A 130,546-nucleotide genomic window follows, 5' to 3' on the forward strand; every position below is an offset into this window, starting at 1 on the left:
ATAATGCAAGAGGACATTAACAAGTCATTTTTCCAGTTAAAGTCAGTTCATTGATGATTCAATGAAATCATCATTCAGTTCAGCTCTCTTCCAATAGTGTCTGTGCAATCAGCCAAGCGTCCCCAAATAAGCAAGCCAAAGGCGACAGCGGCAAGGACTCAAAACTCCATCGGTGACAAAAACGGAGTAGAAAACCTTGGGAGAAACCAGGCTCAGTCGAGGGGCAGTTCTCCTCTGGCCAGACGAAAACAGCATGGCATGGTTTAATTCCTGCACAGGTCAGATTGAGCAGAGGACTTGTCTGGTTCTCGTGGTCTTGTCCTGATGGCCAACGAGGTCTTCACTGGGGATCTGTCTCTGGAGCTCATCTAGCTGACATGGTCTCCACTGACATTCAGGGCTGTAGATGTCATCTCTAGGTGCTGATCCACCATCTGATCTGGATACGGACTGTATCTGGGTGACTATGGTGACCTTGGAATAAGAATGAAACAGACTAATATTAGTGTAGATGCCACTGAGAACAGTAAAGCACATTTTAATTGTAGTAAACACTCTAAACATTTACACACATTACCTGGAATGAAAACAATAAACTCCTAGTCTTGAAGGTACACACAGTATGTAGTTGCAGTGGAGCGGTCTGGTGTTTGGTGCCTTGGAAGAACTGACTGGGTTGCATCTGAAATCTCGCAGTGATGACAAAGCACCAATGAAACCTTTAGCCACACCCTGATGGAGAAAGAAAAGTACATTTTAAGTTGAAAAAATGTAATGATGCCTTTTAAGTCACTTACAATGTATCAATATCAGTTCATTAAGTCAATTTGTGATGAAACAGAAGTTGAAACCATTTTTTTTTTTTTGGCATAAATTGATCCATTGCACAACAAGGAGCATTGATGCTGACTGGATTTGTAATAGAACATGTACATTTCATATTATAGGGCTAAGTTACCTTTAATAGCATAAAATAATAGCATAATATAACGGTCCTGCCTGTTGTTGATAAATACCAATGGTGACATTTTACAAATTGATTGATCAGTTGTCCCAGTGTTTACTGAGCCAAGGTCTTTCCCTGTGCAGGAACTCGTGTGCACGATCTAGTGATTCACTAACCTAGAACTGAATGAGATGCAGCCTCGTGAAATGATTCAGTTGTTCATTTTCGCTTGGAACGACGAACTTCTCTTACGAAGCGCCATTCACGAGACCAGAATTCATTATAGTAACACAGCTTTTGACATTGTGTTTTATGGTTTAAACAAGGTGAGAGCACGTTCCCTTAACTTAAATTTCCCTCAGACATAATGTATCATACAACGCTTATTCAATGTTTTTATTTATGTTGTACGCTTGTGTATAAATATATACATTTTACATAAAACATTTACATCTTTATAATATACGTTTTTATAAATGCAGTATAACGTTAAGTACAAATATTTATTCAGTGCCACTTGACTTACTTGATGCCTGAACTTGACATACACTGTCTTATATCCACTTTTTAACAACTCATAAAACACTTTCTAAATGTCCACTATATTTTGCATGATTTAGATTTAAATTTAGTCTAAAAAATAACATTTATTTAATGCAACTCACCTGACTCGTAAACTTGACAAGATGGCAGCGCTGTTTCTCCCGCAAAGTCACTCAGGCTCGTGCACGTGCCGAATGATCTCAGTGTTGGCTGGATTTGTTTTTATTAGTTTAGTCAACATTTAGCATTCTGAATGTTGACTGAATTTGAAAATAACCATTCATTTAATATTTTTAAAATATATTTACGCAGACTTAATATGTCTTCTCAACTAAGCACAAGCAATAAAAAGAGTTCAACTTAAATATCTGGTAACACTTTATTTTGATAGTCCATTTTAGACATTCTACTAACAGTAAGTAACTTTGCAACTACATGTCAACTAGCAATCATTAGAGTATTAGTAGACTCTCTGCTTAATAACTTCTAACAGTTTATTTTGATGGGTCCGCAACATACAACATACTGAGTATGAGAAACTTTATATATATGTGACCCTGGACCACAAAACCAGTCTTAAGTCGTTGGGATATATTTGTAGCAATAGCCAAAAATACATTGTATGGGTCAAAATAATTGATTTTTCTTTTATGCCAAAAATCATTAGGACATTAAGTAAAGATTGTGTTCCATGAAGATATTTAGTAGATTTCTTACCGTAAATATATCAAAACTTAATTTGAACAACTTTAAAGGTGATAGTTGTATCTCGACCAAATATTATCCGATCCTAACAAACCATACATCAATGGAAAGCTTATTTATTCAGCTTTCAGGTGATGTATAAATCTCAATTTAAAAAATTGACACTTAAGACTCTGGTTTTGTGGTCCAGGGTCACATATGTCAACTTATAGACAGTTTCAACGGCAGCAACATAAACAAACATTACTGCGCATGCGTGCTTTTGTGGCCCTAACTTAACTTCCGGTAGACATTCAAATACAATCAGTAACAACAGCATTTGTAGGCTGCATACATCATCAAGCCTGGTTTATTTCAGTTAACTGAGCATTACATTTGCGAGTCAAATGCATATTACAACATTTTACACATAACTAAGAATAATGGTCAAATTTATAACTTAATATATACTAAAATAAGATCTTCTTTGTGACGTATGCAGCCTACAAATGTGACCTCTGGAGGATGCAGCCTTCCGTTTGAGAAACGGCATAAATCTACCCATACTGAGAGTTAGTAGACATGTAGTTGCAAATTAATGAGAATTAGTTGACACGTAGTTACAAAGTTACTTATAGTAGAATGTCTAAAGTGGACTATCAAAATAAAGTGTAACCAAATATTTTTGCCCTTTCAACATTTTGTTAATTGGATTTTTTACAGAGTACATATGCCACAGTATTATTGAAGTGGGAGGAACATCATAACTAATTTACACAACTGTTAAAAAGTCTGGGGTCAGTAGGATTTTTACATCTTTGAAAGAAGTCTCTTATACTCACAACTCAAAAAACAGTTAAAACAATAACATTGTGAAATGATATTACAATTCAAGAGAACTGTTTTTTTTTTTTTTTTTTTTTGAATATGTTAAAATTGTAATGTATTGCTGTGATCAAAGCTGAATTTAACATCATTACTCCAGTCTTCAGTGTCACATGATCTTTCAAAAATAAATCTGATTTGCTGCTCAAGAAACATTTCTGATTATTAACAATATAATAAAAGATGTGCTGATAAACATTTTAGTGTAAACCTTTTTTTTTTTTTTTTTTTTTTCAGGATTCATTGTTAAATAGACTCCAGACCTTTAAATGGTATTGTACAATACTGTTCTAAAGTTTACAGTCAGTGAGGTTTTTTAATAAATTCATTTTTATTCAGCAAGGATGCATTAAATTGATGAGAAGTGAGAGTAAATATCTTTGTTTCAAATAAACACTGTTCATTTTAAACTTTGTTCATTAAGGAAACCTGAATAATAAACACAAAACACAAAACAAAATACGAATCAGGAATATTTCCTGAGCAGCAAATCAGTGTTACAGTTTGACATAGTTTCCTTAGTTCCCCTGATTAGTTGATTAGCTCCACACCTGTTTCTATTTCCCTTTGATTACGTTTAGTATTTCATGCCCGTGTTCATCTTTGTTTCTTTGTCTGCTATTATTTGATCTATATGTTTGCTACTCCTTGCTCCTGGATTATTTCTGTTCCTTGTGTAAATTCTTATTAAAAGACTCTGTTTTGTGGATACTCCTTCATCGTGCACTTTATTTAGTAACAACACGTAACAATCAGCATATTAGAATGATTTCTGAATAATCGTCATGTAAAACTGAAGAGTAATGATGCTGAAAATTCATCTTTGATCACAGAAATAAAATACATTTTAACATCACTCACTCATGTTTGGATGTCAAAACCTTCTTAAAATAACTTTAATAAAGAATTGTAAAAGAAGCATGGTGATATGCATTTTTGTCACTACATATTTGCATATATGAAGTGATTTAATGAGCTTTCTCATGCAGCTTACCTATGTTTCCCACATCTCTGTCTGCAGCTTCCTTCAGAAATGTAGATATCTTGGAGCTTCTCTTCTGTTGTAGAAGTGTTACTCCTGAAACCACAGAACAATTTTTATCAATAATTGTTTGCCATTAAATATCAAATCACGTTTTAACTAGATTCAGTTAATACATGCTCCTTTAAGTGACGTCACCGATTAACAGTAAAGTTACAGCACATATTTTAGACTAAATAAATTAGTCTAATTCTAATAACCCATTGACAAAACCTTTACAAAGCTATTAAAATCTCCCAACTACACATAAATATGTGATGAAAAGTCAAAACTTTGATCAATCAGAGCTCAATATACAGAGCTAGCATACATTGTCTGAAAACAGTTGAGATGCTAACCGACTTTTTCGAAGACACTAAACCGTCTTTATGAAGTAAATATTCAACAGAAGCGTATCAATTACAAGAAAGAAAAGTGTCAGGAACAGTTGTATGTAATATTTGTGTGATTTTAGGGACTAAACTCACCTGAAAACGGTGAAAACAGCAGCAAGAGACGCAGTGTTGCAGCTGTCAGTTGGAGAGTTGCTGCCCCATTTCGATGGTAACTCCCTCGCTGCAGCGTTTGAATGAGACTCAGAGCACGCGTCCATCAAAACACGTCACTATCATGCACCGTTTAAATAAACATTATATAGAACATAAACAACAACAAAATGTTTTATTTAATTATGAATTTTAATCGTTTTGTAGTTATATGACCTATTCATACATAGGTGTAAACTGCAACCTGCACGTGATAGTGGGACAAAGTAGCACTTTTATTTTTATTAAATTTTTATAGATTTTTTTTTTGTTATTTTTTATTAGATTTTGTATTGTTGTTTTTACAATCATTCAAACTATTGTTTTCATTTAAAAATGTGCTTGCAGTTTTTATACTATACTTTTGTTAATTATAACTCTCACTATTTTTATTCAGTGCTTCAGATTCCTTTTAACTGTAAAAATGTAATGTAATACATAAATGTAATATATAATTTATAAAACAAAGATGTCATGTAAGAGCTCAGTAGAAACACAGTCCCCTCCGCTTGCCACTGGTTTACCGACAGAGGCCCAGCCGCGGCAAACCGCTGGTGGCTTGCCACCCAAAAAACGCTGGCTGACCGACAGTGTTTTTAGATTGGTCGGCTCGCCGATGGTGGTCCGACTGTATTAAGCCGCTGAATTTGTGCCGCCCAAAAACCGCTGGTGGACCGCCAGGTCATTGTTTGCTGGGGAGCCACACTGTGAAACAGCCAATCAGAGCAGAGCTCAACATTGAGCTGCACTGAGAAACAGTCAATCAGAGCAGAGCTCATTATTATTCATGACCCTTCCAAATAAGCCAATAACAAACCATTTCATTCTAGGGAAAAATCCTAGGGTTGTAAATGCACATGTAAAACCGTTTCTGTACATTTTTTGCCCTTATGCCAAGTTCACACTGCACGATTTTAGCCCGATTTTTCACTTGCTGACAGGTTTTGATAAATCGCCAACAAATGCCTGAAATTGGAGGCAAATCGGTACTCCTTCACGCGAGTAACAATCGTGCAGTGTGAATTATCAAAGATGCGATCTGAGGGAATCGCCGATGCGTCGCCAACACCCGTGAAATATTTGGCATGCTAAACATCTGGAGCTGTCGGCGGTTCACAATCCTGCTGTGTGAATGAGTTCTGACTGAAAAATACATCAGCGATGACCTACAACCAATGAGAGAGCAACATACAGGGCAGCGGGAAGTTCGGGGAGGACTTTTTAAAAATTTTATAAAAAAAAAATTTTTTTTTTACAAAGCCAGCCATTTACAAACAATGTGCCTACATTTTTTGCATTAGAATATACAGAACAGGTAGGCTACATGAAGATGAAGAAGGGGCTATGGTTTTTCCTGTAATATTCTTCTATAAAGGACAAGAGATTTATTTATTTCCTTGTCTGTAATAAAGGTTCTATTTTCACTGACTGAATATTTATTAAGCTGTTCATTCAGTATTCGGAGTCCGGACATAGGCTAGCTAGATGGTTGATAATTTTAATTATAGGCCTATTAATTGTGGAATATATCTAAATGTTTTAAATAATTTTCAGTGATGAGTAATCTAAATTAATATTTTATTATCCGCACCTCAGTTGTGCGGTAAATGCGCAATTATTTCGGGGCAAATTAATTGTAGTAGACCCAGGGGCATAGTTTGTGGGGGGACTATTCATTTTCCGCCGGTCTTAGTACACGATATAACTACAGAAGAGTCAAGTTTTAAATAGGAAAACTATCGAAACTCTTTGGTCATTTTTGAGCGCGATGCTACTGGTGCTATCGCCAGACCCGGAGATCAGCTGAATGGATTCAAAAACGGTAAAACTCAACTTATTAACTCTGGGGGAGTTGGAGAATGAGCCTATTTCCAAAAAAAGTGGCGTGTTCCTTTAAGAAAATATGATGTGGCTCCCTAAATTTGAAACCATTATTTTTTAAGCAAAAATGCCTTCTCTGACAAAGCATTAAAAAAAAAAAGTCATTTCCTGAGTGTTGCCCATATATTTAAACATTTCATGAAGAGACATGATCATTATCTATGAGTCCTTTCTGCATCATTCATTTGAGCAAAGATGAATAACATAGCATTATTATTTGGTTTTTGTTGAGCAGTTTCATATCCTTTGGTTTATTAATTTTTCAATCCATTACATCATTTCAACACTTTAAGGTCTTTCCATTATGATTATGCTTAAAATTTTAATTATCCTTAAATGTTTTCCACACCACTACCAAACACAACTCCCAAAAATCAAATAATGTAAACCTAATATCCTGTGAGAAAGGTTTTCCCCATTGGTCAGATGCTGCGTAGGGGTAAAGGGGTTCGATCCCACTGTGGTGACTGATCAGAGCTGTATTGGTTGGTGGTTTATGTGACTGTATTAGTCTGAGTAAATGTTTGCTGTCTGGGGTGTCCATGCCCTTTAAATGCCTCTCTGTCTCCTCTGAGAGTTGTATATGTACACACAGATGAGTGATATCTTATTAATAGATTATTATATTTATTTGCTTGGAGACTATATGGCCTTTATCATTTGGATGCACAAACATTTTAGTAGAATAATTATGAAGTTCACATGAACCATGCAATCTTTAGGCAGGACTATAGATTGTGGTTTTAGAGAGAAAACTGCGATTTTAGACAATGTTTTGTAACAAGATATGGATGAATTAGAACTGACAACTCTAACAGGTTCATCAGAGAGATTTTGTGATGTCCTACATCTGGTGCAGATACCTCTGGATTATTGTATTTCTACATTTGCTCACAAAGACAATGTGATCAAAGCTGATCTGTACTTGAGAATCTTCCCCAAGGGTATACTGTCCGTGATCAGAGGAGATACTTTGTGTCTTGTGAGTGAATCTGCCAGTTTGTTTTCTATATGAATGTAAAATTCAGACAGCATATAGTGCATTCAAGCTAATTGTATTTACAGTTAATTTAGATGATGATCTCTTATTACATTTACAATAGTACAATAACATCGGACAGCAACAATAAACATAACAGCAAAATTACAGGTCCAAGCATGGCCTATATTTACTTACAAGTAAAAGGGGCAGTGATGCCACAGAAGAACCATTTTGGGTTCCCTAAAAAATCTTTTAATGAGCAGGTTCAACATCAAAGATGTAACTTTGAAACCACCCAGTACGAAGTTCAAACCCACAATCTTTAGGTTCTCAGATTCATAGATCTTTACTGTTCCACAACCAACCCAGGCTCCTCAGAAAAACTTGCCCACGGTAATAAAATTGTGTAGAGATTTATCTGAAACAGATGAATGTGAATCTGGCAATGTTGTTGTTGTACGTGCAAGGAACTGTGCACAAATAAGTATTAAATTTAACTTTTCCCTGCTATTGACAAAATTTTTCCGGCTTTCTGTTTATAAGGTACAAGGTGCTATTACACGTCATCTGAAAGAGTACTGAATCTCTACTGAAAAATGGTGAAGAATAAGCGGAAACAAGCAGTTGCATATGTAAGCAGATGCATATGTAAAATGATGTGATCATCAAGCATTAAAATAAAATAAAAATCAAAACTGCCTAACGTTACTGAATGAAACAATTAAATGTTGACCCAGGAAGTGTTATAGAAAGTGTGCAAGTTCTGAATCTAATCCAGACATGCAAAAAAAGTCAGAATTTTAAACTGATGGTGGCACTAGACAGTTTGAGAACTGAAATTTGGTCAGAGTACTATTAAGGTCCATCCCAACCTTTTCTCTAATTGGAAATTGCCTTGGAGGGACTGGAGACCAGAGCTCACGCTGAACTGCGGCCTCAAAAAAAAAAAAAAGTACAAAATAAAAAGTTAAATAAACTGAGAAGAAATTATGTAAATAAAAAGAGCTGCATAGTTTATTTTTCATGCCAACCTTTGTTCAGTTTTATATAGGTTATTAAAGCCAAAACTATACAGCTAATATTGTTGGTAATATTCCGTAATTATCAATTCTGTATATGTCATTTAAAAACCCCTGATGAATGAAATGAGTAAATTCCATGTGCTCCCATTTGGTTTATCTCAATATTACTTAATAAAGCAGAATAAATTTAATTGTGGACTTTAATCAGCTTCAGAAAATCATGTAATGTACATAATGATTAACTACTCTCAAATGTACCAGCCTATTGTTGGCTAATTTTACAGGGCTATAGAGACACATTTAGTGCACAGCATTACTGGGAAAACCTAGCCAACTCATTGTATATCTTTCTAAAATGTTGGCAGAGTCTAATGCCCCTGGCAGGACCCCTGGAGTTACACGATTTAAAATCTGCTATCTTTGCTCATAGCGGCTCAGGTTATTTTGTGCCAGTCACCTGAGCCATGAAGCATATGACTTGCAATTATAGGTTTTCTGGGAAAAGGTAACTCACAAAACAAGAAAAGCTCTTTTATACTGAGATGTGTTATATAATATTTAGATTTTTCCCAGTCTTACATAACCACTTACTTGAGAGATGGGTCAAAGATCTGTTTATATGATGGAGTGTCCTCATTCTCTCACACAAGAAAATGTTCTGTGAAATGAGTGTGTGTTTTACAGCTTATTAACTACACACATACTCAGTCTGAATTCAGCTGTTACATGCTCATGTAATGTAATCATTCACAAATGCATCATGGGGAAAAAAGCTGGAGGCCAAGCAGTGTTTTATAACATGGCTTGCAAAAACAATCACTGAGTGACGTTTGGTGGGAGTACAATGCTTGTATGTGTTCTTAGTATGACGTATTGTTTAGAGTTATAGAAACAATTTTTAAATCATGTTTTGACAGAAATAGGATTCAGTCCCTAAGTGACGCAGCTCTGAGTGAAGGAAGGTCAGGGTCATCTCATCAAGAAATCCCCATCACGGCAGTGATAATCAGTGTTCCATCTGTGGTACCAACCTTGCCTAAGGCCACACTGGCCCAACATTCCCCTTCAGACGTTAACTTTCAATTTACATACATAAGTAAAATGTAGTTGTGTATGCTGCAGCCTCCTAAATTTGTATAATACTGGCTTTAGTATTTTTAGCAGAATAATGTGGTTGTTTTTACTGCCTGCAATTTATATATATATATATATATATATATATATATATATATATATAACAGGGGCAGGCAATATTGTAATTTGTAATTTTATAATTAATAAATTATTTAAAAAATTTTAAATAACTTTCATATTTTCATGCAGCCATTAAACCAGTCAGTTTCATATGGTCCTTCAGAAATCATAATATGCTGATTTGGTGCCAAAAAACATTTATTATTATCAATGTTGAAAACATTTGCAATGCTTAATATTTTTGTGGAAACTTTATATATATATATATATAATGAGTTAATGAACAGAAAAATCAAAAGAAAAAACATGTATATGAAATATAAATATTTTTTAACATATGTCCTTACTGTCGCTTTTGTATGAATAAAGACATAATAAATATGTTCACAAATATGTGGCAGTGTTTTATATACTCCGTATAATCCACATAGAGACCAAAATTAACAACGTGATTAAATATAAAATGGATGTCACTGACATTATCAAAATTATAACTTCTGGAAAGTAAAGGGTAATTTCATGTCTTTCTAAATATAATTTAAAATCAGCAATTTCCGTTGTCAAAAATTCAGATGGTGTGAAAAACCAACACAGACAGCTTTACTGTCAGCTTACCAAATCCTGCCATCTAAAGTTAATCGTGTTTTCTGGGTGTGATTCAGAAGACTGATTAGTATAATTACCATATTTCATGTTTATTGGAGTTTCAGACATTCTGAGACTAATTGCATACTACGTTATTGACAGACACAAATGAAGGAATTGCAAATGATGTCAAAATGCTGATGCAAAATCAAAGCTTTAATCACAACATGCAGATCAAAGAGTCTTGGTCTTTTTCCTTATTGCAAAATGTATATGAAAGTTTGTATTAAGTTAATAAAGAACAGATCAAACTGATGATGCATTAATTAGTTTTGAGCTTTAACATTTAATGGGATAGTTCTCTCAAAATGAAATGAAAATTCTTTGTATAGAAAAGAGCTGCACCAACATTTTGCTAGGCATATCATTTTGCATTTGGAATGACATTAGGCATCAGTAAATTATTATTTTGTGAACTCTAATTTTAAGATAAATCTTGTCTTTTTAAAACCGGTGTACTTTTTTTTAGTTTGTTTTTTGCTCTGCATGTTTTTTGTTGTATAGGTAAGCTCAGGGGAATAGTCCTGGATCAGTTTTGCTAACTTCAATGTCTCAGCTCAGTACAGTGGAATACTGCTCCAGGCCAGCTTTCAATCTCCTTTAGGGGGATAGAGAACTCAAATGTTGACAGGTTGTTTTATTGTAGTGTAGTGTTCTACACGCTAAAAATTGCTGGGTTACAAACTCAAACTCAGTTTGGGTCATTTTGGCAGCCCAGCTGGGTTGGGTAAATTGTTTGATCCAATATCCTGGGCTGTATTATTTAAAAATTATTATACTGCTGGGTTAAATCAAATTAGTATGAATGACTAGAATGACTACATTAACAAAAGAGGCAATAGTCGTACAGAAATGTGTATGCTAATAAGAAAAAGTGCAGAAAAGAAATGTCAAACCAGTAGTTACAGTCAAATGAAATTGCTTTTTAAAAGTTAAATAAATAATAAATATCTAAACAAATTATGTTTAAGACCAAATTTAATTTATTTTTTTCTTCTCTCCTAATTCTCTCTGCTCTGGGAGAAATATTTAAGCTATGTATACTGTGTTTGGTATATCTCTTCATGTATACTCTATTTGGGAAAGACAATATACTGTACTATGGGAGATTATTAGTGAATTGTGACATTGTATGAAATTGTTCTATGTGAAGAGAATTAATTAAAGTAATAATCCCAAAAAAATGTTAATGTAAAATGAACTGTGTGATTAAGTATAAAATGGATGTCACTGACATTATAAAAATGACAACTTATGGAAAAAAATAAAATAAAATAAAAATACAGCATATGTTTAGAACAACTTGAGGGTGGGTAAATCATTTTTATAAAATTTCAACATAATTTTCATTTTTGACAAGTTTACAAACGCAAACTTTTTATACTTTCAGTGGTGGGGGAAAAAGATAACATGATACATAACAACACAAAATAAAATCCTAGCACAGGCAATTATCGAAATGAGTAATAATTTTCCAACAAGCCCTTAGCAGCCATATCTCCTTAATAACAGGCTAACATAGGTATGACGCTTACTAAACTGCTAATTTCTCCTTAATTTGCATATCATTAGCATACAGGCTCATTGAATTCAAAAGCCTGGCAGTAACAACAAGAAGACAAAAACAACCTCTGACCTTCTCTGGCCTTTTGATTCCCAAACAGCATGTTCTGTTATTTTATCATTAATCACCTCTTCACATTCTCATTTGCACAAGAAAAGGGTTCAAAGAAAACAGATCACGTTGATTGGACATGCAGACAGAGGGGCGATTACATCGGCTGAATTACTAATGAAATCGAACCGCTCAAGCATCCAGGCCTGTAGGCCACAGAAATCTCATTACATTGAAAAGAAGTATTTTGGTGGGGCAATTTTTTCCTTTGCAGCTTCTCAAATATCATAATTGTTTATATGTGGGCAGTTGGCTTGTGCCTCTAAGAATAAACCAGGGCTCTTTTCAGAAGCAGTTTTAAATACATACATACACAGGGGCGGACTTACCCATCAGACAAAGGTAGGCGACTGTCTTGGGCCCCCAAAAGCCAAGGGCCCCTGAAAATACTAGATGTGCATTACACGCGAACGGTTGCTGTTTACGGTGTTTATTACCACGACAACCATCGGCGTGTCAGAGTTGAACGTGCTTCTTGTGTATCCTGCTTGTAGCAAATGAAAATATTATGCATCTGAAGCTGACTGCCGCACAAGCGCGAGGTCTCTCTTTCCCAGCGCGCACACACCTCTCTCTCTGCATCTGCTCTGTTCAGCGAGCGGCTAAAAGGAGCTGCGCTTTCAGTTAAAACACAGAAATGTTGCTTCTCTAATTTTACATGCAAGTATAGCCGAAATCACAGCACAGCTATTGTCTTTATCTTATGTGTAGTAGCCTATTTGATTTTATCAGACAATGGCACGATTATAAATTAGGATTTTTGTGCAGATTAACATCTTGGAAGGGAGAGCTGGTTATGTAATCTTAATGGGTCGCGTTTCAGTCACTATTTCATATTCATCCCGTTGTCTATGTAGGGTTTGATACATAAATATAATTTTAATTTAGCTCAAAGGGAATCATTTATGATTTTATAGGTAATTTGAACAGAATCACTGTTCTGCGGCTGATCACTGAGTCGGCAGCGATTCACTGAACGAGCCGTATAACATCAACTCTGCACTGGATATTAAAATCCAAAATATAGTGAAAACACTATTAATAAGCACAGATCGGCAGATTAAGACATTAACTTGTAAGCACAAAACACAAGATACTTCTCTTTTAAATATAAATACGACTTTATTTATATAAACCTAAGACATAAACTAATCTAACATGAACACACGCATTCACACATTCACACGTTGCAAAAAGAGAGAAAGGATGAGTTTAAGAGAATGAGAATGTGAAATCCCAAGTTTATAGCAATATGTGCTATTGCATAGACCTGAACAACCATCAATCACTTAATTAACCCTCGCATTGAGTTTCGCAATGAGGCTAAATTTTATATTAAATGCACCAGTTCAGCCAGAATCTGGAGTTGTTTTACTTGCGTTGCCTTTGGTTACAGGAATTCCCTTCTGTCGTTGTCATTGCAGGAAAGGGGTTTTCCCGAGTTGGTGATTGGCTGGAAGTTCAGTAGTCTTTGAAGTGATGTCTTGGGAAGCCAATGGTTGGGCGTTGGCTGAGGATGGTCTTGGAGTCAGTTGCTGGTTGAAGTTTGAAGCGGGTGCAGTCGGAGCTGGACTTTGCGGCAAACTTAACTTTTGAACACGAGACTCAATGGAAAGAAAAGAAACTAAAGTAAAAGAATAAAATGAGTAACGAGACTAGGTGGTTTTTCCTCTCATCGTGGTGTTAAGTAGCAACTGGCCTGTAGGCCAGAGCACGCTCAAAGAGCGCTAAAACAGCGTCAAAACGCGGTGGCGAGAAGAAGAAGAGGAGAAGGGAAGAAGGGGCGATTTGATGGTGTCCTGAGGTTTTAAACTCGGCTTTTTGGACACATCCCATCTGGTGTCTTGACCAATTAGATAGGCTATTATCTTAGCTAGGGTTGTTCCTTCCATCATAAATCAGCATGTTATCAGTCACATGGTCTGAATTTTACACACTCTTGCAAAGTATAATTTTGGATGTTATTTCTATAACCAGAATATGATACATTTGACAAAGAATCAGTTGGAAGAAACGTTTCAAGCTAGAAATGTCAAACTCATACATACCAAACACGACTAACCTTAAAGTCATTCAATAGTTATTAGAAAGACATACATAATATGTGCTTAAAACATGATAGTCTAATGTGTGGTTACATACATAATATAGTGTTATGCCTAGAAAAGTTCCTTTTAGGATGATTTTATATGCATATGAAAAAGAAAGTCTCTGTGTAGATCTGTGGGGACCAAAAGACATGTTCTTTGGACAGAAGGATTTCCGTCTGGTTCTTTGTCTTCTATGTGTGGGGAAAGAGTCAATCTAAAGAAGCTTGTGATTTCTCTTGTGGAACACATGTGATGGCCATCTCTTTGACCATTAATCTTGATTATTTACCCCAAATGTGACGATCTCCTTCCTGCGTTGAACACTTATCAATAAGTGTTCTTTTGTCTTAATGTTGCAAACTGTTCTGGAAGAGGCTTGTTGGTTAGGCTTGCTCCAGAGGTCGGAGATAGGCATCTTTACGACGTTGTCATGTTCTCCTGGAATTTCGGCTCCTCATGTTTCGATGTCCTGATCGAATCTTAGTTTTGTCTGACTCGTTCTGATGCTACATCTGACACCAAAAACAGTAAAATATATAAATGAAAACAGTTTCATTGAGAATTTAGCAGCATCAAAATACAGTATGTGGCATAGAGAGGCAACAAATGTAATAATAAATGTACATTGTGCATGTTCAGAAGAAGTGAGCTGCCCTGTAGTGCGAAAATGTAAACAGGTTTGTGTCAGTAAATTGCTCAGTGCAAAGAAAGAGAAGTAATAGGAACCTGGTATATTTTTAATAGTCATGAAGTTCTTTGAAAGACATCTATGACCTATGAAGCATATCTACTCTTCACGCTCTATGTATTTTAACTATGGTTTACTAATAATAAACATATATTGCATAGAACATCCATATTTGTCCATGCCCATGTTGATTAGAGTATTAAAAACTTGAAAAGTATTAATTTAAGGTACATTTAGAACAAATAAAAATAAAGTATCATTTATGATCTGGGCGCTGCTTTTTTTTACAGCCGTTACCGGGGAAACCGCTATATTTCTGAGTTCCTCCTACTGGCAGAGAATGAATGTGCATTTTCAATAATCCAGTCTGTAGTTTTTGTTCAGACCAAAGCGAAAATCCACCCACATAAATCCGTTTTGAATACAATTATAATTTATACTCTAACTCATCCCTTTTCTTAAAAAAATGGTTTAATTCAATTCAAGTTTTCAATTCAAGTTTATTTGTATTTACGATACAATCGCTGCAAAGCAGCTTTACAGGAAATTAAGTTTCTACTATATATATATATATATATATGTGTGTGTATGTGTGTGTATATATATATATATATATACATACATACATACATACATATACACATACATACAGCAGAAACCCAATATATTTAAGTTATGACAGTGTCACGTGTCTGCCTGTCCTAGTCCCCGTTTTCCTTATTTGATTTAGTTCCGTTCCTTGTTAATTAATTATCTGTCATTGTCCCCACCTGAGTTGTATTACGTTGTTTGCTCTTTTGTTCCCTTTCCTTTAAAAGTCCTCAGTTCTCCCTTTGTGTTTGTCCGTCTTGGTGATGTTTAGTAAGTTAATAAAGGGAAAAGTGCGTTGAAGCCATTTCATTCTCTCGTCATTCATTTAAGTTTGGGTTTGCTCACGCCACAACCACAACCCGTAACAGAAGAACGGACCTCTACAGAGAATGGAGTTCGTGGAAGCTGTCGCCGCCCTAGCCCTCCTGGATCTCCCGGTGAATTCTGCTCCGTCTTGGGCACCCAAACTCCCGGATCCGCCATGGTCGTCCAAGCCTCCTGCTCCGTCCTGGGAGCCCAAGCTCCCTGCTCCACCATGGCTCCTCAAGCTCCCTGCTCTGCCATGGCCTTCCGAGCCTCCTGACCCGCCATGGCCGCCGGAGTCCCCTGACCCGCCATGGCCTCTAAGAATCTCCTGTTCCGCCCTGGATGCCTCCTCTGTATCCCTGTCCTGCACCGGCATCCAGGGCGCCCACCCTCCCAGGTTGTACTGTTACGGCGCGGGACACGCCTACCGGGAGGGGGAGGTACTGTCACGTGTCTGCCTGTCCTAGTCCCCGTTTTCCTTATTTGGTTTAGTTCCGTTCCTTGTTAATTAATTATCTGTCATTGTCCCCACCTGAGTTGTATTACGTTGTTTGCTCTTTTGTTCCCTTTCCTTTAAAAGTCCTCAGTTCTCCCTTTGTGTTTGTCCGTTCTTGATGATGTTTACTAAATTAATAAAGGGAAAAGTGCGTTGAAGCCGTTTCATTCTCTCGTCATTCATTTAAGTTTGGGTTTGCTTACTCCACAACCACAACCCGTAACAGACAGACTTAACTTGGTAATTCTGTACATATTTTCTGAGGGTTGGCATCCTCCGTGGTCCTCTGAGGGGTTGCCATCATCTCTTCTCAGGTGTTTGGTCATCTCAGATCTTTTTAAGGGTTGGATCCAGACTGACGCTTCAGTAATTCCTAGTCCCGTGGCAGAATCAGAGAAACAAATAGAGACATAATTAGCGTAGCTACTGTTCTATTCAAGCAAAAATGATTTGTTCAACCCAAGCTAAAGAATCATAATGTACATTTGATCAGATATAAATGCAGTACAAGATTATAAGATGCATTATGTGAATGCTTGGCTAAAGAGATGTGTCTTTAATTGGTTCAATTGTGAGGTTTATCATTTTATAATTTTTTTGTTTTTTGTTAAAACTTGTATCTCAACGGTAAATCAATTGCTATTTCGTGGTCTACAACATGAAAGAATAAAAGTGTCTGCTAAATGAATAAATGTAAATGTAAATTAAAGAATCCCATTATAACATGTACATGAAAAATGTAGAAACATTGGACACAACTATGGGTCACCATTGTTCAACAGTAAGCATCAAGACAAAAAAGTAACCGCAAGGTTGATCTAGGTAAATATGTGCAAATGTATAGGGCCCCATTCCTATATTTGCCTGGGGCCCCCAATTCACTAAATCCGCCCCTGTACATACATACATACATACATACATGCATACCTACGTTTGGTTCAGTTTATGGTTCTTTTTTTCCATCACAGCATTTTTCCATCAATGCAGATGGAATCCAGTGCTAAACTACTTTGACAGTGATTCTTGCACTGCAACTGAATCTACAGCACCATTTTAAGAGAAATAATTCTACGTTGTGAGTCGGCAGTCTGAACTGAACAGACAGTGCATTACAACTGATTCCACGCAACAACAAAGTACAATTATTGTGTTCAATTCGCAAAGAAATGAATCAAATAAAAGAGCTGCTCTTTTTTAATGAATGGTCAAAAGAACTTACAAATGAGTCACAGATAAACTGTTTTTTCAATTTAAAACTGCCTAACTAACAACTGATTCACTCATTGAGCCACAAATCACTAATGATATTTGCAATACTAATCTAAACCAATGAAATAAAATTAGTTTTGTTGTTATAAATTTATGTACATTGGTTGGTTCAGTGATGTTAAATAATATTTTTGTACAGAATAAAACCAGTTAATTTAGATTTATTATATATAATTTACGTGTTTTTCTTTTATAGAAACATAGGCTACGGAGTCCCGCACATGACATGCGGAAGAAATTAATTGCAGCCACAAATTAAGAATTTGCACTCATGACTTATTATTCATCGCCACGTTTCATTAAATTGTTCTCTGATTTTAATTAAATCGAGGACACATTGTACTTAATTGTTCCCTCGCTTTGATTTGCTTAAATTGTGGCCATGTTGTACTAATTCTTTACCTCATTTTTATTTAGTTAATTTAATTTATGCCACAATTTAGCTAAAATAAGTGGAACGAATTAATAAGTCATGGGAACAAATTTTTATTGTCTGTCCACTATATCTATTTTTTTTCCCTAGGTCATTTTTTAATTTATACAAAAATGAATTACCAAAAATAGCATAATATAATATAGAACACACACACACACACACACACACACAAACATGTCTGGTTTGCTATCCTTGTGAGGACTCTCCATAGGCCTAATGCTTTTTCTGCTGTACAGACTGTATATTCTATTGACCTACACCAACCCTACACCTAAACCTACCCCTTACAAGAAACGTTCTGCACTTTTAGATTTTCAAAAAACTTCATTCTGTGTGATTTATTAGCCTGTTTACCCTCAATTTAGGTCCCCACCGTGACACGAGTCCCCATGAGTCTGTGTATTCAGGTTTAAGTCCCCACCTGAATAGAAAAACAGATAGATACACACACACACACACACACACACACACACACAAAAACCCTGCAGATTATCTTGGTGCCTGCACTCAGGTTTGGGACGTTCACTTTCCTTTACTTTTTATCCTGTGTGTTTACCACTGTCAGCAGAAGTTCAAATAGGGCAAAAAGGCCTTCAAGCACTTCCTCCTCTTCCCCTCTTTTTACTCTTCCTCTCTGTTTGTCCTCTTTGTGTCTTTCACACACAAGCACGTTCACCCCTCAGATCACACATCAACAGGAAACGCCTCACAGACGCCACATTTTTGAAAGCCCAGCACACACTCTGGTCCATCTTCACTGTCTCAGCGCAACTGAATATCAGTCAGTCATCTCACTGATACTGTGGTAACAGCACTATAATTCTTTAATATGGAGTATTCGCTCTTCTATATGGCTATTTGCCATAGCATGACAACTGATGTGTGCCACCGAGGTCATGATTAGAGTGAGGAACAACGAAAGTAAGACTTTACAAGACTAATTTCTTTAATATTATTCAATTAGGTGGAAGTTAGGTGGCCACATAGCCTGATGTACACCCACATACTTTATAAAGAGAGATCAGATCTATAGTTAATTATGATTTAACAGCACTTCTCTGTATAGCAGAGTGACTAAAAGCTGGGTCATGGTAATTTGCATTGAGCCACAGCTACGATGTACTGTTAAATGCACAATAATGCACAATTGACCTGTCTATTTATATATTAGTGAAAGTGACAATTTCTTATTCATTTTCTCCAAGAACTTTAAAAGCATAAGTGATTTTGCATAATGCCTTTTTCTGTTTTAAATGCATTTAGTATACCTTTTATAACCTTTGAAATAAAGGGCTGCAATCCTGACACCATCATATCCTTATGTTATTAGCATACCTTTGTGAATATGTGTGTTGTATGGTTTGTTGTATCACTATTGATTGGCGGGTTTGTGCCCAGAGGAAGAATAACTCACAGAACGCCATGAAATAGGGCAGCTCAGATCTCATGTATGAGAGCAAACACGCTCTCTTGACTGACACACTGTTCCTGATTCACCTTGATCTCAATAAATTCCTAATAAAAGCTTGCAGGTAAAGCACTGACATAGTATCAATAAGCCACATACAGTTGTATCAGTTTGCAATGCTAATTCTAAAGCTGTTAAGTTAATATATATATATATATATATATATATTTTATTGCATAAAAAAATCTCTCTGCTCTCTGACTTGTACATAGATTCATAATAAGGGATTTTCATACCAACAATTTATGGCTGATGTACCACCTTCATGTTTTTGTGAGTCTGTAGTCTTCATTTTGGTGCTTCAGCGATTTTTTTTCTCGTCTGACAGTGGTTTGTGTTCCATGTGTATGTATGAGAGAATATGAACAAAGCATTTTCTATTCATGTGTATGACTGTCAATTAGCATAAACTGTGAGTGTGAGCATGAAGTAAAAGTTGAGGATGGCACATTAGGGGCGCAGTCAAAATTTAGGGGCACAGTTTTTTGGGAAGTATATAACATTCATCAGGCATTAAAAACACATCAAATTACTACAGAATTCTGAAATAATATACGTAGGTAAGATGTACCTGATACTGTAGGAGGTACCAAGTAAGTATATTATACTCAGCAATGCTGCATTTCGTTTGTTTAAAAATTCAGTAAAAACAGTAATAATGTGAAATATTATTACTATTTAAAATATGTTTTTCCTACTTATATATATATTCAAATTTAATTTGTTTCTGTGATGGCAAAGCTGAATTTGAGCTATACTTTTTCAGGATTCTTTGATGAATAGAAACTTCAACAGAACAGTATTTATTTTCAGAAGAAATTATTTATTATTTGGGTAACACTTTATTTTAGAGTCTCTTATCTAGTTGCTTATTAGCATGCATATTACTAGAATATTAGGCATTTATTAGTAGTAATTAAGCACATATTAATGCCTTATTCTACATGACCTTATTCTACATTCCTAATCCTACCCAATACCTAAACTTAACAACTACCTTACTAACTATAAATAAGCAGCAAATTAGGAATTTATTGAGGGAAAAGTCGTAGTTAATAGTGAATAAGTGGTCCCTATTCTAAAGTGTTACCATTATTTGTAATAGATATTATACTGTCTTCATTGTCATTTTTGATCAATTTAATGCATCCTTGCTGAATAAAAGTATTATTTTCTTTTTTTTTTAACAAAAAAACAAACAAACAAAAAAAAAAACTTTTGAAACCTTTTGATTTTGAGTTATATTGTTACAAATCACCTCAACTACTGTGATAACATCTCTGTATCTCAAAACAGTAGCTCTAGTTTTACAAGACAGATTGTAGGTATCTACAGCACCTTGTTTTAAAGGGGACCTATTATGCAAAAATCACTTTTATAAGGTGTTTGAACACAGTTGTGTGGCTGCAGTGTGTGAAAACAACCAGCCTATAATGTTAAAAATCTATCAACTCTTTTTTTTATAAAACCAATAAATCATGAACAGTCTCTCCAAACAAGCTGTTTCAGATTCTCCCTCTGTTCACGTCACTGAGGGGAAAAAGTCCCACCCATTTGTGACGCTCTCTGCCCTATTAGCATAAACACAGCCCTGAGTGGGAATCTGCGGTCCGCAATTACTGGAGATATATACATCAGCGCTAGAGAGGCTTTACAAGTGTTGTGTTTTGGGATGCACTAATGAACATATGAGTCGCCATAATCTCCCCTCATCTGAGCCGAGGACACTGTGGTTAAAGTAGAAAAAATCGGTAATGTCCCCTAAATGTTTAGGTATCAATACCAACACTTTGTGCGTGAACGTCAGCTCCAGACAAAGTAAGTATCACGCATTTGTTTTCCAAATTGCCTTTCTGAAAGAGCTTCTTGGCACTCTGTAAGGCTAATTGCTAAAGCTATCGTTGTCTCGGCCTGTTTTCACTGCTGCTGCCTTCAAGTGCTATCAGAACGATCGTGAATAGGAATGTTGTAGTTAAAAGTTACATATGAAAGCAATGTGAGTCGATCGCTTGAAGTTGTCGAGCTCATAATCAGAAGTAGGACTTATAAAGTCTGTGTAATTCATAAACACAAATTTATTATGCACAGTATAATCAGCTGACTGACTTTGAAACAGAGTATGTTTTCTGTAAAGATAACAGGCTTGTACTAATAATGGAATGTTTATTTGCAAAGGCTAGCACTGCTAATGCCGGAGCTTGAGCTCTTGAAGCTCCGCCCTCTTCTCCGGGAGCAACAGCTTATGTTTAAAGCAACATACTCAAAATCAGCACGTTTGGGCTCATACCCTAAACGTGGCAATTTTAACAAGCTATAAAAATGTATCTGTGGGGTATTCTGAGCTAAAATTTCACATATACGCTCTGGGGACATCAGAGACTTATTTTTCATCTTGTAAAAAGGGGCATAATAGATTAATAGGTCCCTTTTAAACTTGAGAGGCCTAAGTCAAAATCTATTATTCACGGCTATTAAAAAAATCCCAGTGTCCCCTACTAAATAATCACACAATCCTGCTCCAGAATGGGGATCGGAGTGCCGGGGCTACAATGATTCAATGGGAGGCCGATTATTCATTATAGTTCCCTACCGAGTGTCACGCTGGTCTCATCTCCTCCTTCCGCTACAACCTTTTTCAGTTTCAGAGTTGGAAACGTTTGCTACTTTGTCACGCCAGAGGGAGTCCACCTCCTCCACACTAGTATCCTCTCCAGGCTTTCTCTGACTCTCTCCTGTTCACCCCATGGTAGTTACAGAGAAGCAATAGCCTCAACCAAAAACCTCAGGATGATGCTCATTTATATGCTGCACTCATCCGCTCAGCGGCTGTCCTGAACTTCCCCCATGGATGCGCTGTCCCCAACGCAGACTGCCTACAGCCTCCGGGCGGGTCAGAGAGAGAGATGGCCACCACTGTGTGTTGAATATTCCCAACTGAGCCATCTCCACTCATCCTGTTGGCAGGTTTTCCATTTATCTGGCAGGGATTGAAAACATACACAGTGTGACCAATGTGACAGACCTCAGAGAGGCTTTTATTTTAAATAATTATTTTATTTTAAATTAAAGTGTCCAAGGGTGAAAATGGAAACAGAAAAAGAGTGTGGTGTCCTTATCATGCTGTTTTATGTTTGGGACATACGGAGGAGTCATTGGTCATAATTTGCCCAGATAATTCCCTTCACATGTATGTCAGATTTAATTCTAAATTCAATGGATTTGATTCTGTGTTAACCCTACTGTATCATGTTTGATTTGCACATTTCTAAGGCCTCTAAATGATAAATACAGTCAAAGCTTTGCTGAAAAAACTTGTACATAATCTATGCCTTCTGTTGTTTGATTGATAGTTTATACTTTTTTAGCAAGTAAAATACCTTTTAGTGTAATTCTATACTACACTCTTTAGAAAAATGGTTCTAAACAGTACCAGAAAAGGGTTTTTCAGCTTGTAACAATAGCAGAACCCTTTTTGGTGCTAAATAGAAGCCTTTTTATAGGGTTCCATAAAGAACCATGCTTTGAAAATGCTATATAGGACCTTAATGGTCTTTTTAATTATAGTTTATTATTAGTATAATTATATCTTTAATAGTATTATTAATATTATTTGTATATATGATTTATTAATATAGTTTTTTAGCCCTCTATCTGCCTGGTCTTATATTATATTGTAGCCTTTTTTACATAATAAAACAACAACAATAGCATGTCAATTAGGTACTTTTATTTATTTATTTTTAATGTCATGCAGAATTGTAACAAAAATGACAGTGCTCTAACAACAGTTATTAGCAGAATACATTAATAAATGACAATTGACATTGAACATAAATAAATACTTAAAGTAAAACAAAATAGAAACAGAAAATAGTGTGATGAAGACCAAGGTCCAGTGAAATACTGTATTTTCATAATCCTCTATGATGCCTGAAAGTCCATCATTATGCATATTTTGGTGTGATTGAGTGGCAGTTTCTCTCTGCAGATGATGAGGTTGTAGGATGTGACAGCATCTGAAATGCACAATTGAGTTTACAGTTACAATGTGTCTCCTTCCATTTGTTTAAAACAATTGTTTATGAAGGTCAAAAATAGTATGTTAAAAGGAAAAAGTGATATAAAGTCATGGGATAGCTGTGACTGGGTATGTTTATGCATAAACCCAAGTAATAATAATAGTAATAATAATTATCATCTCACATAAATGCTATCTTTGTTACTTACTTGGTGGTGAAGAGGAGATAAGTATCTTTAACTAAACAGGGCTGGTCACACTTACATATTCTGTTAAACTAAAAAGAGACAAAAAGACATTGGTAGGAAACCAGTTACAATTTGAAAGTTAAATTATAGACATTTTAAGAAAGAAATTATTTACCTGTTGAATGTGTTGACAGTCTGTGTAGCTGAATGGCTGAGCTCCAGAAAAGCAGTATTGAGCCTTTATATATATATATATATATATATATATATATATATAAGTGTAGCCTTAGGGTTTTACATTAAAACAACAACAAGAACAATGTTGTGTGGATTGGGTACTTTTTTATTGACATGTAATATTGTAGCAAAAATGTCAGTGCTCTTAACAACAGTTATTAGCTGAATACATTACAAAATGACAATTGACAATGAACATGAATAAATAAACAAAGAAGTAAAACAAAATAAAAACAAACAAACAGACAAAAAAAAAAAAAATAGATGTGATGAAGACCAAGTTCCAGTGAAATATCTTCATATGCCTTTAAGTTCATCATTTTGGTGTGACTGAGTGACAGTTTATCTGCAGATGATGAGGTTGTGGGATGTGATGCATCCGAAATGAGTTTAGAATTACAGTGTGTCCATTTGTTTATGTAAAAACAATTATGTTCACGAAGGCCAAAAGTAGCAAAACATGGACAGTATGTGAGCCCTTCACAATCGTAAAAGAAAAAAAGTGATATAAAGTCATGGGATAGCTTTATAAAACCAAGTAAAATTAAAAAAAAAAAAAAATTCTAACAGTATGGATTATTAATTAAATATCTCTGTTACCTACTTAGTGGAGAAGAGGGGAGAAGTATCCTCAGCTTAAAAGAGCTGCTCACACTTACATGTGACCAAAAAGCTAAAAAGAGAAAAGAACATGTTTGTTTGGAAACCAGTTAATTTAATTTAATTTAATTTAATTTAATTTAATTTAATTTAATTTAATTTAATTTAATTTAATTTAATTTAATTTAATTTAATTTAATTTAATTTAATTTAATTTAATTTAATTTAATTTAATTTAATTTAAGAATGTAATCATTTACCTGTTGAGAGTGTGTTGACACTGAAAATCAGTAATGAGGTGCTTTGACAGTTACAGATCTGAAAAACAAAAGGGCGGAAATAAAGAACCCTAAACTCTAACACAAAGAACCATTTCAGCATAAAGGGGTTCTTCAGGATGCTATGGTTCTAAATATAACCGTTACTACATGTAAAGAACCTTTAAAGAACCATCTTTTTTTAGAGTGTATAACTATACTATAACTTTAACTCTTTTGTTTGGTCTATTTAATATAGTTACAGTTTAGTTTTGTGGTCCTTACTGAATGTAAGAAACGCAAGTATAATTCTTGTTTTGTTAATAATATTTCAAGATAAACACTTGGACTGAAGAAACTTAGGTTTACCTGATTATCCATGCATCACAAAATCACATTAAAATGTAACAAATATGGTTGCAAATATGACATCAGGCTTTTAATAAATAATAATAATTAATAAGTCGTTACATTTATTTAGCGCTTTTCTGGGTACTCAAAGCGCTTTACATGGAAGGGGGGAATCTCCTCATCCACCACCAGGATGGATCTCTCAATTAATGCAATACAATAAAACCTACAGAGTTTTGTTAATAAAACTGAGCATTTAAATATCATCTTACTAAGAAACAACTGATATTTATATGCATTTTATTAAAGTAGTTTGTTATAAAGATCTAATTTATTTACATAGAAACTATGTGAATTTTATCTTTTTATATATAAACATCAGCAGCTGTATCAAGTGCTGAAAAGCATACAAACATTTTGGCGCTCATGCACTAGCAAAATGTGATGAGGCCACATTCAATTAAATGAGTGACTACATTTACATTTTGGTCTTTTTTTTTTCATTTGTGTACTTATGTAAACATCCAAGGTAATGAAATATTTATTTATTTATTTATCCTGTGTGTAATAAAAGGCAGTTGTTCAGTACGGTATGTTTTTAGAGGGAGGACAGAAAATTGTGTATAACTCTTCAATCAACATGCAGACAAATGAAAGCACTCTAACAGTCTCTCATATTTACATGTTTTAGTGGCATGCATTTTCCAATTTATCCTTCAGCCTCTCATTGTCACGACTTCGAGGGGAGCGAGGACTCCTCTCTGGGCTGGATTGGTGAACAAGAGCCCTCTCTGGGCTGGACGTGGGAACAGGAGCCCACTCTGGGCTGGACGTGGGAACAGGAGCCCTCTCTGGGCTGGACACGGGAACAGGAGCCCTCTCTCGGCTGGACACGGGAACAGGAGCCCTCTCCGGGCTGGATGTAGGAGCTGGACTCCTCTCTGGGCTGGACTGGGGAACAAAAGCCCTCTCTGGGCTGGACACGGGAACAGGAGCCCACTCTGAGCTGGACGCGGGAACAGGAGCCCACTCTGGGCTGGACGTGGGAACAGGAGCCCGCTCTCGACTCTGGTCAGGAGCTAGAGCCATCTCTCGACTCTAGTCAGGGGCTGGAGCCATCTCTCGACTCTGGTCAGGGGCTAGAGCCATCTCTCGACTCTGGTCAGGGGCTGGAGTCATGGAGGATCGTCTCCTTTTCCTCCTTAGGGTTCAGAGTGCAGTGGCTAGCGGCCTTGACTTTGGAGTGGCCGGCAGTTCTGGGCTGAGGATTAGGGAGGAGCTTAGGAGAACTCTGGGGTACCTTGGGTTGGGCAGGTGGTCGGAGCCGTTGGTCAGGTATCTGGGAGTTCCTGGCGTGGGGTGAGCTGGGGAGACACAGCTTGTTCCAGAGGGGGCTGGACAAGGAAATTTAGAATTTTCCTTTACTTCTTCCACTTCGAAATCAAAATTAAATGCACAACTAAGTGAGAGGATCTTGAGACACACAATTACATTTTTTAATTTTTAAATTGAGACAGAATTGAGGTTCCCTATGTAATAAACAGCGTGGAATAGCTGTGAAAAAATGTGCATATCCATTAGCTTGTTCTGAATATTAGCATATAGAGATATTCCAATAGTTGTGTTGTACACTATATTACACATGTAAGCCTCTGGGAATAAGTCTCATTAATGTATTGAATATTATTATTTTATTGAATATTATAAATATTATTGAATATGACAATTAATTAAAATAAAAATGCATATTAAAGGCAGAAACCATAGGATGGATTTAGGAACTGTTTTGGGATTGCTGATATTTTATTTTATGTTATGCTTGTGCATTTATACAACATTAGCAGTGAACTTTCTCCTAATGTCATAATTGATATCACCTACATGCTTCTGCCTTTTTCCAAATCGCAAATTACCATCCATGTCAAAATGGACTTTTAAACCCTGGATGCAAGCAGTCTGTTGTCTATGCAATATGTCATAGTCATTTTTCTTCATTAATGAAGGAGATATGAAATGCATCAACATGACAGCAAGTTCAGAGAATCACTTGACAACTCCTCCCTTTTCTTATGCTTCAACATACTGTACACACTGTAAAAAACTGCATGTTCTAGACAGATGTGTACTGTATTTTTCCAATGTTTTTTTTCCTCCCCTCTGCATAGCAGTTTGAGATCATTACATTATGAGAACATTCCTCAAAAAAATTGAGAACAGATGTGTTCTCAAAATTTTTTACAAAATGTACAGTTAAAAAAGAGGAATGAGAAGAAATGAGAAAGTATGGGGGATAAAGGGAAATAAAAATGTCACTAAGACAGAGAACCATGAACCGTCAGTTGCTATGGTGACAAAAAAATAAATAAATAATCAAAAAGCACCTACAGTAAAGCAACCTATATGACAACTAGATAATGTTCAGCAAACACTATTTTTAATATGAGAGTCTTCATTTAAATTGAAATCAGTGACAATCAGTGGCTCTTTCTGAGGACTAAACCAATTTTCTCCTTAACGTTGACTTTAAAAAAAAAAAAAAAAAAAAAAATCTGAATTTAATGAGCTATTCAAAAGAAGAAGAAGAAGTATTCTCTCCCCTTCAGGGAAGATGTTTTAAGTTCAGGTCTATCATTTCGTTGACTTTAGCTGGGGCACCTGAATGAAAAATGACACCTTTCAGAAAGGACAGATGTAATGCATCTTCTCCGTTAGCCACTTTGCAGTGCTTTAGCCTGGTTTGTAAACTTCATAAGCGGAAGTGCTTTTGTGGATGTGTACCAAGATGGAGTGCTTTGTTTGGTGGAACAGCAACAGGTCACATTCCACTACAAGAGTTCCAGCGTCACTGCAGTATAGCTGTTACAAATTTGACCTTTTAAACATCTGTTCTAAAGTTAATAGAAAGGAAACAAGAATAAGACAGGTACTAGAAGAATTTCCAGAATATTTCATTTTATGTGTTATAGAAAATCATGCATTCTATATTTCAAGCCCAGACAGAATCTACTGACTTTTTCATTTCACATCTGCTGATTTTTAATGAAAATCCAAAAAATGGATTTATTTTAAACATTAAAATGTGTTAGCTTTGATTTTATTGGCAACCAAAAACATATTATTTTGCTTAAAATTATATACCAAGACGTTTTCTAATATTACTGTGAACAGGAGAAAAGGAAACACACAATATGGAAGAATGAATGAGTCCTGCCTTGTAAATTAAAAAGCAAATCCATTAGAAGCTCTGTTTTCTATCAAAAGAATCAGCGTCCTGACCGGCAAACGTGCATTGGCTGGAACAACTTTGCATGTATGCTTTTTTAATGCTATTTGAGGATAAGAAACAATGTTTATGGGTTGGTTCATATCAGAGTTTATTGATGATTTGAAATGCTATTTAAATGTGAATTTTTCAAGACGTTTTTGAGAGTTCAGTATTTCCCCATTCAAGTAGATAGCAGTTGGTTTTGCATGCCTAAAATAGCTGATGTTCCTTGAAAGGGACTTTTTCTAAACTTGTAAATAAAACAATATTTTGACGAAACCAGACAGAGATTTGTTCATGTCAAGCACAGTGGGTTCACAGATATGACAAAATTCTGTAATCACAACAAGAAAGAAACACAAAAAAAAATTAAATTAAATTAAAGTCAATTGGGAACAAAAGAACTCTGAACCCCACTGATTTTCAGAGCATTTACTTCCATGGACTTATGGAAATGAATTATTATCCCAAAAAAGTATGTAAAGCACCTTAAAGAATATATTTAATCGATGAACACAAAGGATGTCATATTTATTTTGAGCATTTCATGTGGGCTGCAGATGAGTCATGACAACAATCTATTTACTGTATCAAAAACATTATCGATATGTCTCTTCATTTTGAGCTGTAGAGGGAATATGACACACTCTACAGGTGTATTTATGCTTCCAGCAAAGTCAAGTTGGAAAAAGGAAAAGCAAAAAAAGCAGAGGACATTTAAGTTTACATGTAATGAATGAACAATAATCCCAGTAAGATGCTGGAGTAGCTATACTGAAACATGTGGTCACAATAGTCCACAAAGTATGGCTCACAAAAATGTAAATAACATTCACAATTTATGACTCACAAATATAAAAAAGTTCATTTTCACGGATCTGTCTGTCATTCCTCACTACGTCATCACAGAGCACCCTCACCTGATTACTAATCAGCCACACCTGTCACGTAATTATCAGCACACACTTAAGCACGCACCCAGCATTCATTGTCTGGTCTCCCTCGTGGATCACAGATGCTAACGCTATTCTGCTCTCCAAGTGTGACTTGCCCCTTCCAACGATCTTCTAGAACATTCTCCATTACTCACCTGTTCCCCAGCTCCTGGATCCCAACTCTCACCTCTCCGTGCTGTGTGTGCTCTTCAAGTCTGGTAATCCAGTTAGCATTTCATCCAGAGTCTCGTCTGTCTCCTAATGTCCATATCATCTTGTTGAACTTTATTGCCAATAAATACACCTGTTGTGGGTCATTGTCGCTTACCTTCTGTCTGAGTCTGTGTTCCCTGACACTAGTATACTTTCCACTGTTTGAACCATGCCTGTCATGACCACGTCTCTGTCTAATAAAAGCCTGCAAATGGATCCGCACGTCTCATTCCCCCGTTACACTATCATACACAAACCATATAACAAAAATTCTTAGGCCCAAACACATAAAGACTTCTTTTTTTTTTTTTTTTTTCAATCACACACTCATTTCCAAAAGCAATTCAACATACTCTTGAACACAAACACACTTTTATTCGCACATTTACACCCTCTGCCCCATTACCCACACCCATAAACAGTCACTCTCTCTAGAAATTGAATATTATGAATCAAGGGCGTAGGTTTGTTTTTGACATTGCTGAGGATATAAACCCCATGATAATTACATTTAGAATGAAACCATATTTAAAAACATGATATTAATCATATCATATGATGAAATATAATTTGTTGTTACTACTGTAAATATATATTATTGTATTTATTATTTAATATATCAATACTTTCCTTTAATACTTTCAGAATCTTTACTTATTAAAATGATTTTGTTTCTGTATTTTAAAATATATTTTTGATACTAACATTTTAATGACGGTATATTTATTGAACAAAAATTAATACTTTTATTTTTCAAAATAAGCAGAAGATAGTTCAAACTTTGCTAAAGTGATTGTTTTGAACAAGTATTAACTTAGACATTATTTTTTTTAAAAACATTATTTTAGCTGAAGCATTTGTATCAATAGCGAGTGCCTTTTGCACCGTACTTCAAACTCATCGATGCACCTTTGTTAATTCCTGAAGTTAACTTTTATATTACTGTTTTAGACTGCTGTCTTGAATTGGGTGCAATACCTGCGAGTTGTTCTAAATGTGGTGCTGTGCTTCTCGTCCGGTGTGCGACTACATTCCTCCCATGTATTAAATGCGCATCCTTGAAAGCACGCACTTTTCTAATGTATTTACTTTAACTTCTTAGGTATAATATCAATGGTATGACCTTTCAGATGCGTCCCAAATTACAAAAACATATACATATTTTGTTTGATGTTTGATCAAAATTATTGCTAGGGATAGGTTGGTAGTCGCTGGATATTGGTAGGGACACGTCCCTTGCGTCCCCCCCTAATTCTACGCCCCTGTTATGAATAGAGTCTGGCTCTTATTAGATTACAGATGCCACCTGTGTGTGTTTAGCTGATTTCTAATATATTTTCTAATATATTTCTGTGCTCTCTCTCTCTCTCTCTCTCTGCCTGCCTGCTAATCTCCATATAAGCACTCCCTGATCCACTTTCTTTCCCCTCTCTTCTCATGAGGGCATGAACGGACTGATGGGATGAAATGAAGCAGAGGGGAGAGGAGGACGGAGACAGTGAAAGCCAGACACACAGTGCGAGCATGTCAGCAGTTTAAGTCCAAACTGTCTCCTGAGAAATGACTATATCAGCTTATAGGAGTCTCAAAGAATATCAGATGAACAGCTGATGTCTCAGACACAGCGTACAGGAAAATGTACTGAAAGATTATTGCAGCAACTGATAAAAAATAGCCTAACGGGATAAAGTAAATGAAAATGAGTACTTGAAGTTTGAACAATGTGACTTCTTTTAACCTTTTTTTTTTCGCCCACAGACTCTCAAAAATTGAGTCTAAATATAGGCATATTTACCTCAACACTCAAACGTAATCGGTGGTCTCGTGTCGTACAGTGAGAGAGGTTCAAAGATGGCCGTTTTCACGGTCTTGTGACCAAAGATAGCCTACGATACAGCATGATCATTTCACAGTGTTTGCTGTTACGATCTACATTTACTGACCAACCAATAGAAATGTGACATGAAACCAACGCGACATGGCACTAAAACATAAAACTGCTCACCTCAAGCTCTTATCCCTACCTCTTTCGCTGCTTCCACTTTTTTTTTTCAGCACACATAAAACTACAGCTGCTAAAGTGTGATTTATCATGCTCTTTTTGTTTGCCACTTGCACATGCTGATTCTACTATAGTTTTGTGCGTCGTAGCGTACGAGTCAATAGGTGTCATCATTGTACAGTCTACATACATGTCGTAGCCAAGTTTATTAGATCCATGTTGCACAGTGTGACATGCAGTGATCTTATAGGATTGGTAAAATCGTGCAGTGTGTTTTGGGCTTTAGAGTGTGTATGTGGTCACTAATGTTGTAATATTAAAAAACAGTTTCATCCCTCCCCCATTTGCTCCACAGAAAACATAACAGCTACTTCTTTAAGCCTCAGAGCTGTGTAATTTTTGCACCTGATCTGAGTTTCACACCCGGCTGCTTTGGAGCTGCATTTGCAGCCTCCTGCGGGACCCTAACAACTCACCAGCCTTCAAAGAACTGCATTTAGACTAACTGATGGGATGAGACACGACAGCGAGCAATCAACTTCTGTGTCCTTCACTCCATCTCTCTCTTGCACGCTCCTCTCACACATGCTCTCTCTTTTTGTTGAATCAAGGTGCAATCACATTAGAATGTGTTTTCTATTTCTGTGGCTCTTAAACAAGTTTTCTCTTTCTTTTGAATTATGTTTATTGGGGTGAAAACGCAGATGCCACTCACAGTTCTGACAGGAGGCACTTTACTCTGAGAGCTCTTGAATAACTTAATCCTCTGTAAGTGGTTTTCATCCATGCTTACAGTCGATCAGCTCTGCAGCTATAACCTCTCAAAGACAGAAAGCGAAACTGGAGATTGTCAGAAGGAAAGCATTCAGCATCGTAAGCATTTAATCTGTTTAGATCTCACGAGTTACTCAAAAGCTTGATGAAAACATGTTTGCTGTTAGCCTGAAGTGTGAGGAGACGCTGCAGTATTATCTAGGACAGAAGGAAATTTCCTCACAGCTCTCTCAGCAACACCAGGCACAAGTTATTGTAGGAGAAAATTATTAAATATATAAAGTAATTGTATCCTGTTCATGGAAAATGGCAGCAATATTCAAAATACCAGGTAACAAATAGTCATATAAGAAAACTGACAAGTCAAAAAAGTAATAAATGTAGGCAAGTGATAAAAAAATAATATTGCTGCAACTGTGAGTGCACTTACAAACCATTAAATAAATGGCCTGAATATTATGCTGATTTATCAGTCTGTTAATGTATCAGTTAAACTGTTTAGTGATTACAATTGCTGTGATTTAGAGAATCGGTGACTTGGTTCGTAGCGCAGATAGTCCTTCAATCCTGAAATTCTTGGATAAAAGCCCAGAGTAATTGGCCACTTACTGGGAGCTGCTGACTGGAAACATCTGTAGAGGAGGTGAACTGTCCACTGATTGACAATCACATAGGAGTGAAGCAAAGGAAGTGTCAGGGAATAAAACAAGCTACAGTCAGCTCTTTTAGCTATTTGTTTCTAATTGTTCTATTTCTTCTTCTCACCCTCATTTCTTTCTCTAAATGAGCTGTGCTCTCTCAGGTGAGTTGTTTCTTGACTGCCTTTGCTTCAATCAAACAGTACCCCCCAATAATTTTATTGAATTATTTAATAAAAATTTAATAAATCAATTAGACATTTATTCATATCAATTTAACAAGTAAATGTTAAAATAAATTAAATATATTTTTAAAAATATATTTAAAAAATAATTGATATTCAACTTGGTTTTCATCATTTTCACATATTTCATATCATGCATGTTCTTCAGTGACACACCATCACAGAATATGGTGCAATTTGACAAGCTTCGTGACAACCTTCAATTTGATTTGAGGTTTTAAATTTCCCTGCAAGAAATGGGTGCCTTTATGGAATTGTGCTTTCTTTTTTTCATCCTGTGACACACATGGACAAACACAATGCCTGTTTCCCTTTTTTCATCAAAAAACCTTTTTCCCTGCTGAGTTCCCTATTATCATCCATGTGTTCCTGTGATTACATTTTAAGTAATTGTTTCCGCCAAAAATGTTCACAATAATACATATTGCCAATTTAGTTGTTCTGCGTTTATCCCATTGAATCTGGCCTGATACATATGGGGGTCAAATAACACTCCTGAGTCATCAGGACACGTGTGCTTGGGACACATTTGTGAATGTGATGTACAGCCTTCAACAACAATCAATACATGTGACCTCAAACCCTCATGATGACGTGGTATCATTTTGGTATTAAGCAAACACACACGCCACTCTCTTAAGGCGTGCTTCCAGATCTCTGAACTACAAATACACATGTGCATGTACGTGCACATTAATCCAGTCATTTACACCTTAATGCTTTCTTTATGCATGTTGACACACGTGATGTGAATAGTAATTTAGCATACGTGTACTGTAGTCTACATTAGTCGCTTCACATGCACAGCATGATGCCATCTAACACGCTTGATGACAGCTAATAATCTCTGGAACATGCACATACTTTACCTATTTACCATACTTTGCATATTTTACCTTTTTTCACTGTAGTTTTTGGTATATTAGGTGTGGAGAATAATTACTGTAGCAGACTTCGTATGCCTACCTGTTCGACCCTATCAACAATCTTTCTTTCTACACACACACATGTTGTGTTTCCATGTTTTATGGGGACTCTCCATAGGCGTAATGGTTTTTATACTGTACAAACTGTATTTTTTATCGCCCTACACCAACCCTACACCTAAACCTACCCCTTACAGGAAACTTTCTGCATTTTTAGATTTTCAAAAAACTTAAAAACTATTCTGTATGATTTATAAGCTTGTTTCCTCATGGGGACCTAAAAAATGTCCCCATAAGGTCAACATTTACTGGTATTACTATCCTTGTGGGGACATTTGGTCCCCATTATGTGATGAATACCAGGTACACACACACACACACACACACATTTTTAAACTTCTCCTGCTGGTCTGTAGACTTGGGGCTGGAACAGGTTTTGCTCAGGTCATGATCGATCTTTTGGATGCCTAGCAAGCAGCTTAATAAATCAGCTTGCTTTTTGCTGCCTCTTTTGTTTAATTCATCTTCTCTGTTGCTCTGAGAGGAAAGCATGCCTGTGGAAATGCCCAGAATTCTCACTAACCTGAATTTTCAAACAAACCTGGGTGTTTTTGCAACTACGGGAACATTTGGCCTTGTGTGTTTTTAGAAAATAAACACGTTTCAAATATACACATACATACATTCATGCACACAAAAACTTTTTACTTGAAATTACAGCTTGGAAAATGTACAATAAAAAAATATTTTTACAAATAATTAACATTCATTCATTCATTTTTACACATCACATTTCCCTCAAACCTATCTTTTCACAGAACTGAAATTCATAATGATCATGAGCAACATATATTTTGGGTATCCAGAAATAAAGTTTTCCAGCTGTAATCGTGAAAAAAGTATCTGGACAGTTAAGTCAGTGTTTACAGAAGTGCAAGCCAAAATTCAAAGACTTGCCAAAATACACAGAAACAGACAACAAAGTAAAACAACGGTAAACAATGACCTCAATGTGCACCGATCTTACGCTCATGCAAGTGAACAAAACAATGTTTTTACAGAATGGAAGAGTTTGATGGAATGTTTGGGTTTCAATTGAGATTTCAATCCAGACGTGAGGTAACCTCAACAGGTAAGCTAAACTCTTTTTTTTTTTTTTTGCCAAACATGTTAATAATCACAGTAAAAAATGTTGTTTGAAAATATGCTTTATTTTCATAATTCCGCTACACTCTCAGAAATAAAGGTACAAAAGCTGTCACTGGGGCGGTACCTTTTCAAAAGGTACAATTTTGTGCCTATTAGGTTCAAATATGTACACTTTAAGTACTAATATGTACCTTTAAAGTACCAAAATGGACCCTTTAGGTACAAACATGTACCTTTTGAAAAGGTACCGCCACAGTGACAGCTTTTGTACCTTTATTTCTGAGAGTGTAGGTGCCACTAGTAGCACTTTTTAATGGATTCAAGTTCTCCTCAGTATTGTTATATAGTATTAAATGTAAGGAATAATTGACGATGGGCCGTTGAATTCTTAGAAAATAATATTTTTTTCCCTCCGCTTCGCATCGTGGCCGCATCACCACCTCGGGTGTGCATTATTTTCTAAGAATTCAAGGGACCAAAGTCAATTATTCCGCTTATACTACGGTTACCACACCTCAAGACATCGATCAGATGATATATTTCAAGGCATTTGTCCAGTTTTTCTACTTAAAACGCTATTGAGAGTATGATTATTTCTTCCGCATCTCACCCAATGCCTCCGTTGCTAATTCCAAAACGTCATTTTAAACCTAACGTTAGTAACATAGGTTTGAGCCGTTGATAGCAGACTAATACAGTTATTAACTAAGTTATTAGAGAGAGAGAGAGATTACCTCTGTGAGTCTCAAAAGTGTTTGGCAGAAATGTCTCTAGTAGTAATAGTGAAACTTTTATGTTAATTTTCTCCACGAACAGCGCCATTGTTGTTACCTCGCTTGTGAGAAGTCATGTAGTTTTTAAGTTGATCTTACTGATCAAATCGTCAGAGTAGCTCTAACAACATTAGTGCGTATGTTTAAAAAGTGTGTGCAAACTGTATGTGCGTCTTTGAGGGAGAGAGAGCAGGAGAGATAGAGCATGTGCTTTCCGTACATAATAAAACGTAATTTTGTGGCAAAAACATGGAAAAGATCTATTGTTTTTATCCTATTGTATACTATATTTATTTGTCGTTTTCGGTTTTGGTTCTTTTGCTGTTTTAGGCTTTAAGGACTGTACTGTCCTCCAACTGGTGTTCTTAACCAAGATTAGACAGCCAGCCAAACTCTCTTCATGAATAACATGAGAGTCGGGATATAGCTTTTTAGCTCCGTTTAATAGAGACTGCATGTAGACATGAACAAAGGAGTGAAACTGAAAATAAACACAAAAAAAAATACACTAAGATGAAATTGTAGCTTGTATAATAATAACAGAACTTAATTACAACTAAATAGATTATCTGGGTAAACGACCAGTCATGAATTAAACACAAATATTTTATGATTTTAAATCAACATGAATTTGCCACAAATCTATTATTAGAAATACTGTAACATAGAAAATATAAATCACTTACAGGCAGTTCTTTCTAATGTGAATTCAGAACGCAACAAAGGATTATTGCAGCTGGAACGATCTTCACCATGCGCTTAGATTCTTAAAATAACTTCCTGGTTCAGGCCGCAATACTATAATTGACGCTAAAGGTCCTAATTACTCTAACAAGATAATACCCAAAGGGCAGAACAAGGACCTTTGAAATAACTCAAATCATTTGGCGAAGTGATATGGACATGTAATGCGGTCAAGGCCTGCCTGGAACTACGTTCGCCGTGCATTTCCCTGAAAATAATTGCACACCTTAGAACGTTCGTCAGCCAATCAGATTCAAGCATTCAACGGCCCCATAGTATAAGCTGTATTTATGCTGTACTTTCTATAAGGTAATAGTTTGATATTTGGATATATAATGATAATCTACAAATGATTCAGAATGCGGCAGCACGACTGGTCTTCAACGAACCCAAAAGAGCCCATGTTACACCTCTCTTTATCTCATTGCATTGGCTACCAGTCGCAGCTCGCATCAAGTTCAAGACACTGATGCTTGCTTATAGAACAACCACAGGCTCAGCACCTGCCTACTTGCACTCACTATTAAGAATCTACATCCCCTCCAGAAGTCTGAGATCTGCTAGTGAGCGACGCCTCGTGGTACCATCACAAAGAGGCTCAAAATCACTCTCCAGAACATTCTCGGTCACCATTCCTGGCTGGTGGAATGATCTTTCTACCCCTATCCGGAGTGCTGGATCCCTGTCAATCTTCAAGCAACAGCTGAAAACTCATCTCTTTCGACACTACTTGACTTCATCCTACACTTAAAAAAAAAAAAAAAATCTCTTTCTCTTTATTTATTCCATCCCTTACTAGCTTGTACTTATTTAAACAATGCCTGAGACTTGGTGTTACAAGCACTTCGTTTGTCTGATTGCCTCTTCAAGATGAATCGCTTTATGTATTCCCCAATTGTAAGTCGCTTTGGATAAAAGCGTCTGCAAAATTACTAAATGTAAATGTAAATGTAAATAATGCAAAGACATCTGTATATGCTCAGCATATGTGTTCAAAAACCTTTTGGTGCCACTGCATATGATGACTTTAGAATCAGAATCAGAATCAGAATGAGCTTTATTGCCAGGTATGTTTACACATACGAGAAATTTGTTTTTGTGACAGAAGCTTCGACAGTGCAACAGAATGACAGTGACAAAACAAAAACACAGATAATAAAAGAATTAAAAATTGAACAAGTAAATAAGGAGTAACAATATACAAATTGACAATTGTATGTACAGGTATATTACAATAGACAGTTTTGTGTGTACAGATATATTATGTGCAAAATTGAAATGTAGACTAAGTATGTGTGTATAAGTGTATAAATAGTGTTGTGTGTTCCACAATTATTGTCAAGTGTTCATGAGATGGATTGCATGAGGGAAGAAACTGTTCCTGTGCCTGGCCGTTCAGGTGCTCAGAGCTCTGTAGCGTTGACCAGATGGCAACAGTTCAAAGAGGGAGTGTGCTGGATGTGAGGGGTCCAGAGTGATTTTGCCAGCCCTTTTGCTCACTCTGGATAAGTACAGTTCTTGGAGAGCAGGGAGGGTTGTACCAATGATTCGCTCAACAGCGTATTGAGCATGTTGATCTCCAGGTTGTTCAGACAGCCAGCTCCTTAACCTCCTGTCTGTAAGCAGACTCATCACCATCCTGAATGAGGCCAATAAGTGTGGTGTCGTCTGCAAACTTCAGGAGCTTGACAGAGGGGTCTTTAGATGTGCAGTCGTTGGTGTAGAGGGAGAAGAGCAGTGGGGAGAGAACACAGCCCTGAGGATCTCCAGTGCTGATCGTACGGTTGCTGGATGAGCACGGAGAGCTGAGTTAGTTTGGGCAGGAGGAGGTTTGGAATGATAGTGTTAAAAGCCAAGCTGAAGTCCACAAACAGGATCCTCACATTAGTCCATGGTCTGTCTAGATGTTGCAGAACATAATGCAGTCCCATGTTGACTGCATCGTCCACAGACTTTTTTGCTGTGTAGGCAAACTGAAAAGGATCCAGCAAGGGGTCCAGTAATGTCCTTCAGGTGGGCCAACACCAGTTTTTCAAATGACTTCATAACCACAGACGTTAGAGCCACAGGCCTGTAGTCATTTAGTCCTGTAATGTTGGATTTCTTTTGGATGATGGTGGAGCGTTTGAAGCATGAAGGGACTTCGCACAGCTCCAGTGATCTGTTGGAGATCTGTGTGAAGATGGGGGCCAGCTGGTCGCTGGAAGTGAACTGAATCCTTAGTCCTGTAAGCATCGTCTTTGGCCTGACGGAGCTGTCTGAGTTTTGCAGTGAACCACGATTTGTCGTTGTTGTAAGTTAAATGAGTCCTGGTAGGAATGCACATATTTTCACAGAAACTGATATAAGATGTTACAGTCTTTGTGAGCTTGTCCAGATCATTGGCAGCAGCTTCAAAAACACTCCAATCAGTAAGGTCGAAACAGGCTTTTAAATCCCGCTCTGCTTCATTAGTCCATCTTTTAACAGTTCTTTATACAAGTTTAGCTGATTTCAGTTTCTGCCTGTAGGTCGGTATAAGATGAACCAAACAGTGATCAGAGTCATAAAGCTGCCTGTGGGACAGAGTGATATGCATATTTTATTGCTGTGTAACAGTGATCAATATATTACTGTCTCTGGAGGGACATGTAACATGCTGTCTGTATTTTGGCAGTTCACGGGAGAGATTTGCTTTATTAAAGTCCCCAAGAATGATAAAAAAAAAGTCTGGGTATTGTTGTTCTCTCTCTGTGATCTGATCAGCTAGTTTCTGTAAAGCCAGGCTCACGTGCGCTTGTGGTGGAATGTAAATACTCACGAGAATGAACGAGCAAAACTCCCGCAGTGAGTAGAAAGGCTTACAGTTAATGAAAAATGTTTCTAGATCGCGACAGCACATCTTCTTTAACACTGATAAATCTGTACATCACCTTTCATTGATGTAAAAGCATGTCCCGCCGCCACGCGATTTCCCCGTTGAAAGCCCGGCAGACTTAATGCACTCTCCGGAGTCATTCAGCCAGGTTTCCGTGAAACACAGAGCAGCAGTTTACAAAATCCTTTATTTGTCCGGGAGAGCAGAAGGAGTTTGTCAGTTTTGTTGGGTAGACAGTGGAGATTCGCCAGGTGGATGCTAGGCAGTGCTGTCCGAAATCCGCGCTGTCTGAGCTTCACGAGCGTGCCGGCTCGTTTCCCCTGTCTGCGCGTCCTGAAGCATTTGATCAGCGCCGCTGCTCCGCCAACTATAATGTCCAGCAAAACATCAGAATAGTCGAAAACCGGTGATATATCGGGTGATGTGTATTGCCGAATGTCCAGCAATTCGTCTCTGGTGAAACTGATTGCAGGGATATAACTAAAGACAGGACAAACTAACAAAAACATAAAAACAACTGCGGAGCATGCCACGGAGGCAGCCATTAGTGGCACCATCTTGCAAAAAAGCCCTTTATTGTAGAGCCCTGCATTTCGCCTGTTTTAGGTTTCTCTTTATTTTTATATTTTAGATATCCATCAATTAGTGATGAAAAAAAAAAATTGCTGCACTGGTGGAAACAACACGAGACCGTGCTGCTGCGTCTGTCGAGAGTGGCTTGGCGGTGTTAAGTGTTCCGCAGCAGCAGCGAACGCAAGTGACTTCAGCCCAGCTGAAGAGTTCTGCGTCAAATGCACGCAATAGGCTAAAGCTTGCCGCAAAGCCCCAGCATACATAATTACCATGAATGTGTCCGAGAGAAATAGTAAGGGGATATTTCAATTATTTAGCCTACTAATAAACTAGTGTTTTCCGAGTCCGTTTCGCAAGGATGAAGTTGCCGATCCTGACTTGCCGTCTCCTCATTAGACGCACCTTTAGAGAGAAATGCATCTTTATGGATTATGATTATAATAAAAGTTTTTGTTTTCGATTTTTTTATTTATTTTTTTGTTAAGTGGTAATTTAATGCTTTCTATATTTATCATGTCTGTGAGGCATGTATTCGCTCAGCTTCGGTTCATTATTGTGAAGCGCTCCTGTTCAAGACGAGATGGCAGAAAGTGCATCATGTTTGTTTTCTTTGTTTTATAAAAGCACAACGTTTTGTTGATATTGTGAGTGCACACAAATAAAAGTAGACCCTTTACAGTTCCGAATGATGTATTACTCTTACCTTTATCAGAAAAAAAATACAGCGTAGGCTATTTTAAGTTGTTTCCACTGAAAAAAATGCAAGTGATTGCCCTGGTACCTGCATGTCCTGCAGAGCGCGCTTTAGCTTCCACAAACTTGTAAACTTGCACAAATAACATTATTATTATAGCACAGGTTTAACGTTTAAACATTGTTATATGCTTGAACTGTTTTAGTATATATATAGATTTTATTTTAGGCAAGTCGTGATGATTTGAGAAGGCTAAATTGATCAAACATAGGCTATGATCAGTTCACTGTCTGCCACTGGCCGTTACTTTAAAAAACAAAAACCTATATTTAACGAACAAAAATGCTCCAAACGTTTTTCTAAATTAACTTAATAAAAAAACAAAACAAAATATAACCATTTTGCCATTAGGCTACATACATGAACTATTTTAATAGCCAAAAGAGTAGTATAAGCTGTTTCGGGAGAAGTGGGGAAAAAGACGGGCTTGGGTCGGAATCGGACCGGTAATTCTGATAAGGTGTCGGACACGGGCCGGGCTAGGGCCTGAGTGTCTCAGGCCAGGGCCGGGCTAGAGCCTAAATTTGAGGCCCGTGCAGGGCTCTACTTTATTGGCCCTTAAAAGAAATCACATGCCATGATGAAGAAAGCATTTTGGTCGGTATTGAGTGGCACTTTCTATGCCAGTAGACATGTCCTGTGAATGTGTGTGCTTCATTAGGCTAACGCAGCTTTTCTGAGTAAAACGACAGTGCAGGCATGCAAAATGGATTAAGGGCATCAGCTTCTCAGTCTCTCTTCCTCCCTTTCACTTGTTGACTTGCATGAAGCTGTCGTGCAATTGCACCATGAGAAAGGAATACATATTTTCATCTGTCATCTTACAAAGTAAAAAAGACATGCACACAGCTACATCTCTTTTTCCTCTGTCTTTCCATCTATATATTTTTCCATTCAAGAGACAGTGTGCTTTATAATAACACTCATTAATTCACACAGTTTGAGCCCTTTTTACCTTAAACACTCCCTCTGCCCACACAATCTCTGATGAACGATTCCTCACCAGGTGGAGATGTTATCAAGGTCTCTGCAAGGTTTCGGCTGCACCTGCTACAGAAACCCACAGCGATCAGTCACAAGGTCTGTGATGAGAGAGACAGACAGAGACAAGATAAATGAAAAGAATGTATTTGAGACATTTTTAAAATTTCTTTAAGACAGCTTTGAAAATGTATCTTAAGAAGCTTCAGAAGACTGGAAGTATAGCCATTCCTGTGAATTGTAGAACAGGACTTAGCTTTATTGTCATAAATGTATATTCATGGAGAGCTTACAATTGGCCAGGATGATCTAAAGCAGCATTTCAGCACTTTTCATCAACAACAAAAATGTTTGCCAGTTTCTTTGCCAATCCATTCCTTTGGAGAGCAGTCATGGCCTTGTAACCCAAAGGGCACGGGTTTGAGTCTCAGGTCCGGCAGGAGCTGTAGGTGGGGGGAGTGAATAACCAGTGGTCTCTCAACCTTCAATACCACGACTAAGGTGAATGGTTAAATGCAGAGCACAAATTCCGAGTATGGGACAGCATACTTGGCCACACATCACTTCACATTTCCTGGGGATCCAATTCAGTTCATCTCCAAAATCTTGCGTTTTTAAATTTTGGTTTCACACTTGTTATTTTTTTTATCCGTGACTGCAATACATTTAGCAGGAATTTGATTAACCCATTGTTCTATCAGTGTTCAGATTGCAATCTGTTATCAATATGGCTGATATCAATAAACCAATAACTATTTTCATGTTATGACCAATTTAAATACTTAAAACTTTAAAGGATCACCGACTGTAACCGCAGCAAGCAATCACTTGCAGATCACCTGTATATGGACATGTCCACAGCTGCCAACTTTCTGGTCAGGTGTATTTGATATACTTAATAAAGCTCTCAGCACTAATATAGACCCTGAACTCTTGTTAGCCCTCTTTGGGGTATCCCTGAGACCTGGTCTGACAACCCAAGATATTAAAGTTGTTGCTTATACTACAATCTTGATCAGACGAGCTATCCTTCTTAAGTGGAAACACACTTCGCCCCAGACACATGACAGATAATAAAATAATACTTATTTTAGTTTTTATTAATATTTTTAATTGTATTTTTTTCCTTTTTTGTATTTTTTTTACTTTTAAGCAATTTTTTCTATGTACTTTTTTCTTTTCAATTTTTTTTTAAACATTTCAAAATATTATATCAAAATATTATTACGTTTCTAGTTTTAATTTCAGTTTTAGTTAGTACTTTTATTACCTCTACTTAAACATCTTTCTATCATATGGCTTGTTTAGTTTAAGTTTTTTTTTTAATATAATATTTATATATTATTTCAGCTTAATTTTAATGAACAAATTTTTTTTTAATTGTTTCAGTTTTAGTTTATGATAATAACACTGATATTGCCTTATAACTACTACAATAGCATGCGTTTAATTCAACATTCAAAATAAGGATTATTTTCGAAACAAACATAGACTTTTGAGTCAATATAGTTTTCAAAATGATAGTAAAATACCTCTAGGACTGAAATCGGAATGCCAAAAAAAAAAAAAAAAGGAAACTACACAGAATTTGCTGTCCTTGAGTGCATTTGTTTTATAAAGTGTATCATAATAAAATGCCCAATAAAACAAACCAGACAACCTGTATCAATCTTGTTAATCAAATGCATACGTTTTTTTTAATATATAATGTAATTGAGCACATTGGCAATATTCACAAGGGCTAAGGTGATAATATAACCATTAACTCTGGTGGCTAAATATAAATTGCTTTGTGTCTGTCAGACAAGGACACCTGTAGAAATTAATATGAGTGTTTGATTTATAGAGTGAGCTGCTGGCCAGTGCTAACTGTAATTAAAAGTTATTAAAAGTTTGCACATAAACGGCATACTTACACCACAGAAGAAAATTCAAGGCACTACTGCTAAGTAATTTTAGAGTGAGCGGATTGAGAACGGCTGGTGAGAAAGGATGTATTTTTATAGTAATTTAATTAGAAAGAAAAAAGAACAAAGAGAACAGCCCTCATCTGCATCCAAGACAACCCTCACTCTCATAAGAATACGAGTTCAAACACAAACATCTTTCCAACTTTTAGCATTTTCAGCAAAGATGGTTCCCTGCAAGGAATGAGTTATTTTATTTATCGCATGACCAATGTCAGTAAATAAGGTTTGTGAAGTATTAAGCTGTAACACAGAAAACTGCATAATGGTCTCCATGCCATTTATTTTCCTGGTCAGAGATATTAAACAACTATCAAGCACATTTTTCACCGATATCGGATATCGGTCACGGATGTCGTGTATGAAAAAATTCAGTAGCTATGTGTGGGATTAAGAAGCAACCTATATATACTAAGCCACTATTTAGTTACATGCGCACACAGTATTGTAATTGCTTCCTGCTTTAGTCTGATGCCCCACTGCCTTGCTGTTCCATCCTCTGCATGGCTACATTCTTTATCAACTCCAAAACACAACAGCCTCACACACCCACATGCACAAACCTGGCTTCATTATTAGGGGATATACAAACCCAATTCCAAAAAAGTTGGGACACTGTACAAATTGTGAATAAAAAAGGAATGCAATAATTTACAAATCTCATAAACTTATATTTTATTCACAATAGAATATAGATAACATATCAAATGTTGAAAGTGAGACATTTTGAAATGGCATGCCAAATATTGGCTCATTTTGGATTTCATGGGAGCTACACATTCCAAAAAAGTTGGGACAGGTAGCAATAAGAGGCTGGAAAAGTTAAATGTACATATAAGGAACAGCTGGAGGACCAATTTGCAACTTATTAGGTCAATTGGCAACATGATTGGGTATAAAAAGAGCCTCTCAGAGTGGCAGTGTCTCTCAGAAGTCAAGATGGGAAGAAGATCACCAATTGGAAAACTGTTCTGTGGTCAGACGACTCAAAATTTGAAGTTCTTTTTGGAAAACTGGGACGCCATGTCATCCGGACTAAAGAGGACAAGGACAACCCAAGTTGTTATCAGCGCTCAGTTCAGAAGCCTGCATCTCTGATGGTATGGGGTTGCATGAGTGCGTGTGGCATGGGCAGCTTACACATCTGGAAAGGCACCATCAATGCTGAAAGGTATATCCAAGTTCTAGAACAACATATGCTCCCATCCAGACGTCGTCTCTTTCAGGGAAGACCTTGCATTTTCCAACATGACAATGCCAGACCACATACTGCATCAATTACAACATCATGGCTGCGTAGAAGAAGGCCTTGTCCCAACTTTTTTGAGATGTGTTGATGCCATGAAATTTAAAATCAACTTATTTTTCCCTTAAAATGATACATTTTCTCAGTTTAAACATATGTCATCTATGTTGTATTCTGAATAAAATATTGAAATTTGAAACTTCCACATCATTGCATTCTGTTTTTATTCACAATTTGTACAGTGTCCCAACTTTTTTGGAATCGGGTTTGTACATACAAAACAATAACAGGAGAAAATATGTGTGTTAGCATTTCCTGTAATGGTTTATGAAAGACTAGATATCACAAGGACTGTGTGGGAGTGGAGTTTCTTTGTGTCTGTGTTTGTATGAGTGTGTATTGATAGTCCCAAATGAAGAAGACAGAGAAAGGCCTTCAAACACAGCCTTGCGGATGATCTTCAGAAGCAATAAAGCAATCCTATTAGCCTACTGCCCTTTCGTCATACAATCTCCTGATGCCCTTATACAGCCACAGCTTTCATTGTGTAATGCACAAACACACATATACACACTCTTATATACAAACTAGGGCTGTCAATCGATTAAAATATTTAATCGCGATTAATCACATGATTGTCATGAGTTAACTTGTGATTAATCGCAACTTAATCGCACATTTTTACTTGTTCTAAATGTACCTTAAATTAATACTTTTCAAGTTTTTAATACTCTAATAAACATGGGCATGGACAAATATGGATGCTTTATGCAAATGTATGTTTATTATTATTAGAGCATGAAGACTAGACATGTTTCAAAGGTCATAGATGTTTTTCAAAGAACTTGTTCATGTCTATTAGACACATGAAAAAAGAAATTCCAGGTTCCCATTACTTCACATACTGTATTTTGATGCAGATAAATTCTCAATAAAACTGTTTTCATTTATATATTTGACTGTTTCTGTTGTCAGATAACGTAATGAATATGAAATAGTGATTGAAACACGACCCATGACCCAAAGTATGCATTTGTACATTGCAATAAAAATCAATAAATCAGTGAAATGTACAGTAAAAAAAAAAAAAAAAAAGAAAAAAAAAGAACCAGAACATGGAAATATTGTGGCAATATTTTATGTTTTACTGACATAATGTTAATAATATATCTTATTTGACCCTTTATAAAATATTGACAATATCCAAAAAACGCAGGTGATAGAGCATCATTCAAATGCTCTAACAAGAGCTTTTCACAAGAAGCACAAATTAAAGCTTGTCACATAGCTTTCCCACAAGCTGAAGTAAATATAATTATATAGAAGGTACACACAGTGTCATGCACACAAATACAAAACACCATCACACATCACTAAAATAATGCAGTAATCATTATTTTAACAAGATAAGATGTAACACAAACCCCTAATATACTAACAAAAACAAAACATTGCACTCATAAACTCATCAAATCTGAAGTGTCACATGCAATTCTGGGAATGTCAATTTACATTTTCTTTTAATGTAAATTGTCTTTTTTTTTTTTTATTAAACTGTAAATCTAACAGTATTTTACATTAAATATCCCACTGGACTTAACCTTTTTTTTTTTTCACTGTACAGAATAAAGGAAATTACAGTTTTTTTTTTTTTTTTTTAGATGTTATATTCACACAGCAGCACAATATGGCATCAGTCCTGTTCTAAGTGCTAAATCTAGTTGTTCACTAACCATTTGGTTATGTATGACTACACTGTAAAAAATAAATAAATAAAAAAAGTTGAGCCAACTTAAAATTAAGGCAACCAGCTTCAGCAGATTTTTGAGTTTGCTCAACTTATTTTTGTGGGAGATTCTCACATTTTTGTTGTATAAACTTAAAATGACAAGTTGAGAATACCTAAAAATCTGCTGAAGCTGGTTGCCTTAATTTTAGTTCGCTCAACTTTTCTTTTTTTTTTTTTTTAACAGTGGACTGGAAATGTGTGAGTTTGAATTTGAGAGCAGATTCAGTTAACCTGATTCTCAGTGGACAACTAGACATTTGTCACATCAGTGTGGATATGTCACAGGTTATGCTTTGCTGTCAATTACTAATACTTGAGCTGTCAGCTTTTTTTATTTTTGATATAAAACAACACTTTCATACAAAACATTGTGTGATCAGAGGGTTAGATAAATATTTGGATGTTGGAATAAATGCAAAGAGATGCTAGATACTAGGAGATCATTTGACAACGTGTCTGGGTGGATAAAAGCAAAACAAGTTACTGATATGCCCACCAGAGTAGAACAAAAACAATTTATGGTAACACTTTATTTTATGGTGTCCATAATACAGAGTAATTACCTAGTTAAGTACTTAGTAGTAGCCATTGTACTTACATGAAACAAAATGTACTTATGTGTAACAGTAGCTGCCTATTACATCTACATAATTACAAACTGTAATTACAGGCTGTTCCATAACTTAGTTACATGGTAAGAACATTTTGTTTCTTGTAAGTACAATGGCTACTACTAAGTACTTAATTGGGTAAGTACTCTGTATTATGACACCTTCAAATAAATTGTTACCCAATTTATTTATTTATTTAATCCACATCTCAGCTTTGAGAGAATGCTTGATGCATTTCAAATACACATGTTCACACATACTCTCTGAGGGTATATCCTCATGCATAGACTCTCTCTCTCTCTCTTTCTCTCTCTCTCACTTTCTCCCTCACACACACACACACACACACACACACACACACACACACACACATAGACCCATCTCAACCCTACTGTCACGGATTGGCCAGGCTCATCCACCACCCAATCACAGCGCAAACCCTCACCAGAGTACTGATTGCACGCACCTGTTCGGAATCAGCACCCTCATCAAGAATGCTTCAAAAGTACACACCTCATAGCACTCCAGTGTCCAGTCACGTTTTTACGAAGAGAACTCTCTATGCTATCTACACAATACATTGAGCTACCAATCTACCTGTATACTTACCTTCTGTGTTTCCTCTAGTTTGTTCTCCTGGTCTTCGCTCCTATGTCTGTTCCTGTAGTCATCTCCTTGTGGATATTATCATTCACCATCATCATAAGAGGTGTGTGCTGTCTCCAGTTTCCCTTCCACGATCTCCTGCGAAACAAGGAACAAGGTTATAGTCTTCATCATTCCAAGAACTGTTCCATTGCCCTTGATACTCACCTGCAATTACCTTCTGCAACAGTTGCTGTTAATAAACATACCTGTTTGCATTCTAATCCTCTGTGTGAGTCTTCTTCCGTAACAGAAGACCGGACCAACAAAGGATTCAGCAACATGAGTGCGCCCGACCCGTTCCAGGAGATCGTGGATGCTCTCAAACGGATTCTCACCCCCACATCAGTCACACCACCTGTCACACCTGTCACCAACGCAGCCACTTCTTCTTCGACAGTACTTACCAGTACCATGGCCAGACCAGCGCCCTTCTCTGGCTCGGCGGAGGAGTACAACGAATTTCTGCTGCAATGCTCGCTCGCTCTGGAGATGCAGCCACATCTTTACACAACGAATAGAGCCACGATTGCGTTCATCATATCCCTGCTGACGGAGTGAGCGTTCCAGTGGGCCGAGACCATCTGGTCCCAAGCCGGTACTGTAACTCAATCTCTTGAAAAATGTATTGCACATTTCCGAGAAGTCTTTGGCAGACCAGCAGGTGATACCTCTATCAGTGAACAACTCTATCATCTCTGTCAGGGTTCTCTGTCCATTAACGACTATGCTCTCAAGTTCAGAACTCTCGCAGCGGCCAGTGGCTGGAATGAGCACTCACTTCTCACCACCTACCGGCAGGGATTAGAGCCGAGAGTGCGGCTTCAACTCACTGTCTATGATGATTCCTACGGTTTGGAACGATTTATACAGCTGTCTTACTGCCTCCGATATCTCCCTTCCAGTACACGCCCTTCTCGACTCCGGGTCAGCTGTGAATTTCATCTCCGGGAATCTCTGCCACCAGTTCAAGCTCCCGACCACTACCACCAAGACCACCTATCAGGTCCAATCGGTGACAGTAAAACCACTCAGCCGTAGACATGTGCGCCACAGCACGGGGCCTCTTCACTTACAAGCTGGACACACGAGGAAACCCTACATCTCCTGGTTCTGAAGGATTCTACTGCTGATGTGATCCTAGGGCGCCCATGGTTTGTGAAACACGATCCCATCATCTCATGGAGAACTGGTGAGATCCTGAAGTGGGGCAGTACCTGTTTTCCTGACTGTTTCCTCAGCCATCATCTCTTCAGTCCGAGACGCTTACTGTCAACTCCACTTCCATTGAGAGTCCCATTGCCCCCTTCAGTGATATATTCTGCCTGAAGAAAGCCACCCAGTTACCTCCGCACCGGTCATGGAACTGTGCAATAGATCTGATTCCGGGTGAGCCAGTGCCCCGCGGAAAGATTTATCCATTATCACTCCCTGAACAGAAGGCCATGGAGGAGTATATTGAAGAGGCTTTACATGAAGGCTGCATCCGCCCTTCTATGTCCCCTGCTGCTTCGAGCTTTTTCTTCATGGCCAAGAAGGCCGGAGGTTTGCGGCCTTGTATCGACTACCGGGCGCTAAACAAGATTACAGTCAAGTTTCGCTATCCTCTTCCCCTCGTTCCAGCGGCATTGAAACATCTTCGCGGAGCCACCGTTTTCACCAAGCAGTGCGTACAACCTCATCCGAATACGTGAGGGGGATGAGTGGAAGACCGCCTTCGTGACCCCTACTGGCCACTATGTGTATCTTGTCATGCCGTATGGCCTGGTAAATGCCCCCTCTGTATTCCAGGATTTCATGCATGAGGTTCTCCAGGAGTATCTGCATCGGTTTGTCCTCGTCTACATTGATGACATTCTCATCTATTCCCGGAGCATGGCCAAACATCGCCACTACATTGCGGAGGTCCTGAAGCGCCTGAGAGAATTCCACCTGTTCCTCAAAGCCGAGAAATGCTCCTTCCATCAGTCCTCAGTGCAGTTCCTTGGTTACATCATTGATAACGGTGGCATCCAGATGGATGAGGGGAAGGTAAAGGCCATCAAGAACTGGCCAGTTAAGACCACCATCAAGGAACTTCAGCGCTTCCTGGGATTCTCAAACATTTATTGAAGATTCATCCACAATTACAGCTCCATAACCAGTCCACTCACTAGTCTGTTAAGGAACAAGCCCAAATCTCTGTCCTGGTCACCAGCTGCCACTGAAGCCTTCAAAGCCCTCAAGAAAGCCTTCACCTGTGCACCGCTTCACATCCATCCAGACCCCAACAGACCCTTCGTCGTGGAGGTATACGCTTCCACTACCAGGGTAGGACTGGTGCTGTCTCAGCAGCAGGGGACTCCCACCAAACTCCATCCATGTGCCGCCTTCTCTCACAAACTCAGCCCGGCAGAGAGAAATGACGACATCGGCAACAGGGAACTCCTTGCTATTAAGTTGGTTCTGGAGGAGTGGAGGCATTGGTTGGAGGTTTCCAAGGAAATCATCATAAGTCCCATCCAATGGACCTTGCCGGATCTGGGCCAGCTCATTTTGTGTATTATTTATATATATATATATATATATATATATATATATATATATATATATATATATATATATATATTAGGCCTTCATACACACACACAAATAAGTTGTATACATATCTAGAATTCAAACACAATTTGTTTATTTGTACAGTGCTTTTCACAATACATATTCCAATGCAGCTTTACAGAAAATGCATTTAAAAAGAGTATTGCATTTAAAAGTTACAAATAAAAAGAGTAATGTCCATATGCCACAGTATTTGTACAGTTCCCGGATAATACAAATCATACAAGTAGATAATGATTATTTAAGTAGAAATGATAAATACCTTTAAAAGCAATGATTACAAGCATCTTACCCAGACAGCAAGGAGTGTCGGCCCAGATCCGGCCCACAACTGGCCCACAACTAGCCCGCATGGATTTCACACGGGCCAGATGTGGGCTGGATCTGGGCCAGAACTATGTTGCTGTCTGGGTACATAATACATAATTAAATATCTTTTTTTTTTTCTTAAGGTATAATATCAAGGTCTTAGACAACAAAAAGTTTAAAGAACTGATTTAGATGTATAGACAATTACTGTCCTGAACACTATTAAAACAATATTCATATTAAAACAATTGAATTACTACACAAAACATCTTTTACTACACTACATCTTTTCTTTTGATAATTTTTGCATCAAAAGCAAAATTAAAGTTAATTTAAAACTACCCCAAGTAGTATAAGTCTCTACTTCTAGTGCTTACTGTACATAATAATCACTAAGCTTAAAACAGTGCTACACAATGAGAATGAGAAGAATCTGAATAATTACCATAGGGAAATTTTATATCACAGGGAAAGGTCTTACAAATGTGTGTCACCATTGTGTGCTTGAGTTGGTTCTAGTTGTTCGAGTCTTCTGCAATGCCGTTTTTGAGGTAAATGCGAGCCCTCCATCTGACTCCACAGCTTAAAGACAGTACCCCCCTTTTCGTTGTCTCTAAAAAAAAAAAAAAAAAGATTAAATATCTTTTTAATATTAAAATATTAATATTAAATATATTATACACACACATACATACAGTACATATATACACAAACACACACATAAGGTCAAAAGTTTACATACACCTTGCAGAATCTGCAAAATGTTAATTATTTTACCAAAATAAGAGGGATAAGACATTTACATATTGTCCACAAGAGAAAAAATTGTTGAATTTATAAAAATGACCCCATGTTTACATCCACTTGATTCTTAATACTGTGTTGTTCCCTGAATGATCCACAGCTGTGTGTTTTTGTTTAGTGATAGTTGTTCATGAGTCCCTTGTTTGTTCTGAACAGTTAAACTGTCTGCTGTTCTTCAGAAAAATCCTTCAGCTCCCACAAATGCTGTGCTTTTCCAACATTTTTGTGTATTTGAACACTTTCCAGCAGTGACAGTGTGAAAAGATGGATCTCAAAATCATACAGAGGACAACTGAGGGACTCATATGCAACAGAAGGTTTAAACACTCTCTGATGCTCCAGAAGAAAAAATAATGCATTATGGGGGTGAAAACTTTTTGAATTTGAAGATCAGGGTAAATTGAATTATTTTGTCTTGTGGGAAACATGTAACCCAGACAGCAACATAGTGTTGGCCCAGATCCGGCCCACATCTGGCCCGTGTGAAATCAATGCGGGCCAGATGTGGGCCGGATCTGGGTCGACACTGCTTGTTGTCTAGGAAGTATCTTCTGTAGCTTCTGAAGGGCAGTACTAAATGAAAAAAATATTTAGGCAAAATAAGAAAAATGTACACCTTCATTCTGTTTAAAAGTTTTCACCCCCTTAATGTATCGTGTTTCCTTCTGGAGCATCAGTAAGCATTTTTCACTTCCAGTTCTTGTTGATTATACAGTGTGTGCAGAATTATTAGGCAAGTTGATATTCTGGTCATATTTTTTTTCCAAGAACATTTTACCAATTCCAAACCACATCAATCTTAGTAACTACTATCAATTTTATATTTAATCATTTATAAGTTATATATATTTGCCCGTGAAGGCTGAAAGTTAAAAACTCCTTATTTCAGGTGTGCAGAATTATTAGGCAGGTTTTCTTTTACAGAAAAAATGAGCCAAAAATGAGATTTAACTCAAGAATAAAAGTAAAACAATTATTAAATGCCCATGAGAAGGATGCAATACTAATGCAATAATAGAATTAGCAAAGTTAAGGCATGACCACTGGGCAGCGAAATGCTCATTGGGTCAGCACGGTCAGAAAAAACAGGTGGAGAAGAAAAGACACCTTAACTGCAAAAGAATTAGGAATTAATGTCAAGAATTAGGTGAGAAACCATCAGGAACAATTTAGTCTCCTCATCATTTTACAGAACTGCAACCTTCCTGGAGTTTTCAGAAGTGGAATGTGTCAGGTTCTCAGAGACTTTGCTTGGGTAAAAAAAAATATTTTAAATGACTCTCACTTAATAATAATAACATGCTGAAGTGTTGATTTTGCTGCATGAAGACTTGTTGATACATGAAGACTGATTTTGTATAGGCTTTATGGACAGATAAGTTGAGAGTGACTCTTGAAGGACCAGCATCACATCCTCTTGTACCACAGTTTGAAGAATTTATCTTCCAGAATCTGGCAGTAAGTTTTAGGAGCTCATTTTTAATCAATCCTGCAAGACAGACTTTTCAGGATGGGAGATGAACTAAAATGAGCTCCCGGTCCAATAAAAACACCAAACCTTTAAGTTATCGAGTACACAACATAATAAGAAATTAATTTGTTAGTAGAACAGTGTGATAACACGGTGTGACATACCTTGGTGAAGTTTTTGAGGATAACAGCGTAGTCCGTCTGCCTCGATCGTCTTGACGTCTTCATCTTCTATTAAGGTTTATTGGCGGTTGGCAAACAACTTTTTGGTGCATTACCGCCACCATCTGGTACGAGTGTGGACCAGAATGTTGTGTGTAAGCATTGTTTAAAAAAATATATATCCTTCCAATTAAATTGGTTTCTCTAAGATATTGAAACAGTATATTACAACACATTTTTTTTTTACTATTTCTGCAAAATGCTAATCAAGCCAGCATTTTTTTGATAAAAAATACAGAAAAAAACCTGTAATATTTAGAAGTATTACAATTTAAAATAATGGTTTTCTTTTTTAATTTACTTCAAAATACACTTTTGCTTTGATCTAAGCAAATATCTTTGACGTCTTCTGTTCTGAACCCGGATCTCCTCTGCGACAGTAGTTCCCGCCCACTGAAACCGGGCCCGGGCTGGATCCGTGTTACAGCACTGAAACGGATGTGACTGTAATACGGATTTGCCGGTTTGAAAACGGATCCGGCACAGAGTCAACTGCTGTCTGGGATGCTATCTACACGATACATTGAGCTACCAATCTACCTGTATACTTACCTTCTGTGTTTGTTCTCCTGGTCTTCGCTCCTACGTCTGTTCCTGTTGTCATCTCCTTGTGGATATTATCATTCACCATCATCATAAGAGGTGTGTGCTGTCTCCAGTTTCCCTTCCACGATCTCCTGCGAAACAAGAAACAAGGTTATAATCTCCATCATTCCAAGAACTATTCCATTGCCCTTGATACTCACCTGCCATTAACGTCTGCATCAGTTGCTGTTAATAAACATACCTGTTTGCTTTCTAATCCTCTGTGTGAGTCTCCTTCCTAAACACCTCCCTTGCAATAGAAGCTAACAGCCAGGGGTGGACCTCATTGTCTATCATTTCATTGTCTATGGTTTGATATTATTCTCTAGGATCTACAGATCCTTATACTTTACATATAATTAAACCTTAGAGAACCAATCTGTTAACATTTACATTTGAAAATTAAATTCTGCTCTAATGCACTCATGTCAAAGTGAGTTACAAAAAAGTGTGCAGCTGAGAATATATGTCTAAGACCTCATATGTAAAGTACGGAAGTTCTAAGCGGCCATGGATTATTAGAATTTTGTCTGTCTTGTTTTCTCGTGATCTCCACATAAAAAAAGTTGTTGATATCAACGCAAAAAAAAAAAAACGTTTTCTCACGTCGTAATTGTAGCTATCGCGAGAAAATCCCGCGCCTTGTGAATGTTTCTAGAGAATATCATGATGTACGCGCTGGCGGATGAACTCTCCATCATAGAGATACTAATTTCCTGCAACAATTATGGACTTTATCTCTGCATTGAGAGAGAGGGGCGTCCCCGAGATAAGGTATGTTACTTGTTAAGATTCTAGATTAACACGAGGTTTGCTATTCCTGTTTCATGGTTATTGAAATGGTCACACGAATGATGCATGTTATATTGTTTTGAAAACTAATAAGTTCTAACGTTAGCTGGAAGAACACAGAACGCAACCAGTGATACAATACAGATTGTTTCAAAGCAGCTTTAAATGGATAAACAGAAACATCATGATTCGGTGATGCAAACAGAATTCGATCCCTCTCTAAAGAAGCTTTACAAAAAAAGAAACGATTCATTTTAAAGGTGTCATATGATTTTTTCGGCCGCTCTCAGACCACTGAATCTCAGAATGCATTTCACACGTGCGCTTTGGCCACACTGGGATGCTAAGGATAAGCACGTCATTACTACACTGTATCTTTACATCGCAAATATTTGTTTGCTGATTATACTTGGAGAAATCCTATATAGCAGCTTTAAAGAATATTTGAACTGGTCCTGTTTGTAATATCCTATATAAGTAAAGCACGCATTGAAATCACTTAATTTATGTAGCCTGCACTGTACTTTAGCAAGTGCAACAATGTCCAGTAGATTTGGACATCTTAAAGTTGTTGTCATGGTCACTGTGCAGTGCACACACAATAGCCACACGAAGACGAAGATTTGAAGGAATAAGGTATTTAATATAATTCAGGGTGAGGAAGTTCAGCACACACAGGGTAACATCAACAATAACCGGCAACCAGAACTCAAAGGACAGGAACTCCTATAGGGCAGATAATGAGGGACAGACAGGTGGACACAATGAAGGTGATTAACTAATAATTAGACAATGAACTAACGAGAACAGGAACAGAACCAAATATGGGTAAACAGGAAGGGAACACAGGCAGAGACAAAACTAGAGTCCAGTGGACTGTGACAGTGGTTCAGGTATGACACCAGAACCCAAGTCTAATTTGCAGCTGGTTCCTTCCTGATTTTCCTAAAGGGTTTTATAATGGTGTTTTTCAATTTATACGCAAAATAAAATCTGTGGTAAACATAACTTGATTAAACTTTACTATACTCTTACCATCCCCTTTATATTAATAATGTTGTGTAAAACTTGTCATGCAAATGAAATATTCAAATTGTCTACATAATTTATGAACTAAATAACAGCGATTGATACATCAGAACTCAATATTGCAACAAGCTGCGCACAAGCTCAAAAATAGTTCAATAGTTCAATTCATTTATAAATAAATTGACTGAGCCAATGATTAATAATCCATTCATAAAGGCGGCCACTAGCTTTGTTTCTACTGAATCAGCCGTTTTGAACGAATCACTTGACGGAATGATTCAGTGAACCATTTAATAAAAAGGGACTTGCTGCCACCTACTGGCAGTTTTAGTGTTATATTTATTTATCCAGCCCTAAATCAGTCAAGGTACCAGCACAAAAACACAGACAGCTAAATATTGTTTAATTATCTACAAAAATCCCCCCATTTCAGGCCCCAGAAGGAAAACAGCTTATAAATCATAGTTCATTTAAGAAAGCTTTTTTTTGTTTGTTTTTGTTTTTTGTTACATAGAAATGTGTTTAGGATTTAGGCAAATTTTGTAATCATAGATAGATAGATGTAGGTATTTATGAATGACAAACAGTGTGGTATATTGTGGCTCAGATAATAATTAAAATACTTTGACATCTAAAACTAAACACATGCTAAAAATATTATGTTTTATGTGTTTCAGATTGATCCTGCTGTTGCCAGACTACTGAATGAAGAGGAAAAGGGAATGCTGATGAATTCAACTTTATGCTCTGTGTCACTGGCTCTGAAGAACCACTCGAAGAAGATCAGACAATTGGCAGCTTGTACGAGGCAATACATTACCGACTTAGTGATGAAACTGACACATTTGACTCTAAAGTGACCCCGGCTTACTTCCACACCAGACGTATCTCCATGTACTTCAGGATGTAACAATCAGAACAGAAGTCAAATTTTGCACTCCCTGCCTTTTACACCTGTCAGCTCAAGTGACGATGTACACGTCTTCTGATGATGAAGTGGTGTTCCTGGGTAATGATGTGAACACATCCTTTGACATGGTCTCTGACACACTTGTATACTCACCTGTACATGTTTATTGTGCAGGGAATGAAACATTTGTTGAAACAATACCGGAAACTGTTCCATTTGAGCCAGATACAGTCTTTGTTCCAGGTAGCTCATTCTGTGAAATCACAGATGCTGTAGAAACCGTGCCAGAAGATCCTCCTCAGGCAACTGACACCCAGGAGCCAACAAACAATGACTTGTTCTTTGAAAAACCCAAGAAATGTGACTGAAAGTGAAACAGAATTCACTGTGTGAATGATATGATTCAGGCTCTCAAACAAAAACATTCTACATGCCAATGTAACAATTAAACGTGTTCTCGAAAATGGTGAGGAGGAAGCTGGCGTCGGCAATGGAGTGTTCCAGGACTGTCTTACTGAATTCTGGGACACATTTTATGCAACAAGAACCTGTGGAACAACTTTCGAGATACCTACTCTACATCACGCTTACCGAGAAAGAGAGTGGGAAGCTGTTGCACGGATTTTTGCCATTGGATGGGTGTTCTTTGGTTACTTGCCATTTTAGCTGGCACCTCCTTTTCTAAAAGAAGCACTGTCCCTTCCTAGAAACCAGTCTAATGGAGGTGTTTTTCAATTACATGAGTCCAACAGAGAAGGATGTTTTAAGTGATGCACTCCAAGACTTCCAAAGTGCTGACATGGATGAAGTCCTCAGTGTACTCAGCAGTCACAGCTGCACAGTGCTTCCAAATGAAAACAATCTCCAGAATATTCTGGAAGAAATTGCACATAAAGAGATGGTGCAACAACCAGCCTACATAAAACACTGGCGACCCATTCTGCGATCTGTTGGGGAAAACATGACAACAGAAAGTCTGGACAAGATAACTGAAAATCTTCAACCAAAGGCAAGAAATGTGTCCACAAACGATGTCCCCTTCTGAAACAACTGTATCAAATCATCTCTTGCGGTTTGTTAGGGAGAGAGATCAGAAGGAGCTTAGTCTTTTTCTCAGATACTGCACAGGGTCTGATTTATTTCTCTTCAAGACGATTCAGGTAACATTTACAGAAATGAATGAGTTTTCAAGAAGGCCCATTGCCCACACTTGTTCACAACACCTTGAACTAGGAAATGACTACAGCACCTATGCAGAATTTAGGGTAGAGTTTTGCTCTGTGTTGAACAGTGGAGTGTGAGTAATGGATATGTCATAGACATATGAGTGTTAAAGCTGAAGTGCCTAAACAGCACGAAAAAAGATGTCTGTTAAATTATACTGAAAGTATAAATACTGAAAGTAATGTTCTCATGTTTAAATGTTATGCAGTTGATGAAGTTGAAATAGCAGTTATTTTAATAACTATTGTGAATGGAATAGTATGTTTGTCGATGGGTTTTCAGGTTTTACACTATTTCTTACATAGAGTTTTAGCTCATTTGAGGATAGCTCCTGTCAAGTTATGTTCACATGTTTTTTTCATTTATACATCCAACAGTTAATCTAAATAATCTATGGTTAAAGCAATACAGTTTCTCTTGAATTTTTATTTGCAGCAACTGATTCATGTATCTTTGTAAACCATAGTGTATTAAATAATCATTATAAATTGAAAGTTATTTCATGTTATACATTATGTTCAGTTCATGAAGTTGAAATGGGAGTAATTTTAAAAACAATTGTTAACGTAATAATATCATTGTCTATGTATTTTACAATTTCTAATTGAAGTTTATCAGATTGGTTTGAATGGGACAGTTTTATGTTTTCCCATCAGGTATTTCTTCAGGTATGTTCACACCTTTTTCCGTTTACACATATAGCAGTTGATATAAGTAATCTGTTGTTGCGGTGAAAGCAGTACATTTGCACTTGAATAGTTTTATTTGCAGCAACTGATTCATATATTTTTTTGTAAACAATAGTGTACTAAATTATCAGTGTAAATTTTGTAAATTTTAAGTTATGTCATGTTACACATTATATCCAGTTCATGAAGTTGAAAAAGGGAACGATTGTAAAAACTATTGTCACTGGAATAATATTGTTGTTTATGGGTTTTTCAATTTCACTATTTCTAATAGAAGTTTAGTGGGTTGGATGGGACAGTTTTATGTCATCCCATCAGGTATTTCTTCCATGCCTATGTCCTTTTCAATTTATACTATACATCTAACAGTTAATCTAAATAATCTGTTGTTGAAGCAGTGCATTTGCACTTGAAATGCTTTATTTGCATAAACTGATTTATTTTTGTATTATTGTACAGACCACTCTGTTGCTTTTATATTAAAACAAAGTTCTTTGACTCATACTTTGCTTTTTTTCCATTCTTTTTTTTTTTTTTAATAAACAGATAGTTTAAAGCACATATATATACACATATACATATACATATATATGTGCTTTAAACTATCTGTTTATTAAAAAAATATATATATATATATATATATATATATATAGACACATATACAACCTGCAACCTAGAAAAAAAAAAATTCACATTTTTATATTTACACACAAAAAAAACCCAGAGGTCGAATGTTTTTGTAGAGTCTCAATGCCTCTGTGGCTGCTGCACTTGGCTGTAGATTACTCTCCTCTATAACAAGGACACAGAAGTCATAGAGGTCACAATCACAGGGTATGTCTGATTTCCACAGGCAGACATTTTCATGGATAATTACATCCAATCTTTCAGCATCTACAGGATTCAAGTAGTCTTTTGTTTGATAAAGTTCTGGTAAGTTGTACATGAGGAAGGCTTTCCCATGTTGTAAGTCACAACCATTGTCAGATTCGGTGGTTATTCCACATGTTTACAACAGTATCCAGTTCCTCATAAAAACAAAGCATATTAGGCATTAATAAAGGAGTACAAAGCAGTGAATTGTCAGTTTTTACTGAAGCAGTAGAAGTAGAACGTTAATTGCAAATAACTATTAAAAGCATTATCTATATTAAAACATTGCAATAAAAAATCTAAAGAATAAACAAGTAAATAAAATAAACTGTAAAGTAATAAATAGTCAATAAAACTACTGGAAAACTATTTATGTATGTACAGCTATATTCAAAAAATAAATTAATAAATAAAAAAACAACAACAAGGGCTGCTAGATTATGATTGTCACGAATCCTGTCCCTGCACTTCCGTTCATTCACCACCCAATTCTCTCAATTTCTCAATTTCCCATCATTGCACTAATTGCACACACAGCTGAAGGCACTGATCACACAGCTATCACTAATCACACACTCTATTTAAACCCTGGACTTTGTTTCCCTCACGTCCAAGTATTGTATGTGTTTACCGCTCCCCTAGCCGTAGCTACTCTACAGAGCCCCTGATAGTTTTCCTAGTTTCCCCCTGCCTGTTTTGGATTGTGTTTTCCCCTGTCTGGACTATTGCTTCATTTTCAGATAACCTCTCTCGTCAAGCCCCTTTGGATACTGTTCGCTGTCAACCGACCTTTGCTTGCCCTAGGATTACTCTTTGTCTTGTCCCTGCCATACCTGTTTGCCATTGCTCGACCCTGCCTGTATTTATGACCATGCCTGTAAATAAAAGCTTGCACTTGGATCCACACGTCTCGTCAGCCTCGTTACAATGATACTTTATTTATGATATTTTATATGAAGTATAAGTATTGAAGCTGCCTATTGGCAATTTACTATGTTCATGTGGACACGCAATTCAGCACCACATCAAACGAACAACGACCAACAACGATCAAACAAATAAAAAAAATCGCGAATGGCAGAGAGATTAATTTACTTCAAAATGTTAATTAAATACTTTAAAAATATTAAATTTTTTGACAAATAACCCTCCACGATTAATGAAACTCTCATAGGGTAAGGCAAAAGCCTTTAGCATTTTTCCTCAAAATATTTTATATGGACAAGCAGGTATATGTGAACTAATTAGTACAAACAGTTTACACGTCTAATAATAATATGAAAGGTCAATTGGACAGTTGGGCTACACTGGCCTAATGGAGTTAATTTAGGCAAACATGAGTAAACATGCCAAAAGAGACGCACCCATTTAGTAGGGGTGTAGCGGTACGCGTATCGTGTATTGAACGGTTCACGGGCAGTTCCAAATGGAAGTGATCATCCCTATCCCTTTGGAGTAAGCAGGGCACTCGCTGATGGACAACCGCATAAAAAATTTTTACATTTAAAAAAATCTTTTTATATATTATATAGCATATTTTAAAAACTTTTTAAAATATAAAATGTATGTTTATTTGCAACAGTTATGCTGACAACAATAAAAAGACTATTGACATTTAAACAGCGACATCTGCTGACGCACACCGTGCTGCGTCACGGGAACATCCCAGCTGAAGATTATGAGGAAATTATGCTCCCTTCACCAAGTGCATTCCAAACGACTACATAATGACACGCACGTGCCCTGCTCACTCCAAAGTGATAGGGATGATCACTTACATTTAGAACTGCCCGTGAACCGTTCGATACACGATACGTGTACCGTTACACCACTACCGTTTAGTGTTTTGGAAAAATGTTAAACAAATAAGATAATTTAATAGCAGGCTAAACAACATGCAGCTACCTGAATTATGGAGAGAAAACAGAACTGTATAAGGCCTTTGTCTGTTGCATCACCTGTAAAATAAACAGTTGACTGCAGTTCTTTGAACATATCCATCCAGTAATCTGCGTTTTGTTGTCTGTAGATACCCCACCAACTTTCTATTCTCTGGTTTGCATGGCTTGTTCCTTGAAAGACACGGTCCATGCACAGTTCCCGTCAAGTCTTCACGAAGAAACTCTTGTAGCCTGTTGACGTGGACATTTTCGGTAACCAAAATCGGATCGGATTATTTGAGGGCAACCCTCAAAAAATTACTCTGGGATTGTTATTGGTGAAGTAGGCTTGCATTCAGATGATGTGAAAAACCATCAATGCAGCCGTTAACTGCTATGCCATACAGCTTAAGTTTGTCGTAAGAGTCCATGTGCCATATATAGTTAGGACCTGGCACTCCATAACGTTGCCTCTGCAACCTTCTCCCTCTTCTTTCCTCCACACCTGATGGATCCAGACTTATCTGTATCTCTCTTATAGCCGCAAACCATTCAAATGGCATCTTTCATGCATCATTCGGTAGCCATGCAGACGTCCTGGTCCCTCAAGTTGACTGGCAATGAAATTAACTACACGTTCAGGGTCGCTATATTGTCTTCGACGATAAAGTTGCAGACCCGACAGCGTCCTTCTCAAGTGTCGAACACTTATGTGTAAGTTGTCAATCACTTAGTTTGAGTGAGTCCCTGATCAAAGTAAATGCGAATACGATCATCCATGATGATGCGATGATGCTGCTTCTACCATGTTCTCATGCCGAATACACAGAGAAAAAAAGTCGTAATAACAAGAAAACAACTTTTGTTATGTCAAGATCACGAGAAAATTAAGTCGTGATAACTCTAGATCATAAAAAAAGTGGACTTCTGTATAGCACAACATTTTTAAACAATTATTTAAATTGTATTTTAAAGTAAACTTTTAATTTGACCGTATTACCCTTGACCTTAAGTATATGTTTAAAAGTGTCACATGTTCTGTCAGTCTGGAGAGCAGCAGAAAAAGTTTGTGGTATCCGTTCTAATTGGAATCCCCACTCTCCTATCTTTAATAATTATGGTTTGCTCATTGGTAAGCACCCTATTAAGTTTGGCCAGTGTCGACAGTGGTATGACAAAGGGATTCACTCATTGGGTGATATAATGGGTGACAAGGGTCTTTACACCTTTGAAGAACTTTCAATTCAATTTAACCTACAGAGCTCCACCTTTTTTTTTTACTTGCAGTTGAGGGCAGCCACGAAGACCTATGGGGTCCCTTGGATGGCTCCTCTTAAAGACCACCATTTACTGAAACTATTATGTGAGACCCAGGGAACAAGAGGATTAGTTTCTAAATTGTATGTTTTTTTTTCTGGGAAAAATGTATCCTCCTCTGACAATAGACTCCTCCTGGCGGACAGATATTTCGGACCTTTCCCCTAGTTTTGATTGGGACCATGTGTGGGTTATGGTAATGCATGCTTCTAGGAATCCGGATCATCAACAAATCCATTTTAATTTTATTCATAGGACTTATATGACTCCACGCAAACTGTATAGTATGAAGCTTAAACCTGATCCTAATTGTACACTTTGCCATACAGGGGAAATTGGTACATTTTATCACATGATTTGGGAATGCCCTGGGGTTGCTAACTTTTGGAATATGGTTCAAGAAAATTTGTCCACTATATTAAATGTTTCGGTCCCTTTGTCCCCATCTGTTTTTATTTTAAACAATCTCTCTGGTATCCAACTTAACAAAACTCAGAAACGAGTGTTTCTAGCTGGCTTGACAGCTGCCAAGAAATTAGTAGCAACAAGATGGAAACCGCCACATTCTCTTAATAAGCAATATTGGGTTCTCACTGTTACGGGCGTGTGGTTGTGGCGTAAACAAAATTAAACATAAATCAAAGACGGGAGAATCAAACGGCTTCAACACACTTCTCCATTTATTTAACTTAATAACGGACAAAAACAAAGGGAGAACTGAGGACTTATAGAGGAGAGAGAACAAAAGAGCAAACAACGTAATCAGGTGGGGATAATGACATAATTAACTAATGAGGACAGAAACTAAACCAAATAAGGACAATGGGGACTTCAGACATGGCATACACGTTACAGTACCTCCTCCTCCCGGTAGGCGCGTCCCGCGCCGTAACAGTACAACCGGGGAGGGGGGGTGGGCGCCCTGGATGCCGGTGCAGGACTGGGATACTAAGGAGGCATCCAGGGCAGAACAGGAGACTCTTAGTGACCATGTCAGGGGACAGGGGGGGGTCAGGGGACTCCGAGGGCCATGGCGGGTCAGGGGACTCGGGAGGTCAAGGAGGAGCAGGGAGCTTGGGAGGCCATGGAGGATCCAGGGAGTCGGGAGGCCTAGGAGGAGCAGGGAGCTTGGGCGCCCAGGACGGAGTAGGAGGCTTGGACGACCATGGCAGATCCGGGAGTTTGGGCGCCCAAGATGGAGCAGGATTCACTGGGGAATAGCCCCTGAGGAGGAGTCAGGGATGATGGCGGACGAGGGAGAGCCACGGCTGACGAGTTGGTTCCAGCTCAGGCCCAGACGCTTCCCAGACACCAAAGAATGGCCTCTCTCCAACTTAAACCCGTGGTGTCTGGGAGGATCACGGGATGGTGGAAAGTGGCCCCGAGCCGGAACATCTCGATGATGGTGGAGTCAGCCAATGTAGTTGTCGCGGCGAGCTCACAAAACTCCCAGGTGAATTTATAAAAGGGGAGATCCAGGAGGGCTAGGGCGGCGACAGCATCCACAAACTCCATTTCTGTTCGGTCCGTTATTCTGTTACGGGCGTGTGGTTGTGGCGTAAACAAAATTAAACATAAATCAAAGACGGGAGAATCAAACGGCTTCAACACACTTCTCCATTTATTTAACTTAATAACGGACAAACACAAAGGGAGAACTGAGGACTTATAAAGGAGAGAGAACAAAAGAGCAAACAACGTAATCAAACTCAGGTGGGGATAATGACATAATTAACTAATGAGGACAGGAACTAAACCAAATAAGGACAACGGGGACTTCAGACAGGGCATACACGTTACACTCACATTTATAGATGTGGTATATCTGGAGTTGTCCACTGCACGCATTTACGGTGCAAGAGAGGATACCATTAGACTCTGGGCTCAGACTTTGGAGAAGCTCAAAGGTCTACTGATTTGAATTAAGGAGATTCCCCCATCTCCCTCGCTCACACACACTCTGGTCTTATGGCTTTTTTATTTATTTATTTATTTTGTTTGTTCTTTTTGGTTCTTTTTTTTTTTACATTTACAGTTCCTCGTTTTGGTTATAATTACCTTTTTTTTTTTTTTACTGCTATTGACTTCTTTCAGCACTGTTGTACTGGTTTGAATGTTAAGGCTTTTGTATGGATATCTTTCTTTGACATAATCTGTAGTACGTGTATACTCTGGTGTAAAATTTTTAAGTATATTATGTTTAAAATATTAGTTTTTTCTGTATGTTAAAAGATGTCAAAACAACAATAACAAAATTGATTAAAAAAAGTATATGTTTAAAAAGTGTACATTCATTTTATTTCAATAATGTTATCTTACCTACATCTGCAGTTTTTTTTATTTTATTTTTGTTACTTTTATAACTTGAAGTACATACATACAGACACACATGGTAAAAAAAAACCTTACAGAAGTATTGCTTAAAATAAATTATACATGTAGGGATGCACAAATAACAACAAACACAAAGAAAAAAAAAACCCTTTGTGATAGAACCAACAATCACATAAAAAACTGAAGCTGTGAGTAGGTCTCAGTGACCCATGTTTAGTACCCTCTGTGATAGTGTGGCAGCTTGTTGTGGAGGCCCACTGCAGAAAAGGTCACAACCAGTGTTATTTTCACAAAAGTGTGCCTGCACTCAGCACCCCGCATCACCCCACCCCACCGTCCCATGGTAATTACACACTGCTTATCCAGTCATGCTTTCATGAAAAGCCATTGTACTCCACTAAGAAATAAGAACAAGTACTCACACTTACCTAAATAACTAAAATAACAACCACAATTTTATGACCACATTTTTGTGTCGTTTGCAGGCCTAGATCAACGGCCACAGATACACTTATCAGTCAACAATTGTGGTGTTCCTGCAGCTCAAACACCAGAGTATACCATTTGCAACACCAAGGTCATAAAAAGATCTAAGCAATAAAGTATTCCTCTGGGCAACTCTCCCTTTTTTTTAAACATTTCCTGTATTCATCTCTCTTCACTCCTCCATCTCAGACAACAATGCCAATCCACTTTTTCTCTTTTTTTTTTGTTCTCTCCTCTCCACTTTCTTTCATGTGCGTTACAGCACTTGTCCTTGAGTTGAGTTCTGTCAAACACGGCCTAGATTCAATTCCTATTCCAACAACACCCCCTCACACACATACACACAACATTCGCATGCACAGTTCTGTCCTGAAATAACTTCCGAGGCAAACAAGATGCTAAATAATTGAAAGAGAGTTACCTCAAACAGCTGTACCAACAGAAAAATGAATACAAAATGGAGAAACCTTAAAGTTAACAGGGAATTAAAGGGTTAATTCACCCAAAAATGAAAATCAGCCTGTGTTTTACTCACCCTCAAAGCATCCTAGATGTATATGACTTTCTTCTTTCAGATGAATCCAATCGGAGTTATATTAAAAATTGTGTCACACTTTATATTAGGTGGCCTTAACTACTATGTACTTACATCAAAAAATAAGTACAATGTACTTATTGTGTTCATATTGTATTGCAAAACACTTCTGCTATTGAGGTGGGACAGGGGTAAGGTTAGGGACAGGTTTGGTGGTTTGAGTAGGTTTAAGGGTGGGTTAAGGTGTAAGGGATGGGTCAACAGCGTAATTATAAATGTAATTACAGAAATGAATTACAGATGTAAGTACATATATGTATTTTTAAAAATAAGTACAATGTAAAAGCATGTATGTACACAATAAGTGCATTGTACCACATAATTAATTTCAATGTAAGTACATAGTAGTTAAGGCCACCTAATATAAAGTGGGACCAAAAAGTGTCCTGGCCCCTCCAAGCCTTACAATGGGGTAAGCGGGTGCTTTTTGTCAACAGTTCAGAAGATGTGAAATAAATAAAGTACGTACATCTGTAATAAAACATGCCTCACATGGCTCCGGGGGGTGACAGTCAGCGGAAATGAGAATAAAAGTTTTCATTGTTTGAAATATGGATATTCATCTTACAAAAATGCATGGATTCACTACAGGAGTCCTTTATTCACCCCCTGGATTTATTTAACACCAAGACAACACTTTTTCTTACTGAATATCTCATTTCACCACATCATTTTATAGTAGGCTATGGAAGTAAAAAGGTCGTGAATACCATTTAATCAGACATTAGAAAACCTATAAGTTCCTATATGAAGTTAGTGAAGTAGGATTTTTATTTATTTGTTTATTTTTTCGCTCATTCGTTCGATCGATCAATAGATCAATTGAATATTTGAAACATAAGTTCATTTCCAAAAAGTGCACATAAAAATGTATATGCTCACTTGAGATTTTTTTTTTTTTTATTCGGGTAGACATACGCTTAATAAATTCTTAGATGTGCATAAAAGTGATTCTGGCTTGTGACTGAATAATTAGCTCAGATTTGGAAAGAAAACGCTGTTCTGATCATTCTGAAATGCGTAAAAAGCCTGTCATGAAAATGATTGGCTGCTATAATCAGAACTGTCCGATACGCTGTCACTCTCAGTCAAAAGGCATCTGAAGCCAGTCGCTAGCAAATATTACGTTAGTTAGAGGGTTTTGTCTGCGTTTATTACATTTAATAAAGTCAGAGACAATTTTGTTCTTTTGACCACATGGAATGGAAACGCTATTCACTAGCTTAATTGTTTTCACAATACTGACTTTTAATATAAATTCGATTTGCAACTTGAATGGAAACACAGCCTTGTTGAGCCACTCAAACAAATTGTTAGCAGTACCTCAGAGCGACATTGTTTGCATTGTTCTGTGAAATCAACTTATGAATGACTAACTCAAAGTTGAGAAAGTTTGAGAACGTATTTTAACAAATTATTCACACTTAAGTATGTCACCTTTAGTAATTACAGTCACTGGTCCAGGAAATGATGATGAACCTAACCATTAGAATAGACAACAAACAACTCTCACAGCTGTCAGAGAAGACAGAAGGCAAATTACAGTTATTTACCTTCTAACACCAGAGAATTATTGGTGTTGTCTAAAGTCTGACAGAGCTCCAAACAGCAGCGCTTAATAAACAGGAAAAGCATCAGTAAAGCATACACATTTCCCTGTAGACACACACATACAAACTTTACTCACTGTTATTTTGTATCCTTGCCTGTCAAGGACTTTGATAATCTACTCTATTAATCCTATTTGTGTGTAAAATATGTATATGAAGTACACACACACAAACAAAACACACCGGTGCAAAGAACACATACAGTACTGCATTGCACATAATCCATACATAGCAAGAACAAAGCCAGAACTTTCCCACCATAGTGAACTCAATAAGTCTGTGAACTCTTATCACAGACAGCACACTAAAAATGTGCCAGAACAACAAAACGGCCAACAAAATGTGCTGCGCAAACATGTAAAATTATTCAGTTTGAAATGCAAATGTTTGAGAGATGTGTAATGAATAGAACACTATTTTGAGACAACATGAAAGAAATGAGACCAAGCGCTGTGCTGCATAAGCATTCTGTAAAATAGTAATGTAGAGGAATCCAGAGACATTTTAATGAGAGGAAAGTCTGAATAGTAGAAGTGTTGATACTCAAGACAGGCAAAGAGGTGTAAAAAAAAATACAAATAAAAAACAGCCAAACACAAAACGCATGCACATAAAACTTCAACTCATTTATTAAAAAGAGTTAGCAAAAGCCATATATGATCCATGCAAAAATTTATCAGACCTCATTTACACCTTGTATAAACACTTGTATTGATCACAAGTGGACAGCACTAATTATTAAGAAAAACACTGATTTTTAGATTTGAACCGTACTAGGTCACAGAAAACATTTCTACAGATCTCAAGTTAGCACAGATCCTTCTAAATCTAACATCTGCAGACATTATATATTTAACATACAATCCTTCTCTGTGTAACTCTAGACTCCACTGCTGTACAGCGATGATGGACTGTGGATTGTAATGTATTTAGTGACGTTCTAGATTTGACGGTTGCAGTCATGAGAATACAAAAAAAATTAAGAATTATTTAATATAGGTCATTAAAGGTGGGGTAGGCCTATGTATTTTTTCAAAAATGCTTTAGAAAACTGAGTCGGGCGAGTAGGAAAACAAACTTGTAGCCAATCAGCAGTAAAATCGTGTCTACTCATGATGCAGAGGAGAGAGAGCGCTCAGTGCACATGACGGACATTAGCCGAGTCGAGCGATGACAGAATGATAGCTATATAGCAGATAAAAAACAAAAGAGGAAAAGCGGAACAAAAGAAGACTTACACCGTGTGTACACCGGACGCCACACCACGTCGCAACAGCTAAAGTCTGTCTACACTGGAAGCGACAAAGCGACTGTTGAAAATAATTTGAAATTTGTGTCAGTAAGTCATAAATGGAACGCGACAGCAGTTTACTGTCAGGGATTTGTCACGGCGCGGCATCCAGTGTAGACAGCATCACTGATGATTATTATGAGTTCTAGTATTTTGTTGTGCCGCTTGCGTCCGGTGTAGACATGGTGTTACGATAAGGCAAGAAGTAAGTAAATATCGGATCAGCTTTCCAGCGCTGGAGAAAACTGAAGGAGCGGGAAGTGGGTTTCTTCTCGATAGGTGAGTGACATTGGTATTGCTTTGTTTCACAGAACTAATCGTTGAGTTGGAATGTGTGGTGCGGAGCTATCAAAATAGGGGCGAGACCCTTTTGGGGTAGGGGCGTGTTTGTTTTGGTGATTTGAAATATCAACACTGGCTACCAGAAATCATTAACCCACCTTTAATACATGCAATTGAATTTAACATTTAATTTCCAGCATTTCAATAAGTCACATTTTATTGCCATTTTCAACACATTAGATATATTTTAACTAGTGCTGTCAATCGATTTAAAAATTTAATCGCGTTAATCACAGTCATGATTAATCACAAATTTAAAATACTAGGATTTACCTGTAAATGTGTTGAAATAAAGATGCATGACAAACTAGTTTAAGGAAACAGAACCTTTCACACTTCCGCCAGGTATGAGACATAATCCTTATTATTCTTTTATCATTATTCTTTTGTTTTTATTCAGCCATTATCAGCCTTTATACTGGCAATAAAACGTTTACCAAGCCACATCGCTTCAATCCCAGTATACATTTACCCAACTTATCAAAAGTATTTCTACATAACGTACAACAAGACATTTTCTTGCGACCTTACGTATTATGACAAAATGCATTATGAAGAAGAATTGGACCTGTTCTGCAGGTGCATTAGAGCTAATATTAGCATCATGCTTCATAAGAGAATTTATGAGATTAATAGTACACTTTTACTCAGAACTCACTTCAAACCACCATCAAGTGTTTGTAATAACTTCCTTTTGCGATCACATGTGGAATTTGGTCGTTTGCTGTTGTTAAAATATGCCATTTATAATCGCTGCACAAATTAGCATTTCAGATGTACACATTCATCACATTCAAAAATATCCTATCGTAATCGTGTATTTATTATTATTATTATATATACACTGGTTTGCTGTACCCTCATCACACTGTGGCTGCATCCGAAAACTGAAAAATACTGCCTTCGGAGGCAGCATTTCAAGGTAGGAAGGCATCAAGGCACGTCCGAATCCAAAGTTAGCTTCACTTCCTGTCTCCTGAGATGCTTTCATCTAATCGATTTTTGAAGGCAGCATAGATGTATCCGTCGCTGCCTCTGATATCCCACAATCCTGTGCGTTCCATTCCGAGACGGTTGAGCTAAAAAATAAAGATGGCGGCTGGAAGTTGCGTTTGGTGGTTAGTTTGTGTGTAAATGTACATTTCGGATTAACTTTTTGCACTTTTGATGTTAGCGAGAAATGAGTATTATAGTAATTAAATAATTTGTTTAGTTATCACCAAAACTCTTCTATTTTGTTGTGGATCGTTAAACCATTACGCTGCCTCAGAAGCCTGTCCGAAATTGGCGCGGTGTTAGATTTTTGGAGAGGTGCAGGTCAGGTACGGCGTAGGTTACGGCGCAGGCCTGTGCGTCTCTGCGTCGGCTACGGTGTAGGTTCGACGCACAAGTATAAATTGGGCTTAATAAGAACGTAAGGCAGCGCCGCTTCTGATGCTCACACCACACCATGTTCATCAAGACAGCAGTCCAAAACAGTTCATAGAAAAGTTCACTTCAGGAATCAACAAAGTTTGAAGTAGTTTGACCATGTTTGGCAAAACAGAGCAAACGGAAAGAGGAAGCGCTATCTATGGCTATATTATTAGCTCTCTATGCATACAGACAGAAAGACAAACGTCGAGCTGAAAGATGCACAACACAATCTTCCAGCCTAGGATGAAGTCATTATGTACATTTACAGTAATTTGGGACAAATATAATGTGATTTTATGGGAAACTAGCCTTTGATTAACACGCTGTGGTGCGGAAGCATTTGGAACAGCGTCCTGAGTCACCGCGGTCGCCGAGTCTATCAAAAGTACGAAATTGTTTTTTTTTTTTTTGTTTTGGAGGGGGTGATTCTATTATGCCCCCACCAATGTCAAAAGCAAACCTACGCCCTTGATGCAAACCTAATTATTTTTAGGTTTGCATAATAGTGGCCCATAACAATTGCTTATAACAATTTTTTCCCACCTAAAAATCGCTTTCATTCAAATCAAAATAGTTTTACAATGAACATGCAATTTGATCCAGAAGTCTGACAACACTAGGGGAAATGCGATTGTCACAGGTCGGGGTGGGCGCGTAAACAACCGGCCGTCACCCCTAACTTACACACCACCGTGAGGAGCTTCACCGCAGGACACAGCAGGCGGGACAACAAAGGGCAAGTATAAAAATCTCTTTATTCACTTAAACATTTCTTTAAAACGATTACTATAGTAGCTTCAGCGCTCTCTTCAACAGGATCCGAAGGGAGGAAGAAGTGGATATGCTTCACAACTTTAGCAGACTCTTTGTTGGACTCAGACGGAGTGAAGAGGGTACATATACCTCACAGCTTTAGCAGGCTCTTCACTGGACTCAGACGGAGAAGGGGGTATGTATACCTCACACCTTTAGCAGGCTCTTCACGGGACTCAGACGGAGAAGAGGGTACATATACCTCACAGCTTTAGCAAGCTCTCCACTGGACTCTCACAGCTTTAGCAGGCGCTTCACTGGACTCTGACGGAGAAGAGGGTACATATACCTCACAGCTTTAGCAAGCTCTCCACTGGACTCTCACAGCTTTAGCAGGCGCTTCACTGGACTCTGACGGAGAAGAGGTACATATACCTCACAGCTTTAGCAAGCTCTTCACTGGACTCTCACAGCTTTAGCAGGCGCTTCACTGGACTCTGACGGAGAAGAGGGTACATATACCTCACAGCTTTAGCAAGCTCTTCACTGGACTCTCACAGCTTTAGCAGGCTCTTCACTAGACTCTCACAGCTTTTAGCATCTCCTGCAACTGGATTCAAACAGAGAGAAAGAGGAGTATTTTCAACCACATCAGCGGGCGTTCACCGCTTTTGGCGTCTTCAGTTACTGGATGTAAACGGAGCGAAAGATGAGTGCATTCGCTAGGACCACCGATGCCTTCCGCAATTCGATCCCACACTAGTGTTTCACTTCAACCCACACAAGTAATCACACGTGAATATATATAAAACACTGCAAATCTCACAACTCACAGAGAAGACGCAGGCATGGGGTCTTGTCCACCACTCGTTGATGTGAAGCTAGATGGAGGGCAGCTGTGAGGCGCAAATCACTCAATGCAGTAATAAATCCTCCACGGGAAATTCCAATCCTCATACAATTCCATAAGATTCACAAGGACGTCAGTTATTCCATAGTCCAACTAGAATTCAACACAGTCTATCTCACCCTAGATGCTGACCTCACTTCGATCTCTCACTTTCTCCTTCAACCCGTCCTTCTCCTTGTCCAGATCCAAATCTCTCTCTTCTTCCACACGAATACTCAACCACTCCGAGCGCCTCGAGCGCTTCCGAACTCCTCGAGCGCTTCCGAACTCCTCGAGCCTCTCTCCCCGTTTCCTTTTAACTGCGTCGCAATGCCCTCTTATACTCCCCTACTCCAGCACACGCCCCAATCACCACTCTATTCCTCTCACTCCCGCACCTGATCGCAATTCCAGTCGTCAATCCCGTCATTTACCCATACACCTGGAACTGGCAGCCTCCTCGGTCCCCCACCGAAAGTGGCCCCTACAGAAACTCGGGCTCCATTTTAAGTTCCTGCCTGTACAAGATTCATCACCCGTGACACGATATTATCAACAATATAATAAACTGAGCAAAAAGTTAAAAAAAAATAAAAAATTGGCATGCATTTTCTTTGTATTTATTACATGTCCTCGTCTTTCTTTATGACAGCATGTACTCGAGCTGGCATAGACTCCACAAGTTTGTGCCAAACCTGATCTAAGTTATAGCAGCATGATTTCAGAATGCAGAATCTTAAATATTTCTTATTCAGTTCAATTTCTAACTTTAAAAGATTTCAAAAACAGATGTACATGGAAGAAAAAAGATCTTTGATTTTCAGTGTGGTTTCAAACTTTGGACTCAACTGTACTCTATTATAGATATAAACAGTAAACAGGACCTTTGAGGGGCTAAGTTGAATGTTCCCTACAAAGCCCATACTATGCGGAAAGACTTGTGTGTTAGAGTAAGTCTTGGAGAGTATTTGAACCACTTTTAAGGGGAGAACATACGAGACAGGTAGTATACAGTACAGTTTGGTACTGTATATCAAAGCTAAAAAGAAAAAGATATCCCTTAAAAAAAAAAAAAACGAAAGACACTGACAGGTACCAGGAACAGAGTTTTAAATTTCATTTTAATAAGAACTCCTTACAGATTACTCACTATGCCCTTCTTTTAATATTTTCTTGTGATCTGTCCAACTAAAATAACTCTGACTCTGTAATTTAACAAAGTAATTCCATACACACTTGAGGCTATGAACAGAGTGAAACAAAATTAAGTGAGGTTTATTGGAGCTTGCACATTCCTCAGTTTTTGATGGATGTCACTGTTATAGATGAGAAACTTGTTATGATAGATTGTTCAGGAGAATCCAGGCTTCATTTGAGATGAAGAACATAACTGAGGAGGTAGGGAAACTATCTCTGCTAAAGTTGACAATGACAGTATTCAAACTCCGAAACCAAGCGTTATGCAATTTAAAGCTAATCTAAGTTTTCCAAATTATTCATGGAAAAAGTTTCAGATATATATTTGGTTGAGTGTGTTCATCTATCAGGCCCCCTGTCCTCAGCAAATAGCTTTCTTAAATAAGATGTGAGAGATGAATTTAAGGTTAAATTTTATTAAATAAAAATTTCTTGGAAAAATGGGTTATGCAAGCAGGACGAATAAAAAATAAAAGCTGAATTTGCAGGAGGGCTTTGGGTCAGCATGAGGTGAGGGTCAAAGCAATGACTGAGAGGTGTTGCACACACTGAGAAAGAGGGAAGAAGGGAGAGACAAAATAGGGCATTTAATTCTTCAGTAATTAGAACCTGTGGTTCAGCCTGGCTGACAACCAGGGGCTAAAACGTCAGGACTTTTCCACTGCATTATGGGTACGACCTGCAGGGTCTCGTTGAATAAATGTGTGTGCATAACAGTGACTTTCCGAGTATGACAGCATGTTTTAAGACCTCATTAAACAGGAAGTGAGCCTAGCTCTGTTTGAAGTCTGATTTTGCATTCCATCAAAGACCAGTAATGGACCTTTCCTAACCGTAAGTCACAACCCCTTGGCTGTCAATCAAACCTAGCACTGGGGCCAGCCAGATGAACAGTTATTAATGGCCAGATTAATTATGGATCTGCTGCCTAATTATGAGAAGGACTGCGGAAACAAGGTCTTAACTTCCTCTCTCTGTCTCTAATGAGAACATTTCCATTTTACTCAGCCACATATAAAGCAGAAAGAATAGGAGCATCCTCTAAGGCTTTCAACACACGCGCCAGAAGTTCAATTAATAATTTAGTTTTATTTGTGTCTACATTTTGTATTCCTACCTTTCTGCATTTCTTCCTGTTGTCTGTTTCTCTCCCTTTCTGTCCTGGTCTTTATTGACTTAATGACTCATTATAGTGGGGTCCAAAAGTTAATATAATAATATAATAATATGTATATGGATTATATTACACATACGGATTCACATCAAACCAAGTCATGCAAAATCCCCTTTGCCTTAAACCTTTGTCATATGTTGCAGTACTGATTGGTGACACTGTGCAAAGAAAACCATTTTCACTGGTACGCACAAAGCTCAAATGATATAACCACTTCAAGTCAATTCCAGTTAGTAGAAATCAGCTGTGCAACATGATATAATCATATACATGCCCGGTGATGTCATTATATTTTACACAACCGGAAGACACTGTATATAACACACACAAACACATATAGTACGATCCATAAGTCTGAAACCAAGACAATTCATGTAAATTATTCTTTTCATCAATTGTTAAACTAAATTCTTGATATAAACTATAAAACTTATTATGATCAGCTTAAAATATTTTCTTAATAATAATAAATAATTTCTTAATATTTGGCATCTCTGCTATTTGCATTAATGACAGCAGCATTTGAGTTCACATGAACATGAAGTTTGTGCAAAATATGATGATCATATTATCCAGGAAGGTTTGAAAGACAGAGAAAAATCTGATCTTTTGTACAAAGAGGTTCATGTGATCATCTGATTAGTGACTTAGAAATAGTAGTACAGAATATTTTTAATTTTTATTTTATGTAATATCTTTCTATTTTTAAGTTGTCAAAATCCTAAAACATTTACTGTTTATTTCCAGGTTTATGTAATCATCCCAGATAGCATGCAGATGTGGGCCATTTTAGGCAATGATACGGCACTGCTGGCCTTCTTATGGCCTGTACAAAATGGATGTAAGCCTGAAGAGGCCCACATGTAAAATAGCAAACTGTAGGCAAAGATGTGGTGTACACGGCAATGTGTAATCTGAATGTAACCCTAAAGTGGCCCATGTAGTAAATAGCAAATATGGCCCAAATAGTGCCAACCAAATGTGGTCCACCTTTGGCAAAAATGTGGCACAATCAACAAAGGCTAATCAGGGTGTAAACCAAATGTGGTCCACATATGTTTCAGAAAATGTGGCCCAGGTATATTAAAACGTATATTAAAAGATGTGGCACAGTGAGCACTGGCTAATGTGGCTGTGAGTCTAAAGTGGCCCTTATATGATGCCACAAATGTGGCCCAGTTATCCCAAACCGTATCTGGGCCAGTTTTGGCAAAGATATGGCAGGGTAAGCACTGGCTAATATGGCTGTGAGCCTAAAGTGGCCCACAATTGACATGGTATATAAATATGCCCCATATATTATAAAACAGACGAGGGCCACTTCTGGTTTGGATGTTGCACTTGGCACTGGCTAATTGAAATGGAAGTTTGAAATTGTAAATATGGCCTAACAGAATTTGGCTACTTTTTGTAGGATGCACACAGTTAACTGATGCAGGATGATTTGGATATGAGTCTTGAGAAGGCTACATACCCACCCAGACAGCAACCAGTGTCGGGCCAGATGTGGGCCGGATCTGGGCCAACACTAGAGCCCTGCACGGGCCTCAAATTTAGGCCCTAGCCCGGCCCTGGCCCGAGATACTCAGGCCCTAGCCCGGCCCGTGTCCGACAGCTTATCAGAATTACTGGCCCGAGTCCGACCCGAGCCCGTCTTTTTTTTCCCCCCTTCTCCTAAAACGGCTCATGTTTCAGCTATTAAAATAGTTCAGTTTTGTATGTAATGGCAAAGTGATTATATTTTGTTTTTTTCCTTTTTTTAAAATATTTTTTTACATTTTTTTTTTTTTATTAAGTTAATTTTGAAAAAATGTTTGGAGCATTTTTTGTTCGTTAAACAAGTTATTTCTTTCTTAAAGTAACGACCAAGCAGCCAGCGGCAGACCGGCAGGCTGATCATAGCATGTTTGATCGATTTAGCCTTCTCAAATCATCACGACTTGCCTAAAATAAAATCTATAGATATAATAAAACAGTTCAAGCATATAAAATGTTTAAACGTTAAACCTAGATAAATGTGCGCTGCATCCAGTAGTTTGTGCGGAGAGCGGAAGCTAAAGCGCAGGACGTGGAGGCACCAGCGCAATCAATTGCACTTTTTTTTTTTCAATGGAAACAACTTAAAATAGGCCGTAATTTTTGCTCATAAAGATAAGAGTAATACATCATTCGGAACTGTAAAGGGTCTACTTTTATTTGTGTGCTCTCACAGTATCAACAAAAAGTCGTGCTTTTAAGAAAACGATAGGCTTTCTGCCGTCTCGTCTTGAACAGGAGCGCTTCACAAAAATGAACCGAAAGTCAGCGAATACATGCCTCACAGACATGATAAATATATATCTATAGAAAACTTTCAATTACTACTTAACGAAATAAATCAAATCGAAAACAAAAACTCATTCATTATTAATCCGTGAAGATGCACTTCTCTCTAAAGGCACGGCTAATGAGGAGATGAATCCACACTGATGCAACACTGACACAGAAAACACTAGTTTATTAGTAAGTAATTCAAATATCTCCTTACTATTTCCCTCGGACACATTCATGGTAATTACTTTTGCTGGGGCTTTACGGCAAGCTTTATTGCGTGTATTTGAACGCAGAACATCTGCGCTGACGGCGCGATCGCTGCTGCTGGACACTAAACACCGTCGAGTCGCTCTTCACAGTCGCGGCACGGTCTCGTGTTGTTTCCACCAGCGCGGCAAATTTTTTTCATCACTAATTGATAATAATAATAATTCCTTACATTTATATAGCGCTTTTCTAAGCACTTTGCTTAGACATTGATGGATGTCTAAAATATAAAAATGAGGAGAAAACTAAAACAGGCCCGAGGCCCGGCCCTCGTCTGAACTATGACGTGAAAATTGGCCCGAAGCCCGGCCCTAGGGGGGTAAAAAAGCCGGGGCCCGTCGGCCCGGGCCGAGATGCAGGGCTCTAGCCAACACTATGTTGCTGTCTAGGCAGCAATTTATTTTTTGAAACATGCTTTTAATGGCAGCTTTTTTATATGTGTACTGTGCAGCATAAAAACAGAAGCGCACTATAATGATAGCTCTTACTGTCAAGGTTTCTGTTAATTTGGACATTGTTTTCCTTTTGCACTGTTTCCCTTGTTGTGTTGATTGTAATATTTTGTTCAGGTGTGCCTAGTTAATTATCCTTGTTTGGTCTGAGTACTTAAGTTCCTGTATGTTCACTTTGAGTTCGTTTGGTCTTACGTCTACATGTCTTAAATGTTGCTGTGCTACATTGTGTTTGGATTTACTCTTGTTGGATTAAAGACTTATGATATTTAACCTTCATTGTGCGCTCTTTAACACAACGTAGCCATGACACTTACAGACTGTGTAGGTAGAGTCTGAGTGAGAAGCATTTAGGTTCAAACTTGTGAAAAACTTATTTTAAAGTAGTGGAATGTGTCTTTGAATATTTATCTGTGACATTTAAATTGCTGCTTGCACAAAACCTGGGTCAGGATGTTTTTTACCAAGTAGGACACGTTTCTGGAACTTATTTGAACATTTAGGTAGGACAGTTTTCAATTTCTCTTTAAAATTTGTTGAGTAATGTTGATGAGTAAATCACTTAGTGTGACCAAAATAAAGTATATCTATGGTTTATTTGGTTCATTATTAGCTAAAATGTGGCCTGCTTTTGCTAAAATTTACTGGTCCACCACTGCCAAAATGCCACCATCCCATGCAGCATGTGGGCCACACGAAGAATGTGGGGAAGACCAGGGTTCAAATAAAAATCAACTGTGGCCCACATTAGGGCCAGTTTTGGTTTATTTGGTTGGCATTCATGCGGCAATGCTAAGTTTTACTTGAGGCCCAAATCTGGCAAACAGGACCTGACTGCCCAAATGCCATTATTCCACATTGTATGTGGGCCGGAGCAAGGTGTTGGATATGGCCCAGAATTAAAATCAATGGCTACGTTTACATGTAACCAAATAATCCGTTTGTAATCGGATTGACGGCTCAATCGGACTGAAAAGGCTTCATGTAAACACCTTAATCGATCCGATTGAGCTCGATCGGAATTAAATTTCGATCGGATTGAAGGGGGTGGTTTATTCCTTTTCTAATCCGATTGAGCGTGCATGTAAACACTCAATCGGATTGAAAACCGAAACTGAAAGGACTGCGCATGTGCAATGACGTAGAAATAGCGCAATGACATATGATGCGCAGAACGAGCGGTTCATTCTTTTGAATAAAATGTTGTATAAATGCGTGTCCTTTCATTATAAAACTCTCCTTTCACTCAGCAACTATGAAGTGGAGCAGGACAAACTCCCACCAGTCCTTGTTTTGGACTCTCATCCACAGGCAACCCGTTTTGTGCATGGGGAGGGGCATTTTTCTGCATGATAAATATGAGCAGCACTGTACTGCGGTTTATATGTATATTTGTCCAGAAATGGAAAAATATTAATTCTGCTGTTAAAAACAAATAAAGAGATTAGTTATTATGTGGAAACAGTGTGAGAAACTCTATATTTGTGCATGTCCAAAAAAAAAAAACAATTATGATTTGAAGCTTGTGACATATAAACGCACACATCAACCCGATCACTTTATTTCAATCGGAATGAATTCAGTCCAATTGAACCAAAAATTGTGCATGTAAACGTAGTCAATGTGGCCCAGATTTGGGCCAGTTCTGCTTTTTTTTTTTTGGTTTATTCATGGCTGACATTGGGCCTTCCCTTTGGCTTACTTGTGGCCCAAATTTGGAAAACAGGAGTGGACCACCCAAGTGCCATCATTCTTCACAGCATGTGGGCTGGAGCAAGGTTTTGGATCTGGGCCAGATCTGGGACAGAATTAAAATCAATGTGGCCCAGATTTGGGCCAGTTCTACTTTATTTGGTTTATTCATGGCTGACATTGGGCCTTCCTTTGGCTTACTTGTGGCCCAAATTTGGCAAACAGGAGCAGACCGCCCAAGTGCCATCATTCCACGTGGTATGTGGGCCAGATGAAAGTGTCAGGTGTGGGCCTGATCTGGGCCTCAGAAATTTTGCTATCTGGGATTGATGTTGGTGTGGTATGAATCCATATACGAGTTAATAAATGCAAAATCTTCTCACACAGTAAAGTATTTTGTGTCTTTCTCTCTTGAGTTTGTACTAAACATCACTTTGAATGCACTCCAATCCTCTCACGCACAATGGTATACCAGAAATCTGAGATCTGCTAGTGAGCGACGCCTCGTGGTACCATCACAAAGAGGCTCAAAATCACTCTCCAGAACATTCTCGTTCACCATTCCTGGCTGGTGGAATGATCTTCCCACCCATATTCGGAGTACTGGATCCCTGTCAATCTTCAAGCAACAGCTGAAAACTCATCTCTTTCGACACTACTTGACTTCAACCTACACATAAAAAAAAAAAAAAAAAATCTTTCTCCTTACTTATTCCTTCCCTTGCTAGCTTGTACTTATTTAAACAATGCCTGAGACTTGGTGTTACAAGCACTTCCTTTGTCGAATTGCCTCTTCAAGATGAATCGCTTCATGTGTTCCCCAAATTGTAAGTCGCTTTGGATAAAAGCGTCTGCAAAATGACTAAATGTAAATGTAAATGTAAATGTATACAGAAATGCAATGCTCAAGGGGGTTGTCTTGTAAATATCAAAGAGCAAAAATAAAAAGCAATACTGAACTATGTCCTTTAAAGGTGTAAAAATACTTTAAAACCAATGGCACTGACAATACATTAAAGTCCTCCTGAGGCAAGGCTGGCTCTATTAAACATTGCTAATGAATGCAGTTTTACAGAAGTTAGTTGTGGTGAAAGAAAACAAAAACAGTCAAGGCCAAGAGCAGTGGACACTTAAGGACAAACCAATAGACCAACCATCATTATTTCAATGTTCATCTTCTCTTATCTGTAGTTTTATCAGTAAAACTCTGATTCATATTTAATACTGAGCTCTGGGCCCCTGTTCAGTTGATCAGACATCAAATTCACTACAAAGAAAAATTCATAAACCCCTCACATATAAAGCTTTATGAACCCTATGGCGGACCATGAAGTAAAGAAAATGAAAAGTGGATGAAGATCAAAACCTTAAAAACAAGCCGGCAGTGAAGTTCTAAATGTATAGAAGAGTGAAGCCATAAAACTCAACAGACCAGCATATATAAATTTTAATTATGTTATTTTACTTTACTGACATCCATTTCCTTTCCAGTGTGATTACTGGAGGGAGGGAGGAAGGAAGGAAGGAAGGAAAGAAAGAAAGAAAAAGAAAGATAGATCTGAATTTTACTAAAACACAATTCCCTGATATTTTCTGGTTTTCTGTGACTGTAGAAACTGCTTTGTCCATGTGATTGTGGTGTTATTATGAAATTACAGATATAGGACATGGAATGCATTTGCAAACTTCTACCCTATCCATTATAGTATAGGTCTCATTTTAATAAAGAAAGACACATCTTTGTTCTCATCCTAGTTGAACAGAACAAAACCCCACTAGAAACAACAGTTCTTTTGTGTCCAAGTGTGTGAAATCATATATTGGTCTTACTCCAATCTGCACCTCTTTGACATGAAATTACCATCTCTGTATGTAATGAACAGCAGAAAGCCCTGAGAACAGGGTGTAGCTTTTTACCATGTCCAAACATTATGTACTGACTGACAAATTATGTCACGACAGAGCTAGTGTTAGAACAAGGAGCAGACGTCAGACTAGCGAAGACAGATCAAGTGTCTTTGTCATTCTCTGTGAGTGAATGTGTGCTGTGTGTGCTTGTCAAGAGTTTGAAGAGGAATGTTCGGATAGAAGAGAGCATGCTAAATTATTCCCTTTACAGTTCTAATAGCTGCATGCTGAGCAGAATTGAATTAGGCATTTACTTTTTATAGATGAGTAAGAGGGCTGATACACATCACTCTGACTCAAAGCAAGAAATCCGAAACTGGCTTGTGCCTTTGTGAAGTTAATGTATGGTTTATGAAACATGTTTTGTTCACCATATTTAATTTTTGTACTTCTATATTGAATATGAATGAGAGAAATAGTTTAGTGAAAAAAAAAAAAAAAATCAGTATTCAAAAAACAAGGACAGTTTACAATCACATTATAGGGATTCACCCCTAAGGCCCAGACATTATCACAAAGTCACAATACAATATCGCTGTGATTTTAAATATTTTGCGATATGGTGAGTATTGTAATAACATATTGCGATATACAAAATACAATGCTGTATTGATTTTCCCCACCTGATCACATAATAGAATAAATTATAAGATATTAAAATGTATTTTATTCCTTTTTTTTCTTTATGTAATTCATTTTAAATTAAACTTTACTTATGTTTATGTCCTTAAATAATTTAAACTTTATCTTTCTGTGCATTGTATGTTTTAATTAATAAAATTAAAAATAAATAAAATAACATTTTGAAAAACTGGGATGCATATTAAGGTAAAGAAAAGTTTTCAACAAGTTATTTAATAGAATTTGTGATTAATATCGGATGTATTAGCTGAAACAAGACTAAAACTAAATAAAGGATATTCTGTTAACCGGCAGATGCAGCTGTGATCCAGCTATATTTTTAAGCTCAAAGTTGGAGGTCCACCATGTGCCATTTCTAGCTGTGATGTAATTATGTCAATATTTAACTTGGTGTGCACATCATGCATTATGTCACTGGTGGGAACATAATTTCTAACTTACCCTGTTAAAATTCTTACTCAAAAACAATTCTTTTCATTGTTACAACAAATTAAGACAGCATGTGTTACACTGTGAGACAAATGGCAAAGTAAGAAAATGGAAATTCGATCAACCCTTAAGTTGTTCCAACCCTGTATGAATTTTTTTCTTCTGTTGAACACAAAAGAGAATATTTTAAAGAATGTGTTTAACCAAACAGTTCCATAGTGTGACAAAAATAATAAATAAATACTATGGACTGCATTCACACTGCCAGGCATCCCACTCAAGCAGCTATAATCTAAAATCACATCAAGCATCACATACGTTCCATCTCCTCTCTGCCATCACAGTTCAAGCCTGCTTAGTTAACAGCAGCAGATCTGAGGGAAAGTTAGTTGTTCAAATATGTGGCTGCTTCACAGCTAGATAAAAGAGAAATGGGATTATCACACTTTCAGGAAACCTCTAAAAATTCCCTCCAAGGCTTGAAAAATAAATAAAGAAAAACACAGCTTGAAGCGCATCACAGAGCACCAATAAATCTGACATTTCTCCAAATGACCTTCATATTTGGTCCACGTCCAGACCGTGACAAAGCAAATGCTTATTAGGTGACATTTACCTGGAAAACTCGCCTGATGATAGCACTGCAGGAAAATGTATTCGCACATTCAGGAGAAGTTTGGCATGTAGCTTCACACAGACAAACTGGCAGATAAGATCCCTTTGAAATCTGCCTCTATTCAAAGCTCAGGCTCACAGGCTGCTCACGGGCGCACACACACACACACTCCTTGACTGAAGTAATTCCTACACTCACTCACTGCCAAAATAGGAGAACTGCTCCAAATCCACATCCCTTGGTAAGAGGATAAAATCCAAAACTGACTGTTAATTGCTTTTCATATTATGCCTATTTTGTTTCAGTGCATTGGTGAGCAACATCTTATCTCTTGCATTCTATAATATTTGTACAGTATTAATATAATGTAAGAAATATTTAATAAAATATTGATCAATGGCCATTAAATCAGTTCTGTTGAGGAATTTCTTGTATTTGCAAGTAACATACAGTAAAGGCGACGTGTGCAATCGATGCATTACTAGCATTATCATAGTAACTTAAGGCAAGTCAGTTTAATCAAAGGTCATCTTGATAATGCCTCAGTCACAGTCAGCTATTTCCAGTTCTTTTATGAACAGCTATATATCTGAATGTTACATCAATGACATATTTCAAATTAGGAATAACACTTTTCATTTTTTTTTTATAAAATCAGCCACAAGCCTTAGATGTATATGGGTGATATTTCAGTCCCCCAGAGTTTCTAAAGTGGTGGTTCACCAAAATGAATTGTTACAAGCTTTTCACAATACTTTGTTATGCCAGTTATAATGAATATTGCATTTAAATTCTTTTTTTTTAGCATAAAATAAATGTCATATCTATCTTAATCCAAGCATTTTGTCAGTGAAGGCACTTCACTGAGTTTGTACTTAGAAAATTATTAACAAAATGTGCATAGTGTCTGTGATTTTAGGCAATAATGTAAGCATTTATTTGTGTTCCTTTCTTGTGAAAAATATTTTTTCTAAAATAAAAAAAATAAAAAACGCAGGATATTTTATATATATAAAAAAGACTTTAAAGTTATGTCCCTTATTCTGAAGTCAACCCTGTCACACTAACCATTCTATGCCCATAATAATTTAGACTCCGCTCATATGTGACGTCATTTACCAGAAATGACATCATTCACGTTTATTTAATAGTGATGTAGAAAATGGTTAGTAGTAGTTTGTATTCATTTTTGAGGCGTATTATAGTCAGGGAGGGTACTGTTAAGCTAAAGAACTCAACCCATCACATAAAATTAAGATGGAAAATTATTATTTTTCAACATTTTATTTTAATGCATAAGTATATACAATGTAATTGTTTTATTGCTGCCCAAAAAAAAAAAAAAAAAAAATCTGAAAAAAAAGATGAAAATAATAAAAGGTATAAATAAAATACAACTTAACAGGACTTTGTGTCTAGTGAGGCTCTGATTGTCCAATGAAAAAAAAAAGTCCCTGGTGGAGGTCAAAACACAACAGAACAAAGAGGACAAGCAGCTATGCTGATGCTAGCTTGCTTTTCTAAACGTAAGAAGAATAAACACAGGCAGTGGAAAATAGCTGCAGGGGAGGGTGTTTAATATATGGTGTTCAAAGAAAATAAACAATAAGGATCTTGCAATTTGTAAAGGTGAAATGTACATAACACAGAGATATAGAGAGATGGACAGACAAGCACACACACACACACCTTCTCTGCCCAAGCATACATTATTGATACCTGCATATTGCAGAGAGGAAGAGATGTGCAAACTCTCAAAGGACAGAAAACTCCAATGGTCAGCAGCACCTGTTTGCATCATATACAGTACCGTTTTTGCCCCCTTCCTGTTTTTAATTTTTTTTTCCATCACACTTAAAAGATTCAAATCATCTAACAAATTTTAATATTACACAAAGATAATGCAAATAAATACAAAATGCAGTTTTTAAATGATGATTTCATTATATTCAGTTTGCTCAAGTTGATATGATTCTTTAGGGTCTTAATTAAAAGTCTATAACACACTTTGGTTAAAATGCCTCAATTTTAGTGTAAAAAACATCTTTTTAAACATGTCAAAATCAGCTCTGTTTTCAGCAAGCCATTTTGCTTTAAATGCTAATGACTTTGCTGACCCCGCCCCTCTCTTCAGCCGCGAAACTGGCTAATTAGTATATTATTAGGAAAGGCGATTTGCAAAGATTCATAAAAAACCTTTATACTCACTTCTTCTGTAAGTGAGGCTGGATCACGAATGATTCGCGCGAACATAGATGCATTTAGCCAGATTGGAGATTGGCGCATTCACTTCAAAGCAAAAGTAACGTTAATCCTCTGCGTCTTCAGCGGCTCAGATGTAGGAAGTAAATGACGACTGATATATTCATTACATCCAACAACAAAGCACCTCAATCGCATAATCAGAGACATCTTGTCTTCCACTGAACTGGAGACGTCACAATGGCGGACTGATGACAGCTCACTCAGGACGGGTCTAAGGTAAGACGTGAAAAATTAATTGCCCTCTCCTGTTGAATCATGAAAGAACGTGTCAATCAACTATCGTGGGAGCAGCCTGTACAGAACTACGTCATTCTGACAGGAATCTCAGAACAGCCTGATTTGAGAAAGGATAATTTTAAAATACGGATTAAAAAAAAAAAAAAAAAAACACTGGGTGGATTTTTATCATTATAGGATGGATGTGTACACACACTTCCAACACACATTTGATATGATCCAGATGGGGATCAACCTCGGGTCTGCAGTGTGTATATCCTTGGTACTTACTGCTGCTCCACTGGAGCAGGTCAAACCCAATTGCAGAGGAAATAACCAAGAGGCTCAGAGTCTGACTCCTAAAGTTCTTTACTCAATGTGAAAAAAAATTCAAAGAACCAGAATTCAGTCTTAGAGGCATTTAACAGGAGTTTGCCACAGAGGAACTCAAAATGGCACTCCTTGGTAGAAAATACAAAAAAGGTTATCCAAACAGAAAAGCTGTCCTTAAATGTCAGGCAAGAGAGAAATAAATTAAAAAAACAAAAACAAAAAATACAAACAAACACAAAACAACAGAAGACAGGAAAATCTCTAACCACAAATCCTTGGCAGCACCATACTCAAGCAGACATCAGGACTGAACAAGAGGCAGTGAGGCATTTCAATTAGGTTGGCTATTAGGAGTGATTCAAAACAGGTGTGTTACAAGTCTCTTACAAGGTGGTGATCTAGGGCTGAACTTGTGCCATCTAGTGGTGAACCCAAGGAATCTCAGGCAGAACATTACACACATTTATGTTCAAACAACTTGAAAAGTGAATTTTGCATCCGATGACCCCTTTAAGGGAAAAAAGCTGTCCATACCTACCTGGCCCTACGTGAAAAATTAATTTCCCCCTTCTGTTGAATCATGAAAGAACTGTCAGTAACCACATTATTTTAGAAAGCTGAGTTAAATTTCACTAGCCAAACCCAAGCCTGATTACTCCCAGACCTGTTGAATCAAGAAATAACTTAAATATAACCTGTATGACACAGTAAAGCATGCTTAAAGAGCAACACATCATGCCGCGATCTAAAGAAATCCAAGAACATATGAGAAACAAAATAGTTGACATGTATCAGTCTGGAAAGGGTTATAAAGCCATTTCTAAGGCTTTGGGACTCCAGCGAACCACAGTCAGAGCCATTATCCACAAAATGGAGAAAACTTGGAACAGTGGTGAACCTTCCCAGGAGTGGCCGGCCTACCAAAATTACTCCAAGAGCACAATAACAACTCATCCAGGAGGTCATAAAAGAACCCAGAACAACATCTAAAGAACTGCAGGCCTCACTTGCCTCAATTAAGGTCAGTGTTCATGATTCAACAATAAGAAAGAGACTGTGTAAAAATGGCATCCATGGGAGAGTTCTCAGGCAAAAGCCACTGCTGACCAAAAAGAACACAAAGGCTCGTCTCACATTTGCCAAAAAATATCTTGATTATCCCCAAGACTTCTGTGGACTGATGAGACAAAAGTTGAACTTTTTGGAAGGTGCGTGTGCCGTTACATCTAGCGTAAAACCAACACAGCATTTCATAAAAAGAACATCATACCAACAGTCAAACTTGGTGGTGGTTGGTGTGATGGTCTGAGGCTGCTTTGCAGCTTCAGGAACTGGACGACTTGCCATAATTGATGGAACCATGAATTCTGCACTCTATCAGAAAATCCTGAAGGAGAATGTCCAGCCGTCAGTTTGTGACCTCAAGCTCAAGCGCACTTGGGTTATGCAGCAGGACAATGATGCCAAACACACCTCTGAATGGCTCAAGAAAAACAAAATTAAGGTTTTGGAGTGGCCAAGTCAAAGTCCGGACTTACATCCGATTGAGATGCTGTGGCATGAACTTAAACGGTCCTTTCATGCTTGAAAACCCTCCAATGTGGCTGAATTAAAACAATCCTGCAAAGAAGAGTGGGCCAAAATTCCTCTACAGTGATGTGAATGACTCAATGCCAGTTATTACAAACGCTTGATTGCAGTTGTTTCTGCAAAGGGTGGCACAACCAGTTATTAGATTTAGGGGGCAATTACTTTTTCATGTAGGGCCAGGCAGGTTTGGACAGCTCAAAACTGCATTTTGTATTTACTCGGGCTATCTTTGTGTAATATTAAAATTAGTTTGATGATCTGAATCATTCAAGTGTGACAAATATACAAAAAAAAAAAAAAAAAAGGAAGGGGGCAAAAGCTTTTTCACACAACTGTATGTGAGACTGAGTGACTGTCATTGAAATACACAAATGCACACTGCCTTTCAAGGGTTACTAATGATACTAGATGGGTTTTCACGAGTTATCCAGTGCACAGTAAGCATTCATAACCACACACACAGTTACTCTGTTAGAACTCGATATGATTGATATTCACAAATCTACGATATTTCAATTTATGTAATGTAATTTTTTTCTCCTGTGGATGTTTTTGCACTATTTTCAATATTAATGGACACTAAAGCAATTTTGTTACATAAATTTGGTAACAGTTTACATAAAGGTTCCCTTTCTAAAGGGTTTATATAGGTGTTCATAAAAGACTAATAACTAATTTACAAATGCATTTTAAATCATTGATAAGCTGTTCTAAATGCATGAATAGAAAGAGTGATTTTAATGCAATGCCTGTCATATAGTGAGCATGAGTCAGGATTCTGAACTGTCTGTGTCGTGTTTTGCCCCTGTTTCTGTTCCTGTTTGTCCTTATTTGGTCATGTTCCTGTCCTCGTCTAGTTTAATTTGTTCATTCCCTGCACCTGTGTTTAATTAATTGTCTATTTAAGTCCTGTCTGTGTATTTCTCCCTTGTCGGGTCTACTCGTTATGTTTGTGTGTTTCAAGATGTTTCCATTGTGGATTATCCCGTGTTTCCTGGATTACTATTAATACTCGGATGGACTATTGTTTGTACTCCTTGTCTCTCTCCCGTTCCTCCCAGTGCAGATCGTGACAGAAGACCCGACCCAACACAGTTACCTCCATGTGTTCCCTCCGTTTTTTGTTTCTCGTTTTACTCAGTGTTTTTTCTTTCCGTTGTGCCCCATGGATCCCCTCGTTCGTCCCGAACTGCTGGAGCGGGGGACAGAGCTCTCGAGGACCATACACGACTGTCCCTGTTGTTAGCTAACACCACCAGCTACCCGGACGACGCGCTCATTTTATGACGCAAGCTTTAACACCGTGAGCAGAGTGCCGTCGTCCGAAGATGGTCCTCGAGAGGATTTCACAGATGATCGCCCTGGAAGTTGTGCCCAACCCGTCAGATCAGGTGCGTGAGCTGGCTGCGACGCCCATCGCGAGGGAGAAAGCCGCGGACAATGTGAGCGCAGAGAGGAGCTCTGCCCACTGCACCGTGGCTGAGGGTGAGCTTTGGATAGACCTGGATAGAGGAGAAGCAGAAAAGGACTTAATTGACTGGGAGGCTGACCTGCTCCCTCTACTCCCTCGTTCTTCGGAGCCCTCTGTTACCCATGTTCCCACGTCCAGCCCTAAGTGGGCTGCGGTTCCCACGTCCTGCCCGGAGAGGGCTCCGGTTCCTTTGTCCAGCCCAGAGAGGGTTCACGATCCAGAATTTAACCCTGTAAGCCCGAAGGCTCACAAATGCCCGCCCTCCCACCCACTCCAGCCTCCTGTTCCACTGTCTTCTGTCATCCCCTCTGCTCGCTCTCAGCCCACCATCAATACGGTGCGAGCTTCACGGGACTGCCATCCTCCAGCGTCACCGTGGTCGGAGTATCCCTCTCCTCCGCCTCCAGCCTCCGAGGACCGGACTCCGCCTCGGCCCGTAGACCCAGTGGCTCCACCTCTGCTCCTAGCTCCCTCGCCTCCACCATCACCCGTCAATCCACCAGCTCCACCGAGCTCCCTCGTCCCTCCGGCTCCTCCTTGGTTGGGCGTCAACCCGCCATCACCTCAAGACTACGCTCCTCCGGCTGCACCTCGTCGCTCCATCCCACCGGCTCCGTTGGGCTCCTTCCTCCCGCCAGCTCCACCTTGGTCCTCAGTCGCTCCGGCTCCACCGCGGATCTCCGGATCTCTGCCTCCACCTCAGTTGGCAGAGCCCTGACTCGTTGGCTCTCCGTCTCCACCTCGGGCTCCTCCTCCACCTGCTTCGCCGTCGTTGGTCGGCCCCCTGGAGTCGGCAGCCATTCCTCCTCCATGGCTCCTCCTTCCGTCGGCTCCACCTTGGGTCATCATTATGGCCGTGGCCTGGGTCCCGCCTGGTTCCTCCTGTTCCGACTCCCTCCTGTCTCCTCCCTCCTTCGTCACCTCCCTGGACTCTGTCTGCCCCTCCCTGGTCTTCGTCCTTCTCTGAGCCTCCTCTCAAGTTCCCATCCCTCCCTCTGTTGCAGCTACGGTGCAAGGACACACCTTCCAGGAGGGGGAGTAATGTCAAGATTCTGGACTGTCTGTGTCGTGTTTTGCCCCTGTTTCTGTTCCTGTTTTTGTCCTTATTTGGTCATGTTCCTGTCCTCATCTAGTTTAATTTGTTCATTCCCTGCACCTGTGTTTAATTAATTATCCGGAGTATTTAAGTCGTGTATTTCTCCCCTGTCGGGTCTACTCGTTATGTTTGTGTGTTTCAAGACGTTTCCATTGTGGATTATCCCCGGTGTTTCCTGGATTAAAGATTATTGTTTGTACTCCTCGTCTCTCTCTTGTTCCTCCCAGTGCATATCGTGACAGCATGTTAGAAATGCTTAATGAATTTATTTATTCATACTTATTTCAACCAGATTACTTATTTATTTCATGATAGACTATAAAATAGACTATAGCGAGACTGAAGGGTGTTGTATTTGTTTTTCTCATTTATATCTCATGACTCATGTCACTTTTATTACTATGTTGAAGCTATTCTGTATCTTGTCCATGGTCCAGGTCAGAATCAAATGTGTATTTGTGTTTGCGCTCTGTTTTTGCAGCGTTGTACATTGTAGCAAATCAGAGACATATCTGTTGATTTCTATAACGCAATGGCCAATCAGAAGAGTTTTAGTGAGTCAGAATCCACTCACCGCTCAGAACGCAAGTGCTCTTGTTCAGTCCAGAGTTCTGGAAGCTCGCGACGCGAATCCTCTGATTATAATGAACAAAGTGTAGGTGATGTAAATAAGAGATTAATTGTGCTGTGTTGACATATTCATTGATTATAGTGGAATTAGAGATCGCGGTAAACTGAAATGAGTGACAGCTTTTTAAGGAAGCTCACTTCGCGCGCTTTCTTTGCTGTATATGGCCTATTCTCCATTCAGAATTTGAATAAAAGTGTCGTTTTTCATGCTGCTAAGAGGACCAATGTGGCATACTTGCAACAAACTTGTTGTGGAAGTGACATCCGCATATTCTCTCGAAATCGCAATGACATTGTGATAATCATAACTATGGACAAACTATGATATGTCAGAATAGATGTGCATGAGGGCAAGCACCCTCACTAAATTCAGAAGCACCGACAGTGATTTGATTTTGGAACAGAGCATCCTTCCGAAAATCTACGGTGGGACTCGAGATCAGTCTGTAGCGCAGTTGTCTTTCCTTCCTTCTTTCTTATTTATATATATATATATGGGTCGCGTCAATTTAAAAATAAAAAAATAGGGTCACTCTGAAAAAAGTTTGAAAACCACTCTGTTAGATAATCATAGCAGTGGGCGTTTACTTCCGAGTCTACAATCCGCCATGCCTGTTTAAATGGAGTGTTCTTATGAGGGGGGTCAAAACAGGACAGAATTTACCCTATTACTTCTAAATTATGATGCAGATATGGCACAGGTGAGACGAAGAGAAATCCAAAACAGTCGTGGTCGATAGACGGTTAACAATATCCAGAGGGCTTGACAAGAGGCGCAGTCCGATAACACAAGCAATAGTCCAGGCAAGGTGCAAACATAATCCAAATGACAAGGTGAGAGAAAAATCCAAGGCAGGCAATAAACTCAAGGGCAGGCAGAGATCACACAAGACAAGATAACAGGAAAAAGATCAAGACACGGGTAAATAGACAGTGAAATAGACTGCAAACAATACTCGGCAATCTTAAAGAGGAAGTCCAAGGTTTATAAAGTGTGCCTAATTGGATGCAGCTGTGTGTTTGTAATCAGTGCAATGGATGAAGGGAACTGTAGTCCGGAGTGACATATGTCTGTGTAGTGTGAAAGTCAATGTAATGCAAAAGCGACCTCTGGTGGCAAGTGGAGGGAAGCCAATTGACCGGATTCGTGACAAGTACAAAATAATTTTAAAAAAGGCAGTTCATGACTCCTTTAGTGGATTCTGATAAAAAAAAAAAAAAAAAGTGCACCTTTTGTGTGAGTATTTCCTGTGTGTGTGTGTGTGTGTGTGTGTGTGTGCATATTAGTCTGTCACTTTCTTCTAAATGTTTGATTGTAAATGCTTGTCCGTTTGTCTCCTACGTGCTCACACCTTTGCACATACATGGCATCACAGTATGTTAGCAGAAAACACTGAGAGACGTGTTGGTGTACTAGCATGTCTTACTGGGGTTCAGCTGCTTTCCTATCACAAAGCCCCAGTAAAGGTCAGAAATGCTGAAAGAGCCTCCTGGATAATACACACACACACACACACACAGAGACCTCCAGGTGTACAAAGAGAAATAATATCAGCTGGCTTTTACTGCTTTCACATACAGTGCAATAACATTACAGAACACAGCAGACTCACGAGCTTAGCTTCAGACAGTAATATTACAATGCAAGGAACAGAGATGGAGATGGAAAGAAAAATTATGAAATTTATGAAAAATTTCTTTTTTCCACAATTTACGAGACAGCGCTTGACAGAATTTTGCTTCCAAGGCTCATTGTAAATACATGCCTCTACTTATATTTCTGCAAAACTAAAACAACAACAACAACAAATATATATATATATATATATATATATATATATAAACGTACAAATCACTGCAAATCACTGTTTCATACAGTACAATTTGTATAAAGTATAATTTGCAGGACCAGAGTTTTGATTAAGAAAGCCTAATTTTCGCACAATTACATGCAGAACATTATGTTATAAAATAACAATTATAAAGAGCCCGGTCTTATGAAAATGCATATAAATAGTACGCCAATTAAAAACAGAAAATCGTGGTACTGATACGCAAAAATGTACTTTGGCATGCATATGATATTTGCGTATAAACAGTACACCAAATCGAAACATAAACTTGTGCTATTGATATGCACTTTCATGAGATCGGGTTGATTTTAAAACAATTCAAAAAAAAATTTTTACATACTACAACATTTGAAAACTGAAAATACATGCCTGTACCAACATAATAAAAATGTGCCATGCTCATGCATTAAATGTGAGTTTTAGTGCCACTTACTGGACATTTCACTTTGAAACTGCCACAAAATGTGCAGTGAGGTACGTAATAATGGTGTTGCAGAAATGTTGGCACAAGCACATATGTCCAATGAGCCTGGGCTGGAATTTTCTGGCTTTACATTTTTTTTTTTAAGTTATATGGTAGGGGGTGCTATTACACATCTTCTGAAAGAATACAGAATCTCCAGGTCAAAACACAGGATGAAGAAGAAGCAGAAACAATTGATCACACATGCATATGTAAAATATCACGATCATCAAGCATTAAACAACATATAAATCAAAACTGCCTAATGTTACCAAATGAGATGTCAACCCAGAAAGTAGTATAGGACTGTGCAAGCATTGGGGGTTTGGCGGAAGTGATTTATTTATTTATTTATTCAGTTATTTATTTTTTTAAATCTTACCCACATTCAAGAGTTATTTCTTTTGATATATTGTATTTTATATATTAATACAACAAAATATTTTGGGCCCATGAAAGTTTTGTAAAAATGATCAAAAATGTTGGCACTGGCAGGCAACTTTTTAATGCTGGCAGGAAAAAAGTAAATTTTAGACCTTTTTTTCCTTTCTGAACTGTATTTTACTGTTCATTTTCTTGTTATCATGTAAATAATAATAGTGATTTATAATTCATGATGCTTAAGTGTCTGAGTTTAACAAGAGCACATTTCTGAAAGTCTGCTATACCCTTTTATAGAAACATTGCCTTACAACGCAAACATTGATTTTATAAAAGTTATAGTGCTCTGAATGTATTGCCTAGTAGAAATGACTCCTATATCTTCCCTGCCTTACAATTTTGTAATGTAAATGTAAAGTGGTACCCTTCAGCAACCCGGAATACACTTAAACTTGCCAGAAAAAGGCAGGTTAATCTCTTTTTCCTTAATCAAAGCCTTTTGGGGTGACGTACATGCCGTATGCCCAGTTCTGCATGTCAAAGTCAGAGGTAAATTTGTCAGCGCTCCAGGGAAGTTAGCAGTTTAATAGCAGCCTGTGGTGAAGAAATGGTGAATGGAGAGTATGAATGACAGATACTCTGTACATGGCCAGACTGAAAACTGAGTATTCGTGTGTGCTGGCCTGAGGGGTTAGAGGATCAGCCCCAGGGCTTCACTGTGGGGTACCATAACTACAGCAATAAGTGCTCAAACATATACCAACAGAGACACATTACAGTACCACATAAAGTCACAAGGTGTAGGTGAAACATTCTTAGAACGCCTGTGGGCATTCAGGCATTACCAGAGGTCAAGGTCCTGCTTATATCCGAAGTTCAGGTATGCCTTTGAACAAGACAGATGTTTACAGATGGTTGAGTAGGATTTGGTTCTAAATAGCCTTACAAAAAAAAAAGTCTCTGGAATAAAAGATAATTTATGGAATATTTTTATTGTTAAATATGTATCTACGAATATAAAATATAATACAAATACAAAATATATACACATTTATTTGATCAAAAAGACAGTAAAAAAGACAGGGTATGGTTAAATTTAGTGCATAATAGTGAAATATTACAATTTAAAATAATTGTTTTCTGTTTGAAGCTAATTTGGTGCTCAGTTATGATTAATTATTATTGGTGCTCAATTATTTATAATGGTTCCTTTTATTATCAATGTTTCATTTTTTGCTGCCTAATATTATGGAAACAAAAATGTTTTTTGTTGTTATTCTTGATCAAATAACTGCAACCATTTTTAGACTAAGATACTATAATTAAGATTTTTTTTAAATCTGAATTATTCCAAACACAGAGTAGAGTGTATTACGCAAGGATTATTGCACATATGTATCATGACTGTCGCCACATTTCTCCACACAGTTCTGGAGGGGGGAAAAAAATGCATCCTAGATAAGCATCTGATGGAAACTTTTCCACTGAGATAACTCCTTTGTTTTGTTTTGTTTTCTACAGTAAATTAAACATTCAGACTATCTTGCAGTTTGATTTAAATCATGTGGCAGTTACTAATAAAGTTTACTTACATATGTGGCTTGCTAATTTTGAACACTGCCAAGCATATTTTAAACCAGAAGATTGTTCAATAAGCTTCCAAATGTCTCACTTGGCCTATGATATCTGGTTATCACCGTGAATGGAGAAATTATATCAAAATTCATACAAAATCCTACATTATACATTTTGCACATGTATTTCACAGCGCATTAAGCCAGATTTAAAAACAGGTTTTAATATTTTCTTCCCATCTTTCCGCACCACATGGAAAATTCTGTGCTTGAGTTTGTCCTCGTGTCCTCGGTATATCGAAATTGGTGTGTAGACGGAGCTCATGCTGGTTATGGAAATCCCTAATTAAATGTTATTAGCTACGAGCTGTGAATGCAGGAGCACATATATTTAATATCTGTCATCGCAACCTTGATTAGATTTCTCTAGAGATCTCCGCAAGATGAGACGACTGCTCGCATTTAGAGCACGCAAGGACAAAGCTGCACAGTCAAATCCTGCTGCAACATTTGGTGTGTCAGAAATAAATCTAATAGAAAACCACTAAATCTGCCAGTTTTGCTAAACTCTAACTTACAAAAATCTATTTAATACTTTAAAATTATTTTGTGTTCTGGGTTAAGGACCTTTTGTACCAGTGAAGTTTTCTTGAAAAGTGCCCAACGATTTTCCGCCCTTGCACAGAGTCACGCCACCATGCCGCAGATAAACAACAACAGAGGCCATTGTTATTGATCTTTAAATACCAAGTGACTGGGCACAATAGTCTCTTTCTGCTTACTCAAGGCCTCATTAAAGCTGGTAGCTGACTAAGGTGAGACAAGCACACTTGCACACACGTCAAGATGAAATTGTCAATGTGAGCAAAAAGAAGACACTCAAAAGAATTACACGCACAAAATAATGATATGACGTTGTACAGAACAAGGTCAGTTTTCTGGAACTGAACTGTTAAGTACACTAGCATAACAAATACATTTCAAGTTTCAAGACAAAATTATCTTAAGTTAGTCCAAACCAATCACCAGATAAGCATAGACAGACCTATAATAGTGCTGCCCTTCACTTTTTTTTTTTTTTAACCCATAACTGCTTTTAAATTAGGTGCAAAAAGGCTAAATGAGTAGGCATGATAATAATAATTCAAACATTATTGGTATGTTTTCAAGTAGAGAAATGAGAATATGGGCTTTGGTATAAAGTCCTTTTGTGTTATGATACATGATAATCTTGTAAAATGGGGTCTAATTGAGAGCTATTTCCCTATTATTATTATGCCTATTATATTAATTATTGTCATTATGAACACATTTCTGAAGGGTTATTCAAAGTCATCCTTCACTGTTCAAAATCACAAGGAATTAGATCATTCACATCAGCTGTGGCTTTTTATGAGACACTGTTGCTGTCTGTGCTTAACAGAGGGCATTGTGATGACAGATGATTCTTGGTAGAGTTGTGATAGAAAATGTGTCAATAATTGACCAAAATGATGGTGCTAGTTGTGTTTTGAATATAACTTGCTTTTCTGTAACAGGATGGAGACATGTTTTTCTCATCCTTGATCTACATGAAAAATCTTGCAGTGTATTTAGTTGAGAAACAATCCTGCGGTGTAAAACTGTAATTTAGTCCAAATCATTGTTTTTTTTTTTTTCTCAGATAACCGTCTTTTTTTTCTTTCTCAGATAACCATCATTTCTTAGAAAACACTGGAAGACCAGTTTCTGAAGTGCTAGACTTAGTTTCTGAAAAGGTCGGATAAAGTTTTTTTTTTTTTACAGTTATTACTCTCGCCTCCCTGCAGACCATAAAGGCTTCTGTTCTCCCCTCATATCAGCGAAGGCTGAAGAGAAATATCAACCCCACTGTGTGATTTATACTTCCTTTTTGTCTTGTCATATCAATATACTTTTAGTTATGTCAGATTTCTTACAATCAAGAAATAAGGAAACATAGCAAGAGCCTTTTATTAAAACTTAATAAACTATTAATAAAACATCCAAAAACCAATCTATCACATTTGTGGGCAAGCATGTCATTCACTTGATGACATGCTTCAGTAATAACTAGGTTGTGATATACATGATGACATAATATATGATGACTTCTAATATTTATTTTATTTATTTTGTTATTTATCCTCCTGAATTGTGCCAATAAATCTCACCCACCTGACCAACCACTTTCAAAAAGCAGTCTTAAATTGCTTATAATTAAACAGCAATTATATCTGCAGTATATTTACTACCATATATGGTAAATGGTAATTTTTTGATTGAACTATAATGGACAAGGTGCCATTTGTCTATTAAAAATACACCATGACTATAGCTGCAAAAATTAAATAATAATAAAGTAAATAAATAAATAAAAATAAAAATGTGTCCACTGTTGTTTTAATATTTAATGTTTAAAGCACTTTTGCATGGCTTTCTTAATAATAATTTTAAGATTTTATAGCATCTTCTTTTTACAATGTAGGTACACTGTACATATTGTTGAGGTATCTATATATGACTCTATTTTAATAATATTATTTATACATAATTTAATTATATCTGCCTGGTTTTCACTTATGTTTTCACTTTTATTTATTTATGCTCACGATTTGGTCTCACTTGAAATGAAAACATTACAAATTACATAACTGTACAAAGCTATGTGTCAGCAGATTTTTTTAGATATGTCATCTAAAATTATTTTAAACAACATTTTTGTTATTTATGACCTCATGTTGAGTCACTATGGTTTATTTGTACTTTTAATGATTCATTTTACACAGTGCAGTACTATTTAACTTAACTGGAAAAAGCTAAAGGAAATTACAAATTGTGGGGGGAAAAAGTAAAAGAACAGCTACAGTATTTAAAACATACAAAAGAGAAAATGATCATGTTATTTGCCCCATATACTATGTGCATATTTTAAGTGCTTTATAAAAGAAAGAAAGCAACCACTATGGGTGTTTTTGTGTCATCACAAATTTTACATCAGTGGAGCCCATTCTCATTATCTCACCAAGGGACCCACAAAGCCACAGCCTGGCCCTGGTCCTTGGTATTAAAACATCTGAAAAGCCCTTCTCTAAGAAGTTAAATACCATGTCATTATTGCTCCAAGACTAATTGAGAGAGTCTTCACAATGTCCTTGCCTCCAGGGAGCTTGTGTTATCATGGCCATGAGCATATCACAGAGGCCACAATGTAAAAGTAAGGCCATTCACATTGATAGCGATTCACAATGACAAAGCGACCTGAAATCATTTGTTTTCAGTAGTAGAGCTCTTCTGTTTGTAGTGTATGACCATGAAGATAATTAGCTTTTTTCAAGACAGGGGAATTTCTAATGGGTTGTTAGAATAGCTATGTTTGATTTATGAATAAAACAAGATCTGTGGTTAACGTTACTTGAAGAGGTTTTCCTGTTCAGTTCTACAGCACAAAGTTCTACATGAAATGTGAATTTTGAAACAATTGTGTGCTTTTTAAATGTCAGTTACGAAGACTTACTCTATGAGGTCTCCTGTACAACACCTTTCCAGTACATTGCAACTCATTCATCAAGTACATGTCAAACATGTATTCAAGAAATAAAAGGAATAAATAAAGATTAGAATTTTCAAATTAATTTTGAGGTGTGATTCTGTGTAACTTATTACATGAATGCATTTCAAGAATGCATTAAAAATTCCTGCAGGAAACACAGGAAGAATTAGCCTTCAAGATCAATCTATATTGACGTCATGGCAGCTTTATGACATTTATGACACGACGCAATGTGGCGCTTCCACTAAGAGTGCAGTATGAATCCCAACAGCAAAGTTAATCACATCAATTTCTTTAAAGAAAATGTTGCATTTACTATTGATAACACAGCTGAACCAACGACAAGAGCTGTGACTCAAACTGAGGTCTCGTTACATTTGATTTTTACTCAAATATGTTTGTTGTTTGATTGTTGCCCACAAACCTATGGCTCTGACATCAATTCCATTTCTGAGCAACAGAAAAAAAAAAAAAAAAGGAATTATGTTGGAAATTGTGAAGGGCAGCCAAGCAATCACAATATGCTGTAGCAATCAGGGTTCATCCACCATCATCTCTGTCACCATGTGGCCCCAGGCCTTCACCCAGTCAGAGGTCAGTTGACACTGAGTGACAGTTGAGACAGGAACAAGTGACTCATGGAATAGAGTTTAAGGGATATGCAGGAGAATATAAGATTTCCCCTAATCAGACTCACTCCAGAAAGTTGAACTCTCTTGGGCTTGGCGAGAGCACCATGTGGGAAATCTCAGAGAATTTCAGTTTGTTTATTAAGCGTGAGAAATCTGGGGTAAAACCCAGACAAAGTGGGAGAAGTAGTTTGAACATTTGAATGATAGGTACCACCATTGAAAAGTTTGAGGTCAGTAAAAGTTTTTATTTTTATTTTTATTTTTAAATAAACAAATACTTTTATGAAGCAAGGAAGCATTAAAATGGTCAAAAAAGACAGTAAAGACTTCTGTTTCTATTACAAATAAATGCTATTATCAAAGAATGCTGAAAAAATCTATTACAGTGTCCACAAAGAAAAAAATCAGCAGCAAAAGCATCACAGGAATAAATAGCATTTTAAATATATATTAAAACAGAAAACAGTTCCTTTGAATTGTGATTTTTTTTTTTTACTGTATATTTCATCAAATGCAAATGCAACCTTGGTGAGCATGAGAGACTTACTTACCTCCAACTTTCTAACAGTGTATATGCATACATATACACTGAACTAGACTAAATGTTCTATACTCCAAACCCCCACCCCCCTCTCCTGCTCTTTCCCATCACTGGTGGGACTGAGAATACATACTTTTAATTTCCAGTTGTTTATCTTTAATAAGAAAAATGCTAAAGTTGTATCTCCCAAGACATTTTTAGTCCGTTTTAATAAACATTCCACAGATTAAATGAAATGTTTTCTTTTTAAGTGGAAGAACATGTTCCATTTAAAACGCTGTTTTCTTACTGTCACGTTTAGTCTTTTAAAGGGCAGAGATACTGTGTATTTGCACTAATACACAAACATGTTTACAGATACAAATGCAAAAAAGCCCGAGCAAGCAGTAAAACTGTGTACATGATCAGTTTGACAGTAGAAAATAGTTTATCTAGTGAGAATGCATTACATGTAATCACTTACATTATAAAAGGGCTTACTTCTCTGCATCCAGTTCATTTTTAAGTAATCATGCCATCATAAAAGCAAACCAAGCAAAAAAAATAAAAAAATAAATTAAATAAAATAAATAAATATATATATAATCTCTATGTCAGCATGCTGAGATGCAATCACAAGTCCAAAGAATAAGGTCAGAATGGTAACTTATTTTTTTTTTTTTAGAGTTGGCTTAAATTTTATTTTACTTACCATTTTAGGGCCAGATTTATTAACAGCTTGCACCGTCTTTTGGCATTAAAATGGTAGGCTACTGTCAGGCTTTACTAAAAACGCGCAGTGAAGAATTAGTGCTGAAAAGGCATGGAGACAGTTATTTTTGCGCCTGAGCTGATTGAATATGCATTTGTAGGAGTTTCCCTTTCAGAGGCAAAATTTATGGGAGGAGAGTATTAAAATGAATCACGCAACACAATTTACTGGTATTTGTACCTTTATTTAATTCAATAAATTTGCCCTGTTTAGTAAATCTGACCCTAAGAGAGAATTTCAAAGTAAAACTGATTTGTTATTCTATTAACTATAATTGTGCACAATAACACCAAAACATTAAAATGTAATCAGTCAACAATATTTTGATCTATTTCCTTTTAGGTAAAATAGAGGGATAAAAGGACTCCTTAGTTACATTACAGTAGGATTTAGTTACATTACTTTGTGCCAAAGTACAAGTAGCACATAGATAGATAGAATAGGCTCAGTAGTGCCATAGAGGCTCTGCAAATTATCTTAGACTGCTGTCCCTCTGATGCTATAGGATTGCGTGTTCTAATTAGTTGCTAGATAAGTGATTGTTCTGGCTGGTTGCTGGACAGATGATAAGGTGTTCTTGCTTGTGATGACGAAATTTGAGTTTGAGATTCATCAATGCTTTTTACTACCCATTTTCTTTGGTGTCTGAGGTCATTCAAGAACTACAGAATCATAGTGACACAATAAGTGAACCTGGAAATATCTTCCTGTATAATCCCATCAGATGGCAGCTGTCCCAAGAGAGAAGAAACTGATTAAATGAATACAGAAACATTTTTTGTTTCCATTCTCATAGGACACAAATCCCATCCAATTGTCCCTGTTAATACTCAATCTCATTGTTCAAATGTGACAGAAAATATGATTTGGATAATTTGCATATGATTTGGAGAGCTGTATCTATCAAAATGGAAGTCGGGGGGCAGGAACCACCTTTGAATACAAATCTTAAAGACATGCACATACACATGCAGTGAAGAAAATGGAAATGCTGTTGTTCTGTCACCTGTCATCTCTTTGTCTAGCGGTGTTAGAAAGAAGCGAGGAGCAGACACTACGAGGTGAGTTCCATCAGCCGTGGATCACTTTCAGATAAAGCAAAGCTGTGGCAGATGCAGAATAAAGCCGAGGATTCAGAGCAGGTGCTTTTACTTAGAGTCGGATTTTCTTAACCCATTGCAGTTTTGAGAACAATGTGCATGGTTTTTATTTATTTATTACTTTTTTTTTTCTAGCTCACATTTTACCTACAAATTTATTTTCAGAGAGAAAAAAAAAAGCTATTAAAAATAATAAGAATAGTTATAATATTTAGTATTTCACAAAATTACTGTTTTTACTGTATTTTACATTAAATAACTGCAGCCTTGGTGAGCATAAAAGAACTGCCAGACCCAGAAGTAATTTTGTATGCTTAAAGCTTACAATATAGTCAGAAAAGATATATATGAAACAACTCTGGCTGGTCCATAACATTCCCAAGTTTAAGAATAATAATGTGATTACTTATTGTTTTGTTATTTAATTATATGTGTGTTATTTAATAGGTTGTGAATGGCCTTAATAAGTACTAATCCTGAACCTTTGCAAACACCCTGGATAATTAAGATCTAAGTATTTGCATGATTAAAAAACAGGTCACATTTCACAGAGAGGATGGGTAAAAATGTTTATCTGTTGGACTTTAATGAATCTGTCTACAGGTTGACTCATTGTAAATAAAGCGTGGAAGCAATGTAGCACAGTAACAACAACTCTCTGTAGACATCAACAAATCTATAACACTATAGTAGCTTAAGAATAATGACTACCCAAGACATACAGCAGGACACATAGTATTTGCATTCTCTCCTCTTCATTCCTTTCATTCCCTCTTCTCTAATTTCCGTCTCCTCTGCCTCATTCTACCTATGTAGCTGTGTGATGTTGGGCTTTGCGCATTGCTGCTACTCTCATAAAAACTTCAATAGAATCAGCTGTTTTCCACAGACTTGGCTTACTCCAAACTGGGTTCTTAAATTAGCTATGTTGTTATAAATATTTGCACATACACTTCCTGTCTTTCAAAGTCACAGATCTGTTTGGATGGACTTATGCAAAGCTCATGCCTGTTTATTGATGTGTTTTTCAATAATAATGAGAATGAGAATGAGCTTTATTGTCAGGTATGTTTACACATACGAGAAATTTGTTATAGTGACAGAAGCTCCTCGCCTGGCCGTTCTGGTGCTCAGAGCTCTGTAGCGTCGACCAGACGGCATCAGTTCAAAGAGGGAGTGTGCTGGATGTGAGGGGTCCAGAGTGATTTTCCCAGCCCTTTTGCTCACTCTGGATGAGTACAGTTCTTGGAGAGTGGGGAGGGTTTGTAGCTGAGATGAACCAGCCACAGCAATATCACCCTGCAGCCCAAGACTGGTTGCCCACTGAAGCTAAGCAGGGTTGAGTCTGGTCAGTACCTGAATGGGAGACCTGTCGGAAGAGGTGTTAGTGAGACCAGCAGGGGGTGCTCACCCTGTGATCTGTGTGGGTCCTAATGCCCCAGTATAGCGAAGGGAACACTATACTGGCAAAAAGCACCGTCTTTCGGATGAGATGTTGAAACCGAGGTCCTGACTCTCTCTCCTCTCCACTTGTAGCTGGTGTGTGGTGAGCGCACTGGTGCCGTTGTCCTGTGGCTGCCGTTGCATCATCCAAGTGGATGCTGCACACTGGTGGTGGTTGAGAAGAGACCCCCGTAAAGCGCTTTGGGTGTACAGCAATACACAATAAAGTGCTATATAAATGCATCATTCATTATTGATGTGCAGAGGACAGATTCAATGATGGTGGAGTAGAACTGTTTCAGCAGCTCCTGTGGCAGGTTGAACTTCCTCAGTTGACGAAGGAAGTACAACCTCTGCTTGGTGTTGCAAGAGGTGTGAATGGTGTTTTTTCAAACCTGCAATAAAACTCATTCAGATCATCTGCCAGTTGTTGATTCTTCACGGTGCTGGGGCATGGTGTCTTGTAATTGGTGCTGTCTTTCAGACCTTTCCACACTGAAGCAGGATCACTGGAAGAGAATTGGTTCCTTAGTTTTCCAGAATAATTCCTATTTGCCACTCTGATCTCCTTTTCCAGTGTTTATTTGGCCTGTTTATACAAGAATCTGTCCCCATTCCTGCAAGCATCTTTTTTGGCCTGACAAAGCTGTCTGAGATTTGCAGTGAATCATGGTTTGTCATTGTTGTAGGTTAACTGAGACCTGGTAGGAATGCACATATCTTCACAGAAACTGATATATGATGTTACAGACTCTGTGAGCTCATCCAGATCGGTGGCAGCAGTTTCAAAAACACTCCAATCAGTGAGAAAGAAACAGGCTTGTAAATCCCGCTCTGTTTCATTAGTCCATCATTTTACAGTCCTTAAAACAGGTTTAGCTGATTTCAGTTTCTGCCTGTAGGTTGGTATGAGATGAACCAAACAGTGATCAGAGAGCCCCAAAGCTGCCCGTGGGACAGAGTGATATGCATCCTGCAGTGTAGCACGCTGTCCAGAATGGTGTCATTCAGCCAGGTTTCTGTGAAACACAGAGCAGCAGAGTTTGAAAAATCCTTATTTGTCCGGGAGAGCAAAAGAAGTTCATCCGTTTTGTTGGGTAGAGAGCAGAGATTCGCCAGATGGATGCTAGGCAACGGCGTACGAATTCCGCGCTGTCTGCGCGTCTTGAAGCATTTGATCAACGCTTCTGCTACGCCAACTACAACGTTCAGCAAAACGTCCGAATAATCGAAATACGGTAAAAGATTTTGTGGTGTGTTCTGCCGAATGTTCAGCAGTTCATCCCTGGTAAAACTGATCGTGTTTGAGAAACAAAAAACTGGAAAAACTAACAAAAACAGTACAAACACTGGAGAGCTAAGCACTGTGGCTGCCATGTGCGGCGCCATCTTAAATACACAAGATCATAATAAACATACCTTGCTAATGGGGTGAAAGGGCAGAACGGTTCAAGGGGTCCATAAAAATGAGTGTAGTAATCATCTGTGTTTATTAAGTGGCTGGCTTCATTTGAATTTTAAGCGACATTAGGGTGGGTAGATTATAACAGAATTGTAAGTTTGAAGATAAGTTAAAATATGTGACTTAGTCGGGCTGACCAAACTTAGACAAGGTCACTAAAAAAGACAAATGGCTTTTCTACTCTGTGAAATATAGATTTAAAAAAAAACACCTTTATGCTTATCATTCCTTTAAAACTGGCTTTTTGCTTTAATGGACAAATAAAATTGAGCAATTTATTACACAACGCTGTAATAATGTGTCAACAGCTTGTCATATACATATTTGTCAAACTCAAGTTAAGATGCAACATGCAGAGCATGTCAAAATGAACAAATAAACCATATGCATCTATTTAATTTACTATGGCCATATGAGAATACATAATTGTTTTTTTTGGGGGGGGGGGGGGGGGGGTTTAAAGAAGAAGCAAAGTTGCATTGCATTACCAGGTTGCTTTGAATAAACACTTCAAAGGAAGAACTAGTCACAAACTTTTTGCCATAGTTTCAAGTTCCCAGCATTGAATTTGTGAAAAAAATTAAATAAAATAAACATCTTTTTATGAAGCATACTGAAGTAATTGGATCATTGTTAAATAATAAAAAAGTTTATTATTGATTTTTGTAGCACACTAGTATCAGTACTGAGACCTATGAATTGTACAGCCTGGGGTCTCATTTATAAACGTTGCGTACGCACAAAATGGGCATATAATATGCAAAAGCAAGTGGGAAGTAATGAAGTAAACGATTTTAAACTGTGTTTTCATTTCGATATGCATTTACAATAAATATTCCACTCATTGGAGATAAGCACTGAAATTACAAAAAGTCATTACACAAAAGTTAAACAAAATTTGATCCCTTTCATGTGGAATCCTATGCTTTAATGACAGCGAGAAGCACTATAGGCGCACAATAATTCATCTTTAAACTAAACTGCAGATCTCATGTTATGAGGAATTTTTTTTTTTTTTTTTTTTTGCGAGAACAATGATCATGATGTGCACTTACTTCGATATTATGGCGGACACTGCTGGATGGTCGAACGGTCAGTCCATTGTCCGGTTTGAATAGGACCAATGATAATATCTTACTGTACAACCACAGCTGCACGGACGTGTTGATGTCATATAAAGGCATCTCAATTTTTATATATATATATATATATATATATATATTTGAAGGATACCTTTAAAGGAAAACGGTAAGATTCACACATTTTCTTTTTAAAATACTTTCAGTAATTCGCCGAGTCAGACAATTGTATTTACACTTCAAAAATATAGTCCTATGATATCAGCTGTTTCTACTAAAAATAGATGTTCAGCTTATGTTCACCTTATCAGCAAAACTGCATAAATTTAATTTGATTTGAATTGTTTAAAACAACTGAAATACTATGTGACCAGTGTAAAAGAATGAGATCAACTATTTTAAACCGTTTTGTTTTTATGGATAATTTCATATATTTATTATAAATCATAAGAAGGATACTGGATAATTTTTAGCAATAAAAATTAATGTGTAGGCTATGGCCCAAATGGAATTACAGTCAGGATCTCATATTTCAATGCCTTGTACCTTTGACACAGTGTCACGTGGATGGGAATATGCATGGAAATGATATGCAGATGAGGTTATGCATAGTAAAACTAGGCGCTATAAGTTCCATATATGGTGATTTCTGGGAGGAGTCGGAGTGGAGTTGCACGTATACACAATCTTCCCCTGACTGGGATTTATAAAGCGATTTTTGTGCAGGTTCTGGCCTATGCATGGTTTTATAAATCTAAAAACATTCATGCATACGCAAAATCTAGCTTTTGTGCATACGCACACTTTTAGGATGAGATCTACGGAGAGTTTTATAAATGAGACCCCTGGACTTAGATTAAAAGATGAGCAAAAACTCACTGGGTGGCAGTTGTTCAGTGGCCAGCACTCCAACCATGTACTTTGTTCAATACTAACCCATTATTCCTACACCAACTTTGTGCTGCTAAAGGAACTTCTGGCTTTTGAACTGATTTCTAAAACCATGAAACTAGGAACAACCTTAAATGAACTCAAAAAGGATGTTTAGAGTGTATTTTGCATTAGAGTTGGAGTTCGGATTTTCTTTTTCCGCCTTGTTACATTATTTCACCTGGTTGACATGTTTTAATCTGTGAAAATCCATTTTAGTTGGTGTTAGCAATTTTTTTAATGCACGGCAGGGAGTAAGAACACAGTTTTACCATTGCCCATGCATAATCAAACAGAAAGCTTCTCTACTCTGAAGGTGTATGAAAAACAGAATCAAGACAGTCACGCATACACACACCTACCAGTAAGGCTGTGCATCACCAGCAAAGTCATGATACGATACGTATCACGATACAGAGGCCACGATACGATACGTATCACGATACATGACTGCACTGAATTTCACCTCGGAAGAATTTAGTAAAACAGCTGTTTATTAAATACTGCATACTATGGCCATTGCTAACTATTTGCAGAGCTGGCAGTTGACCTCTTTTGGTCAAAGTTGACATTTACTGTATATGTACTCAATACTTGGTAGGGGCTCCTTTTGCTTTAATTACTGCCTCATTTCGGCGTGGCATGGAGGTGATCAGTTTGTGGCACTGCTGAGGTGGTATGGAAGCCCAGGTTTCTTTGACAGTGGCCTTCAGCTCATCTGCATTTTTTGGTCAATTGTTTCTCATTTTCCTCTTGACAATACCCCATAGATTCTCTATGGCGTTCAGGGGCCTCATTTACGAAACTCTCCGTAGATTTCATCCCAAAAGTGTACGTACGCACAAAAGTTTTCAGATTTATAAAACCATGTGAATGCCAGAACCTGCGCAAAAATCCCTTTATAAATCCCAGTCAGGAGAAAATTGTGCGTACGTGCATCTCCACCCCGTCTTCTCCCCGAAATCGCCATATATGGAGCTTACAACACCTGGTTTTACTATGCATAACCTCATCTGCATATCATTTCCATGCATATTCCCATCCACGTGACACCATGTTTAACACGGTCAAAGGTACAAGAGATTAAGGAAATATGAGATACGGACTATAAATGCCATTTGTGCCATACATTGATTTTTACTGCTAAAAATCATCAAATGTCATTGTTATGTTTTAGAATAAATATATCAAAATATTTATAAAAACAAAACTGTTTAAACTAGTTATCAGATAAATATTTTAGAATAGAGTTGATCTCATTCTTCATTGATCTCAATGGACCGTTGACCACCGAATCTAGCAGTGTCCGCGATAATATCAAAGTAAGTCCACATCATTGATCATTGTTCTCGCTAAAAAAAAATATTTTAATCATCACATGAGATCTGCAGTTTAGTGTAAAGATGAATTATTATGCACCTATAGCACTCCTTGCTGTCATTAAAAGAGGAAAAGTGATCAAGCGCATCCATTACAAATATGTCTAAATTCATATGATTTTGGTTTAACCTCTGCGTAATGAATTTATGTAATTTCAGTGCTTATCTCCATTAATGAGAATGGAATATTTAATATAAATGTGTATATCGACATGAAAACAGAGCTTAAAATCGTTTTTACTTCATTAATTTTCTCACTCCAGGAAAGAGAGTTTGCACGCATGGGTCAGAGTTTGTGTGAATTTGCGCAAATTTTTCCGTCAGGTTTGTTTTTATAAATCCCAACTTTTGCGTAGGAAGTGGCGAGTTTGTGCGTACGCAACGGTTATAAATGAGGCCCCAGGTCTGGTGAGTTTGCTGGCCAGTCAAGCACACCAACACCATGGTCATTTAACCAACTTTTGGTGCTTTTGGCAGTGTGTGCAGGTGCCAAATCCTGCTGGAAAATGAAATCAGCATCTTTAACAAGCTGGTCAGCAGAAGGAAGCATGAAGTGCTCCAAAATTTCTTGGTAAATGGGTGCAGTGATTTTGGTTTTCAAAAAACACAATGGACCAACACCAGTAGATGACATTGCACCCCAAATCACAGACTGTGGAAACTTAACACTGGACTTCAAGCAACTTGGGCTATGAGCTTCTCCACCCAGTCTTCCCCATGATTGTGTAGCCTAGTGAACCAAACTGAGAGCTGATTGGCATGTCACCATATTCTAATTTGTTGGGATAGTGATTGGTGGGTTTTTGTTAAATGTGAACCAAAATCATCGCAATTAAAAGAACCAAAGACTTAAACTACTTCAGTCTGTGTGCACTGAATTTACTTAATACACGAGTTTCACAATTTGAGTTGAATTACTGAAATAAATTAACTTTTCCACGACATTCTAATTTATTGAAATGCACCTGTATAGGTAATGGCATATGTTTAATGATTACATTGTGCACTACCCACCAGGTACAATATTCTGATTGCTTGCATCTTGTTTTTAAGCCCATACATAATAATGTACTCGTTCTAATAAATGTATATTGTAATGTACTCATATTAATATATTTTTAAAAATCATCTTAGCGTTGCTTGTAGGTTATCATCGCACAAATTAACGCACTCTCTACATTTAAAAAATAAAAATAAAAACTAGAAGTGTTCTAAACTAATGTGCTGTCTTCACTGTATCTAACGCACGCACACGCTCAGTCACTCACACAGATCACGTTGCGGCCACACACAGACATTCAGCAACACAAACATTTTAGCGCTGCCCCGCAATTTTAGCAATAAAATAGCTTAATCACTCAAGAGCTACATTATCTTTCTCAACAAGGAGCTGGTAACATCATTGATTCTGAAGGAATTAAAGCCACAGCTTCACTGTTAATAGAGAAACGCGGAAAACGGTAATAATTCACACATACACAGCCTCTCTCTCTGTCTCTCTCTCTCATAAATGAACACTTGATAAATTACACTTTTCTGATAATAGAATATCTAAGTGGAGATTTCTAAACTGCAAGCTAACCGGTGTTTTCAGAAAGCAAGGTTTATCCACAGTGGAGAGAGCGCATGGTTGCCAGGTTGACAAAAATAAGTAACACATTACAAAAAGCAGATATTGTGCAAGTGGGAACTTGCTCTGTATTGGGGATTACGTCTCTTTATATCAGGCAACCCCCGTTGTGTTCCTCTGCAGCCAGATTAAACCTTGTTGTAGCCTATATATATTATGCTCTATTCATTATTTTTTCGTTTTTTAGAAACCTCGCACTTTTCTACTCCATTTTAAATGGTGTTCTTGTATTCAAATTAAGCGCGGTCCACTGCTGCACACTTGCCACAATATCAATACATGGACAGCTGTATCAATACTGTCAAATCTCTGTGACGATACATCGTCGTTAGGCATGGGACGATAACCGGTTTTAAGGTATACCGCGGTTTGGAAAATTCACGGTTTCAAAACCACTAAAATTTTCCGTTATACCGTTCCTGCGGTATGCGCAGTTTTTTTTACGTGTCGTCAAAGACGGAAAGTGCAGGACTCCCTCAGTTGTGAGCAGTGAAGAGCGTAACAAGTCACACGACCCCTCCTCCTCCTCCGGACAGCGGTCAGTGAGAGTAACCTGTGTGTAGGATGATGGCCGAATGAGGTGAATCCTCAAGAACTTTTTCCCCCGTCGAAAAAGGTGAAGTCTGCCGTATGGGAATTTCTCGGGTAACATAGACCAATCATGTTCCGTACACAACGATGTTCCGTACAGATGATGTTTTGGCGCCGATAGCTAAGTAAATACTTCCAGGTCGTACACAAACGATATATCTGTGTCGTCTTAATTTCTCCCTCTTTCACCCTCAATCAAGACAGAGACCCATTCACCGGTTGTTTCAGTGTTGAAATAAATACTATTTGCTTGCTACCGAGGCAGATAACATACCTAATTAACTAGCTAACGTCAGCTAGTTTCCTCCCTCACGTTACTTCACAGACCGGGGAATAGCAGACTAAAGTACTACGTTTCTGCGATTTAGTACAATACATTTAGCTGGTATCACGTCTATAATTTTAAGCCTCCTGCCATTTTTTACATCTGTTCAAAATCACGTCATTTAAAAAAGAAACAAACTGCTGGCTCAGGTGTCTTTGCCACTGTTTGAGTGTTATTCGAGAGACCGTGTGTGTGACACAATCACGCGCTCTCCTTATGTGTATGTGCACACATCTTTGTACCTCACCGCTCATAACTTGGACTGAAAGATGAATGTGTAGAAAGTGAGCATGTCTCCAAAAACTTTGTTGTGCTGCAGGTTTAATGACTGCATTTTTTATTTTTTACAGAAATTGTTTTGATTTATGTTTTGGATTATTGAAATGTAGGTTTAGGTTAAGTGACTGCATTTGTAATTTTTTTTTTCATTTAGAATGATTTTTTTTTTTTTTTTTTTTTTTTTACAGAAAATAATTTATGTTCTTATTATTGTTGAGCTGCAGGTTTAGGCTCACTTAAGTGACTGCACATATTTTAATTAACAAGAATTCAATTATTTATATTAATTATTTAGCCTGACATGTTTACCATTCCAAAATGTTCTATATGTTTCTTAAAAATAAAATGTATTGTGTTCAGTGGAAAAAAACGTTGTTTTTTACCCAGACATTTAAAAATAACATATTTTAGAGCTGTAATAGCAATACCGTGATACCGTGAAACCATGACATTTTTAGCTAAGGTTATCATACCGTCAGAATCTCATACCAGCCCATGCCTAATCGTCGTATCGATGTATCGAACACAGCACTACCTACCAGATTTTTTAATTTTTTAAATGGACTGAATGCATTCACTTTAGCTGTTTTACTGTGTTGTGTTGTGGTGTGGTAGGCTGGTAACCGAAAAATTGTAGGTTCAAGACTTTCATATTGTTCCAAATCTGTATGTCTTTATGAAAACAAAAGAGAAAAAGGTGGCTCTTTGCCATCCAATTTCAAGCTTCACAAAATACACAAATTATGAGTTATATTTTTTGGGGGTTTTTTTTGCGTTGCTTTTGTTTAAATGTTCAAGTTTTAAAGATAAGGCCCATTGAAAAAAAAAAAAAATGTGGCACTAACCTAGGTTTTTTTTAACCCAGGCTCATTGGAAATATGTGCCGTATTTCAAGTAGTTTCAAAGTGAAATGTCCAGAGAGTGGTGCTAAAACACATGTTTAATACATGACTGTGGCACGTTTTTATTATGTTGGTTGCAGCATTTTTATTATGCTGCTTGAGGTACGTTTTGCGGCCGTTCAGAATTCAAATGTCCAGTGAGTGTCGCTAAAGATCAATGCGCAATGATCTATCATGTTGGAAATATCCCCTACACCAAATCCAAACCTAAACCTACCCGTGGCCGAGAGAGCTCAAGGCGCTGCAAATAAAAAAAAAAAAACACTTGCAAATTAAGAAAACAACATTAATTTGACAACACAAGCGCTGCAAATGCTCACAACACAACCAAAGAAAGAAACGCACTGCAAATAAAATTCTTTATTTGGTTGTGTTTTGAGCATTTGCAGCGCGTTTCTTTATTTGTTTGTGTTGTGAGCATTTGCAGCACCTGCTGTCAAATTGTTGAAGATGTTTTCTTGATTTGCTGGTGCTTTTTATATTGGCATGTGTTTTTCTGAAGTTGCAGCGCATTGAGCTCTCTCGGCCACCATACGATAGTGTTAACAAATGCAAAAGTAATATAAAAACGTATAGCTGATGCAGCCATGCTATTTTACATAACTTCCTTTTGCGGATTTGAGCTGTTTTGTTGCACCGTAGTTTCAAGGGATTTGTACCGGAACTCTTCATCACCTAAGTGGAATGCCGTATCGCGTGAGCTACCGAGTAAACTTACTGAATTCGAAAACTCGTACATATGAAGCTGTATATGTGACGACAACGTTCAAAAGTATCAGTTTTCAAATCGTGCAGGATGATAAAATTGTTTTGAAGTCATAACATAACATTTTGCAAGTAATTGTGTGAAAATTAACCTTTATTAATCAAAACTGTACCTGTAAATCATACTTTGTGTGAAAAGGAATAAAAGTTATCGGAGTTTTTTTTTTTGATTTTTTGCAAAACTCCAAAAACTTTTTTCTTTTCTTTTCACACAACATTTCCACGTGGTTCCTTTCACAATACTATGACCTCAAACCATTTTTACTAGTGCACGATTTGTAAACTAATAGTTTACTAGTTTCATTGTTTGCATCACATAACAAACTGAATATGTAGGTTATTCTGGCATGGTAAATTTGCTTATTAGCTCAACAGAACTGAACTTGCAATGTGGAGCAATCAGGTACGAGTCTTGTGAAACACGAGTCATTATAAAAGAGCACATAGGCTTACTAAAGTCAAGCAAAAATTTAATGGTTGCTTCAGCAAATACCTTTTTATCTCACAATTTCTTTTGTTAGGGCTATCGGTTAGGTTTAGAGTAGGGTTTAATGTATGTTGTAAATCATTTTGAATTGCAACAGTGTTAACCTTTTAGCGTCACTCATCAACATTTTATTTTCTAACTTCCACAACATACATCAGCCAACATAATAAAAAGTTGCCAGATTCACGTTCATCTGTTTTGGGTAAAACTAAATATGCTTTTAGCGCCACTCTTTTCACATATTATTTTCAAAATTACTTGAAAATAACAAGTTGAATGGTAAACTTGCTCAGCAGCTCACCCAGTACAATACTGCTCTTGCAGTTATTTATTTATTTATTTACAAAGTGTCTTGAATCATGCAAGAACAAACTTTAATATTTTACAGAAATGTTTTACAATGAGTTTTACTTTTTTTTTTTTTTTCCTGTGACCATTGATGTTTTACAGCTTCTGCTGTCATAGTAGATTTATATAGCAGCTTATCTTATTATCTTATCTTAATTACTATTTATTAGTCAGACATATGTGTTCCTTTCAGATGCAAAGGAATGTATCTGTGTCATAACTCTCCAAGAATAGGATAGCATTTAAAGAATGTTCCAGGACTTTTAATTATCTTTCAAAATGTTACATGTACAAATGTACAAATTTCCATGCTGAGTCATCATAATAATTTGACATTTAGCATACAACATATTTAATTTAACTAAATGAAAACAGTGAGTAATTTAATAGCTTGTACTGTACTGGTTGAAGATCTAATTTTCACAATCCACACTTCACAATGTGTGTGTGTGTGTGGGTGTGGGTGTGTGTGTGTGGTGGGTGGGTTGGTTGTGTGGTGGGATTTTTTTATTTTTTTTAGAAAGGCATATTTTCAATATTTCATCATTTGAACGGTCTACACCAAGTCACCCAAACAGTACAACCAATTGAATGTGCTGTTCTCTGTTCTTGTTTTACTCCCAGCCAAATTAAATTAGCCATCTAAGCTGACTAAGGTCAAAAGCACAGATTGTGGTATGATTATTTATTAATTAAGTAGATTTGATTCATTTGCCAAAATCCAGGCCCAAAGTATTCGCTTTGGTGGAACTGCGTGTTAAATGTCCCAATGTGAGCTCTAAATCATAACAGAATTATACCTTCCCAAGATAGTTAGTGCATATCTATGTTTATATTTGAAGTGGTACAGCTGGCTAAGCTTTTTTCATTCTGTTCTATAGTAACGTCTGAGACAGATATTGTGTCAAATCGATACAAAACAAAAAGATGCACTGACTGTACTTAACATGTTGTTGTGACTTACACTTGAACCTAGGTTTTGTTTCCTTTTAATTAGTTGCTGCAAAAAGTAGTTTTCTTAGAGTAGAACTTGGATTGTTTGCCCCAAATAAACGAACTTGTTTAGCCTTAGTAATTAGCCTTGATAGGGTATAAACAGAAAACCTTTGCACTGCATTGATTTCTTCAGCCATTATATTGTGTAATGATGTAGCTTGGTTTGTTAATTGTAATGAGCTAAAAAATCTAAAGGGGCCCTGTGGGAAAAGTTGCTTGCATGGATACACATACACATTGCACATTTTGGAGCAAAAATTGTCACAAAATTTTAGAAAATATAAGTAAATGCTTCACATTTTAGCCTAAAGGGATTCTAAAAACACGTCAGAAATTACTACTCTCCTGAGATGTAAACACTCATATATTCATAAATACTCATATGCTCACACACAGCAAAGAATATATGGGAAAGTTCAAGCATTTAACCCTGCACTGAAAGCCATACACACCACATAAATAAGCAGTGCACAAGTATAAACAATGTAGACGCAAACACAGGCATGTGTTTCTATAAGTTTTCTGGGTAATGCTGGAGGTTTCTCGATGGTTGAATGGGATAACTTCATGTCTAAAACAAACCTGTTTTGGTCAATTTGGATTTATTAGTAGTAGTAGTAGTAGTACACTTTAAAAAATGCTGGGTTAAATATGGACAAACCCAGAGATTGGGTTGTTTTCAACCAAGTTGGGGTAAATGTTTAACCCAACCGTCTGTGCAGTAACCCAACCGCTGGGTCAAAACAACCCAATCGCTGGGTTTGTCCATATTTTTCCCAGCATTGGGTTTTATTTAACCCAGCATTTTTTTAGAGTGCAGTGTGAGACGTTTATAGACTAGATAATGAAAGTAATGAAGTGTTCTGGGAAAAAGTAAATAAAAATAAAATGTTTAAAAATGTTAAAATTCTTTAAAAATGATTACAAACTTTAATTTGCATCAGGGGGGGCATCACATTTAAATAAATTAATCTACATGGAACAGATCCCAAACCCTGAAATGCAAAATGTAAACAGGCTAAATCATCCACATATACTGAATAAAAAGATCTGTTTGTTCAACTATACTGTGTATAATTTGCATCAAGCCTGGCTTTTTTTTTTTTTTTAATGGGTAATTCATTATTTTATGTTGTTTCATAAAAGTTTATTTTGCACTATGCCAGTTACTATGTGGCCATTGTCAAGGTGTGTAATCTGTTAATATGGGTGGCAAAATAAAAATGCAGCTTTGTAAAAACTTATACCTATACTTGACCTCTTTACTTCTGACCTGACAAAGAGTTTCTTTGTATCTCTTTTCTTTATTTTTGGTAGATGGCCGAACTAATCAGCACCCCAGAAGTGTGATTATGAGGTTGTGAGTGTGAGAGTACAGGTTTGTGTCTGTCAGAAAGCATGTATCATGGTGGCACTCCCTTTGAAGAAGCTTTTAGGACCCCTGTGATCTTAACTCATGTCTTTCTTACATGCACAATCATGCACATTATATGCCAAAATCATCCACAAATTCTCCATTATGATCTCTTTCAGAGCCACCTTTCTAATACCCACCTTACACACGTAAAATACAAAATAAATGTAATGATTTGCCGAAATCTCTTTCAAAACACTTTCTATGTAATAAACATCTGCAGTTTCAACAATTCGAAAAAATTGGAATATGACTAACTGCTTTAGTCTTCTAATTAGTGTAATTAAATTAATAGAAACAGAATACAAATACCTGTTAAATGAACATTAAAATGAAATCTAAAAGAAGATATATAAATACAAATATAAATTTATTAAAGTATCTGTTGAACTGTTTTTTTAATATATATAATAACTTGGTAACATGGTTGAGTTTATAACAACATTTAATAATGTTAAAATGTTCATGTAATAAGAAAACATGCAAAAACAGACTTGCTTACGAAATGTGGGACACAGTCAGATAGAGTTTGTTTACTTTAATAAAGTAATTATAAGCTCAACAAAGGATTTTAGGAAGGAACATATATTAGATTATTAGCTTTTTACAAAATATGTTATTTTATCTAATATATCCAACTGACCAACAGAAAATTAGATATGCATCTCTAATACTTTGAAAGAAATCATGAGTGTGTTGTAGTGTCCAGAGTTTTCTTGGAAAGTGCCATAAATATATAGATGTGTGTTTTGTGTTTATGAGGGAGGGAGAGAGATGAAAAACGTCCGAAATCCTGCTCTGACGGCAGTACTGTGGAAATGTAATTGAGTGTCCCTTTCAGTGTGGGTCAGCATTTGACCTCTTACATTTCACTCTCTCAGGGCTATTTAGAAATACTTTGATTAAATTTAAATTAATTTAACAGAATTGTTTTGAATTTACTCTGCCCTGGAGAGTTCTGGTAAAGAAATATGAAACGCTACGAGTGTGTTAACTAGGATAAAATTGGTGGCATGACCCACATTTCTGCCAATTTAGGTGTAAGATTACTACAGTGCACACTTCAAAAGGAAGACCGTCACGCCAGTATCTGAAGCCCTGAGCTAGCCAGTGGGTAATACACGTGTGCTTGACACACACACGCAGACACTCTGTGTCCGAATATACCTAATAATTCTATACTATATAGAAGGCAGAAAACTGTATGTGAGCCGAGTAGTACTTCCTAATTCATAGTATTCATAACAGTACACAGTATAGGCAAAAAGTACTCATGATGACTATTACTTCTGAACTTCAGATTCTTAAGTGTGTGCATGATGGACACTTTACTATCCCATGAGGCCACGGGAGAGGGTTTGTGAAGGACAGTGAAGCAATGCAACTGAGGCCATAGGTCACATGACAGTGACAGCATGGCAGATGTATTTTGTCCCAATTCATGCATACCGCATACATTCATACTATATAGAGCATATGTTTTAACAGTCCTATCTATCTATCTATCTATCTATCTTGTTTGTTTGTAATTTAAGCTACTTATTGAATTATCGAAAAATTATCAAATTATTATATATTTGAATTATCAAATATTTTAAACATTATATTAAATAAAGTTGTATACATTTTGTGCAAACATTCCAGTGTTTTGTATAAAAGTGACTTTAATAAGATTCATGATAATGATAATAATATTATTAATCATAATAGCGCGATGCCTAGTTTTAAAAAAGGGAGTTAAAAAGGAAAAACATTTCAGGTTTGGTGTCAATGAAGGAGTCTTACTTAAGGTCCTGTGTGGGTACCTAAGACAAATTTGGAAAACACCAGTTTAGACAAAGACAGTCTGTTTGCAATGTTTGTACCAGAGTTATTGCATCTTGATAAAAATGTGAGTTCTTGCTGTGTGGAGATTTGGGTTTTGCCAGAGGGTTTAGTGCATATGCTTTGCATGCGCATTCAAGTGTCTGGTGCCTTCATGAGAAAATACACTTAAAGAGGAACAACACCACCCCTCGGTGCTCAAAAGACATCACTGCATCACATTCAATGTGTCTGTCAGTCAACAATTAAAACCATCACCACCGTCAATTCTTAACAATGTTATTACTCATTTCCCAGCTCTCTTATCACAAATCACAACAATTTTGATGGTAAAATTTAAGTAATTTGGATTAGAGCAGTTTTTCAGCGCAATCTGAGCATATCGCCTGTCAATCACATCATGGTTGTTATATTAACTGCATGTTTCTGTCGCCTCAGGCAGGGCTGAAAATTACTGCATGAATCTTTTCTCCTCCACAGGAGACTCTTATTTTTAGCCTTGTTTTAATTTCTACTCTAATATGAAAGAAGTGGGTGGTCATATACATCAGAGTTGTGGGTAATTGCACAGTAACAATGGCTTTGCTGTCAAAATAATGCAGTAGTCAATGTGAGAAGATTACAGAGGAGAACACAAAAGCCAGCAGAGGGAGGGAAAGTTTTAATTAACCGCAGCCCTGAGGGACACTGTGTTGTATCTGCTCACAACTACCAAACAAACACTTCTGAGCACAAAGAGAAACCAGAAAAGAGACGTTAAATGGGAAGACAAAAAATAAGAAAGAAAGGAAGAAGAACATCGGCCCTGGGCATTTTAACAAATACATCTTAAACTGGTCACTAGGGCCCACAACTTCTATTTGTACTAATGTTAGCCTGCTAAAACCCATAATGTTTAATTTTTTCAAACGGCCTGTCACTTATAAGAATAGTTAACCAAAAAATGAAAAATGTATGAAAATGTACTCACCCTTTGGCCACACAAGATGTAGATGAGTTTGTTTCTTTGTCGGAACAGATTTAGAGAAATTTAGTATAACCAATGGATCCTCTTTTGTGAATGGGTGCCATCTGAATGAAAGTCCAAACAGCTGATAAAAAGAAACAAATTCATCATTAAGGCATTTTAACTTTAAATCATCGCTTCTAGCCAAAATACATCCATAAGCCATAATAAAGCTTCCTCCAGTGAAAAATTCCACTCCCCACACCCAAATTCATTGACATATTTTATTAAATTATTTTTGCTTGTAAACAGTGCTTGATCTGTGCATATTACTCTCCTGATTCAAAAGACATTCCTTTAAGAGATAAGGGGTTAGCCATTAAAGGCTGTGCAAAGTGTTGAAAGGCTCCAAAAAGTGTGCTCATAGGTCTCGTGGGACCATGATCTGACCCTGTTGGTTGGGTGGGAAAGGAAAGTACACAGATGAGAATGAAAACGAAGAGAGAGAGAGAGAGAGAGAGAGCAGAATGAGGACAGAGCTAGACTAGATTGGATGATGTCTGAAGATAGGAGGAAGTCATTAGAGTTTGACTTTGGTGCTATAACAATTAAGTTTTGCCAAAAATAGCTCTGAATGTATTTCTACATGCTGTGCATCACAGTCCACGTTTCTGACATCCCTTGTGCCCAGTGGAGGGATGTTAAGAGGATTCTTTTCTTTGTGATGACATACAGTAAAACATTTGATCATAATCAATTCGTACAATCCAGCTTGGTAATTTAAAATATGATAATGGCTGTTTCTTTTATATCAGACTGAAAAGACTTGAGGAGATTATTAGTGTGGGCACATGATGAGAGCAGCCCTATTCTTTCTGCTGTTGTCAGAAAAAAAATAATGATCTGTTCATCTCAATGACCTGAACAACAGTCTTGGTAAAAATTAATTCCAGAAATCCATTATCACTTTGTCCATGTATCATCTAAAAGCGCAAATAAATGCTTCAAATCAATTTATTTTCCGTTGTCTCTTCGCACTAGGTCTTAGTGCATGGGGTTTTCAAAGCGACATCTCTAAAGCAAGTCAGTGCTAAGGGGCCCAGTATCTCACAGAAGTGAATACACCCCTCACATTTTTGTAAATATTTTATTATATCTTTTCATGTGACAACTGTCAGTCCTCTGTCGTGTGTGTCATGTGTTCCCGCCTCTTGTGTCCTTATTTGGTCATGTTCCTGTCCTTGTTCAGTGTGATTATTAGTTAAGTCTTGTCCAGCTGTGTTTTAGTAATTATCTGTGATCATCATGTGTATTTAATTCCTGCCTGTTTAGTTAGTTTTGGTCTGGTCTACTCGTTACTCCCCGGTGTTCCTGTCTGTGTGTCAGCCTTGCCTTGTCTTGCCCTGCCTTGTCTTGCCCTGCCTTGTCATGCCCTGATGTCAACATTAAAGACTGTTAATTTGAGTTTATCCTCGTCTGCGTGTTCCTCGTTCCTCCCTGCTGTGTGCACCGTGACAACAACACTGAAGAAATGACACTTTGCTACAATGTAAAGTAGTGAGTGTACAGCTTGTATAACAGTGTATATTTGCTGTCCCCTCAAAATAACTCAACACACAGCCATTAATGTCTAAAATGCTGGCCACAAAAGTGAGTACACCTCTAAGTGAAAATGTGTGTGTTTGTGCGTGTGTGTTTTAACAGGAAGTAATAAAAAATGTGAATTTATCTTGACAATATTTCTCTATACTTTAATAATAATAATCAAATAAATAAATACAAATCCTGGGTAACAGTTTATTTTAAGGACTGTTTATTGGTACTTATAAAGCACATATTAATGCCTTATTCTGCATAATTATATTTTAGATCTCTTACCTAAACTTAACAACTACATTACTAACTATTAATAAGCAGCAAATTAGGAGTTTGAGGCAAATGTTGTAGGTAATAGTGTGATCTTAAAATAAAATGTGAAAAAAAGTCAAAAGTAGTTCATATGTTGTCATTAGATTGCTTTTTGTGAATAACAGACTAAAAGAACTTTGATTTGTTTACATAGGCACAGATCAATGAGTATGCTTGATGCCATATAAGAAGGCATAAACAAACTTGCGCACAAACCTCATTTTTCTCACATTAACTGACTCTTAGAATGGCATATATCTGCATGTTTGAAAAAGAAAAAAAAACATTTTAACAAGTTTTTTTGTTGTTGTTGTTGTTTTTTTCATCAATTCTAGAAAGATGCCCTTGATGTTATTAGTTAAGGAATCTACCAACAGAGGCCATGATAAACAACAAATACTTGGGCAATCAACTATTGCTGTTGCAAAAGACTATTGCTGATGTCTTTATTTTTTCCTTTTTATTTGAAACATTCCCAAACGCATTAACTATATCATGAAATATCTTGATTCTCACTTTTATAGATTATGTTAGTTGATCTAGTGGGCGATGGTCAAAGTAACCTAATAATGCAATCTATTGCATAAAAAACCTGTTTGTTTACTTAATTAACAGGTATGGGTGTCATGCCATAACATATTTTAATACGACTGACTTTATATTCAATGTGAATTTAACATTGAAAGTTAATGTGGATAAAAACATTGTAAGTTAGGCTACTAATCATAACACTTTCATTGTACAGAAAGAGATCAAAGAACATTTTCACTGACAGTCTAGAGTTCAAGCACTCTCAAAAACTCCCATTAAAATCACTGAAGCTGTTTACACTATGAAATGAATATCTTACTTACATAATCGTACACACATTTGCACTTTGTTGTTTCCGTCGAGAGAATTTGCCAGAAAGAGGTAGGCTATTCAGTCATCTAGCAAGTGAAGAAAACACCGGCATTTTAGCGATGACTCATCTGAACACCTCTGATTGGTCATTGCATTCATAAGCTCAACAGAATCGTGTGTGATTGGTTATAATGCGCAGTGCTGTACAAACGCGTCTGTCTCTGGCTCAGCGCCAGCCAGCGAACGATTTGAATTTAGCAGCTGATGATATGAGGCACTGAACGTTCTAATCACGCCCGTATGATAGTATTAAAAATAGAAAATATTAATCAGCTATTTTTTGTCTTTTGGAAGCTACATTCAAAATCCACTTTGCTCAAAAATCTGAGGGTGCACGTGCCCCCTCACTTTGAATGGGCATGTATGACGCCTCTGTTCACAATGCTCGAAAGAGCTTGGCAACCGACATCACTGCGCAGTGCATTCTGGGACGTAAACAAAAGGGCGCCGCCATATTGTGTGGCCACATCGGCGAGACTTAAAACAACCACATGAAAACGTCTCCGGTTACATGCGTAACCTCGGTTCCCTGAAAGGAGGGAACGAGACACTGCGTAGCTTACGCTTGGGGGGTAATCCCCCTCCTCCCGAAATACTGAAGCCTTATTGCATCACGCCGGTAAATCTTACCGGCCAATGACGCTCGAGTGCTCGAGCTAGGGGCGGAGCCACCCACTATATAGGTCGACGTCCAGCGTCATTGCCCCAGAATCTTTCGACTGTTCGAACGGGTACAAGACTCTGAGGATTACAACACAGCAGCGCGCGCAGTGTCTCGTTCCCTCCTTTCAGGGAACCGAGGTTACGCATGTAACCGGAGACGTTCCCTATCAAGTTCTAAGCAAGTTCTAAGGTAGGAAGAGTCTAAAGATTCGGGCCCAATAGAGCCGAGCCCGTTAACTGCTTCATCGGATACTCAGGGAAACCATCGCCCTCCAGCTCCTGCGGAGCGGGACTAAGCATAGTAATAAAGCACAACACCACACATGGACTGGCCGCAGCGCTGCTGGAATCACGTACATATTCAGCATTTACCACTTGATTTATGTAGAAATCAGTGCACCTACCGCGGTCGACAACAACTCGTAGAAGTCGCTGACTATATCTATTATAGGCATGTCTAAGGCCACCGGACCTAGTCGAAACCACCCTGATCATCTGGGGGGGCGTGGCCAGGTGCAATCGGCAGCCAACTGCCAAGCTGTAGACACATCACTGCACAGACAGAACGAGCGGTGCGAATGACGGAATCTCCAGGTTGTAAAATCTAGCAAAAGTGTCTCGTGAAGACCATCCTGCTGCCAGGCAAATATCCTGAATCGACATACCTTTTGCCCAAGCCCACGACGAAGTCATTTTTCTTGTGGAATGGGCGTGTACTCCCCACGGACAGGCCTCATTCTTAGAAGCATACGCCAACGTGATCGCTTCCACAATCCAATGTGACAGCCGCTGCTTTGAAACTGGCAGTCCTTTGGTACGGCCACCAAAACATATAAACAGCTGTTCTGCTTGTCTGAAATGACTAGTCTTCTCCAGATAAACTCGCAGAGCACGGACTGGGCATAGCGGGTGTGTCGCTGGCTCCGAATCCTGAGGAGCAAACGCTTGAAGCATAATGACCTGTGCTTTAAACGACGTAGAAAGCACTTTAGGCACATATCCCTGTCTTGGCTGCAGTCTGACCATACAGTCATCCTTACCAAATTCCATACACGCAGTGTTCGTAGACAGTGCATGTAAGTCACCCACCCTTTTACCACATGCCAAGGCAAGCAAGAGCGCTGTCTTAAATGAGAGCACTCTCAACTCTGCCGAAAACAGCGGCTCAAAGGGTGACTCAGAAAGTGCACTAAGCACTAAGGACAGATCCCACACTGGTACAAAATTAGAACGAAAGGGGTGCAACCTCCGCGCTCCTCTTAAAAAGCTGGCCACCAGATGATGCCTACCGACTGAACGATCCAAAATAGGTGAATGGAAAGCTGAAATAGCAGCCACATACACTTTTAGAGTAGATGGTGTGCGTCCAGCATCCAAGCATTCCTGCAGAAACGATAGAATGACAGACACATCACAGCTGGCTGGGTCCTCATCCTTCGACATGCACCATTTCAGATTGTACAAACGCCTGGTAGACGGGGCTCTGGCTTCAGCAATTGTATCCAAGACTCGCTGAGATATGTTTAGCGACTGCCCTCTGCGCTGACTTGCCAAACATGCAGGTTCCATAGCTCCGGTCTGGGGTGCCACACCGAGCCCTTTGCCTGAGAGATCTCTCCGTAACGGAATCGGCCATGGGGGAGCCGTTAGAAGCTCTATCAACTCTGGGAACCATGGCTGGTTGGGCCAGTTCGGCGCAACCAGAAGCACCGTCCCCCTTTCCTCTCTGATTTTCTGCAGCACTAGCGGCATAATCTTCACCGGGGGAAAGGCATATTTGCGCTTCTTGGGCCAGCGATTCGAAAGAGCATCCCCCTCCAGAGGTGCGTTCTTCAGCAAGAAGAACAGCTGGCAATGCGCGTTCTCCTCTGAGGCAAACAAGTCGATCTCTGCCTCTCCGAACAGGCTCCAAATCAGCTGGATGGTCCGTGGGTGCAGTCTCCATTCCCCGTGAACTGGACCACCCCTGGACAGCATGTCCGCGCCGCAGTTCTGACTGCCTGGAACATGAACTGCTCGAATCGACAGAAGATTTCTGTCCGCCCAAAGGAGGAAACGTTCCGCCAGCCTTTGAAGCGAGCGTGACCGAATACCTCCCTGATGGTTGATATAGGATACCACCGTCGTGTTGTCCGTCCGAACCAGGACGTGTCGATCCTTTACCAGTGGAAGAAAGCCCTGCAAAGCTAAAAATACTGCCTTCAGTTCTAGGCAATTTATATGCCACCTCGCTTGCGCACTCGTCCAAGTGCCATAAGCCGGACTGCCGTCACAAAGGACTCCCCAGCCCGTCAATGACGCATCCGTAGTGACAATTTTTCTGCTGACCACTCTGCCCATCGAGACTCCCTGCTCGAACATCCTTGTGTTGAACCAGGGGGCTAACGTCTGCATGCATTCGCGGGTCACCAAGACGCGCAACTGACCGTTCTTCCACGCGTTGTTTGGCACCCGGGATTTCAGCCATAGCTGAAGTGGTCTCATATGCAGAAGCCCGAGTTGACACACCACAGCCGCTGCTGCCATACGGCCCAACAATCTCTGAAAGCATTTCAGAGTCACCACTCTCCCCGGCTTGAACGAGGTGAGAGCGCTGGTCAAAGCTCGCATTCGCTCTTGAGAGAGACGCACTCTCATCGATTGCGAGTCCAAATCCATTCCTAAGAATGCGATGGCCTGTGTGGGGCGAAGCTTGCTCTTCTGCATATTGATCGTCAGACCAAGGTGCTTCAGATGCTCTAGAAGCTGACATTTGTGGCTTTCCAGTGTATCCCGTGACTGGGCTATAACAAGCCAGTCGTCCAGATAATTCAGGATGCGAATTCCACTCTGCCTGAGAGGGGAAAGCGCTGCATTGATACACTTCGTAAAAGACCTTGGGGCCAACTTTGAATTGATAAGCCCTGCCCTCGAACGCGAATCTTAGAAAGCGCCTGTGACGAGGGACTATCTGAATGTGAAAATAGGCGTTTTTCAAGTCCACCGAGATAAACCAGTCCCCGGGCTGAATGTGCGCGAGGATCTGTTTCACTGTTATCATCTTGAACGAGCGCTTTGCAAGCGCGCGGTTCAGTGGTCTCAAATCCAGAATAGGTCGAAGCCCCCCGTCCTTTTTGGGGACTAGGAAGTAGCGACTGTAAAGGCCACAGTCCATATTCCCCGGGGGGACTGGTGCGTCTCTGCTCTGCACGTCTGACATCCTCACGCCGCTGAAGCGGGGTGGTCTGCGTGCGAACTGAAGCGTATACCCGCTCGAAACTGTGTTCAGCACCCATTCTGACACTCCTGGAAGCGTGCGCCACGCGTCCAAGTAGTGAGAAAGGGGTAGAAGTGCCCCGTGACACGTCTAGACCGGCTCGTTGTCTGATGATAGGAAGCCGCCCACCACCCGAGGGGCATCGTATATGTCTTCCGCACTGGTTGGACCACCAGCATGAGCCGGGGGAACACTCAAGCTTAGACTGAGAGGGAGCGTGGGGCTTGCGCCCTGCAGAGCGCCGCTCAGAAACGGGACTCTGCTCATAACGCACGATTGGGGAAAATTCAGAGGGGAAAAAGAGCTCTTTTGCTGAACAGTGTTTGTTTTGTGCTTTTTTTGTGCAAACTTTATTGACAACAAACATTTCCCCCTGTCGCCTGCAAGGGGACAGGCAGGTGAAAAACAGCAAGATGAACTCTCTTGCGAAGCGGCCCGTCGTCCATCTCTCCGGACAGCCGCTTCCCCCTCGGACCAATCCCATCAGGAACGCTGCTGTGGATCTGGTCCAGCGCTAGAGGGACGGGGTCCCATCTTCTTTGGATACCGGAACTGCCTCGCTTTTGGTCTCACGGCCGGCTCCGGGTCCACCCTCACCCTAGTATGGGAAGGAGTAGGCGGCGGTCGTTCCAGCCTTTTTGGACGCTGTAAAGAAGAGGACCTGGAACGTGGCAGAGGCGCCGCGGACCGAACTCTCTTCGGCAAGAAATGGCTCATCGCCTTCGACTGCTTCTGGGCCTCCAGAAACTTCTCAGAAAACGAGCCCACAGCATCACCAAACAGGCCGAGAGGGGATATGGGCGCGTCCAACAGCTGAGCTTTCTCCGACTCCCTCATGTCGGTCAACGTCAGCCAAAGATGCCGCTGAAGCGTGACGAGATTGCCCATACAACGGCCGATTCCTTGGGCCGTCTTTTTCGTGGCTCTGAGCGCCAAGTCAGTGGCCGAACGCAGCTTTTTGAAGCGGCAGAGTCCGGCCCCTCTTCATCCAACGTCTGCAGCATTTTGGCTTGGAAAGCCTGGAGAACGGCCATGGTGTGGATCGCAGACGCTGCTTGGCTGGCTGCCATGTAAGCCTTATCCGCGATGTGGCTTGTGGTACAGCACGGTTTCGATGGAAGCGATGGCGCAGATTTCCACCCACGTGCGGACGGACACAGGTGTGCTGCAACTGCCTCTTCGACTGGCGGCGGCTTAGTATAGCCCCAGTGGTCGGCTCCGTCGACAGAGGAGAGCATACGCGATCCCGCGGCTTGGGTTCGGGCCGAATAGGGTGAGCGCCAAGACCGCGTGACCTCCTCGTGGACCTCTGGGAAAAAGGGAGCTGCTCTCTGGGGGGCGGCAATCTGGCGGCCCGACTGCAGATACCGCATGTCCAACCTGTTCTTACCTGGTTGCTCAGGGGGCGACCAATCCAGACCCAGGTCCTGTACAGCCTCAGACAGGATCTTCACCAGCTCCTCATCGATCGGAGCCGAGGGCTCGCACACCTCGCTGTGTGAAGCCTCTGACTCCTGGCAGGCGGACCAGTCACCTGAACCAGAGGCGGCAGTTGACATAGCGTCGTCATCGACGTCCACTTCGTCCTCTGCAGCACCAAACGAGACCAGGTCCCGCGCATCATCCGAGGGGCGGTGGCTGGACCTCGTGTAAGAAACAGGTGGCTCTCTTGAGTGATGAGCATGCAGGAACTGAGTCGACATGCGTTCATCAGAGGGGCCTACTGCACGTGGCTGCCTCTGCCTTTCATCCCGCGGCTCGACGGCGACGGGGGGGCGGAGGCAATGGATTAGCCGGTGCGCAGTTTAGGATAACGGAAATCCTGGCCCGGAGGGTTTTGACTGACATTTCTTCACAGGAAGGACACCCGCACCTATATTTTTGTCTGATTTAGATAACCGCACCCGATCGTCACATTCAGGGTTCATATACGGTCATGAAAAACCTGGAAAAGTCATGGAATTTTAAAACAGCAATTTCCAGGCCTGTAAAGTTTTGGAAAAATAAATAAACCCAGAAAGTTTTGGAAAAGTCATGTTTCACAACTCTATGTACAGTAGAATTATGCTTAATCAGGTCCTGAATTTCGGTGTGGGATTGCGCATATATTCCCGCAGCTTTTGACTTTAAAATGAGGGAAATTACTGCAAAACATTTATTCAATATAGCATGTAGGTTAGATGAGTAAATAAATTCACACAACCAGTCATTTGAAAACAGCGTGAGTGATTCAGCTGTACCGCGTCTTCTCTCTTTGACCTTCTCTTCACATCGGCGCATCTAGTGCTGCTGCTGCATGCTGCGATACAAGACTTTAGCTCGCGTTTCGGTACAGTTGACAGAATTGACCTATCGGTAAGCCCCTCCCCTCGAACGCAGACTAGCCAATGGCAGTCGAGTATCAGTTGCACGGCGAGCGGAACTCGGACATCTTTAGGTTTCAGCGCCATAGAGAAACATTGGAAGATCCGAAGCTTGCATCGGTTTTATGGGGTTTATGCTTCAAAAATGGAAAAACGATGTGCCTGGGGTACTTGTAACACTGATTCCAGGTATCCTGAGAGGATGGGCGATATAATTTATTTTATTACATTTCCTGAATCCAAACAAAACAGAGCAAAATGTCCCTAAGTATTCACCCCAATTTTAAATGAAGACAAAAACATTCATTTTCTGGTTGTCATACACTCATTAAGTTACAATTTTCATCTGCTCAAGCAGAACATTAATGTTATCTTGTGCTTTAGCAAGGTATCTCTGGCTAAAACTAGCTAACATTAAAGTGAGTCCATGCTAATGTACAACCTAAATAGCGACTGTTCTCGCGTCTTGTACAGTGTTAGGTCAAAAACACATAAAGGAAGGTCTACATTTCAGTGTCTCTCCATATTAAAATGATTAAATGTACATTAATTTAATCGTACCCTGCAATACATGAACAGTGTTGATCCTGCATGTTGTCATCCGCGATCGTGATGACCGACCGTAATATGAGACTTCTCCCGCTTGCATTGTGATCTGTAAACCCTCGCTTCCAGTTACCCACCTTATTTATTTTTAAATATTTTATAAATCTCTCCATGGAATATTTAATTCCCATTTGGTGGCTTTCTGTGTCCAAAATTGTGCAAAACATCGTGGGACAAGGTTTGCACACTGCAGCTGTCATTGAAAGACAGTGGGCAACTCCATTTGTTTGTCTGAGGGAGCAACAGTAACAATACAATACAATACAATTTTATTTATATAGCACAGTTTAAAAACAACCGAAGTTGACCAAAGTGCTTTACAACACTATACAGACTATAGGCAGAATTAAATACAGCTAAAAAACTCAGATATTCACAGAATATACACAGGCTATAAGAATGTGTGGCACTCCAAACACAAGGACAGAGACAATTTATCATGGAGTATCAAACGCCAACGAGAAGAAATAGGTCTTTAATGTGGATTTAAAACCGACAAGGTTGGAGCAGTTCTGATATGAGAGGAGACTATTCCAAAGTTTTGGGCCGACAACAGAAAAGGCACGGTCACCTCTCGTTTTAGTCTTGTCCTAGGAACATGCAATAGATCAGAATTAGTGGATCTGAGAGATCTCGACGAAGTATGAGGCTGTAACAACTCAGTTAAGTACATTGGGGCCAGATTGTGAAGAGATTTAAAACAAACAATAGAATTTTAAAATCAATTCTGTACTTTACTGGAAGCCAATGAAGTGAAATTAAAACCGTGTAATACTATCGTATTTGTGCTTTCCAGTAAGAAGCCGAGCTGCTGCATTCTGGACTAACTGCAGACGAGAGACACAGGACTGAGAAACACCAATGTACAGAGAATTACAGTAGTCAAGCCTAGATGTAACAAATGCGTGCATTATGATTTCAAACATCCGTGATGATAGAAATGATTTCACTTTGGAGAGAAGCCGGATATGATAAAACAGGACTTGACAACGGAACTTATCTGCTTATCAAATTTGAGGTTATTATCAAACCAAACACCCAAGTTTCTGACACAAGTAGTGCTGTATGGTGACAGAAGTAGTTTCGAGATCATATACACTTTTATCATTGGGACCAAACATGATGAATTCAGTTTTACTCTCATTGAGGCATAAAAAATTTGTTGCAAGCCAAAGTTTCAGTTCTTCCAGGCAATCCAAAATGGGCTTAATGCCATGTTTATTGCCACGCTTTAAGGGGATGTAGATTTGGGTGTCATCTGCATATAGATGGAAAGAGACCCGTGCTTGTTAAAAATAAGCCCTAAAGGAAGCATATAAAGTGAGAACAATACTGGACCAAGAATCGATCCTTGTGGTACACCAGATTTTAAATGCATCTCAGAGGAGAAATGGTGCCCAATGTTGACAACATATCTCCTACTGGTAAGATATGACCTAAACCACTGTAATACTGTGCCCGTAAACCAACACATGCCTCAAGACGAGATATAAGAATATCATGGTTGACCAGATCAAAGGCAGAGCTAAGGTCTAACAAAACCAGAGCTGTAAACTGGCCAGAATCCGTAGTCAACATGACGTCATTTAAAACTCTTAAGAGGGCAGACTCAGTGCTGTGACAGGATTTAAAACCAGACTGAAATTTTTCATAAATAGAATTATGAGACAAATAAGATTGGAGTTGATTTGAGACAATTTTCTCTAATATTTTTGATAAAAAAGGCAAATTTGAAATCGGACGAAAATTAACCAGCAATGTCGAGTCCAAATTAGGTTTTTTAAGATGTGGTCGCACTGTGGCAAGTTTGAAGTCGTGGGGACAGTCCCAGTTTGGAGACATTTATTGATAATAGACAACAAATCAGGACCAATAGTGTCAATGATCTGTCTAAGAAAACGTGTTGGAATAACGTCCTGAGGACACATTGTGGGTTTCAGGCTAGACAGAGTTTTGATTAAGGTGTTCAGGTTAATAGACTCGAAAAGAGACCAGGTGGAACCAGAGTATAGGACATCAACCAATTCATATGACGGCATTGATACAGCAAACATGATTCGAGAGATCTTGTCATTAAAATAATTAGCAAACTTCTCACACAGAGAGACAGATACCTCGGAAAAATGTTAACAGCTGGATGGAGTGCAGATTCAATAGTAGAGAATAAAATATTTGGCTTGTGGCTATTTTGTGTGATTAACTCTGAAAAGTATCTACACTTTGCAGCCTTGGCAGCTCGCTGAAATGCAGAGAGAGAGTCACGAAGATTTCATATGAGACTTGAAGCCTGTCTTTTTCCATTTACGCCCGCACTTCTACAAGTCTTCCTAAGGGAACGAGTGGTATCATTATGCCAAGGTATTGAATTATGTTTGTGTTTTTCATCTT

At 38.1% G+C, this 130,546-nt stretch overlaps 1 long non-coding RNA gene across 4 annotated transcripts; it reads right to left on the minus strand.

Moving 5' to 3' along the window:
- Positions 1–13,159: 13,159 nt before the first annotated feature.
- On the minus strand, positions 13,160–121,316 carry LOC131550542 (uncharacterized). 4 transcript variants are annotated; one of them, XR_009273560.1, is made up of 7 exons: positions 121,222–121,316; positions 118,484–118,604; positions 54,061–54,185; positions 41,822–41,948; positions 21,958–22,344; positions 15,572–16,567; positions 13,160–14,625 (listed from the first exon to the last, which is right to left on the minus strand). It is a non-coding gene; the product is annotated as an uncharacterized LOC131550542 (long non-coding RNA). The 4 variants fall into 4 exon arrangements; XR_009273564.1 differs by lacking the exons at positions 13,160–14,625; positions 15,572–16,567; positions 21,958–22,344 and adding an exon at positions 35,500–39,906; XR_009273558.1 differs by lacking the exons at positions 13,160–14,625; positions 15,572–16,567; positions 21,958–22,344 and having other exon boundaries at positions 35,500–41,948.
- Positions 121,317–130,546: the final 9,230 nt, after the last annotated feature.

This window comes from Onychostoma macrolepis, chromosome 01 (assembly GCF_012432095.1).
Source record: "Onychostoma macrolepis isolate SWU-2019 chromosome 01, ASM1243209v1, whole genome shotgun sequence".
In the NCBI taxonomy this organism is placed as follows: domain Eukaryota; kingdom Metazoa; phylum Chordata; class Actinopteri; order Cypriniformes; family Cyprinidae; genus Onychostoma; species Onychostoma macrolepis.